Raw genomic sequence first — 132880 nt, 5'->3', positions numbered from 1 at the left:
GTCGGTCAACTCTGTTGTGGAATACGGAGAATGTCTCGATATTTTAGATTTTATAATAAACAACTATAGTGATACCCATAGAATTGTAATAGCCGGTGACCTGAACGGAACACTTCTAAAGCCTAGGGCTGGTAATAAACATGACGTGTGCATCCATTCATTTGTTAGAGACCACAAACTTATTGTGTCAGGAGCAACAAAACACACATTTATGCAACACTCAGGGGCTGGATCTTCACAAATTGATTACATCTTGTCTTCACACAAAGATCTGATACAGGACTACATTATTCATGAAAAGCATGCCACAAATCTCTCTAGCCATACCATTGTGTCTGCTGTCATTAACATCAGCTTTGCCTCAATCCAAAGACCGAGACAACAGTCTTCAGCAATTTGGAAATATCAATGGGAGAAAATGGATATTCATACTTTTCAGAACACTCTTCGTCTTGAACTTGAAAACAATTATAGCAAAATAAGCTCAGATCCAACTATTGAAATATTAATGTCAATCTTGCAAAAAGCCACAAAAGCATCAACGCCAAGGAAGATTATCTATCTTAAAGGCCCAAAGTGGAAGGCCTCACCAGCAGCGAGAATGTTGATAACTAACTGTCACAAATTGTACAGAGAGTGGTGCGAAAAAGGAAAGCCAGAGGGCCCACTTAAACAACAAAAACTTACTGCTCAAAGAGAGCTTCGTCGTCAATTCCGTTTGGAAAAGTATACAGACAGGCAAGATCTCTATAATCAAATTATGGAAAATCCTACCACTGAATTGTTCCACCGCTTAATTCGAAGGAACAGAGGAAAGTCAGTTGTTAAAACACCTTATTTACAAGAGGGCAACACTGAAGTGAATGACCCAGACGAACAGAGAGAATGTTTTCTGAAATATTTTGAAGATTTAGCAATCCCAAAGGACAATGGGTATGATGAAAAATATCTTGAGCTCTGCACTATCCGTCATAAACTCATAACTGAATTTTGTAATAGCGCTGATGACCCGTTGGAACCATTTACAGAAATGGAAATTCAAAATGGCATAAAACATTTACATACTGGTAAAGCTACTGATGAATTTGAGATATGTTCAGAACAATTGAAAGCCTCTGGGGACATTTTGTTACCAAGTATCACAACAACATTTAATTCTATTTTAAGCTTCGGCAGCTTTCCAGAAATATTAAAGTCTGGAATACTTACACCAATTTTGAAAAAACTGAAAGATCCTTCGATTCTGGATAATTATAGAGGGATAACTGTAACGCCGGTCTTTACCAAACTTTTTGAATGTGTGTTATTACCAAAAATTGAAAAACATTTTGATAACAAACAGAGTCCACTTCAATTTGGTTTCACGAAAGGAGTTTCCATGATCTTAGCAGCACTAATAGTCTCCGAAGCAAAATGCGAGAGCAAACTTACACCATTAATTCCATTATGTCTCATCACTGTTGATAGTATGAAAGCGTTTGATGTTGTCAGCCATGTAATTGTGTTGGATAAGTTGTATGAAATAGGTGTCCACCCTAAAATTTGGACAATCGTTAGAGATCTATATGATGGTATGACCTCAAAAGTCAGATGGGCCGGTGCAATAAGTCCGAAATTTAATATACTACAGGGAGTGAGACAAGGTGGCATTTTGTCTCCATTACTGTATAAAATTTATAACAACAATTTACTGATGGAATTACAGGAAACAAGACTAGGTTTCAGGATGGGCAATGTTTATCTGGGATGTCCTACATGTGCGGACGATATCGCTCTCTTGTCCTCAAATCCAAACGAACTACAATGTATGTTATCAACCTTACATAGACATGCTGTGCAAGACAGAGTTTCAATTCACCCCAAAAAGACCAAAGCAGTGGTTTTTAGTAAATCAAACAGTATTAAGTCTACATTATCTTGGAAACTTGGTGACTCTGATATTTCGCCATCCAATCAAACTGTGCATTTGGGAATTCTTAGATCTGAGCTTAAAGAAAATAATCTGAATTTAGAGGATCGTATTAGTCTAGCAAGGAGGACTATGTATGCATTGATTAGCACAGGACTACATGGCTCTAATGGAATCAATCCCATCGTTGCCTACAAAATATATCAGTCTTACATACTGCCAAAGCTTCTGTTTGGGTTAGAAGTGTTGCCACTGAACAAATCACAAATAGACATTTTAAGGAAATTTCATATTTCAAATTTACGTCGATTCCAATCATTGCCGACACGTACAGCAACAGAAATAGTTTACTTATTACTTGGTGCATTACCTGTAGAGGCAGAGTTGCATAAAAGACACTTAAGCCTTCTATATAACATTATCTCCTGTAATAACTCTACTCTGAAGAACCTCATGATGAGACAATTGGCTGTAAACGGTGAAAATCAAGAAAGCTTTTTTGGTCGAATACAGGATATTCTTGAACAGTACAAGTTGCCGAAAATTTATACTCTAATGGCAGAACAACCTTCAAAATTAGCGTTCAAACATCAATGTAAAAGTGCAATCCAGAAAACATGGACTAATATATTAGTGGCTGAGTCTGTCAAAAAATCAACTCTGAAATATATCAATACAAAAGATTTGGCTGTTGGAAAGCCCCATATAATATGGAAATCGTTGCGTTCTATGGTATCTGAGGTTAAAATGGGCATTACAAAAGCCAGAATGCTTACTGGAACATTTATGACACAAGTTATCAAACACAAGTACAACATAGAACATTCAGATCAGATTTGTAAACTGTGCACAATATATTCCGAAGATCTAATGCACATCATTCTTGATTGTCCCGCCTTATTTTCAACTAGACAAATATATTATAACCGTCTCAAAATAGAGGTTATCAATGTGATTGGTGAAAGCAAGTGGTCCGAGCTATTTGGAAACAAAGATGCGATTCTTCTGCTAATTTTAGACTGTACAAATTTTAGCAAATATTTTAGTGTGGATCAACAAAATGCTATTACAAAGTTATCAAGTGTGTTATGTCATCAACTATATTTAATGAGACTGAAACTGCTAGAAAAGACAGCAAAAGTGCCCAATAAACAATGTGGTAGTGATACATGTAAATGAACAGTGACCTTATAAATCTGATTGCTGGAGATATTGGCAATGTAGTCTTTTAAAATTTAAAATTAACCATATAAAATTCCACCAAAGACAATTTAAATAACTTTTTTTGATTTTGAAAAAATTAATTGATAAAAGTGGAAAAGTGGGTCGTGTATGCTTGTGTATATATAAAACATTCTGTGAGGAGAATTGGAGATATGTAGATAGTTTAAATAACATTCATGACAAGATATTCTTGGTGTTCCTTAAAGGAAGGCAATACAAACAGAAGAAGAAGAAGACGCAAGATTTTTTACCATTACAAAAACCCAGACGTTTGATTTGTAAAATTCAAGCGTCTGGGTAATCGAGACTAAGGTTGATTAGGACGATTACCAAACAAACAAATCGGATAGTTGTGCGACCTCTAACGGTCTATTTCTTTAACTGGTACCCGAAAGTTATTGACAGTTCAGTTTCTTGTATATTCCTCCATTAATTGTGGAGCACTACCCAAAGGGTATAGTTTTAGCAACTATGTACACCTTAAAACATAAGGAAACAAATACATTGTAATTATATACAGATGACTGAATTTGGTTATAATAATCACTAAATGATAAATATCATAATTAATTCATAGGATTGTCATCATAAAGTTTTAAAAGATATATAATAATTCATATGTGCTGGGTTGTAAGAAAATGTTAAGAGACAACTGCATATATTTACAAATAAGAATTAGAATGGTCTCAAGTTAAAATTACTTATAATTATTAGTTAAGAGTGCTATAAATACATCGGGAACTATAATGAAAATTATATTTATGACAAGCAAGATTGACAATTTTAAAAAGTAGCCATACTCACTGAATATTTTACGCAGGGAACCAACACAAGGATTTTACATGTGTGTATGTGAGATCCTCCGTTATATTCAGAGCACCCATCAACAGCATAAACAACAACCTCCTTCTTTGAGCTTTGTTGTAACATCGCATCGGTAACGCTTGTATGATATATTAATATATTGAATATAAATATAATTATTAAAGGTATTTGTAACGGTCTGCCTGTTAAGTGATCGATTATAAACACGTGTTTATTGAGGGTAAATTATATGGCCTTCCAAATACCGTTTCGATCCCTAACATCACCATGATCACTGAAAAGACATTTATTGTCGAAATCTAGATCTGGTGTACAAAAAAAATATTGACACCTTGTGCATCATAAGGCACATGCATGTATAAAGAAAATTGCAAAAGATTTATATATTTTTTATTAGATACTATAATCAATAACAAATAAGAATAACAATACATGAAATCATTCGATTTCTCTGAATCAAATTTCATTTTTTCATCTCTATATATATGTTTACATGTTCAATAAGTGTTCAATATATGTTCAAAACTGTTCAATCACACAATAAATAAATTAAATATACAATTTTTTTATTCAGTAGCACAAACTCATCAACAAATAAATGCATGGTTAAGGCTCATGGTATATGAATTATACATAGTTGGTCAAACATAATAAGTATTGCAAATAATGACTTTATTAATATGTAATATTATAATTATAAACAATGATTATGAATTAGACATATTGACAATTTTATAGAGTTTGTTCTGCTTTACGCAGGTTCAAACTGTCTGAGATGAAAGAGGAAGTCAATTTTAGGATTGTGTATGAATTATTATTTAATAAAAAGATTATATTATTTTCATGTTTTTGAAATTTTGTAGGATCAACGATTATATTTGAAACTTTATGGTAAAATATGACCCTTTTAGTTGAGTACAACTGACCACTGAGCGTTTTTTTGTAAAAAAGTCAGGATAAGCTAAGAAAAAAAGGCAGGACCGAATAGACTGAAAAATTAAAAGGCAGGACAGAGATTACAAATAAAAAAAAAAGGCAGGACACAATTTTTCATCCTAGCCCCCCCCCCCCCCCCCCCCATAAAAATCAAATGGTAGCTCCCTAAGTATGAACTATAATTAAGGTCTTTCCTTTTACAAAAGGGAAAGACCTTACTGTATTTCTTCTGTTTAATTATTATTATTATTCTTCCGCCAAACTTTGACAAATTTATCCTTGTTAACCGTAAGGCGTGTCACTTTCATGTTCACAATTTGTATCGGTCTCATGAATACCTATCCTGAACTCACCCTGTTAGTCGAAATATTTTGTCGGTTCGGAGTAATCTCTCTGAAACCCAAAAACCTTGTTATCGTTCCAACACCGTAACCATAATAGGTAGAAATAAAACGAAGGGTGAAATTTGTTCATGGTTCTTCGTTACAATCATTGTCAGTGTGTTTTAAAGCTTTAAGGTTGACCTTGACCTTTGACCTTACAACTTTTAGTCGATATCTCAAAAACGATTGTACTTACAGAAATAGTAAATAGTGAAAAACGTTGAACTGGATTAGGCGCAACTTTTGACATTGACCGAAGAGTTTTGACCTTTCTGTAAGAGGCATAACCCCTGTTTTAGGTTTCTGAAAAGAGAAAATCAGCTTTTACTATATAACCAAAGGTCCTAGACCCATGGGGTCTTCAGCAATGACATTGGGGACTAATGACCTTGACAAAGGTCAAAAGGTCAAGGTCATGTCCTATAGAGCGAATTATGTGTTTTTGATTTTAGTTAAAGGATTTTCAGTGTGTTTTAAAGCTTTTTAAGGTTGACCTTGACCTTTGACCTTACAACTTTTTAGTCGATATCTCAAAAACGATTCTACTTACAGAAATAGTAAATAGTATAAAACGTTGAGGTGGATGAGGCGCAACTTTTTTACATTTGACCGAAGAGATTTGACCTTTCTGTAAGGGGCATAACCTGTGTAAGAACTTTTCAATACATTCTACGTCTATTGGAACATGTATTTTACATTACAAAAGGAAAGACCTCTCAATTGTTCAAGAACAATTGACATTTTGATTTAAAATGTCTTTCTTTCATCCATTAATTTATATTTTACTTAATAATAACCTATCGTAGTCGATTAATTGGAATCTTATACCGGGACTATTATACATGTGGATATTTCTTAATGTGGCATTAGTTATAATCATTGCATAATAGTTGTAGCTCTGTGCCCGTTATGACCTTCTTGTGTTGTTCTCTGCTTGTTTACCGTTATGTCATTTATATATATAAAAAAAGGATCTTTGAAGTTAAATACATTGTATAATAATATGTAAATAAAATTGAGAATGGAAATGGGGAATGTGTTAAAGAGACAACAACCCGACCAAATTAAAAACAGCAGAGGGTCACCAACAGGTCTTCAATGTAGCGAGAAATTCTCGCACCCGGAGGCGTCCTTCAGCTGGCCCCTAAACAAATATATACTAGTCCAGTGATAATGAACGCCATACTAATTTCCAAATTGTACACAAGAAACTAAAATTAAAATAATACAAGACTAACAAAAGCCAGAGGCTCCTGACTTGGGACAGGCGCAAAAATGCGGCGGGGTTAAACATGTTTGTGAGATCTCAACCCTCCCCCTATACCTCTAACCAATGTAGAAAAGTAAACGCATAACAATACGCACATTAAAATTCAGTCCAAGAGAAGTCCGAGTCTGATGTCAGAAGATGTAACCAAAGAAAATAAACAAAATGACAATAATACATAAATAACAACAGACTACTAGCAGTTAACTGACATGTACCTGCAAACCAAGAAACTGGACATGTCTAAACACAGCCTGTGTGAAGTGGAAAAGATAACTGCTTGTTGGGATGGGTCTGAATGTTGGAGGATAGCTGTCTCTACAATATCACCTGCAGACCTGAAGACATCTTGGCGAGCCTGAGACTAACCCATAAATATGAAGAACTAATGTAAAAATGATATACACAAGTACGAATTTATAGAAATAGTAGAATAAGTAAAAAAAACGAAAGTTAATTATAATCTGTTTTATTGAAAAATATATATTTTGACACTAGTCTTGCGAACATCAACATACTTTTGGTTGATCTAAGGAATAGGTGTCTCGTCTGTTTTAATTGAATGGTGGTTGCTTAACATCCAGTGGCAAATATTTCATTCATGTTCAGGACGACTGTCACATTCATAATCCGATTCTACTTATTGTATTAGCATTGTGTATGATTGAAGGAAAGTAAAATAGAAATACCTGAGCTGTAATCTTGACTACTGTAACAGTTCCAGGGTTTGCAGTATGACAGTGGGATTTATGACCAGCAGTAAGGTTGTCACCTTTCTGTAAGACAGTAGCGGAACAACTGGTTGTCTTGTTGCGAACTGAACACCACCAGGTTGTTGAATCCCCTTTTTGTTTCTGAAATGAATAATCAACGCTTTATAAGAACTATGTGCATGCATGTTTTATTTCAACGAAGGTTTAATAAAATAATATCAAGTCATCTATTATGAGTTTAAAATACATTTTCGCTTTTATAAAATTCCATACTTCATTGCCGATTTTGGCAGCATAAAAAAGAAATATTAGTTATTGTCATTATCATACATATATGTAAAAAAATAAAACTGTCATCAACAATTATCTGATGATTAAAAATAGCATTACAAATATCTGATCATACAGGACAAATATATATATACACAAGTACACACCCGTGATATCGCGGGTCCGTGACTGAATTAAAGTATATAACAGTTACTATGCCTAAGCCTTATTTTAGTAATTGGTATTGTCATCTGATAAAGTCATGTCGATTATAAGATACACAGTTTTCTCTACTTTCAAATCTTTCTGTTTGAACCCGTCGACCTGGAACTTATCAATTATTGGAAATATTAATTATTTGGCAAACAAAAGGTCCAGGCTATCCAGTAATGGGGTATTTTTTAATCAACAGCATTGTCCTATATTAGTTATCTTAGAACGTCTTGCTGATTGCTGAATAAAGCTACAACAAGGAACAATTTGACAATGATTGAATTTAGTAGTGTCAGCCCTTTGATTATGACTCGTGTATATATAGCAAAATCCTAAATACACCGTTTGGTGGTGCGCCTGTCAAATGCGGAACCTACAGATAAGGTAATGACTAACAGGTGAATATACTATTGGTATCAGTATCGGATTAGACCCGGAACTTGTTAATTATTGGCAATATTAATTATGTGGAAAACAAAAGGGTCTGGAGTGGTGTAATTTTTAATCTACACCATTGTCCTATATTAGTTATATATAGAGTTGAATTCTTTGATTTGTCGTTTTACCCGATGACGGCTGACAAATTGGACCTCGTAATTTTAGTATTATAGATGCTTAATTATCATCTTCAACTAATCAGTACAATTAAAACACTCAATATTTTCGTAGCTTATAAAAAAAGTGCTTCAAATGCGTCAAATATAGCCATTCAAGGTGATATGGGACTTAAAAGTACAAAATCAGCACAAATTTTGGAAACTTTTCGACTTTTTCTTAGAGTGAGCAAAACTTACGATACAAGACTAACATATAAGGTTCATGTGTGGAGTAAGGATTGTTCTAGGTCTTGGGATAAAAACTGTATAAAGAAAGCACAAATTTTAGGTATTGAAAATGTTATTAATGATACTTTTTCCATCAAACATAAACTGCAAGAGATCAAATCTAAACTATGTGAGAAAGATAAAAATGAGTGGGTTGAAAAAATGTTTAATGACAGAAATCAATGTAATGGTAATAAATTACGTATTTATAGAGAGTATAAACATGTTTTAGAATTTAGTTCTTATGTAAAATTAGTTCGTAACAGGCAGCATAGACGTGTTTTGTCAAATTTTAGAAGTGGCTGTTTACCACTGGCAGTTGAAACGGGTAGATACACCAAGCCAAAAATTCCTTTAAATGAGCGTACTTGTATATATTGTACAGATAATTGTGTTGAGGATGAAAAACATTTTTTAATAGGGTGCGATTTTTATTCAGATTTAAGATATGATTTAATGAAAAAATCTGGTGATATTTGTGATTCTTTTAACGATCTTGATTTACAGGACAAATTTATTTTTTTAATGTCAAATGATTCTATTCAACCATTTTTAGCTAAAACTTTATATCAAATGTTTTATCGAAGAAGGTATTGTGTATAGTAATATTTTAGTACATTAGTTTTAATTGTTTTATGATGGGCATAGGACATTTGAGCGAAAAAGAAAAAAGCACATAGGGTCATTTGAGCGCCGACTTCATAGGACATTTGAGCGCCGGGATATTAACCTTACCTGAGTTTTCAGACAGGACATTTGAGCGAAATTTTCCCTGATAATTTTACACGAATTAAGATTTTTTTTTAAAAGTAAGAAAAAAAAGTAAGATTTAGTTATCCATCAATTTATACTTTCCTTGACACTATTATCAAATTGCAATCTGTGACTTACATAAAAATTCGGAGTTTGAACATTGATGCACCGCAGAGCCGAACAGAAAAGGAGAAGGAACAGAATCTCCGGGATTTGCATTCGAAATACTGCCAGCAGGAAATTACGAGGGATTTTTATGTCAGAAGCCTGGGATATAAGTTCCAAGCCCGAACAGACTTGTAAATAATGCCGTTGCCGAGTTTTATGTTTTATGACAGTGCTTTGTTTTTAGTGCTTTGTTTACAATTAAAAGATGTTTTAATCTTTTTGTTGGTAAACTCCTGTTTTATGACTGTGCTTTTGTTTTTAGTGCTTTGTTTTTTACAATTAAAATATGTTTTAATCTTTTCGTTGGTAAACTCCTCATTTAATGAACTATATTCGTAAGAAAATGTGGTATGATTGCCAATAAGACAATTCTCTATCCAAGACTTGTTTTCGCTCAAATGTCCTACGCTTATTCTTATTTTCGCTCAAATGTCCTAAAATTTAGGCGCTCAAATGTCCTATACTTTGGCGCTCAAACGTCCTTTTTTTTTCGCTCAAATGTCCTGTCAATGCGCTCAAATGTCCATTGCCGTTTATGATATGTATTATATTTTTAAAGTGTCTCATAAGTCAGTAATTTGGCTGAGTACCAATATTTTAATTGTAATATTTAATTTTTAATTGCATATTATGTAATTATATGTATTCATTGTGTTTTATATTGGTATGTGACACTATAATAAATTATTCTGATCTGATCTATAAAAAATCAGATAATTATCGACACAATATAGAACGGTCTATATGTACCTATCTAATTTTTTTTTAATTATTTTACATAATTTTACAACAGAATATTTACCTGTACTGTGTAAGTATATCCATCTACGTCAACCAGCTTACGCTTTCCTCGCTGAGAAGCACCATCTACAACTCAGTATGTTGGCTGATCAATAGCATCTGTAAGTTGATCTGGTAAGGTGTCAACTTGAATAGAACTGAAATAAACAATATTTGAATACAAATATGCATACTATTTTGCATCAATTCAATCGAAAATCTTCTTTAAGGTTTATGTACCCTTCTGTAGCCATTTTTGTACGAATTTTTCAAACCTCAATTGTATCAAAACTAAAGATATAATAAATAATAGAGATAGGCCATTTAGTACATGTTCCAAGGGAAAACTTGATGCAAAGCATTATTTTTTACTGTTGATTTTGCATTTGATAGAAAAAGAGGACTTTGTGGCAAATAAATCAAGATTTTTATAGAAAATCCACAGCCTTTAATACAGAGATTTTTGTTATAAAATTTGAAACATAAATTACTCACTTGATTTTCTATGATGTGCTAGTGTTTATTTTTTACAAAAAGTTCTAAGTAATCTGTAAATTCCAAAACACCTCGTGCTGAGTCACTAAAGTCGAACGCACCCTAAAAGGTGTACTTGATTTTGGCCATATTTATACTTGTCTTAACCAATAACTACATTTATAAACTTGTTTTAAGGAAATCAATGCTAGCACTGCATGCAATAATCCTATATCTATCAGTCATCAAATTGCCAAATATGAGAGTACAAGGATAAAGGCTGTGGATTTTCTATAAAAATCTTGATTTATTTGCCACAAAGTCCTCTTTTTCTATCAAATGCAATGGAACAGTAAAAAAAAATGCTTTGCATCAAGTTTCCCCTTGGAATATGTACAAAATGGCCTATCTCTATTATTCATAATATCTGTAGTTTTGATACAATTGAAGTTTGAAAAGTTCGTACAAAAATGGCTACAGAAGGGTACATATACCTTAACATATATAAAAACAAGTAACAATTGCAATCCGTTTAAAAACAAAATCATTTTTTTTTTTTATTTTATACAAAAAAACTAAAACTACGTATTGATATTCATATACTTGTAGTTAATGATTAAAATACTATGCGGTAACGGCATTGCTCATTGTTGAAGCCGTATCATGGTGACTTGTAGTTTAAATTTTCGTGTAATTTGGTGTCTTATGTAGAGTTGTCTCGTTGGCAATCATACTACATCTTCTTTTTTTTTATATCTTATAGCGTTGATTTGTTTTAATGAAACCCAAGCCTTCTAATTGTTAAGATATTTATGAATACGTATACACTTCTGTGCCGGTGATTAATTGATCATTGATCATTGTTTCACACCTGAACCATGTCGATTACCAGTAAATCGGGTCTTATTCACACACGAAGCGTGCCATTAATTAACTTATCAACACAACTTCACACCTCTGATCTAATCTTTCTGCATGTACGTTTGCACAATATTTCAAAATGTATATTTATACATTACAATACTACTATCATTTATTTACATATTGACAACAATATAAAGATAAGTGCGCAAGTGAGCTGCGAAATTTTTCAAAATCCGACTCGAAGCAATTTTGAAAGTTGTTGAATAAATTTAGTTACTCTAAAAAAAGATAGTCCGGATATATCTATCGAAACTTTTTCAGAATATTTCAAAAATCTTAACTCTGATAATTCGGAGGATGAAATGCAAGACGATATGAAACCTGGGGATATTACTATCGATATAGATGCTGTCATTCAAGAAAATCCTATATATGATGAAATATTAAATGGGATCATAACCCAGACAGAAGTTGCTGAAGCTATTAAAAAATTGTAAAATAGTAAAGCACCTGGGATTGACAGTATTCTAAACGAATATCTTAAAAACACCCCACCTGAGTTTATCTCAATGTATTGTAAACTTTTTAACATTGTGCTAGACACAGGTATTATCCCAGATAGTTGGCTCCTGGGTATAATTAAGCCGGTGTTTAAGAATAAAGGAAATCCACAAGATCCTGACAACTTTCGAGCAATAACACTCATTAGTTGTCTGGGTAAACTTTTCACTTCGATTATAAACGAAAGACTGAATTTCTTTTCTAATGAACTGGAATTGATCTCTAAAAATCAAGCCGGTTTTAGGAAAGGGCATTCAACTACAGACAATATATTTGTCATACATGTACTTGTTTCATTGTATTTGTCCTTTGGTAAAAAATTGTTTTGTACATTCATAGATTTTAGAAAGGCTTTTGATACCATTTGGAGAACTGGACTTTGGTTTAAATTACAAAAAAAGCCAGATAAAAGGAAAATGTTTCCAAGTTATATATAATATGTATACTAATATCAAATCATGTGTTCAGTACAACAATACGAAATCAGATTTCTTCCCTTGTATGATTGGAGTTCGTCAGGGTGAAAATCTTTCCCCTTTTTTTTTTCCATATTCTTAAATGACTTAGAAGATTACTTTAGAGAACTTCATGTTTTACTTCTAGAATTAATTAAAGAAAAATGTTATAATGAATTACATGTATTTTTAGAAATTTTTGTTTTGTTGTATGCAGATGACACTGCTTAATTATAATGGGTCATTTGTTTGTGCAAAGAAAAAGCTTGTAGAACAGTCGCAAAAAGCACTTTTTGCTGTTTATACAAAGATTAGAAATTTACATTTACCTATTGACCTACAACTTAAATTGTTTGATTATCTTGTCGAACCTATTTTATTGTATGGATCAGAAATATGGGGATTTGAAAACATTGATATAATTGAAAAAGTTCATCTACAATTTTGCAAGAGAATTTTAAATGTGAGATCAAGTACTCCAAATGTTATGGTACATGGAGAATTAGGCAGGTAAATTAAAGTAGAATTAAGAATGTTATCGTTTTGGAGTAGAATGGCTAAAAATGAAAACAAACTTAGTAGTTCTATGTATAAGCTTATTTTCAAATTACATGCTGATGGTATTTGTGAATTTAAATAGGTGTCATTTGTAAAAATCTATATTTGACAACTCAGGATTAGGTTATATGTTTTTCAACCAATACATTGATTATTCAACTTTCAAACCCGTTATAAAACAGATTCTTCAAGATCAGTTTCTTCAAAAGTGGTCCAGTAATATTGATAACTCGTCTCGTGGCGAATATTATAAGTTATTTAAATCTCAGTTTGGTCTGGAAAATTATCTATTATGTCTTCCAGAGGATAAAAGAATCTGGATTTCAAAACTGAGAACATGTAACCTAAAAATTCCTATGGAAACTGGCAGATGGTACAACATCGCTAGAACAGATCGCATATGTACCTTATGTAATGAATCATGTATTGGTGATGAATATCATTATTTATATGTATGTAATAATAGTTCTGTTACTGAACTTCGGAAGAAATATATACCAAAATATTATACAACATACCCATCTGTACTGAAAATGCAAAATATGCTGTCATTGTGTCACTGTCAGTTATTGTATAATCTAGCTATATTTATAAAGAAACTATCTACCTTCATTTAGAAAGATGCATGTATCTTACAAGTTTTATTATCTTTAGAAATTACACTTTTGTTAATAGTTACCTGTCTATTCTGTCATTTATTGTATTTGATTTGTAATTTGTCCTCATGTTACACATATTTTGTGTCTGAGTGTAAATAAAGAATTGAATTGAATTGAATTGACAACAATAATACAGTAGCACATTTGCATTGTAAAAGTATAAAAGTTGAAAAAAAAATTGATGCCAATATTTAGAAAGAATTATGAGACATATTAAAAAAACCACTAGTATCACTAATATTTACACATTGTAAGAGTTTAATCATAAAACATTTTTATAAGGCTTTGTTGCTATTAATAATAGTAATAAGGGTCCTACAAATACAGTTTTTTTTAAACATATACATGATACACTATTTGCCCAATAACAGTATTAGGGAAAAAATATTCTTCAGATACACAATTTATATATATCAAAAGTATTTATGGAACATGTGGAATACAACATTATACATGATAATACGAAATACGAGAGGAGAATGATATTATACTTTTTCTGTTATATATTTGACTACATTTTTAAAAGGATATATATAAAATGACAATTATACTTCAATTCTAAAAAGATAAAAGATATGATAACATTTAGGAAAAGACCCTTGTTAATTTGAAAATAAACGGCACAATTACGATGGTTAAACAATGTTTGAGGTAGTGGGCTTAATTTCTACAGAAGAATAAACATAAATCCACTTACCAGTTTCACAAAGACGATGCTGCCAGTTGTCACATGTGTCACATTGAAGAGCATCTTGTCGAATCGTAACCGCCTTCTTGCATACATTCATCAAATAGTAGCTCCCTTTATTGACGGTTTCATTGGGTTTTTTTTTTTTAATTCAAGACCAGATCCTCGAAAGGTGCTATTGTCCCTATAAAGTGTAGGGAAAAAATGAGAAAAAAAAATCTTCAATTTTCACAAACTGTCCAATACCTTATTTATATAAAACATATGAAATCAATATAAAGCTGTTAACCCCCAATGCATTTTAATATTGAACTAGATAAATAAGAAATACCAAATCTCGCGAAGTCATAACCATTTGTGCACTTACCAATGAACGTTATCCTCCCCTCGGTGATGATTCCTCATTATTATCACAATATCAGCTGATAACGTACATTTTGTCGCATACTAGACAGCTTTATTTGTCCTTATTTATAAAAAAAAAATGCTTCGTTGGAACAGACAGTTACGATCATCTTAAGTACAAGTTACGATCATCGTTTATAAAAATAAATAAAAGTTACGATCATCATCGTGATTTTTTTGTATCTCGATTTTCATTCTTCTTGTTGCTTTTCCATCCAGTCCGAAAAAATATTTCATTGGCAATGCTTATAAAGATGTTTCTTGAAATAATACATATCTGAAAATAACCTGTTAAAGTGGAGAAATCAGCCTAATAAAATTTCCCTATATTTGTGTCCACTATATACACCTTATCGCTATTTGTCCGCCATTGCTGGAAATCACACAGGTTCCCGTAAAATTTTGACGTCATAAAACAAAATATCTGACGCCACAATGGAAAAGTGATTGTTGTTGACGTCAAAAGTTCAAGCGGGCGGGTCAGCCGGGATTAGCGATAAGGTGTATTGGGATGATCGTAACTGCAGTTACGATCATCACGTTGACGCCAGTGATACATTACAACGTGGACGAACCATGATTGCAATACACCTTATCGCTATTCCCGGCTGACCCGTCCGCTTGAACTTTTGACGTCAACAACAATCACTTTTCCATTGTGGCGTCAGACATTTTGTTTTATGACGTCAAAATTTTACGGGAACCTGTGTGATTTCCAGCAATGGCGGACAAATAGCGATAAGGTGTATTGAAGATGATCATACATTTTTCACCATAGTTTATATATTTTTTCTCAAAGCTTGGCTTTTACAACGTTTAAGCCATGCATTTTCTTTTCGGTGAGGATGGTGATTGTTTAAGTATAACTCAATGGCCTTTGATGTTCATAGTGCCGCACTTATACCGAATTTTGGTTTTCATTTACTTCTCTATGTTTATTCTACTTTTAACAAATCCATTCTATTTTTGTAGGTATGTTATCCACTAATGGCCACTGATTAGTATATTGTGTACTCATAATTATTTTAATGTGCATATCAAATAAATTGCCGTCCAAACAATTTCAAACAATCAATTCTAAGGAATACTAATGATTATAACGATTAGCATTTGATAAGCTTATTTAAAACAATTATAATTGCATTTTATTAACAAAGAAAAGTTTATTTATATGTTGCTATATAATGATATACGAAAGAAAGTTACAATAACTATGCATATAAACATGATAAATAATATCAAATAAAGCATGGGTACGAGTTAGTAAAAATAGGGTACGAGTTGCCGAAAGTACGAGTTGTCGTGTACCCGACTAAAGAAATCTAAACTGAGTGGTCTCCCTTTGCCATGGCGTCAAATATGTTTGGGACAAAGACATTTGGTGAAAAACCTCAAAAGTTTCAGATAGAGGAAGGCGAAGAATATTATTATGTCGGATCAGAAGTATGAAATTACATGTTGTTAAAGATCTCAGTCGAGAAAATTTCAGATTTAGTGTAAAAAAAAACGGTTTTCTATCGAGAATCGTAGAGTACCCATGGCATAATTTATTTCTGTATTACTGTTAGTGTTACTAAATTTGTGGCCTTCCTTATCTAAATTTAAGGTTCATTTATGGTTAGAGTTCGTTTAAGGGTAGGCATGTTGTCAGGGTTAGCACCCGTTAGACCCAAATTTGAATATTCTTGTTCTGTTTGTGACCATCATGACCATCTGACACACAACCAATCCGTATTCAAAATTGAGATGGTCCAACAACAAGCTGCTCAGTATGTCTGCAAAACCAACATGAGTAGTGTTACAAACATGCTCACAACATGGAATTTACCATCACTAGCAGAATGGAATGTAAACTACACATAAGATTAGTTATGATGTACAAAAATCATGTTGCAATTATACAATGAGTTCATGGTCTAGTGGTTAAGACCGATGGCTACAGTGCTGAAGGTCCAGAGTTCGATTCTCACTCGAGGTGCTAAAAATATCAGTACGTCAGAAGGGTAATTTTCACCCTCTCACACACATCTCTGGTACCCAGACCGGAGTTTAAACTAAAATGGGTACTTTGGGGGCCTCGGTTGGTCAAAGTTGTTCCCTACTAGACCTGGAGATCAATCTTCTGATATCTCTCTGGTTTGTCTGTTTCCACCGAGTGGCCCGGTGGTTCTCTCAGAGTACTTCGGCATCTTCCACCATAATAACAGACTTCCCGGTGTCCTAGCACTCCCTTGGTGTTGGGTGGGGATTGAGTTGTCCTTGTTAAAATAATTGTCGTATAAATATACGTTAGTGACACATCTCCATTAATCCCGATAGGGAGTGTACATGGATGCCACTGTACCCTCACAGCTTTCGAGGGGTTCTTCGGATATCGGAGGCATTTACCAGTACATACATACATACATGTACATACACCTTATTGCTATTTGTCCGCCATAGACATATTTACACTTGTATGCAAATTTGTCCACCATTACGTAAAATCACACAGGTTCCAATAAACTTGGACATCATAATTTAAAATATTTGACATCACAATTTGAAATAAAGTGATTGTTGCTTGATGTCAAAAGGTGATTCTGAGTCGATCTAAGGTCATTCGGAGGCAAGATACAGCTAAATACCAAAAGTTTAAATACGTTTATTTCTCGACTTCACACTAGTTCCCATAAAGTTTAGACATCATTATAGGAAATATCTGATGCCACAATGAAAAAAATGGTTGTTTGTATGATGTCAAAAGTTCAACATGTTCAAGCGGGACTCACTCTATTGTCAAGTTGGAAAAGCAATAAGGTGTATTCCATCAGACTAACGGGGTGTCGGAATATCCTGGCAACCCCCATAAAAGCAGACTCAAGAACTAGAAAAAAAAACATCCACTTTCAGATAGGCATATTCATACATCAAAATACTTGTACAGATGTTCATAATTTCAGTTCATGACAATACCACAGTGGAACGATCTCCCTGTGGTACTGGTTCAGGCACCATCCATTGAAAGCATCAGGGAACAGCTTACTTCAGCTGTTCTCTGTTTTGTTTATTTACAGCAGTAATATAATCTCAGCAACTCAGCAAGAGAAATTATGATATGAGGCATGTTCTACATGTTTCTTACAAGCTCTAAAGTTTATTGATTTTACACAAGTGGATTTTGCATTTTTGCTCTTCTTGAGAGGTTTTCAGTCTCAAACATGTCAAAGTCACATGACTAACCATTCTAACCATGTGTTCACCTCTCGCTTTAGTGGGAAAGGGATAGAAACAGATCAACAAGCTAAGCTCCATAAAGAGTTAATTGCAAGGGTTAACATGGTTAACTTCTTTAATGTACAAATGTAGGTGTATGTTAAATATACAGAAAGCTGAGTGCTCTTCCAAACACAGGCCTAAAATTCAACATGAAATTAATAAATGACAAAATTGTATACTTTTTACAGGTTGGAAACTATTTGCGTATGTTCCGTGGATCCCTTTATAAACGCTATCCCTCCTTATGGAGAAGACTTATGACAGTGGAAGAAAGGAAGAAAGTTTCCACCTTAGGTAATTATAATTCTTCTGGACATGCCTACAGCAAAGTCCAGTGAAAACGTTGTGAAGCTCACAGTTAAAGCTGTAAAATTTTCCTGAAAAAAGTTGCAGAAATTGTCTGAAATAATAATACCCATTTTTATTTAACATGTTTAAAATTGTTTGTTTTTTCTCTCATGTAGATCTAGACTGCAAATACATATAACTGTCTTAAATAAATTTGTTTGTATTTGTGTTTGAGAAAATCCAATACCTGCTAGTACTGTACATACATTTCAAATTAATTTATCTATTTATTTTGGTGATGTTTTTTTTTCTTCTTAAAATCAACAGTTTGCTCCACCTACATGTAGTTATATATATAAGATAACATATAAGACATTATAAGTATGGCTTTTTACGATCGCTCAGGGTAAAATATTTGTCATAAAGGGCCAACGCATGGTAAGATCACGATATATTCAAGCCCCCATGAATTATTTTGGATCGAAGAGCTCTAGGTGGAGGCAAATATTTGCTGTTCCCATAAATAAACCCACTATCAAATTGGCGTAAAAGAACAGAGCAAACTGAATTAGTGAAAAAACTTTAAGAAATAATTCATGGGGGCATGAATATATAGTGATTTTACCACAGGTTGTCCCATTATGCCGATATTTTACCCCTCGCTATCGAAAACTAAAATATTTGTCATAAAGGGATAAATTTAAATGATAATTTACTTATAATGTCTTATATGTTTAAAAAATCAACATATTGAAACAAATGTATTACTAGGTTTGTATGTCTGCTTTATTGTTGACTTTAGGAAGTGGACAGCCTGCGTTAGCTACAAATATAACTCTGTTGAAGGGGTCAGAAGTAGACCAGATATTTGAAGGCAATGATGAAAAATTTAAATCATTGTCAATCAACAGTGACACTGCTTTTAATACGTGAGTAATGATTTAAAAGCTAGATGGATACCTACCAAAATGAAGATGTTTAACATCATGAACATTCAAACATTAAAATTATTTTTAAAGATATTGATGGCACAAAACAACACATTTACACAAACTAGGCCACATTTAAAAGAATGTCTGTTTCCCCTCCCCCGGGTCTACTCCTTGTAAACAGACCAGGCAGGCAGGTAATTTTTTTTTTTCCAACTGGATGTCATGGATGGTTTGACTTGTCCACTGGAGGCCACTTATATATATATATATATATAAATCAGTTGTTAGTGCTCAATTTGAGTGTATTTTTTTAGATTATCAATCCTTTTGGTTTAGTAATGCATAAAATGCATTTGACGTCCTAATGAGAAAAGCTAATACTCAGGCAAACTCGAAAGTGCCTTCCAAACTTGATATAACAGCACCAAGATTTACTGGTAAGTATGTTAAAATTATTTAAGGTAAGAATTTTCTTTATTTTCTTGAAGGCTTGAGATGGTGTATGGTCTGATTATTGTTTTTGTCATTTTAAGGTGGTGCGTCCCTTATAATGTAAAATTGGATGTATTTGAGTCTCTTGTCAAAATCATGAACAACTCTTATTTCTTCAGCAAAATCAGGTTCAAAAGTCACACCGTTAGCCATCTTATCAGACACAGAAATAGTCCGAGGTTACTCTGACGTCAAACGGCTGTTTTGCCAGACATGCTGGGGCCGTGGGACCACGGCCCCAGCTTGTCTGGCAAAACAGCCGTTGGATGTCAGAGTAATCTTGGACTAACACAGAAACTGTCACTTCATCTAATTTATCTATGTTGTGACCATCATCTGTAGTTAAATCGTTCAACACGTCGTTCCATGTGCACCTTTTTGAAAAGCTGTATAATCTATTTACCACGATGGGTAACACCTTTGATGCGTCCTTGTACTTAATTCGTACAGAAGACGACAATGCGATCTTGTCGCCCATCTTTCAAGCAGACAGTTTACCCCAAAGTTTACCCTCGATACATACCGCTAAATTGATAGATAACTCCAGAGAGTTCCGGGAAGACTTCCGGTAATATCGGAACCAATGTCGGAATGGAAACGAATTATTTTCGGGAATAAAAAAAAATCCGATTTTTTTGGGGGCAAATAATTTTTTGACTCGGGGGCTTATTTTTGACCCGGTCGGGGCGAGGGGAAACAAACATGTTTTTTATTTTGGCCCTAGTTGGTTGTCTATTTTAAACACAATTGCAAGTCAAGCGTTTAGAAAATATAAGTTTTGCATGATTGATTTTATGTAGAAGTTGAGTTTTTCCCAGCGTCAAGAGATATCCTGCAAGCATTGCATTTGTTGTCACATGTCACTTTTGGCGGGGAAACACCTACTGGTAAATAAAAGACAACCCTGTCTTGATATTTATAGACATTTATAATAAACAGCTGATATAGCAGTGCCAGGAAAAAGTTAAACTTGGTATATGTTTTTATATAATTTAACCTACACCAATTTAATTGGGAAAAGGGTGTAAAGGGGAAGGGGTTAATTTGTAGTTATTATTATTTTTTTTAAATTTTGGTCACTAATAATCACCAGACAAATTCTTTTACTAAGTTTATTATTAAATAGTAAATTCATATTTTTTTTTAAAACAAGGACAAAAAAAACCTATCGGCTTAATCTATTTGATGGCACTCTGACTTAGGCAAACAAACATTTTTTTTAAATGTGGCCTCACACCAAGAATTGATAGACCCAGAAAAAAATATGTTACATGTATATGTTTTGAAATGAACAATAAGTATAATTTAGAGATCTTAATTTTTATTGATATGATAAAAACTACCAATCCATCACGTATCGTTTAAGTTTTCATTTCGTCATATTTCATTATATTTAGGCCAACTAAAATTAATTAGTAGATTTTCATCCAAATTTTTGAAAAAAATGGGGCGGGTGGGAGGATTTTATTTTTTAAATTTTATTTCATATGAAACCCTCGTCACGAGTTCTTCATACCGCGGAGTATATGCTAGTGGAAAACAAGTTGTATAATGCATATACATGCTGTATAAGGAATCCTACACTATTTTCTAAACTCTTAAATAAAAATCCCTGATTGGCAACCAATGTTATACATGTAATTTACGCTTTAGAAACCTATTTATAGTATATACATCAAAAAGAAGAGAAATGCTCTCTTCAGTTGGACTATACCTACACCAAATTTATTTTGCTTTCTAAGCAATGGTTTGTAGTCCCCATAAAATCAATAAAATGTATTGGTACAATTGTATGCAACACAAGTATTATGAGTACAGAATAAAATTTAAACTCAGTGTTGAAAGTAATTATGATGTAAAACATGAACTTAGTTGTTGTTTAATGACTAAATTGAGGGTATTGGGACAGTTACAGAAGGTGTTTGCTGTTTGTCAACAAAAACAACAGCCATGGGTAAATATAAGGGCTTGTAATAATTAAAATGCGTGTTTGTCGACTTTTTGTTCTCAATATACGGTCATATTGTGTCAATTTCTTTAATCCAGTCATGTTTTTTTTTTGTACCAATTTGTTCTACAATTCTTGCGCTTTGGAAATCATTCAGTCCAAATTTCCTGACACAAAGTCATTGTATAAATAAAGTAAAAAACATGGTTTTCGATTCACTTGTGACTACCGCAATTTGCGTTCAAGGACAAGGCGTTTTACTCGTAACTCGAATATTTCATGCCCTTCTCGTTATCAATCTCTATTCTCGGTAGATGATGTTGTCATCATAGAGCAGCAGAATATGTCGACTTAATCATTTTCGTTAGAAGAAATACAAAAACGAAATTTGAAACAGGAAGTTTTGAATGAAACGAAATTATCGATGGTTCCCGGTAACGGACATGAACAAAATCCGGAAATCGTATTTTTGTTAAATAAAAAAAATCGGGGCGGGACGATTTCAGAGGGGCGGGCGGGGATGAAAATCTAGCAATTAATTTTAATTGGCCTTATAAGACATAAAAAAAATACATGCATCCTAGACTCATCAAAATCTATTGGGATTCACCATTTCTCAAAATGATGAGTCCCAGGATTCACCATGAAAAATTCCTATTGAGAACCCTGATATATGTCATAGTTCCATATAAATTTAAACTTGTCAGGTGAAAATTTTTTGATTGGGCAATCAAAAACAATAATCATGTTAATTGAAAGAAAAACAAGACAGTAATTTAGCCAAAATGAAAATTAATGAAAAGACAATCAACAGTCCACAAAATATTACACAAAAACCTAAATACCTAAATGTAGCAACACAAAACCCACCATAAATGAATGCTCTGGAAGAGAAACATATAACATATATACTCAATTTTTGAATTATTTCATTTCAGAAGTGGGTTGAAACAGAAAAGGGGAAGTAACTGGGTCCCAACAGTACCAAGTAGTTCTCATCATCTTGATGCTGTTCCCTGTTCTACTCCTATAAATAGAAACAGACTTGGAAAATCTAAAGTACGGACATTCCCTACATGGTAAGTTTTGTCCTATAAATAGAAAATCTAAAGTACAGACATTCCTTACATGGTAAGTTTTGTCCTATAAATAGAAAATCTTAAGTACAGACATTCCTTACATGGTAAGTTTTGTCCTATAAATAGAAAATCTAAAGTACAGACATTCCCTGCATGGTAAGTTTTTGTCCTATAAATAGAAACAGACTTGGAAAATCTAAAGTATGGACATTCATGACATTCCCTACATGGTAAGTTTTGTCCTATAAATATAAAATCTGAAGTACAGACATTCCCTGCATGGTAAGTTTTGTCCTATAAATAGAAACAGACTCGGAAAATCTAAAGTATGGACATTCCCTACATGGTAAGTTTTGTCCTATAAATATAAAATATAAAGTACAGACATTCCCTGCATGGTAAGTTTCGTTCTATAAATAGAAACAGACTTAAAAAATCTTAAGTACAGACATTTTTTACATGGTAAGTTTTGTTCTATGAATAGAAACAGAAGATTGCAGTTGTTCATACTGTAGGTCAGTTTCTTATAATAATCTGTCAGTACGGGAAAACATACAATATACTGTAAATTCAGAAATTAATGCGAGGTTTTTATTATTGCGAAAAATGCGACTGAGTTGTTAACGCAATAATTTAAACTCGCATTTTGAAATATTTTATATGAATTTAACAGGATTTTTCTCAAAATCGTAAAAATAAAAATCGCATTTAAGTCTAAAATGACAAAATCGCAATAATAAATGCACGCAATAATTTCTGAATTTACAGTACCCTAAAAACAATTTATTTTTGTGGATATTTTTTTCATGTCAGAACATATTCATTACAATTTATAATAACATTTTTTTTCTGTTTGCCAAAGAAACGAAAAATAAATCACAGAAGAAAAAAATAATTGGTTTACAGTAATTAGGTAAGTCTTAAATCAAATTTACTAATAATTTTGATTTGATTTTAGTTTTGACGACTCTGATCCTGCTCAGATCCATGATAATTCTAATCAACCAGAACAGCTGATACCAATCAGACTTGACATGGAAATAGATGGACAGAAACTTAGAGATTGCTTCACTTGGAATAAAAATGGTAGGTTACAATAAGAAAAAAGAGAACTTGTGTGGTTTGATCATTAGGAGTAAAAAGAAACGTTCAAATTGAAAGTTAATTAAGAATTACATGCACTTTTGTATGTTGTACAAAAAAAGAAGACATAATTGATGTATGTATATTTCCTGAGCATAATCTTGAACCTTTAGACATTTATTTCTGACTAGTAAGACTAACTGTGTATAAAGGCAGAAAATGGTTGGAAAGTTTAAATCCCATACTATACAAACAAGTTTTGTTGAAATGATTTGAAGTCGTAAATGAACTTCTTGTAACACCAATCTGCAACCAATTGGCTTACTGAATAGATTACATTACAATACAAATGTGTACCAAATCAGGATTGAAATTGAATTGAAATATTTGTTAAATGGCTATAATTACCAAGTGCTGTTCTAAAATTTATTGAGTTATGGGATGGTAGCTAGGCAACTATCTCCTTCGATATTAAGTAAGAATTAAATTCTGTAATTTCTGCTATTATTTAATAATTATTTTTTAATATAGAAAATTCTGACTCGGAAATTTAAAACTAGAAAACTTAAATGCATACTAATTATACTTGTCTTTTTCAGAGGGTTTGGTCTCGCCTGAACAGTTTGCTGAGATTCTATGTGATGATTTAGATTTGAACCCTATTAATTTTGTGCCTGCTATATCCCAAGCTATCAGACAACAGATTGATGCCTACCCCACAGATAACTTGTTAGATCAGCAGTGTGACCAGAGAGTTATATTAAAGGTATAAAATCAATTAACAAGAATGTGTCCATAGTACACGGATGCCCCACTCACACTTACTATCTTTTTTATGTTTAGCGGACCGTGAAATTTGGGTCAAAACTCTAATTTGGCATTAAAATTAAGAAGATCATATCATAGTTAAAATATGTACCAAGTTTCAAGTTGATTGGACTTCAACTTCATCAAAAACTACCTTGATAAGAAAACTTGAACCTGAAGTGAGACAGACGGACGGACGAACAATCAGACGCACAGACCAGAAAACACAATGCCCCTCTGCTAATGGTGTATTGTAGGTGGGGCATAAAAACATAATCTTATTGCATTATTCTTTCAATGTGTGTGTTATTAGAAATTCATAACAAATTCTCCGTTAAAATTTTAAAATAGTCATCCAAAGTTTTAAGGTACAACTCTATACATGTACTACATTTATATGTTAAATCACAAATGTTTCCAACTTTGTATGGTTTCAGATGAGTTGCGGCTTAATGAATCGGTCTCTTCCTTTAGTAGTATAGATTTTGATTCTTTACCAGGTAGAAAGATTTGTATTACTTAAGAAGGAAAAAAATAACATACCATATACATGTAGTGTCAGCAACTTTGTGATGATGTCAATAAAGTCAACGAAAAGGTGTTGGTTGAGTAAAGACCAATTTGGATAAATTCTATTAGCATAATTTGTGTATAATTCCAAAAATACCCTTATTAGATTTCACGCTTTTGGCTCTATTTAACAATTCTTATCAATAAATGCACATAAATATTTCTGAATTAACAGTAAAACGTTATTTTGTATTTTTAGCTAAATATCCATGTAGGTAATATATCCCTAGTAGATCAATTTGAATGGGATATGTCTGAACCAGATAACTCACCAGAAGAATTTGCCAATAAATTATGTGCTGAATTAGGTAAGATATTAGAACTGCTGAACCGGATCTGGGATTTTCAGAAAGGTTTCTAGGGGTACCTAACAAAAAGTCAGTAAAAAATCAAAGGTGTACAAAAAAAATTCTTAACAGATTGGGGGCTGGGCCTCCTCCTCCAGAACAGTATACATCTATAATTAAAAAGAAAGAAGCCACCAAACGACACAACTATGACTAACAAGAGAAATAGGTATATTATATATCAGTCAAATTCCATGGTCTGTTTTCACATATGTACAGACCTTCTAAAATTCAAACTGACCACACGCACGATACACGCACGGTGAATGCACGATACACGCACGGTACACGCACGATACACAATACACGCACGATGAGCGATAAGCGTTACACGGAGGATTAACGCAAAATGAATGATGAATGATGAACGCACGATACACGCACGATGCACGATGAATGATAAATACACGATACACGCACGATACACGCACGATGAATGATTCAGTGACGAATGAACAACGAACGCTTTTTACACGATTCTCAAAGCTATTTTATTTAGAATAGTATTTAAAATCAATATGCATTTTAATTAAAGGCACTACTTGTAGCTGTTTTGCTGATACCAGCATAATAGATAATATGCTATTTTGCCAGCTCAGATTCAAATAACTTAAAATTAAAGTCGGCTATTTATAGGCACCGGAAATGTTTGTGAACTTGGACAGAAGCTCCTAACAGTCAAAATATAGTGTCTTGATTTTGTTCAGCCTGAGAGTTCAAGTTTACGGCAAACGAAGGCGAGACATTGTGTTCCGCGAAACCCTTACTAATTTTATTTCATAAAGTTAAAAATCTTAATTATATTTTTATGCATACAATGTCCGACACATTATATCTACAGACAGTGACTGGTTCTAGAAATTATTTCAACTACATGTTTGGTATAATTGATTGCAATAAATAAATGTAAGAAATTCAGACATTTTTCAAACATCCTGACACTTCAAATTTCTAGGAGGTGAGATTCACGGGATTTTACGTAAAACTCTTTGGGGAAATGCAATTTTTAATTCCAATTTGAAACCAAACGGTAATAGATATCCCAAGGTTTTTTTCAAATGCATGTCTAATTTGATGAGATTTGAAAAATCAATCTGAATGGTAGTTGAAATTATTCAGTGCAATCATTTTGTGTCCGTTGTTGTCTTTCATACATATCAGTTGTTTGCTGTTCGTAATATGTTGTTTATGGCAGTCAGGTCTCGCGATCGGTGTCCAAATTTAAGCCCCCAATAAGGTAAATTAATTATCATTTATAGGGGAGGGGCTAATTTTCTCGATGCAAACATTATTTTCCTTCCTAATAAAAAAACAGCTTAACAATTTTCTATATTTTTTCATTAAATCATAAACCGATGCATATTAAATGATTTTTAAAAAATGTTTAAAAATATTTTTATGGTAAATATATCTAGATGTCAGGGTAATTTTCTTCTCCAAATAATTATTTTTTTCATTTTTTAAGGTAATATTGATATCAGTTATGTAATTTGACACGTGTCTTATAGTTCAGTGATTTTCGGAAAAAATAACGAAAACCGGCACAGGCATTGTTCAGTTATTATTTGTGATCTTTAATGATTAAATTTAAATATATGCATTAAATATCAATCTCTATCTAGATAAGAAATTTGTTTACATTGTACATCACTCTTTTAGTCCTTAGTAGCATATTATAACTCATTAGTGCACTTGGGAGTCCTGAGCCGGGTTTAGACGCACCATTTTCTGCTCTTTGGTTAGATTGTTGTCTCTTTGACACATTCTCCATTTCAATCCTCCATTTTATTCAATTAGTTGTGATTCTCGTTATCTCTCTGTTTGATGTTTTGTGCGGACAAAAACAATTCGCAGAATTAATCTAAAAAAGCAGACATTAAACTCTTTCTTTTAGCATTTTAACATTTTTTTTCGAGATTTAACCATTTTAATTTAGCTTAAGAGCATATGTCTCCTCTTTTTAGAAATTTGGCTTGATACCGTATGGAGATTTTTGTTCCAACTATTATGAAAAAATTAACGACTTTTTTTAACTAAATAAATATTTAACAAAAATACCGTTTTTTCTTAAATCAATTTCTTTTAACAAAGAATTGTTACACAAATGTAGTAACAACCCAATTTTGTAATGAAGATAATCCTTATCTCTTTACCGAAATCTGCATATCTTTATATTTTGAAACATAAAATGTTAAGGGTGTCTGCGCAAAGGACAGAAATGTCCAAGAAGTCGAATAATTCAAACCCATTTGTCTTTTAAATTTAGCACATGAAGATATAATTTTTAGCACATATACACATGTACAAATTGATTTTGTAAAAAAAAATCACTGTCGGTCTAAAACTGTATCGCATGCCCATAATTGTCCTAAAGCTTTAAATGTCAGATCATGAGGGTCTGAATGGGGATTCATTATTTCTGTATTCTATTTTAGGCAATTTATAATTCGTTTTACCTTTTGCCGATCATTCTTTATTCCATATATTCTAGTACCTCATCATTTTCTTTTCTATATATTTGTCTGATTATTTTCTGTATTCTTTATTTTTTTGTCTATAATTTCCTTCTATAAACCCCCATCTTTACCCTCATGTATAATGGAAGAAGATAAACATTGTAGTATACATACCACCCGTTGTCACTTTCACCTGACATACAAATCACATATTGTTATTACCGCCCGTTATTTCCACCTGGACACAGGACTTACATGTATGATATATATATAATACGTAATAATAACGGATATAGTAGATTCAGTAGAATATAACATGTATCAACGCACTCTGACTTGTTAAATGTATTTTGAACTAACAATTGTTAATAATATTTTTAGTTATTTTAAAACTAAGAATGAAAATCAGGAATATGTCAAAGAGACAACAACCCAAAAAGAACGATTGACAGCCGAAGGCCACCAGTTATATTTGCTAATGTTTTAGTTTCGAATAAGGCAAAAGCCATTCGGTATTTTCAGAAAATCTCTCAACGGATAATGAGAGTTTAGCGATTTTGACTTGCTAACAGCCCTAACATGGTCTCTCAACATTGCAGAATTTAAGAGCCTATATCAATTAAGGGATATGCTCTACCTAGCTTTTGGTGTTTACAAAAATATCCATTTCAGAACCAAATTGTGGCTTCTTTATATTTATACCAAAATTGAGTTCAAGGCAGTATTTTGTTGAAGAGGACTATTACCCAAAGTTCAACATGCGAGAAGAAGTTTCATTTCCCTTATTGTTTTTAGTGATGTGACTAATCTTTCGAGGTTACGCCACGGAAATATATCTTAAATGAGAAGGTGCAACTGGGTGCATCCCTAAAAAACAAATTTAAAAAAATCTATATATATATATAAAATGACGAGTATTCGTCAATCAGACAGCAATCCAACATATCAATATAAACACAAGAAAGTTACCTGACATCTAGAATAAGAGGTTTAAGCATACATGTACCCCGCGCTGGTATCAACTTACTGAGTTGTGAGTAAAATTCAATATACATGTAGGACTGTGAAACGAGAAATACACGAAAGATTTGTTTTTTATACGTACGATTGGGTATCATTCCCTAAATACATACGGGTCCACAAACTTTTCTTATGAATATATAATGGTAAATGAGGATCTCATTAGAGGAACAAATTGAGTAAAGATACATGTAGAAGCAAGAATGATTTCCACATTCAAAACATCAAATAGGACGATCTCTCAATAAGAACGCAGCAAATTGAACTATAACATCCATAGGCAATAACACTATAGTAAATGCTTTATATACTTACATTGAAACAATTATACTGCTCATAATAATTGCACATATGTAGACTTTAATTGAGGTATCCCGCGTTATATAAACCATCGCACACCATTGCGCCAAAGTCTGCTGGTCTGCGCCGAAGTGTGCTGAGCTATTATTTCATTATTCGACCCAATGTAAAGCAAAACGAATAATACCGTTTTGAGCTATAAAACCAAGGCAACCCTTTATACTAGTCAAAAATTGCCTGGTCTTGATAGATGCATACGAAACTTCAATTAATTGTTTGTATTTTGCAATCTATTGTATCCGATAAAAATGAACAAAAAATTGATAAAAACTACCGATTTTTCTATGAAACAAAATTTATCCTTATTGGAGTCTTTGTCATATGGATTCATAAAGGACAAAACATGTCCTCAGTTACAGAACAAAAAACACCCCATTGTAAAAAAAAAACACGGATGCGTCTAAAGTTTCATAGAAAAATCGGTAGTTTTTATCCATTTTTTGTTCATGATGGGATTGTAAATCAATTAACCGTCTTACACGTGTCAAATTACATAACTGATTACACGGGAATCCTCCTATCTTTTGCGTTAACGTTTAATCAACAAGATCGGTAAAGATGGATACTGATAAATGAATAGTTGTTGAAAACAAATTCAGAACGAAGAAGTATTTTTTCAAGTGTATTTTGTAAATATTTCAAGTAAATAATAAATTTATCAACAGAGCAATACATCTAATGTCGGTTTTTAAAAGACCGCATACAAATTCTGCGTTCGTATTTTGGTATCACTTCGTCGTCGTCTGTCGTCAGCTTGACTTGTTCGTGGAGCGTTTTAACAAATTCTGGTATACTTTGTTGTTTCCAGTTAATCGATATTTTGAATACGTGTTTTATAGATTCGCAAATGATTCTTGTCCACAAATGAACATGTTGAAGCTGGTTACGAGGTTTCAATACATATTCGTACAACCGTTCTTTAAGTTTTTGAAAATACGTGTTGAAGTTTTGATAACAAGAAAAAGATGTGGTATGATTGGGGATGAGACAAGTCATCGCAAGAAATAAAATGACACAGAAGTTTTCACCATAAGTCACCCCACGGCCTTCAACAGTGAGTAATGAACATACCACAGTCATTAAATTTATTTCATAGATTATCTCATACAATATGTTAAACAGACACTTTGTTAAAAAAAATCGTAAAGGTTCTGCGGAACCCAGTGTCTCGCCTATTCTTTCTGTTAATCATATGCTCAACAAAAACGAGAAAATAAATCAATAATATATTCCTGTTGATACTATCTTTTGATTGAAAAAAGCTTCTGTCCAAGTTTGGTAAAAACCCAGGACAGTTTATGAATCTAATAAATATTTAAAAATTTCTTGATTCTGTCTTATGATTATAAAAAAGCTTCTGTCCAAGTTTAATAGAAATCAAGGATAGTTTAAGAAACGGTTATAAAAATTTCAAAAACTTTAACCACAGAGTGAATATTTGTAGACGCCGCCGACGCCGACGGAATGTAGGATCGCTTAGTCTCGCCTTTTCGACTAAAGTCTAAGACTCGTCAAAAACATACAAATCAGATTTCCTTCTGACATACGGGCGCACTACGCTTTTTTATACGCCCGTCAACATTTTGACGGGACGTTTTATGGTATACAAATGTCCGGCGTCTGTCCGTCCGCCGGGCGTCCGCATGTCGCACTGTAACTCGAGAACCGCTTATCCATTTCATGAAACTTAACATATAGTTGTTTCTTATGATGGTTTTCGGAATTTACCCATATTTTTAATGAAACCATTTGTAGAATCTTTGTATATACACGTATCTTTTTCAGAATTAAAATAAAATCGAAACACTTATAAATATATATGTTGGCGCATATAAAAGTCGTGCTCCTATGGCAAACAATTTTGTTGGGAAGGAAATAAAACAACTGCAAAATTATTTGTCCTTTTTATCATTTTGAATAAGAACAACACATTTAATTATAAATATTTGAAGCATAAATATTTTCGATACAATTGTTTTAAATTACTTGAAATAAAAAAAGATCGTGATTGTTTAATCAGTTGCTATGTTATTTGGCACATGTCAATCGGTTCATTGATTTTCGGCATGTCAAAGAAAAAACGGCACGTGTCTCAATAATGTTGAATATCTCGTTTATTTATGATTATTTTCTGTAAAATTTGAAATTTATGCATTAAATATCAATCTCTAACATGATATATAAACATAATACATATAACAGCCGTGACTCATTATAATCCTTAGTGGAATTGTATAGTCAAGGCCTTAGTGCACCAAGGAATCCTTAGCAGTGTTTAGACGTACCGAAACAAACATCCGCCATTCTTTAATAATCATAGACGGTTAACAACTACATGTAGTCTGTTTCCCGGCCGTTATTGAAATTTTTGACATTACCTTAATATTTTTATATTCCGAAGGCATACTAAATGTTTTACAGAGGGGACCAACCTAGTCAGTAACAACGTACTATTGTGAATTATTTTTGCGGATAAAAATCTTTTAGACATACTAGTACATTAAAAACGGTGTCATTGATAGGCAACCATGAACACAATGAAAAATGAATCCGTTAAAGTGTTCCATGTTTATTCAATTCAAATAAAGACTTGTTATGATAAAACCATATATTTAACTATTTTATATATAAAAAAAAACAAGATTATATCTTGTAAATTCAATTTCAAGTTTTTAAAGGTTCCTCAAGTTAAAATAATACATGATATATTTGCCTGATCTTATATTTGTTTAATTAAAATAATGCCTTCAAATACATATAATGTTTATTTTTATTCAATTTCCCACAAAACATTTTAGCTTAGTTTAAATGAAATTCAGAAGAGAGAATTCAAACACTGTTGAAGAGAATATACATATTCGTGTTAATTCGCCTCAGTTTAATTTGTTAATTCAAGTTTGACATTTAACATTTTAATCCGCAGTCCACATTTACCGGACAATCTTGTATATTGTATTTTCTCAATGGAATAACATAACGTGCATGTGACCATCACAAACTAAGACAAAAATGATATTTATAATGGTATTTATCAAATATTTGAAAATATCTTAGTAGCATATAAATTTGCCAAATAAGCGAAGAATTATAATCTAGCCTAGTTCAACCAAGGATTTGTATAGTTTCTTTTCAATAAAAAATTGTTGGTGTTTTTGGCGACTATAGCAGCAACATTGCCGTTATTAAATAAAAATATAAAATTTTCGCTATCTGATAATTATAGGTTAAAATGTTCATTAAAATGTATTATATTTCTCTTAAAACTACATATAATGGGCATTTTAGAATGACATGAAGTTCATCTTCAATAGTAGAGCTACAACACGTGTCATCTCGTGGACTTCTTTTCTTTCATACTTTCCAGTTTCGATTTTTTTAGTGGAGCTTCCCCACATTTGCAAAAGCACATTTGTTTTAATTGACAGAATATTTTTAACAAATAACAATTGGCCAACAGTATATTTTTAAGTCCATTTTCGCTCAGTTGAACAGAAATTTCAATTTTAATGTTGTAGAAATGTCAATATCATGTTATTGTTTGTACGTACAACATGTATCATTATATCAAGAAGTGTCAGTCCCAGCCAAGATTCACTGAATAACCACGAAATATTTACAGATGATAAAATATTTACACAAAAGTTATAAATCTGTATGAACGTTACGTACGTTGAAGTTAATTAAGTGTTCACAAGAAAGTAAGTATGACTGTAAATTTTATTTAAGTCGGAACATACACATACACACACACACTATATATATATATATACATGTTGCTGTTTTAAGACCCTTCTTCAACGAAATTTGTTTTACATGCACACGTATAAAAATTGCGGTTTTTATCCACGCAATCATAGGTTTGAACGTAGTTTTCAATTTAGACTCGTTTATATTTTTTCGTTTGGGCTTGTATCATATTTTCCCCTCGGTTTATATGATCCGTTCATCCTACATTGACTCTTAAAATTCAAGAGTCTATCTAAAAAATGAGGATACTTTTTCAAAAAAAGAGGGTACTTTTTATATGGCCTTCCAAATACCGTTTCGATCCATAACTTCACTGAAGAGACATTTATTGTCGAAATCAGGATCTGGTGTAATAAAAAAATATTGACACCGTATGTTAATAGTGGCATAACATCGTGGCCACAAGTTAATTTTTTTCTGTTTAGTATTAAATTTATATTAAGATCCATTTATTACATCTTGTGATCAATTTTATTTGGCAATCGCCGATGGTCAAATGCGTTTTGTTTAAATATACTTTTTCACTTTTTTGGTCTTTTGGAAAATGTTGTTTGTGCTGTTTTAGACCCTTCTACAACGAAATTTGTTTTACAAGCACACGTATAAAAATTTCGGTTTTTATCCAACGCAATCATAGGTTTGAACGTAGTTTTCAATTTAGACTCGTATATATATACATGTATATACTTTAACCGTGAGAAAAAATATAAGCTTTGGTGAGCTCTATAACCGACTATCATATAAAAACCGCACTGTATGAACGTTACACAATTAGAGATGAACGTTTGACAAATGCACATTATCTGATATACACAATTATACACGATTGATGAACGCACGATACACGGTTAAGAATGAATGATTGATGAACGCACGATACACGCACGATACACGGTTAAGAATGAATGATTGATGAGCGCACGATACACGCACGATACACGCACGATACACGCACGATACACGATTAAGAATACACAATGCACGCACGTTACACGGAAAATACACGGAACGATGAATGATGAACGCACGATTGGCACACGCACGATACACGCACGATGTACGCACGCAACACGCACGATACACGATGAACGCACGGAATAATGGTCAGTTTGAATTTTAGAAGGTCTGTAATATAAATGTTTTTTTATTATTAGAGTATCAAAATTATGCAGTTTTCTAACAATTTGTGATGGTAGTGCTATTGTGTGACTTTGAAGAGGGAAAATTCTAATATTTTTAAAAAAAAGTTTAGTACTAAGAATTCAGAAATCTGTGAAACCTTTTATTGCAAATAAAGATAGAATTATTGTCACACAAATTAGTTGTATATAAATAAGACATAGCTGAGAGGGTGATAGAGCAGATTGTTACCCTGAGACATTGTCAACAGAGGTGAAGCCAAGGTCTTATTAAGGGGTAACAATCTGTTCTATCACCCTCTCAGCTATGTGTTATTTAATTTGTGATTCTGAATGATCAGTTATTCCTGTCAATCAGATTTCAAATTCAAAGTAATAAACTAAGTTTGATGTCTTGTACATATTTACAACCATCCATATTTAATAAAACACCCACTTGATCAAGCATCTCCGTGAAAGTTAATAGAACTGCCTGGAATAGAGTAAATTATATAATTTAGATATTACATTCTGGCATTTAATGCAGCATTTCCTTATGTGTCATTAACAGAACAGTTTAAAAAGTAATGTTAAACTATTGGTACATCATTTTAACCATACACTTTTGGTTTTAGGTCTAGGCGGTGAATTTGTTACAGCAATCTCATATAGTATAAGAGGACAGTTAAGTTGGCATCAAAGAACTTATGCTTTCAGGTAATTTTAAAACAAATTCTAGTATTGTGCTATACTATTTCTTTATTTGATAGATATAAGAAGATGTGTAATGAGTGCCAATGAGATAACTCTCCATGAAATAGATATATACTAGGTGTTTTGAATTTTTTCATGTTCAACATCATGACTGTATATACTAAATGACAGTGTTTTAACAGTAGGGTACAACTATTAAAAGAAATGAAGAGAAGCTTTATTTAATTCTATACATGGATAATATTTCTTATTTCAAGCAAAGGCATTGACCATGCATACATTTATAGTATAAGGAATTTTATGCTTCATTTAAAAAATTCAAATAAAAAAAGAAGTATTGAATTCTTATATTGGAACACAGTAAAATGAATTTTATTTGAATTAAAATATATATGTATCGTTCATCATCAGCAATATAATTATTTTATGATATTTTTTTTTATTTCAGTGAAGCACCATTACCAACAGTTGAAGTAGCCATTAGAAACCAGAATGAGGCTGATTCTTGGTGTCCATTCCTAGAAACATTAACTGATGCTGAGATGGAGAAGAAGATCAGAGATCAAGACAGAAATACAAGGTCAATAAACATCTTTAATATATTAAGGGTTGTTCCATTAAAACATACATGGTACCCAGGGAAGGCACTTTAAAAATTGGGTAACAACCTATAGAGGCTAATTAGTAGTTCGCTTACAATACCACTATGAAAAAACATAGATGACACCCACCCATAATTGAGATTTGGAAGTGCCTTCTCTAGGTCCCATGTATGTTTTTATGGAACAGCCCTAAATAGGATCATGTACATGAGACAAAATATAATAAATAACACAATGAAACTGTTTCCCAAACAGACATTATTCTATTTTTTCCTAAAACAAAAATAGCATTGTTAATAAGATTCAAATACTTGTTCATAAGGCAAACTTAGCTAGAGTTTAGTTCCAATATTTCTTTTGGGTTTCTGGGTTTTGAATGCTATCTCATTAACTTGTACCATCCATCTCCCTTTATTAACTTAGAAACATTTTTTTTAAGGGTCCAAATTTTGTGCTTTTGTCATAAATATTTAATAACTGTGGTTTATTTGTATACTGTAGACACATCACAAAATTTTATTTGTACAGTTTCGTTTGCATGTTGAAACGTCAGGTTTTAGAATAAATTGTTCAGGATACTGTTTGTGTTTTGGTGGAGATAATTTTACTAGTCAATGTCAGCAATATTAAAATTGAGAATGGAAATGGGGAATGTGTCAAAGGGACAATAACCTGACCATAGAGCAGTGGTGATTTACTTGATGTTAAACCTCACAAAAAGTTAGCAAATAGAAGGTAAATGCAAAGAACAAAAAAAAATTAACAATATACTTCATTGTTTCTTTTTTGATTTCAGGAGAATGAGAAGATTAGCCAACACAGCTCCAGCATGGTAGAGAGAGCATTGAACAAAGAAGTGTTTATCATCATCATTATCACCACTACACAATAGCTTCTGCTACCCACCAAATGTGTTTGACATTGTACATTACAAATAAATGAACAATATGTTTCATAGATGTCAGATTTGATTCAAATTCATGTGTATAAGTGTGTTTGAGAATAGTATGAAACGATTCTTTTTACATATGTATGTAAATATAGTTAGATATTTGAATATCTTAACTCTGATTTTCTCAGAATCTGCAGACAGTAATGTTATATTTTTTTGTGGTGTAATAGGTCAACAGTTAAATAATTCACATCAAATTTCTATATTTTTTTTCGCTCACTGCTTTACTATTTGAAGGCATTAAATATTCATCCGTGTTATAAACTAGTCCTTAACTCAAAATATCATAAAATTGTGCAGGAAACTCATGATATCAAATATTTAAGATTTTCAAATAAAATTTGAAAGATCTGCAGAACCTCATGAAATTTACTAGCCATAAAACCTTTAGCTATTATTTGTAAAGACTTGGAAAAGTATGTTCAATAAAATTAATAATTTTATGTCAATATGTAATGGATTATCTCCCTTACACTGGTATGTTCTAGATTTTCATGAACATCAAATATTTGTATACATGTACCAGAGTAAATATCAAATAGATATATAGGAATTTAAAACTTATAAGATATACAGAATCACATTGAATTTTTATAGCTTTAAAACCTTAACTATTATTTGTAATGACTTGGAAAAGAAGGTTCAATAAAAATATAAAATTTCAGAAAATATCTAATGGATTATCTCCCTTACACTGTAATGTGTTCTGGTCACTGGAATGAATGTTGAATGTTATGCTTTGTGTGTATTATAATGTGCAATAAAAATAATTAATATCTCATTTACTTAACTTTTTATTTTTAAAAGTTGGGTGAGCAACACACTAATTGAAACATTCAGGTGGGTTTAAAGGAGGTTTTTCATTTCTGCATTTTGTCTCGCCTTGACAGAGTCGAAAAGCGAGACATAGGTATACTGTTTATGGCACAGGCGTCAACAATGTATTTGTTATTGATAAGGTTTAGTTTATGAATGATATTTGGTATGCAGTTGTATTAGCACTGGCACATCTCATTACCATTGAGATTATTTGACCCCACCCCCTCAGTCATGGCATGGTCTATTGACTTTGAAACTGTTGCTTATTTTACATGTATTAGTTTGTGATTAGATCAGTGTATGGGGAACCACTATTGGTAGGTCAATGATATTTGGTATGCAGATGTATAATCATTGGCATATCTTATTTCCATGGAGATTATATGGCTCCGCCCCCTTAGTCATGGTCTATTGTTTTAAAAAATCTGCACAAAATAGCAAATAGTGTTTAAAGTGGCGTTCAACACCGAATAATCATTCAATATTGAGCTGTATACACTCCCTATCAGATGATCCATTAGCACTGTGTGAGTGTTATACAGCTGTGGGATTGCCCTTGAAAAGAGCATTGACTTTAGTTATGAAAGTTCAAGACATCAGACACCTAATCAACATCCCTTTCCAGTTGCACTTGATCAGTACAGACACATGACATGTAATAAACAAATTTGTGGGTAAAATGTTAAAAGTGAACCAGGAATTTAATTATTTGGTCAAAGGTAAGTCCTAGTATGCAGATTTTTGAAAAGCAGAAAAAAAAACATATTCACAGCATAAATACAATCCAAAACAATTGGCCTAAAAATAATTTTGAATTATCTGAATTATGGTATTAACTGAATGTGATAATGATTTTTAGGTGTATAACATTATAATTAGTATACCATGTATAACTAGCTCACTTTGTAATGCAATGAATGTTTGTGTGCTTTCTTCTAGACCACAAAGAAAGTCATATAATGTGAGACAGGAATTATTATTAGTCGGCAGCATAAACTTCTAGTATAAAGGTTATATTTCAGAAGGTTAAAGGCATTAATGATTAACACCTTATATGCAGATTCAAAAAAATTTAGTTGTGAATTACTCACTTTTTTATATCCCATGCCATAGCAGAGGAGGCATTAAGTTTTACCCTGGTCTGTCCATTCGTACGCCCCAAAATTGGTTTCCATTCTCTAACTTTATTTTACCTTAACCAAATGTTATTAAAATTAAACACAATGCTTATTACCACAAAACACAGGTCAAGTTTGAATTTTGGTGGCATCACTTTTACAGTTCAAGAGTCATGTTCTTTTTCAAAAGGAAAAGTTGCTGTTCTAAACTATAAATGAAGTCATTCTTAAAATCTTCTTTGAAAATTGGAGTTATCTTTCTTTGTCTAGAATGGTAGTTGAATCAACCACAACCAATGCTTTATACAATGCAATACTCAATTTTATTTCCCATTGATAAATTAAAGCAATCTGTACCATTCAGTGCTTAAATTACCATTCTAAGGTTATATTTTTTATTTTCCGTTCTCTAACTAGAATTTTGTTCAACTTGTCCCTATGGACACATTCCCCATTTATTTAAATAATGGGATAATTTTATTGGAAATATGGGATCCGTGTAAGGTCTATATGTCTGTCCCAAAAGATTCACTTGACCTCAACCTCATTTCATTGATCTGTGATCATGCTAAGTTTTTGTGGTCAAGTCTGTTTCCCAGATGCTATCAACAATAGATCAATTATATCATGGTGTATGGAATTATTAAGTCCGATATTACTCTGACGTTCAAAGGCTGTTTTGCCAGACAAGCTGGGGCAGATTACTCCGACGTTCAAAGGTTGTTTTGCCAGACAAGCTGGGGCAGATTACTCTGACGTTCAACGGCTGTTTTGCCAGACAAGCTGGGGCAGATTACTCTGACGTTCAACGGCTGTTTTGCCAGACAAGCTGGGGCAGATTACTCCGACGTTCAACGGCTGTTTTGCCAGACAAGCTGGGGCAGATTACTCTGACATTCAAAGGCTGTTTTGCCAGACAAGCTGGGACAGATTACTCTGACGTTCAAAGGCTGTTTTGCCAGACAAGCTGGGGCAGATTACTCTGACGTTCAACGGCTGTTTTGCCAGACAAGCTGGGGCAGATTACTCTGACGTTCAAAGGCTGTTTTGCCAGACAAGCTGGGGCAGATTACTCTGACGTTTAAAGGCTGTTTTGCCAGACAAGCTGGGACAGATTACTCTGACGTTCAACGGCTGTTTTGCCAGACAAGCTGGGGCAGATTACTCTGACGTTCAACGGCTGTTTTGCCAGACAAGCTGGGGCAGATTACTCTGACGTTCAAAGGCTGTTTTGCCAGACAAGCTGGGGCAGATTACTCTGACGTTTAAAGGCTGTTTTGCCAGACAAGCTGGGGCAGATTACTCTGACGTTCAACGGCTGTTTTGCCAGACAAGCTGTGGCAGATTACTCTGACGTTCAACGGCTGTTTTGCCAGACAAGCTGGGGCAGATTACTCTGACGTTCAACGGCTGTTTTGCCAGACAAGCTGGGGCAGATTACTCTGACGTTCAACGGCTGTTTTGCCAGACAAGCTGGGGCCGTGGGGGCGAATTCAGGATTTTGAAATGGGGCGGGGCGCGGGACCCCAAACTAAAAAGTTTGGAGGGGAACCGGTAAAAAATCTGGATTAACCATCCATAAGGGTGGGCATTATTGTCCGCTTTAATCCACCTCTGATCTCAACTGATATCATGACTAGTATCCCGGTATTGACATTGAAAACGTACCCTGTGCATCCAATCTTTATGAAAGCTGTTGATTATGTAATTTTCAAAATTCAAGGTAACAAGGGGTCAATATGTAGGTATTATAAAGCGCAGTTACAAGATTACTAATATATGGAGGGTAAAATTTACATAACCAGTACAGACCAATTGTAACAATTTATCAAGACTTGGTATTCTTTACCATAGGAATAGTTTGAACACCTTTTATTTGGGGACTTTCGGTCATGTGGAATAGTCTCTTTAATTATGAAATAAAAACAGCGTAAAATTTTTGAAGAAAAACATATGTTCATGTGTACATTTTTTTTTATCAAAATTGACAGAATATTGTTATTGGTAATTGAAGCTATAAAGTTGTTTTTTTTTTTGTAGAAACGTTTTAAGAATTGAATGCTTCTTTTTGTAACTTCATTGGGGTGTTAAAGCGTTGACCGAAGTACATTTTCCGCGCTTCATACCAAAAATGTGCGCACGGTCAATATAAAAAAGAAGATGTGGTATGATTGCCAATGAGACACCTATCCACAAAAGACCAAAATGACACAGACATTACAACCCTATGAAGTTACAAAAAGAAGCATTCAATACTTATAATTACATTTTTTAGCTAGGATCATGAAAACACGAATTTTATCATTTTTTTTTATTTAATTCACCTGTGCACTTTATTGTGAGACCTCATGTTATCATGAATGAAAAGTTTTATTGAGTAATGCAATTGCTTAAGGAATAACACATGATGTGCAGTTAGCCAATCAGAATACCGTATTATATTGAAACATACATCTAATGTAATTATTGTAAAATAAGAATAAACCAACAATATAGTATTGGTTTAATGATGAAGCATATGTACTTGGGACAATGATTTGCCCCCCCCCCCCCCCCCCCCTTGTTTCTAAAATCTGCTTTTTTGTTTCTTTTAATTTCAATGATTTTCGATTTTTTTTACTGTATTCGACTTATTCGAATTTATTAGAAATACTATTTATTTATTTTTTTCTATGAAATGCAAATTAGCTATTTGTAAAAAAAGATAACACTATTACTGAGCCATCTAAATTAGGAAAAGGTGTGCGACAAGGTGATGGCTTAAGCCCCCTCTTATTTAATATATATGTCAATGACATTGATTCAATTTTTCCCCAAGAATCATGTTTTCCGTTGCAGCTTATAGACACTAGAATGAATTGCTTATTATATGCTGACGATTTACTGTTACTATCTGAAAGCAAAGAAGGTCTTCAATCCTGTTTAAATTCTCTAAAAACATACTGTGATAGATGGAAGCTAAATGTCAATTTAAATAAAACAAAAATTATGATCTTCAGTAAAGGTAAAAAAGATTTAAAAAAATTTAATTCTTTTTATGATAACAAAGAAATTGAAATTGTTGAGAAATATAAATATCTGGGTATTATCATGTACTTTAATGGAAATTTTAAACATGCTGCAGAACACTTATACAAACAAAGCCTAAAGGCACTTTTTCTCTGCATTCTAAGACATTTGGATTCAATACTATAGATCATAAACTAAAATTAAAACTTTTTGATAATCTTATAAAACCCATAAGTACTTATGGATCTGAAATATGGATTAGTGACTACAATATAAAAGACTCAAATATTGATAAATTACCTTTTGAAAAAATTCATAATAAATTTTGTAAAAATATTTTAGGAGTTCACAAGAGAAGTTCAAATATGGCAGTAAAGTGTGAATTAGGAAGACAACCTACTTTGAATCATATACTAACCCTAGCCCTTAAATATTATGATCGACTTAAACAGCTTCCATCTGAAAGATTGCTTAGTGAAACATATAAATTAGATCATTCATTATATACTGATGGACACAGATCTTGGCATAAATTTATCTCTAACTCTATTGAAAAATATAATTTAACAGACAATAATCTCAATTTAAAGAACTTACAGGGAAAATATTAATAACCAACATTCTAATAACACTTTGCATAATCTAGAAAAATTACGTTCAATTGAACAAGACAATAAATTACATTTCTATGCCAATATTTATTCAGAAGAATTTAAATTGCAAAATTATCTATCTTATAAATGTTCTCCTAATATAACAAGAAATCTTACAAAATTAAGAATTAGTTTCCACCCTCTTTTGATTGAAAAGGGTAGATATTTCAGACCAAAAATTAAGAGAGAAAACAGAATATGCTCTAACTGCAATCAAATAGAAGATGAAAAACATTTCCTTATTTATTGCAAAAAAATTGAAAATTATAGAAAACAACTATTTAATAAACTAAATTTTAATTCACAAGATCTGTGCCCTGAAAAAGTTATGGAAACCATTATTAGTTTACTTAACCCACAAAATATTGATGACACAAAAAATATATGCCATTACATACAATTATGCTTTGAATCTTTGTAATTTTATTCATTTATTTTAACCTTGATTTGATATTTTGTCATACATAATATATATTTATTTATGTGATGTAATATCATGTTAATGTGGGGGAAGACATCATTATACTTGTATTGATTTTCCTGATTTAATAAAAACTTGAAACTTGAAACTTGATTTACAGCGGACATGGTTGATATCATAGTTATGTCATTCTAGCTCTATAACAAACAAAAAATGCGAAAATAGTTGAAATTAAAAAATAAATAAATACGGGTTTTCAACAAAAATTGGAATGGCGGGTTAACATTGTCTTGTCCACAAATATCTTTGCAGTGAAGTTGTTGTTCCGTGACTTAAATCGTTTTTTAAAAGATGCACTCTACACAGCTGTAACGCATTTTACTGCACACGCAAAACAATTCAACTTTTGTTTTTTTCGACTTTAAAAGAATACAGAAACAATTAATTTGCACAATTAATCTTAATTCAGATTTAAAGAACCCAAAAGAGAGAAAAAGAGGGGAGATTAAACTAAAGTCTTAGCTTTTTATAACTGACAATCACTGACATCAATTTCCTGTGCCAATTTCAGATGTGAAATCGAACAGGTCAAAAGTACATTTAACCTTTTTAAAAGTGCATGAAAATTACATCATAAACAAAACATTTGATTGGTCATTGAATGTGTAAAGATCCTAGAAACAAAGGTCAAGTTTCATTCATTTTTTTTGGGACAATAATTTACATGCGGCATTAATTTTACCTGTTCAAAGGTACGAAAAACTTGTCGATTTCATGCTTATCTTTTGCTTTGAAGATGACCGAAAACTACATCAATTTATTTGAAAGATTGTCGAACACTGAAAACGACAATTTTATTGAAATTGTCCCGTTACTCGGAGAAGTTGCTTCTACGCTGATCATAAATTGTCTTTTTGATGAATTTGGTAAAATTCTGATGAATTTAGATGTTTCGAAATTAAATATTTTGAAAGATAATGAGAAGTTTCTTCGGGCAATGATAGCATTCTACTATGAAAAGAAAAGTTATAGACAAGTCTTCGAAATGTTGGCGGTAAGTAGAATAACACAACTTCATTTCAGTTATGTAGGTTTTTTAAGATGTGAAAAAGATTTGAAAATATTGTGGAAATGGTATTTTTATCTTTACACATTGCGGGGGTCACTTGTTTAATTCTCAGTGGATTAAGATTTAAAAAGACTTTTTTTTGTAATTTGAGAAAATTTATAATATTTTTAATTTACTTGTCTAGTTAATATTGAAAACAAAAATATTTATGTAGTAAGCTGCTTTATAGTATACGTTTTTCGTTAAAAATACAATAAGATAAATAATTTCATTTCATTACATATTAAATTATGTAAGGCTTTATAAAAAGGCTTGCTGTTTTCATTGAGTTTTCAGAATAGTAATTGCGTTTAAAATATATGTTTGTATTGTGGATAATCAAAACCAGTCCAAATGAGGAAACAAAGTACATTGCTAGTTATTTAACATCTACTTAGATTTATATTCATTTTACAAAGTAAAAAGGGAAAAGAATTAGTTAGCAATTGTTTATTTAGTAAAAAAAAAAAAATTTTAATTTCATAATGATTTATTACAAGTGGCGTTTTTAAAACATTCATTCATAATCTAAAATATTTGACTGAATAACATAAATGATTTTTTTGTTATCTCTATAGTTTCGTTTTTATATCTCTAGTGGCGGGGGATTCTTATAATTGGGCAGCAGTTCTTTTGCGCCAATTACTGTTTTTCAGGGGTATAATTTGCGCCAAATTTTGTTTTCCAAATGTATCAATTGTGCCAATATTCGGTACTCATTTGCGCCAATTAACCTGTACTTATAGATTATCGTTGATCATCTCAACGAGATTGATTTTCTCGCTTGAGCTGGTACAGCGAAAGTGAGAAAAGCAATCGAGTTGAGATGACCAATGATAATCTGTTTATCGCTATTTTACCTATGACGACATTGTCAATTTCATGTCAATTTCGTTAGCAACGCCACGTGGCCTCCTTAGTTTCTAGCGATAATTATTCTATCTCAAGCGAGAAGCATGATATGAAAATTATCACAAAAAAGATCAAAAGAAAAATGCACAAAATAGCGATAAACATATCTATCATAAATATTAGTGAGTAATATATATATTTATTCTTATGTTTTGGCTTAACAAGTATCACATGTTCGAATATTTCACCATAAAGAAGAGCATCTGGAGAGAAATGACTTAAAATACAGTAAACATTCAATGTACAGAGAGAGAATAAAACTTATTGCTTTGCTAAATATTTAATAAAAATATACCAATAGAGATGAAAATGTAGTTATCAAATGTAAAGGAGTAAAAGAAAAATCTGGTACTGATAATTTTAGCTTTCGCAAAAATACTCAAAATCAAGCGCTAGAATTGGTTGTACTTCCATTTTTTTTAAACTAAAAAGTTTTCTCCGCCAGTGGCAAGTATTAAAATTTTTTAGACTAAAAATAATATGGACAAATTTTTGCCATTAATATAATAAGCTTTTTTTTTTATTAAAAGATAAATATAAGTTTAAATAAAAAGAAAACATTGCTTAAATATATATATGTAAATTATATTTTTTATGGTAAATATCTTCCAAAGTTACTCGTCAAAATTGTCCTCACAATTATAAAATTTACTTGAAAAAAATCAACACATTTATGAATATTCTAAAATTATTATCATATTTAACCAATAAATTACTAGGAAGAAACTGATTTCGGTTAAATTAAAGATAAAAGTTAACAAAGAAATTATTTTCATTTTTTAAAGCAGATTTATAATACAGTACCAACAATTAAAAGATATTCGTGGCGTGGTTAGTGCTATAATATATAAACTCGGAAGCATTATTTTCTATTTGTGTTTTCTTCTGAATTTGCTATTTTTCTTTCTTCTTTTTATTATCAATGTACGCATTAAAAAAAATGAAAAAATATTAGCATGAAAACGTTAAATAGTGAAATTAATTTACTTGTTTTGTTCAAGGTCAGTTATCTAAAAAAAAAATCATGTAACTTTCACTTATTTTGGAGTTGTTTTTTTTGTGACGAAAGAAGAAAAAAAATATCACCCTAAAAAAATATTGTAAGGCTTTTTGAATAATTTTATAACTCAGGCTGGTTATATTCAAAATATTCCACCACCAAGAGTAGTAAATGATCTTTCCAATAACATTTTTGTCTGTAAAATAATTCCATTTTTATTTTGTACGAGGTTAGGGTTAGTGGACATGGTTCCATATTTCAGGCAGTTTAGAAATAATAATTTTAGAACAGAAATGATAACGAAATTTCTTTAAGTATGGATTATTATAATATGCCAAGAATTACGCCGAGACCGAAGCTAGGTGCAGTGTTAAACTAACAGAGAGGGGAGATAATTATTGCTCCGTGTTGAAGACCTCAGTGTACCTTTAAAATATTAAGAACAACGAAATAAAGCGCTGTCCCTAAATTGCTGTTTGTGTTGTTTTTCTTTGTACTGTGCATGTTGTTGTTAGGTTTCAAGTTTGGATTGTTTATATTTGTCATTTCGAAGCCATTTACAGCTGACTATGTGTTATGTGCTTTGCTCATTATTGATGATCGTACGGTGATCTTATAGTCGTTTATTTCTGTGTCATTTTGGTCTCTTGTCGGACGTTGTCGCATTGGCAATCATACCCCATCTTCTGCTTTTTATATATGTTAAGTTTGTTTTAATATCCCCATTAACAAACATGGCCACCATAGCTAAAAAATGGAAGATAGGGGTCAAATGCAGATTTGGACCTATATCTCAAAAACTAAATCATTTAAAGTAAATTTGACAAGAGGTCTTAATTGCTCAATCATTGTAATTAAGATTTGCGTATGCTATCATTTTTCCAAAAAAGGCAAACAAGCCAACCACACCTTCAACTTGCTAGCATTTATTTAGGATAACTGGATTATTGGAGGAAATAAAGATATATACTACAACCAAAGCAAGCAAGCCTACCAAACATTTAAACTACAAGCATTAGGAAAATAGCTCTGATAAAAAAATCCATATTGGTGCGTAGTTTGAAATAAAATTGGCATATATTGACAATTCATTATAATAGCTTACTTACTTCATATATATATATATATATGTGTATGTCAAAGTTGTTTTTCTGAACATGCGACCTATAGATGGATTAAAACTGAAACCTTTAAAAAAGATTTTGTAATACAAAAAAATTACCTTCAATAACCCCAAGAGAGTAAAGCCAGGCAATGATTGTCTTACAGATACAACTTAATTCATTTTCTTAATTCCATCAACACCAACAACCATTAAAACTGTAGAAAGCGGAGGACAATACCAATTTTATTGTTTATATACTCTGCTGTTTATATCTTTGTCCTTTCAGTTTATTTGTATGTTTATATCTTTAATACGAAATAATTTGCATCATAAAGATTTTTTTTATTCAGACTATATTATTTTTAAGTTCCACTATTTTTCTTTTATATTTGTAGACTGGTAAATTTTCAGATAATTCTGGTTTGATTGAAATCTGGGATAATGCACAATACGCACTGAAAGAAGAACAAGTGGGAAAACCTCTCACATCTCTGATGAAATTCCGCACACGACAAAAGTAAGTTATCAGAACAAAATTGACAATTAAATTACAGCAAAATGCAATGAGCGTGTATAGGTAAAGGTAAAATATTTGGTTAGCTTGCTTGCTAGTTGAACCGTGAAGTTATTATTAGGCCAAACAAAAAAGTGTGTGTGTTTACAGTAAACAGGGTAGGTAAGTAGGTAGGTTTTTTGTTTGTTTTTATGCCCCACCTACGATAGTAGAGGGCATTATGTTTTCTGGTCTGTGCGTTCGTTCGTCCGTCTGTTCATCCGCTCGTCTGTCCAGTTTCAGGTTAAAGTTTTTGGTCGAGGTAGTTTTTGATAAAGTTTAAGTCCAATCAACCTGAAACTTAGTATATATGTTCCTTTTGATATGATTTTTTCTAATTTTAATGTCAAATTAGAGTTCCGACCCCATTTTCACAGTCAACTGAACATAGAAAATGATAGTGCGAGTGGGGCATCCGTGTACTTGGGACACATTCTTGTTTTAATATTTTTTTACATTGAGTTTCTGGGAGTAACATTGTGACCTTAACAGTGCTTAATCAAAAATTGTAAAAAAAACTTTAGGGTAGGGGAGAAAATGTAGGGTAGGTAGAGATACAGTAAACACACATACTTTTTTGTTTGGCCTTAGGTTAGGTTTACTACATTCCTTTCAAAGTAGATTGGTCCGACAGATAACCAATATATTTGTCTGTAGGACTAGACTATTCAGAAAGAAGGGTAGTATAGTTAACCTTATAGGTAATGATTTCACGGTTAAGCTAATAGGCAAGCTTAGGCCAAAGATATGACACATAGCTACACACTCAATGCATTTTGCTGTAAAATTCAAATCTTTGAATTAAGTTAAACAAATTGATGACTGTCCGGATGTGTTGGAAAATCGTTTTGGGAGTAATGATTATCCACTTTTTGGAGGGACTGATTTTTTTAAGGACGTTATAAAACGATTTGATCGGACATTCCCCACTATCATATTGTGTCCATGCAGTTCCTAATTACTATCAAAATAAAGAATAAAAAAAAAATGACAGGGCCAAAAAATCAAGAATACAGAATTATTGAGTGCGTACACATATTTATAAAGAATAGTGAATAAGGAATAAAATGAAGAATAAAAAAAAACAGGCGTGGCCAAAATACGCTTAAGAATTCAGAAATGAAAAGCCTCTCTCCCATATTAAGACCCTCGTATAAGTACTGTGGAACTTTCAGCTCTACTTTATCTAAAACATTGGTTTGAATATGTGTGGTCGAGTTGAGTTTTAATATGTGTGGTCGAGTGAGTTTGAATTGGAATTGAAAATATAAATAAGCAACCGGATGTAATTTCCTTGATAACGACTTAAAATATTGAAACAATGTTCTTGTATTTCTATAGATATCCACCACCTACTAATATCAGCCCTGGAGGCAGATCTACGGCAAAACTTTCTGATCAGGCAAAAGCTGTACTGAAATCATGGTGGTCAGAAAACTCACAAAACCCTTATCCTACACAAGCAACAAGAGAGGAGATTGCAAATCGAGCAGGACTTACACATTATCAGGTAAAGTCAACTGGACTTTATATCAATTTCACTTAAGGATTTTATACCCGGCTTGACGTTATTTTGATTCATATCAATGCTAAACATATGTAAATCTTATAGAAAATCCACAGCCTTTCCCCTAGTACTATCATATTTGACAATTCGGTACTTGCTAGATTGGGGATTATAATATTGCATGCAGTGCTAGCAATGATTTCATTAAAACAAGTTTACAGATATTGGTTAAAACAAATGTAAATATGGACCAATTCAAGTACACCTTCTAAGGTTCACTCAACTTAAGTGACTCAGCACGAGGTTTTTTGAAATTTAAAGGTTGTTTAGGACTTTTTGTAAAAAATAAACGCTAGTACATCATACTAAAAACCAGTGAGAATCTTTGTTTAAAAGGAGTAGGTCCGGTAAGGACCGATTTTGGCCTCAAATTTCAGTTTCATCTGATGAAAGATTTTGACCACTTTTTAAACACTTAAGTGTCTATTTCATATGATGCAATTAATTTATGTGAAAGATTTTAACTTATTTAGTCATTAAAAACGATCCGATTCAGGCTCAAATATGAGAAATCTACCAAATATGCGAAAAGATGGCACTTTTCAGATGGTTTTTGTCAAAAACGAAAGTGGCCGCATCCGTGTTCATCCTCAATCTTTATATATGTTATGTATTATCATCAAATACAACTTCCATTTCAATATTTTGGATGAACACGAATGCGGCCACTTTCGTTTTACACGGAAACCGTCTAAAATTTAACTAAAATGCTGGAATTGTGAAGATTTCAGTAATTTAGCATGAATTAATGGTGCTAGTTCTCAATATATGTGCATTGTATTGTCAAAAAGAGCCCATATTTATGTAGCAGAACCTTTCTACTATCCAATAAATGACTAAAAGTTTACATTTTAACAATTTTGTAAAACTGCTATATTTTGGGGCCAAAAAGGGGTCTTACTGGACCTACTCCTTTCAGAAATCCAAAAACCTATGTATTAAATTCTGTGGATTTTCTACAAGATTTTTAATTTTAATTTCACCAAATTCTCTTTTTCTATTAAATGCAATGAAACTGTAAATAATTTTGCTTTGCACGCAGTTTCCCCTTGGCATATGTACAAAATGGCCCATCTCTATTAGTCATTATCTTTGCTGTTTTGATACTATTGCAGTTTGAAAAGTACATAATTCACAGGCCACAGAAAGGGGTCATAAGCCTTAAAAAAACCTTATTAAAGTTTTTATTAATTTAAATTTCTCTTATGGTTTTAAAGATAGAGAGAAAGAAATGTTTTTTGAAATTATTGTAAATATGTTCAGATTTAAAGGAGTAAGACCCCTTTTTGGCCTCAAAATATAGCAGTTTTAGAAAATTGTGAAAATGTAATCGTTTAGATATTTATTGCAAAGTAGAATGCTTCTGCTACATAAATATGGGCTGTTTTTGACAAAACAATGCACATATATCGGGTACTAGCATCATTAAGTCATGCTAAATTACTGAAATCTTCACAATTGTAGCCGTGATTTTAGTTAAATTTTAGACAGTTTCCGTCTGAAATGAAAGTTGCCGCATTCGTGTTCATTCATAATATTGAAATGTAAGTTGTATTTGATGATAATACATAATATATATAAAGGTTGAGGATGAACACGGATGCGGCCACTTTCATTTTTGACAAAAACCATCTGAAAAGTGACGATTGTTGGCATATTTGATAGATTTTTCATATTTAAGCTTGAATCGGGGCGTTTTAAATGACTTATTAAGTTAAAATCTTCCCCAGTAACTAATTGAATCAATTGAAATAGACACTAAAGTGTTTAGAAAGTGTCTAAAATCTTTCGTTAGATGAACTTGAAAATTGAGGCCGAAATCGGCCCTTACCGAACCTACTCCTTTGTTTCCCTAGTATGTGCCTTCTTTTAATCTTCAACATATTGAAGTTAAGAAGTACTATGCAGATGTAGATTTAGAAATGTCTGATGTTAAAGTTTGACGACGGAACCTGACATATGATGTCACATTGGTATGTACAAAGACAGTAGGTCAAGGAGTCGTGGAATTTTCTTTTTAACACAAAAAAAAAAAAAAATTACAGCATAAATATAAGAGATAACTATTTGAATTGTAGCAATGAACTTGTCACAGACTCGTTTTTACTATGAAATTAAAGAACTCAATTTGATATCTTATTCTCACTCATATAAAAATCGTTCCATCATTATTTCATATTATGAAAATTAGGAGTTTGGTTAAGATTGCCAATGATATAATATCATATATGTGCGGATCAAAGATTTTGAGAAAGTATCGGCAATTAAAAAGTGTATGCATTAACCATAAATGTAGCAGGGGACGATCGGGCTCAAGGGGATAATCTACCAGTTGCCAAATGAAATAAAGATCCTGGGTTCACGCTAAGGTTCAGTTTGACAAATAATTTGAATGTCAGTAACTTTAGGTCTCTGTATGACCTTCACAATGAGCAAATACCATAATGTATGAAATGTAAAATAATTCAACGAGAATGAGAACGTCCTGATTCATATTTTTAAAAACAGCCCAGTATACGAAAAAAAAAACGTTTAACCGTTAGAGACAGCAATCAACGACAATCACTAAAAAATACAAACCACCAAAAAACAAAAAAAAACATCGATGTAAAACGAATACTTTTCGCAGTTACCTGAAAGCTAGTTCAAAGTCAATTACGACTTATATGTTTGAACAGTCTTGAAAAATATAAATCGATACATATCCAATGGATTCAGTGTAAATACTTCATAAACAGCCTGAGAAAAGTTATCATCAAGCAAATCTACATTCTAAAACAAAACATGGGATGTTAATTAAAATAATTTAGTGGTTAAGACCGATTTTTTACTACAGGCATTAAAGAAAATAAAACACCCAGCCTTTTTTGACTAATAAATTAATTTCTGACAAATTTGAGCACTGCGCAGATAGATTGAAAAACAATTATACAATTCAAATACTGATTGACCATTATTTCGTAATATTTTCTTTAATTAGTATGAACTAATCGCACTGGATTGTCTTCTTTTCATATAAACTATTTGCCACTGGATTGTCTTTTATAAGAATGAACTATTTGACACGTGATTTTTCGTACGGGTATGGATAGTAAACCCCATATTGACAGAAACAAGTGCCTGTGTTTCTTATGACTTTAATAACAGATGTGACAGAAAGTTATCATCAAGCGCAGTTCTCTCTAGGGGAAGCGGTAAAGACCAGTAATAGCACAATAAGCAGATTATCGGATTTTCTGCGCAAAGATATCGGACGCTCGACACAATGTGAAGCTTTTAATCTCGTTTCCTGAACTCACTCGCCGAAAGGGTCAGTTTTAGACTGATATTTTAAGAGACACAGAGAAACCCCGATGTCGCGGATAGAAATAATACTCGGGCAAATCTGCGATTGCCGTATTTCAAATGCAAAATCTAATGTTTTCGTGACAAATATATGCGTAAGATATAAAATTTTTAATATTGCTTTTTAATTTTAGGTCAAAACTTGGTTTGCAAATGCTAGACGTCGACAGAAAATGAGCGCAGAGAAAACCCAATTGAACTATGAACTGTACATGAAAAAGAAACGTGAACTTTTGAGTAAAAATGGTACACAAGCAAGGACGAGAAACACTAAAATAGATAAATCAAGTGGATTAACAGAAATGCATTCCACTGACAACGTCAATCCACATGATACAAACACAATTGTTATACCACAATGCGCCACGAGCAATCCACATCAAGCTTTTCAAGAAACTTTTCAGAGCAACATTCAAGATCGACATCCGTCACAACCTTTCAATTATTTTGTTACCATTCCAAAGATGGTACCATTAGACTATAACAATAATTTTTCGTACGGTAATATACCATCAGTTCCTCGACCGAATTTTAACGAGTCTGTAAGCACAAACTGTATTCAAAACTTAACACAACTATGTCGACACATTGATTCTAACGCTGACGCCGACATCAGTGTATATAAAGACTTCCAATCAAGAAATCCTGCTTCACCCAATAGTGGACTTCTACCATTTGTCAACGTTCAGAATAACTACCATCATGCATTTCGGTATCAGAATATCGACGATACGCGTGTATCATTCGGACAAGAAAATCAGTTGAGTCAAGTTCCTAACTACTGGCCACATGTACGAAACCCTGTTCAGAAATGCGCGCAAATAACCGATCCTTGTGGGATAAATTACATTGATGGTAGAAATAGTATACAAATGTGTAACCATAGTGATAACAGACAGCCTTCTGACCTTTTTAACACAAGGACAGTTGTAAGCGATCAGACATTCAGTAATCCTGTTTGTTCATCTCAAAATAAAAGTCCAAGAGTACCAACATTTACATTCCAACAGGAAAATTGTGCAACATTTGATCCGGACCAAAGCGTAATAAATACACCCATGTTAACTTCATGTGCAATAGATATCTCTAGCAAAGGACTAATAGGTAAGCAACAATAAAAGTAACCGAAAGGAATAGAGACGTGGTGTGATTGTCAATATGTAAATCAGCAACAGCCTTGCAGAATTGCGTTATTCGAAACCTTTTTCGGGGTGAATATATTATGTGGAAAGTTGTTGCATAATTGGCAATCAAACCCCCATTTAAGTAGTTGCTCTATGTCTTTTCTTTAATCACTCTTTTTATTTGTCCTTGTGCATAATTTCTATCTGAATAGTTAAGTCCATTTCTTCTAATTTTTACAGTTAATGGTAATTGGTCATAGATTAGCTGTGTTCTTTGGTCATAGTGGATAGTTGTCACATCGGCAATCATACCATGTCTTCTTTATATAGGTTTAATTTGTTGTCCATCTGAAAAATCAGAATACATGAACTATTTGTCACTGGACAAACAATTAAGTTCTGCATTTCCCGCGATACCAGGTTAAATTTAGTTTAGAATTTGGATATGTTTATTTGAGGAAATAAAAGGCTTCCCATAACGGTTGGAAGATTGTTTGTTCGAGTTTTCAATATCTGATTCATTGTTTCTTTAACATGTATAAGGTTTTGGTTTTCAAATATTTGGTCACGAGCATCGTCGATGTGAAATTTTCATCTGATACTGTTTAATATCAATTCAGAAATATTTGATTAACCCATAAACTTAGCCATGCAATGATTGTCTTTAGTCGTGTCCTAATATTTTGTCCTTACGAATTTTATGTCAACGGCGTGCCTTTGACATTCTTGGGTCATATTCGCCGACTATGTACACGCGAGCTATTTCTAATTCAAAATGTTATCATTTTATATGCATATTTCATTGAATACTTGTGTAATACATAAAGAGAAATAACATACTGTAATAATATAAATTACTCTTTTGTGTCCATTTTGTTGAACTCAACTTTGGGTATGCCTCATCATATTTCTTGACTCTGTTTTGTAGGAAGCAAACAAATCAATAACTCTAATGATGGACTCCGAGTAGAAAATGGCAACAGCCCGATGCTTCTTTCTCGGCCTAGCTCCTGTCCACTACCGACCACAGAAAAGTTACGATATTTATTGACCAGCGAACAAACAACAAAATCTCACTATCAAATTAAAGAAGCATCTTATAACAGAAGGTAATAAGAACTCTAATGCCTAATCAAGGTTAAAGATACGAAAAAAAACCCGTAAAATGTGAACAGCATACACAGAAATATACATGGGAGTAAAAAAAACAACGTTTAAGCATATTTGGTACATGCTTTTGTATATCAACATATTGAACCTATCTCTTTGACAAAATAATTTTACCTCATGTTTTAGGAAACGAGGTTCGGAATATATTTCGCTGAAACAATGAATAAAAAACATGAAAGCCAAAAAGAAACGATATAGAGGTGCTTGTACGATATTGAATTAAAGACAGCGTCCACGAGACCCAAGATTATTGATAGAAAATCTGTTTTCTTCAAGCGCTCTGCAGTTTTTTGTTTTTTTCTATTATTATTTATTAAAGTCAAACCCGTAGTGAAAGAGTGCCATGATAGACAAACCAATCATTGATACCAGTGTTAATATTTTTACGCCAGAAGCACGTGTGCATGTACATGTACACACAATGAAATGTAGCATATGACATATATAATAATGTTTCTTCTTCTTTAGATACCCAGAGCAACCGGAGACACAAATTCAAACTAATTATGAAATAAAACAGGTTTGTAAATAATAACTAATATGAAAATAAAAAAAGATGTGGTATATGATTGCCAATTATAGATTTCTCCAACAAAGACCAAATGATCGGAAGCAAGGTATAAAAAATGACAAAAACAAAATAATTCAAACGAAAAACTTAACGGTCTGATAAATGTACAAAATGATAAACGAAAAAAATTGATTTAAACAACAACAACTGAAACATGTATGATGGTATATTTTGCAGGAGATGGGGATACGTGTAGGCCCAAATCTGATTTAAATGCTTACCATGTGTCTAGACACTATACTGTTTGATAACAAACAGTGGTCAATTTTATTCAGAATTCAATTTTATTCAGAATTCGTAGAAAACAGCAATTTAATAGTTATTTATTCATGGAATAATCATTCTTTCTTGGAGGTTGCTAAGAATTGTTTACTGTTTTCTGTAAGGATTTTTCATCTGCCATGCACGTTGAAGCATCTTTTTTCTAAATACGGGTGTTATTTTTTATTTGATTGATTGGTAGTCTAACGCGAACTCAGAACACATAAAACATGTCGAGGCGAGAATACATTTCCAAAATTCCTCAATTCACTTTTCTAATTTGTTGCCAGTCTGCATTCATTTACAAATGAAACGAAACCAACATTGTGGTTTTGTCATTTGATTAGGGACTTTCCGATGGAATTTTCCTCGGAGTTGAGTATTTTTGTGATTTTACTTTTGAAAATGACGTAACATTTTTAACCCTTACAGGGATAGCAGTTTTATTATTTCCTGATAACAGGAAATTCATCAATCTTTTAAATATTACAACTATGAATAAATGGATCACTCTACACTTACAAATCAATTTAATTTCAGGTAAATGAAGAAAATGATATTGCCAAAGTCCTACTCGACTTCTCCAGTCAGTCGGTCGATTCCTCTCAAGACAGTAGCTGATTTGAAACCACTAGATGCCAATTATTGAAATTACAAACAGGCTACATTTTGTAGTTGTGCTGCTCTGTAGATATTGCCTACGAGGGATTGTGCCACCTTTGTGTTAAGGTAGACACTACCTCCATTATATGACTATGCTTTCTTTCGAATTCGTATTGATATCACAACTTATAACATTTGCAGAGATTATATGCCAAATAATTTTGTAGCTTTTTATGCTCCATTTATGGGCATTATGTTTTCTGATCTGTGCGTCCGTCCGTTCGTTCGTCCGTTTGTTATTCTGTCCGTCTGTCCCGCTTCAGGTTAAAGTTTTTGGTGGAGGTAGTTTTTGATGAAGTTGAAGTCCAATCTACATGAAACGTAGTACACATGTTCCCTTTGATATGATCTTTCTAATGTTAATGCCAAATTAGAGATTTTTCCACATTTTCACGGTCCATTGAACATAGAAAATGATAGTGCTGGATGGGGCATCCGTGTACTAGGGACACATTCTTGTTTTCCTTTGTAATTGAAACAAATGTGTCTTACTGTCTTAACGTTAGTAGAATATTAAGAATAGTTGATTGCAATCTTATTTTCAAGTTATGAATGTATTACAGCCGATTGCATACAGTGTGTAGGTAAAGGTAATATATTTGGTTAGCTTGCTTGCTAGCTGAACCTTAAAGTCAAGGAGGGTAGTTTACCTAAAACCTAACAATGGCTTCACAGTTCAGCTAGCAAGCAAGCTAATTATAACCAACGATATTACCTTTACCTACACAATCAATGCAATCGATGGTAAACATTTTTCTAGATAAGTGAATGCAAATGTTATAGTTTTTGATCTTTGGACTTGGTTCACAGTACACAACATATGCACTCGTTGCTGTTTGTTAAGAATAAACTGGAAGCCAAGGAACGAAGTATTAAATTGTTGTATCTTTTACAATATTGTTTGCTTGTTACAATTTTTAATGCATTAAAGCTAAATATTTTTAAATGTTACAGATTTGTTATTGAAAAGAGAACTACTTATAATTTTGTATCTGTGCATTGTTAGATAGCTATCGTTTTTTTGTGTTCCTGGTGCTCTCTTCACGGACAAAAAGAAATTCACATTTGTGACTTGCAGGCAGCGAAAAGAATAATGGAGAGAAACAATACGGTATTGGTCTGATCATTGTTAAAGGCCGTACCGTGACCTAAAGTTGTTAATTTCTGCGTCATTTGGTCCTTCATTGGCAATCATATCATATCTTCTTTTTAATAATTATCAGGAAGATGTACTTGTCTCCCCTTTCTCTTGTTATCCAAACCGCTTAAGAATTCCGCTATAAATCTTAAAATTTGAAAAATGTCCACCAACTGCGAATGCCAACCTGTATAACTTAATTTAAGTACAAATGTACTACTAAAAAAACTTACTATAGTAGGGTTGCAACCATCCCTGTAGTCACATGTACAGAAAGATCTTTAGAGAATTTGTCACATATAAGAGGGTTTGGATTAGGGTGTCCTTCGTTTCTCTTTTCATTATATTTCAGCACCCTATCATTCTTTGTTCTTTATTTTAACGTCCTATTTTTCTTTATTCTTTTTAGTTTACCCCTTTACTCTGCACTTCATACGCATTATTCTCTTTTCTGTAACCCCAAAACAGACCCTCATAGACCTTTTCTGTAACCCCCAAACAGACCCTCACAGACCTTTTCTGTAACCCCCTAAACAGACCCTCATAGACCTTTTCTGTAACCCCTAAACAGACCCTCATCTCATAGACCTTTTCTGTAACCCCCAAACAGACCCTCATAGACCTTTTCTGTAACCCCCAAACAGACTCTCATAGACCTCATATATATATCTACAAATTGCTTATACATGAATTTCATATAAAATAAAAGAGAATGTCCTTTGGCTGTATAAATTGCACCCGACAACTTTAAAATATCATTCATTCAATCACAAAAACTGTATTTGTCAGATTTATCACAACACCCGTTTAATGTTGTTCACATAATAAAAATGACACGAACAATGATAAATAAATTCACACACCCGCTTCATCAGACCCGTATTCGAACAAAATATTTAAAATACTGTGTTCAAAAAAGGTGCGAACCCGGAAGTTTGGTATACACAAATATTTTCTTATTGATTTTATCAAATCATCAAACATTTAACACCACTTGTAATAACTTTGAGGACGACCAAATATTTCGGTGAGGTAGCTATTCATAAATAATCCACATTTGTCTATTCCTGAATCAAATTTTTAGTTGATTAAATTTCTCTAGATTGTCACCATAGGTCTCTTTAATGACATCAACAATCCCTGGTATATCTGTATGTCGCTTTGCCCAATGGGGACGTATTTTCTCTTGTCGAAATTGCTGGACAAACTGTAAAAAAAGTAAAAAAATAAACTTGGGGATATGTATTTTCTCCTGTATATTCTATGTGTATAATTTTTTCATGTTTTGTAATTAAAATCATAAAATCAGAGTTCTTTTACCAATATGGAATGGTATACACTTCCCTTTTTATGAATTTCAAGATGTTTTGTTTTTCATCGAAATTATTTATCCTTCGGATGTGTAGAGTATTTCTTTATCCCCCACAAGACGCAAGTGACATTAAAACGTAATCTCTACTTTAGCTATATCTCGTATAGTTCTGATATATATTTTTTTTAATTTTGGAGACCGCATAGAGTCAAATTATATCGTAAGGGCTGTGGTTCTGCAGCCATGTCTATCCAATCTGCTCTTGTTGAATATGTTTGTTATATTAACCACTGGCTGTTAAGCATCTAAAAATGCACTCAGTCTTGAATTTTATGCTTCTAGTCAACAAGTGAAATAAAACGTTTTCTCTAATTCTATGGAAATTTATCCCTTTTCGAACCCATTGTATAAAAAAAATTTAATCAACGTGTGGTTGCTGGTGATCTCAGAAGATCATTGGATGATTTTAAGGGTCATGACCTTTTTGGACAACTGGATGAACCAAAATATGTCAACAGGTGTTAATGAAATTGACAACTTCGTGCAATGTGAAAGGCACTCGAAGGGGATTTTCGGTAAACAAAAAAAGAAAATGTCTTTTTAATCATTAGAGAAACAGATTCTTACATAGTTACTCGTGGATTATCGGATTTATCCAATCTCGATAGTTAAATTATAAATTTTAAAGTACTCGCCGAGGCGGCTCGAACTTTAAAATTGATAATTTAACTATCTCGATTGGATAAATCCGATAATCCACTGGTATCAATTTAAGAATCTATATTTATCTTTCCCTTGACAAAGAATTATAATTTGGAGGAAGGAAATACGTGTGAATATATCGATACGTTTTTTTAAATTTTTATTTCAAATGGTGTATCATGATAATGCTGAAATACATAACTATTCTGTTATTTATCTTAGTATACCATTTAAATCATACCTTGCAAGTTACAGGATATTGTTTAGTATGATGGCTAGAATCTAATAGCAGGGACCGCCAAACATTTTAGAATACAAAATGAACGAACTACAATGTACCTCCATTACCAACCAAACCCTTGTTTATTATTTTGGCAAAAAAAAAAAAAAAAGTTTTCCACAAAACTTACGGATTTTTTGACACGGATCTATGAATAACATCCACGACAATACATCGAACGTACCATTTTTCTATGTATTTCATTCGGATATTCAGATTTATCTTCATAAAAAATAGAGCCTAAGTAAATCATACTATACGGTATTTATATATTAAAATTGAGAATGGAAATGGGGAATGTGTCAAAGAGACAACAACCCGACCAAATAAAAAACAACAGCAGAGGGTCACCAACAGGTCTTCAATGTAGCGAGAAATTCCCGCACCCGGAGGCATCCTTCAGCTGGCCCCTAAACAAATATATACTAGTCCAGTGATAATGAACGCCATACTTATTTCCAAATTGTACACAAGAAACTAAAATTAAAATAATACAAGACTAGCAAAGGCCAGAGGCTCCTGACTTGGGACAGGCGCAAAAATGCGGCGGGGTTAAACATGTTTGTGAGATCTCAACCCTCCCCCTATACCTCTAACCAATGTAGAAAAGTAAACGCATAACAAGTTCTTACATCTGCTGCGGTATCATAAAATCCTAACTGTGTGGGCGGAGCTAGGAAGTCAATCACCATAGAACGGCCTGAATCGTCGTCTTGCTTAATTCCGTTGTTTCCAAAACACAGCAAACAATCCATGTTTTGTAGAAATCGTGGAAGGAAAGCGTTCATTGGAGATGATCCTAAAGATTTAATTTGGGTTTCTACTTTTTCTGCCATAAACTGCAATAAAAAATATCATTTTTCTTCTTAGTAAATTTTTTATGAAAAATATTATATGGCACGTTAACTGATGTTTTTTTTTTTTTTTTTTAAATATTAAATCTACTGAGAATTTTCTTATACCTCGGTAGCCGAGTGGTCTAAGTTGTCGAACGTAACTATCACTGGCCTATAAACATTGAGGTTGTGAGTTCGGATCCCGCACGTGACAGGTGAGTTTGACTTTAATCTTTAACTAAGGTTGTCAGTTTTTTCTGGCACTCCGGCGTCCTCAACCACTGACAACTGACCGCGACAAAATAGTACTGATAGTGTCGTTAAACACAAACCAATCAATCGTTTACCTTTTACATGCAGGGTAAACGTGGCAATACATTTGCAACTTAAAAATACTTTCAAAATTGAATTATATGAGTTGCTTGATCTAAAAAAGCCTTTTTGACCGAAAGGATAAATCTCTATATACACAACATCCTAAATAATTTGGGATTGGAAGATTGACATTAAAACTAAAGCTTTCTTTATATTGACGTACAAAGTATTCTTTGAAATTAAAAAAAAAGTTTCGTCTTCAAATTATGTTTTGCATTGCTACGCTCGCCCGTCTTTATTTGAGAATAACGCCACTTTACCATCAGCCTTGGACCAAAACCTGTTTATGTTTCAGTATACTTCCAAGACTTTTGTTTACTCTCTTCAAATTTACCTTGAATGCTCGGAGTGGACGTAAAAATGAATTATCAATATTCAACACAAAAGCGGCACTGGTTTCCGATCCATGCTTTGGTGGTAAAATTGTTGGAAATGCATCTACCAAGTAATGATAACTCACAGACGGAAGCAGCTTTGCTATGTTCAATGCACCCTGCAATTAAAGCAAAATGTATATCAGGTTGTCGAGTATTTGTATAATTCTCTTATTTCTATTGTCATAATTACTAAATGTTTTTGCCCTTCGAGTCGCTTGTAATTTGAATAAATATTCTTCTGTTGGCTTGCATTTAAGTAAAGAAATCGAAAGAAAAAACAAATATTTGTATGGTTTAATAGTTTTATTTGGTAGAACTATGTTAGGATTGCTTACTAATACCAATCTTCTTGCTATCTTGGCATCGTCCTGACAATCATAATGTGTAGGGTACGCCTTGTAGATTTAAAATTAAGAAACTGAATCATGAATTAAACAAGATAAGAAGTCAATGGTGTATCTTGGTCATCAAAGACCTTTTTTCGTTGTGTTGAAGACCCATTGGTGGCCTTTGGCCGTTTTCTGTCTTTGGTCAGGGTTTTGTCTGTTTGACACTTCATTCCCCGTTCCAATTCTCAATTTTATTTAACCGACCTTTCCTCTCAGTATTCCTGTTTCATTTCCGCCAGATATTGATCCCCCGGTTGGCAAATAGACTGGACCTTGTATCACGTGGTCATCAGGTACAGCATCAACCAATACAATTGTTCTGTTGAAGATAAATCATCTTATTAGTTCCTGGTACATGTACGAAAAATAAAAATATCGGTCAGAGTCGCGGTAATATATATTTGTAAATCGAGGCGAAGCCGAGTTTACTATAGTTTTAGGAACTAAAACTAAAAAAAAATGTTTATTCGATAGTTGAACTTATTTATTTGTTTCTTTTTTATGATCATGCAATTTTCGTCTAGTCTGTTGAAATAAATTCGTCGAACCATTATTATTTGTTACCATTCAGCAATCATCTTATTTAAAAAAAAATAAGACAAAGAAGATCTCATGAAATAATATGATAATATGCAATTATAAGATTCAACGATGAAAAGTTCATGATACCTATAGAAGTGTGATGTTCATATCAGGTTTTAAAGACACTAAAACCCTACCTTAGCCACACAAGGTCTCTTCTTACGGTCCACGAATTAAGAACTGTTTTATTGTGTCTAAAAACTGCCTCCTCTCCTGGATTCACAGAATTGAATGGATACCAAGATATTTCTGTTAGGAAATGTGACGTCACTACGTTTTTTAAGTTAGTTTGATTATAGAACAAATCTTCCAACGGTACATATTGATTTTGAACTTTAGCAATAAGCGTCCCGTTGACTTGGATTGTGATGTCATACATGACTCCCATCATTCCTAGATTACACATAAGTGCCTCCATAAGTTCTGGGTGTTTTTCTTTGGAAAAACGTCGCAATCGACCGCGAGCGTTTACTAAGCGCATCTCCACCACATAACCACTCCAAGTTGGAGCACTCCAGGATGAACCCTAGCGATAAAAAAAAATGAAACTTTATATAAAAAGGCAAGGGAACTTTTACCTGTAGTAATTTGTATCGATCGAGAAACAATCTTTTAATAGACAAAACCCAAATAAAAGAAAGGTCAGCACAAATGTTTCTGTTATTAAAAGTAAAAAATGTAAGTGAGCCCGCTTAGCTTTATTGTCATTAAAACTGAAAACACGTAGATATTTAACTATGAGGTATACTGCACCCATATGATGCAATTATAATGTGTCTGTTACTTGTACTTACATGAGTAGATGAGGCTACCATTCCACCGACTGTGGCGTTGACAATGAGGGGCTGTGACAACATGGAGAGACCATTCTTGACCAGAAATTCATTCAATTCATATTCTAATACTCCAGTTATTACAGTGACGGTCTGATACGGCCTTTCTGGGTTCTAAAATAACATACAAACATGAATTATGTTAATGAAAGTACGAAAAATAAATGTTTGTGAATACAGAAGAACTCGGACACATGAGCTACATCATGCCATCTTGTTCCAGACTGAGTGTCAGTCAACTTTCCTCCTTTCGACACTCCAATTTGTAAAAATCTGACTACAGGGGCACTAGCTAGGAGAATCATGAAAAAAACTTATATACTATTTTTTGGCTCAATCATTAATGAAATGCAAATAGTGAGATAATAATTCTCTTTTAGCAGCCAGTATGGTTTAATTTTGTCAAAATAAGCTAAAAAAAATATTGATTAAGAATTAATCACTTGCAAGTGAATAATTCGACCTCATTGATTCCGTATTCATGTGAACTTCAATTCAACCCCTTAGCTTGAGATGGACAACACGTGAATTGTATGTGTATATAAAGTTATCTAAAGGAAAAGAATGTCAACATTGAAAGTGAAACACAGGAAAATCATTTGATTGACTGATTCGATCCACAAAATGTTTTTCTTATACAGGTAAAAACGATGATAAACATTTATTTTTCATCTATAATATGAAATTAAATAGACCTAGCAAAATCTAACAGCACGAGTTTGCTAAATCTATTTATATCTTTATTTATGCTTACATCGCTTATATTGCCATCGGATGACTTAAAGAGTTCAACTCGATAGTTAATTAGATGGCATCTAGACTAAAATACACACGCAACGAAGCTATTTTTTTCACGACCGTACCCTGTTAATTGATTATTTTAGACTTTTATAATTTGGATAAATGTTTTACATTGTTATAAATCAAATATGAGAATTTGATTAAAATCGATGAACATGAATTGGACAGCTATAATAGTGCCCCTTTAATTCATCAGTTGTAATTTTTTCTCGTCCGAGTTAAATTGAGCTTGCACGAATGCTTTTGAATATACATGTATGAATCGAATACTAAATATGCATCAATCGTAGAATGAATTAGAATGAATATGTATGAATCGTAAACTGAGTATGTATGAATCGTAAACTGAGTATGTATGAATCGTAAAACAACTATACTTTGTATGCATGAATAGTATATACTGAATAATTATGATACGTATATAATACTGGATATGCTTGAACCGTATACTAGACTAGGATTGCATATGTATGAATCGTATACTGAATACAAATCAATCGTTATTAGTATGCATGAAATGATTGCCAGTGGCGGATCCAGAACTTTTCCTAAAGGGGGGGGGGGGGGGGGGGGGCGCTGACTGACCTAAAGGGGGGGGGGCTCCAGTCATGCTTCAATGATTCCCTATATAATCAACCAAATTTTTCCCACCAAAAGGGGGGGGGGGGGGGCGGGATCCGCCTGTGATTGCCTCACCAAAAGATTCATGATAGGTAAATTACCTACATAAATCGTATAGGACATATTTTATAAAATAAGATACAAATGTGGACCATTATTATTTATCGTCAAGACAGTAAATTTGGTCCGGTAGTAAAATTCTATCCTAGTTAATCAAATCCATGTCCATGATTTTACTAGGAAAATAAGTCCATAGCTAGTAAAATATGTCTGGCACTTATTTTCCTAAGAAAAATTGTCCCAAGACTTGTTTTTCTAATAGTTTTACTACATCATAAAAAAACCAGTCAAAATAGAAAAAAAAAACTATTAAAACAAAGGACATTTCCTTCATAACCTAATTAAAACATGAATATTGAGTTTCCATTGCTTATAACATTTTCCTTTTATAATAAAACACATGGACATTTTTACCTAGGAATACTCATGACATGGACATGATTTCCTAGGAATACTCATGACATGGACATGATTTCCTAGGAAAATAAGTCTGGGAACATAAATAATATTTAAAAAATTGATACACAACTCTTTAACAATATTAAAATATAACATTTATATTCACCTTTTAAAATTAAGGGCATGCACATTTTAACCAAGAACTATTATTAATGACATGGACATGATTTCCTAGGAAAATTGGTCTGGAGACAAATTTTATTAAAAATATTGATACACAACTCTTTCATTTTGTCCTTTAACAATTTTAAAACATACATTTATCAGCTGGGGACATAAATTTTATTAAAAATATAACTATGGAACTTTTAAAACATTACTAAAACATAACATGAAACATAAAATTTCCATGGTTTAAATTATTTGAATTTATTTTGGATTATAGGACATGATTACCTAGGAAACTTAGTCTGGGGACATATATTACTAACATCGGACTAAATTTACTAGTAAATTCTGTAACCTTGGACTTTTTATACTAGTAATATTTGTCTGCCCAGACATATTTTACCAGGACAAATTTATCACTTACATTTACTGGTGCTATAGATTTAGATTGGACGAAATTCTGAATTAAACGTATCGACGTATAGTAATACTAAACATTGCTTCACAAAATTTAAAACATGTACTCTCTGTAAATATTTATTAAAATTGTTTGCAAAATAGAATCTACGGAACATCAATCGAAAAAATTTACACTTGCAAATCTTGTTTTGACCGTTACGGAGAACTAATATGATATAGCCAAGAATATATTACGTTTGTGTTTAACAGACATCTATCATTTTTCGTTTTTAATTTTTCGATTTATAGTTAGTGTTAGTATCTTGGTTTTATATTTTGATTATAAGTAAATTAAATACATAATATTCACCGGTTTGTGAAGTTCGATTCGAGGACCATCATGACGTTCTAGCTCTCTGACATCCATAGATATCTGACCTTCATCTGGGTACAATGGAGAACGTGTATGACCGCCTCCTGTTGCCCGTATGTGAATTCCTGTCAGGGCCGCTGCATTTACAACTCTTTGGACTTCCCAGATTGTTTTAGGTTTGACATAGAATAAATGGTCAATGATGATAGTTTTGTCCCAGTTAACAAACTGTCTTATATCTACCCTTGGACCTTTAGGCCCAATGAAATAGTCCAACAGTCTTAACTGACTTCTCATCCGGGCGTAAACGGCTGAAATAAACACGAAAATACTGAAAATCTCAAAATGTTTGAGTCTATTTAAAATTCTCAAACAAGTAATATCTTTAAAAAACAAAAAAGATATTTGACAGATGTGAGCAAAGAGTTTACAACAAATCACCGATCTTTATCAGTTACTTTTATCGGCATAGTTTAAAAAACACAAAATTTCTCACAATTTGACGGCTAAAGCCTGGCGATTCTAAAATTTGGGTATATGCTCTTCAATCTTAAGATTTATAATATATTTTTGCGTGGTACTGGCAATAAATATATGTAAAGGTATTTTTAAAGAGATTGACACGATTAGGAATTTCAAAACAAGCTTAACCCCCTCCGTCCCTCTCCCCAACCATGCAATATCGGATCGGTCTTTTTACTGAATTTTGGTTTGCGATCGAAGGACGCTGAACTTTGATATCGGCATGCATGATGTCACAAATCTTTACTTTGATTAGAAGAAATTACGGAATTTTACAAAATGCTCGAGTGCTATAAATTTATCTTATAGATGTTGTGTACTTGCAGTCTAAAACTTCAAAAGTATAAGAATGATCTCAAAAGAGTACAAAATATTATACTTGAAATGAAATGTGCCAAAAATACTTATACTGCAAATTCAATGACTGGTCAAAAGCTGTATTCTAGATATTAATCTCACATTGGCGTCCATCTGGGCCCGATATAGACACCTAAATAGGTTTGAAGCACGCCTCCGAGTGCGAGATTTTCTCGCTGTATTTAAGACCCATTGGTGGCCTTCGACTGTTTTTTGCTCCTTGGTCGGGTTGTTGTCTCTTTGACATATTACCATATTTGTATCTCTAACTTATTAAGTTATGTTTGACATATTATAGTAATATTATTGATATGGGTCCGTGTAACACTTATCAATTCAAAGTTTTAAAAAGTGTTGAAATTTTAGATTTTTCGAATTTTGATCAAAGTTTTAAAATATCAAAATTTCAAATTGTGTAAAAGTTTTGAAATTTTGAAATTTTAACCAAATTATTAAAATATTAAAATTCTAAATATCGTTTATAAATTTGATAGTTTAGGAATTTGATCAAACTTTTAAAATACTAAACCTAACGTGCAATTTTGATTATTTCACTTTTTGAAAGTTTGATTTTTTAAATTTTTGATTAAAATATCAAAATTAGAAAAGGGGCGAAAAGAGGCTGTAAACACTGATGTAAACACGGCTCTGATAACAATCATTCTTAGTTATAAATAAATAGCACGAAATATATCAAATCATTTTTAATTACAAAATAAATAATGAAAAGAAGAAGTCGGTTTTTTTTATGAAACATATTAGACATCACATGGGATAACAGTATCCTGAAATTTTAAGGTTGTGCATCTATCAAAAAAACCAAACTATTTAAACCGGAATCAAATAAGTTGATTTAAATCTCTTATATAAGGTTAGCGTTTGAGATAAATAATTTAGAGCTATTTGGTGTTCCCAGTGCCCAACATTTAGAAGTATCAGTGAAAACTGACCAACTCGCAATAAACCAAATAGTATTATTCGCCTTTTTGACGTTCCTGGTGAAGGTAGATCCAGAAAGAGCGCTTCGGTCGCATGCAACTTTAACCGTTTTGTTTTCTTTTTTTATCGATTGCATGACGATACTATATTGCCTTTTATGATTTATTTCAGTTCCAAGAAATGATACGGAAGGAATACTTAATGTATAGCGTCGCAATGAACGTTGTGCTTCAGCTGGCCCCTAGACAAAAAAGTGTACTGGTTCAGTGATTATAGACGTCATACTAAACTCCGAAATTTAACAATGAACTAAAATTAAAATCATACAAGACTTAAAAGGACAGAGGCTCCTGAATTGGGACAGGCGCACAAATGCGGCGGGGTTAAACATGTTTCGTGAGATCACAACCCTCCCCTATACCTCTAGCCAATAAAGAATGAAAAACACACAGTAATACGAACAGTAAAACGCACTAGAAAAGGAAATACAAGTCCTATGTCAGAATAGGAAACAAAAGAAACTAATCAAAATGACAATGCTAATAATAAATAAATAAAGGACTACTATATATAAGGCTAGCAGTTACTGCCATACGCCAGCTCCAGACCTCAATTAAACTAATTGAAAGGTTTTATATGTTTTCATTATGCACACTCTCTCCCTGTTGCATTTATTGCTAATTTGTTCCTGAACAATCATGAAATATTTGTCACTGGCAACAAAAAATCGATAATTTAAAATAGGTTGTTACAAATTACGAAGAAACGTAGGATTCAATTCCCTTGGACAAAGTAGCCCTTATAGATGGATTTTGATATGTTTTAACTTCACTTTGGCCAAACACCTCTTCAATTGTTTCGGTTCTTATTTTTCTTGACTTTCAAATTTCAGTTCAGCGTTCCATAGGTGAATTCTTTACTTAGAATTCAGTGTTTTACATTGTACTGGTTTTTCGAGAGCAACATTGGTGTACGGCCAAAAATGGAAAAATCCATCAAGCAGCTGACAGTGTGGCTTCTCTTTACTCGCCCCATTCTGACTGGATGTACATGTGTTCTTTTAGTTTGCTTAAAGTCGATTGTCGTACGATAACTTAAAAATGCTCAAATAACAATATGCAAATACGGAACAATAATATCCCTTAATACAAAAAAAATCCCTTTCCTTTTATTTACTATTTAAAAACAGTGGTTGATTTAGGACCCATAATGGAGCTACGTATATGATAACCAGTCCAAACGTTGTCTATAAGGGAGCAACCATTTAACTTTAAAACTGGGGTGTGATTGTTTTGTCGAAGCGCTAACAATTTTATTAAGTTTTACATCGCTATTAATCAACTTGTCTGGTTCAAAATTTAACACTATAAGGCATGGAGAAAATTTGGATTCAGAATTTTTCTTTTGTCCTCTGCTGGCACAGCGGAATATTATTTTTTCATCAAATTGGAGATCAGAATATCTTAATGTACCATTATCGAAGCCCCTCGTGGTAGTATCAGAGTAAAAAAAAAGTGACTATCTATATATTGGATTCCCCAAAAGATTACCATTTATCGCTGATATAAACTTTTGAACAGAATTTTCAATTTTCAAAATGCCGACACCTACAAATGAATAGATGGGCGCTTAATGTAGTACAGCGGCAACTATTACATAAATATGAATGCTAGATGGGCACAATGTAGTACAGCGGCAACTATTACATAAATATGAATGCTCGTGAAAATAATGTTTATGATATACGTTTATATATGATATGAAAGGTTTCAACTTTTACAAAACCAGAGCTATAAGTACCAAAAAAATATTAACTAAAATCATTGATACAACTCAATATAATTATGATCGTCATACAACCGATAAAAATGAAAACAGAACGTTAAAAGTTACGACCGAAGCGCTTTTCTTGATTGACCTTCTTAGGGATCGCTCAAAGCTGAATATTTAGGGCCAACAACTTACAAACAACAGATTAAAACGTTAAAGATGATCGTTCATAATGTATATGAAATGATATTCTTTAGCCAACATGATTGCAGAAAGTAAGAAGTCGTAGAGCAAAACAGAAAAATTTGAAATCAAAAGAGATAATACACCGTGTATTGAGCCTTTTTATTGCTTAGAGATCAGTAGAAAATATATATACATGCTCAACCTAACCATACTATTTGACCTACTGCGAGTTGTTCAGTTTTTACTGTTACTCCTGTTTCTCCTAAAATATAGGTGCTAGAAAAATCAGCAAGTAAAATGGCCAATATCAGAGCCGTACGTTTGGTTTTGAAATGAATTCTCTTCTTTTGAGAAATATTTATTTTGTCATCCAATTTTTCACCGCTTACAACTGTCTGTCTGTGGTTTTATTTCATACATAAACTTTTAAGTATCAGTATGTTTTCAATTCATATTGTTTCGTTTCGTTCCGCTTTTATTTCGTTTCGCTTTTTACAGGTACCCCTCTTTTTGCCCCTTTTCTATTTTTGATATTTTAATCAAAAATTTAAAAAATCAAACTTTCAAAAAGTGAAATAATCAAAATTGCACGTAAGGTTTAGTATTTTAAAAGTTTGATCAAATTCCTAAACTATTAAATTTAAAAACGATATTAGAAATTTTAATATTTTAATAATTTGGTTAAAATTTCAAAATTTCAAAACTTTTACACAATTTGAAATTTTGATATTTTAAAACTTTGATCAAAATTCCAAAAATCTAAAATTTCAAAACTTTTTAAAACTTTGAATTGATAAGTGTTACATGGTTCTAAATTGTTTCAAGTTTGTAATTCATTACAGATTATAACGTATACAGTAATATCTTATGTTTATGTCTATTTCACAGGTAGGTGAGAACAGCTTTAAATGTATGCAATTTCAATTAGAAGTTGAATAAAAAGCTTACCGTCACTTCTTGCAATTTCGTTCATCTCGGCAACATTGTCCCCGGCTGCTCTATGATTTCTGGTGTGGTAATTTTCTTTTAGTTTATTCCCTGATGAAAGCAACACGAATAAAAGCAGAAGCAGTAATTTCAGAGCATTCATATTGTATATTTCAATTTCAGAGATATACAAATGTTTTTGTAAAATGAATCTGTATTTGATGGTCTCATTAAAAACGCAAATAATAGCAAAAATTAAATTTTGAATATTCCTACTGGCCAGTTTCAATTTTATCCTTATATTTATTTCTAAGCTCAGAATAAAATGGTCTATGATGCTTTTATTTATATTGAAATAACTCAATTATCCGGTTCGCCGTGTCACGTTACATGTGTATGTCTGATAAAAAAGGGGTGCACACATCCTTGTTTGGCGCCACACTAACCACAATAACTTTGACCCAGGAAATTCAGAAACAAATTAAAATCTGAGTGTTAATTGCTTGGAGCACTTCAGTCTATCAGCCAAATGTACAGAAAAACAGACGCAACAAATACATAATAGAACAAGAATGTGTCCAAAGTACACGGATGCCCCACTCGCATTATCATTTTCCATGTACAATGGACCGTGAAATTGGGTAAAAAATCCAATTTGGCCTTAAAAGTAAAAAGATCAACCAATAGGGAACATGTGTACTAAGTTTCAAGTTGATTGGACTTTAACTTCATCAAAAACTACCTTGACCAAAAACTTTAACCTATAGTGGGACGAACGGACGGTGTGACAAACGAACGGACGCATAGACAAGAAAAAATAATTGCCATAAATGGGTCATAAAAACAGAGAATAACAAGAATGTGTCCCCAGTACACGAATGCCCCACTCGCACTATCATTTTCTATGTTCAGTGGACCGTGAAATTGGGGTAAACCCTCTAATTTGGCATTAAAATTAAAAAGATCATATCATAGGGAACATGTATACTAAGTTTGAAGTCGATTGGACTTCAACTTCATCAAAAACTACCTTGACCAAAAACTTTAACCTGAAGCGGGACAGACGGACGGATGAACGGACGAACAGACGCACAGACCAGAAAACATAATGCCCCTCTACTATCGTAGGTGGGGCATAATCAGCAAAAAATATAACGAATGGAGAAAAACGACATACAAAATTTAAGAATACTGAAAGGTGAACATTATTAGAGTGCATTGTCTCTCTGAATACTTCTTCATATTAAGAAATGATATTACTCTGTTTGTGTGGCTAATAGACATTTACGGAAAGTCTCGGTACCGACTGTTGACACCGACTCTGACAGGTAAAATGTCAGGGGTCGTCTCAAAATAATAAAAGGTACTAGTAAATTTTTCGATGTAAAATTTAGTTAAACGAGAATTTATATTACGATTTTTTTTTGTCCTCTGTTTACAAATCCTGGAACAGTCTCCACAATTTGTCTGAGTTTTTCTCTTGGGTGCCTTCCACAAAGAGTTACTGAATATTCGACAATAATTCATATTCGGCAACGATTCTATTTAACTTTGACCCTTGCATTTCTGGTGATCATGTTTTGTGTTGATTTGCTGTCGCGTAAATGGTGTAAGGGAGCTACCATTTGATTTTTATGGGGGGGCTAGGATGAAATTTGAAAAAAATAGGCAGGACAGGAGTTTTGAGTAAAAAAAAAAAAGGCAGGATGAGAAACTTGTTTTAAAAAAAAGGCAGGATGACAATTTGTGTAAAAAAAGTCAGGATAATCTAGTAAAAAAAAAAAGGCAGGACCGAATAGAGTAAAAAATAAAAAGCCAGGACAGAGATTACAACTAAAAAAAAAAGCAGGACAAAATTTTTCATCCTAGCCCCCCCCCCCCCCCCCCCCCCATAAAAATCAAATGGTAGCTCCCTAATTACAGGATAAAATTGAGAATGGATGCTGAGTTGGATAAATGTTATCCATTGAAGAATGATCTGAATCATTTTTTTAGAAACTCCGTTAAATCAGGAGGGTGAAGATTTAAAACAGGAAAAATCTGAAGAAACTTTTGTTTTCTAACAGGATCCATTAATTGTTATCTTCAACTTAATTTCAGAAATTTAATTTCAAATAGCTAAGTGAGCATGTTCATGTACACGTCGTTTGAAGCGAAATTCTGACCCCCTTCCCCCTTCCCCCCCAATTCAGATCCATACATTTAAAAAAAAAGGGCCGGCTACATTTGTTTCTTGTAAAAAAGACCGGACCATACTCTTTTTAAATTTCCGTTACCGTTAACGGGTACCGGGATCACTGGTATACTTTTAAATCTGCTTCTGCCACTTTTTTCCGTAAATTTGTAATTGTAAATCAAATTGAGCTTCTTTTGCTTTGAACTTTTGGAGTTATGATTTACAAAACATGCCTAAGTACCTAACCTTTTAAATATTGTACATGCGAGCTGATATTTTTTTTGGAGAGGGGGGACGACAATCGAGCGCACCCTTTTCCGTTAAATTAAAATTTACTTTAATTCCACGTGTTATCGGCATACAAATTGTCAACACGGAAGACTGATAACAAGTCATTTTGGGATAAATTAAACAAAGCAAACATTTTAAAATATCTTTGCCACAATTATTTTATCTCAGAATTTAAAAAACAAATTGATATTCTACACGGTGGGTATGGTTGTCCTGCGAGAGAACGTACTGTGCTGGTGATTCGGTCCTGACGGGTGCTGGTGATCAATGAAAAAATGTAAACAAAGACGAAAATGATGATTTTTGACGTTTTCACTCATAAAAAATGGTAGAAAACAGTTGAGATTTTTCAATTTCGTTTCTTATGGGTTCATATATAAACCATAACAAAAATGACCCTGTAAACTGTTTCAGAAAGCGTAACACAAAAATGCTCATTTTCAGAAAATCTCGAACTGAAAAAATTAAACAAAAATGCTCATACAGTCCGCTTTCTATACCGCAATCTACACGACAAAACAGTTTTGTGAAAAAACATTTCAATTTATTAAAATTTTGCATTTTCTCAATTTATTCATGTCCTGATACTGTGCTGGTGGGTCCTGTCATTGTGCTGGTGGGTCCTGATACGGTGCTGGTGATTTTGGATAAGAAGTTGGTCATATTTGAAACAAATTTTACAAAATCAATAAAATTAGCCAGATAATTGTTGCCAACAGGATCTATGACTCCTATTTTAGCTCTTGTGCATCCATTTGGCTGTTTAATATGTGTTTTCAAATGATTTGAACTTGTATAACATAATAACATAAAAGGGCAACATCTTTCGTCCAATATCAGATAACAATATATAGTATCTAAAATAAGTTAAAAATTCCACAATACTATATAATTCATTTTATGTGTCAATTTGTTCGAAAAAAGTCGAAAAGAAGAGACTTTTTTTAATGTCATGATTATATGTCGCTTTCTAGATCTATGCTTAGCATTTATTTCAGATGACATGGACTCCTCACCCTGATGACCCTGCTGCCTTTCATAACTTTATCCGTATACATATATTAATAGATAAACAAAAGGCTGCATGCAACACGTATTTTTGTATTTAAAATGATTCGTTGTAACGAGAATATTTGTGGTGAATGGAAACTGTGAGGGTCAAAATCTTAAATTGCTTATAAATGTTGCTGGAACCAGTTTCGTTATCTGATCTGAATTTTCTGAAATGTGCAAGGTAGATAGACATTTTGATTTTTTTACTCGGTAATGAACCATTGTGTTGATCCCATGCTAAACATAACAAAAATCTCTGTACAAAGGTCTGTGAATTTTCTACAAAAATAGTGATTTTGTTTTCACTAAATTCTCTTTTTCTACTAAATACAATAATGAACAATAATAAATAATAATGCTTTGCAAGAAGTTTCCCCTTGATATATGTACAAAATTATATCTCTATTATTCATTTTCTGTGCTGTTTTGATACTATTGCAGTTTGCACATTTCGGAATTGACAGGCCACAGGAGGGGTCATAAACCGTACACGAAAAGATAAAATATTGATATAAGTACTTAATTTGCATCTTTGAACCACCACCCCGGCTTGCTTTTTTAGGAGCCTGGGGTGTCTAAAAATGGTCGATTACAGACAGCCGAGTACGCATTTTACTTTCCAGGCGTGTTATTGTTGATTGTTAAAGTTCTGAAAACGGATAGATGGAAACAAAAATGTTTGATATATCTGACTTTAGATTCATTTTTTTTTAATATAAATTAAGGCTACATTTTAATATAATAATTCTATGAATTCACAATATTAAAAAAAAGCAGAAAAAAATGAATGAAGTGAAATATCTTAGTAAGGAGTAATTACTACAGATATGGTGTGTTTGACACACAAAACTTAAAAGCTTGGTGATATTACCAATATTAAAATATAAGTGTATTTTAGTTGGGTATTTTTTCCATTTACTCATTTTCAATTATAATCAAGGCACATTTTATTTTTATTCATGAAAAATATTTATATATAGAAAAGAAAAGAAAGAATTCTTTATCAAAAATATTTATTTTGAAATGAAAAAAGCTAAGAAATCTTAATTTTATTAGTGTTCTCTAGGTTATCTCGTCTTTATTCTCTGACATATTCTAGCCTGCCCTTTCATAAAATAGTGATTTGTTTTAGTGTTCTATCGAACTTTCGAAAAAAAATACATGATAACCGTTTAGACAAAAAAAATTGTTGGAAAAATCTTACAGCAAGTGATTCTAAATAGCTATAAGATACATTTTTCTTTTACAATACAACTTTTAAATCTTACGGGAAACTATTCCAAGCTTTCACTGTAACCTCGCTCTAACTTATCCCCATCCCCCCCCCCCCCCAAAAAAAACAACAAAAAAACAACACCAAACAAACAAACCCGCAATACTATTGTCATTCTTATAGTCAGCACTCAATTGTTCACAAACAAATGTGTTTTAAGCTGCTAAAGACATGATTCAAACGCTCAGAAAGTCCTTTAATTGTTCTATATTTTTGCTCTCCATTTTTATGCAAAACCTTTTACATTTTTTATTTTATGGGTTATTGTTGAAGGTCGTACGATGGCGTATGGTTGTTAACACATACTTCCTTTGGTTTCTTATGGAAATTTGTCCATTTACAACAAATATACCACATCATCTACTATATATAAGTATTGTATAAATTACAACGTATTTTGGTGATCTTGCAAAATGATCGTAATCCCGAAAATCGTAAACATATTTTCTTATCTTAAAAGGGGACAAGAAGGGTTCCATTAATAGGCCAATAGATAAGATTAAAGTTTATAGTTTAAAAAATAAATTAAAAAATAGGGGTATTTTTTTCTCTCATAATAACAGTTATCATATTCACAACAATGTCAATTTCAAGAAAGCAGACAACAGCTAATAAGCCAATAACAGTACAGCATCAATGATCTTGAATATATGCCACTTTTAACTAAAATATAAAAGCACAGAACCAGGACATAGGAGCACAGAACCAGGACCGTTTTTCTTATCACCAGCACAGCGTCAGGACAATTCCGTTTAACGAACTTGCACGACTTTTGCAATATAATATTGTTGTAATATACTTTGCATGGTACTTATGACACATCAGAGAAAAATTAAGCAACAAAACAGTCGTTTTATTGCTGTTTTGATACAATGTAAACAAACCCACCAGCACAGAATCAGGACCCACCAGCACCCGTCAGGACCAAATCACCAGCACAGTACGTTCTCTCGCAGGACAACCATACCCACCGTGTTCTAATTGAGTAAATCGTTTTGATTGAAAGATTGAGATATGAAAGATTTTTTTTGTATATCAAAGATAAGTTTAAATACATTTATATAAACCTATGGCCGCATAAATGAAGAAAAAGAAATCAATCAAAATAACGTGCCAGGGTTAATGTGTAGGAGCTAGAAGACTTATCCGATTGAAATGTGCTGTTACGAAACTCTTGATTCAAATTTTGATTTTTATTTTCGGTGGAGCAATAGTATGCTCCGCTTATGGACAACTTATGAATCTAGTGTACCTCTAAATTAATTTTTAAGACAACCCATGTATTTTTTCCTGTCAGAGTCGGAACCGAGACTTTCCGTAAATCTCTATTTACAGCATGACATATGATACAATTAAATAGTTTGGAAGAATTGTGACGTAGCCACATTTAAATTTTGCCAAATCACAATCATTGAAAAAAAAAGAATTATTCAGTATAATCTGAACTTGGAATAAGCTATGTAATTTTATTTTTGCTTAGTTTGTTTTCAATGTTTCTTGTTGGACAATAAAGTGAAGTTGCAAGGTACTACATACATTAAATTGGGAAGTATCCATGCAGCAGCAGTAAAAAGAAGATATGTTTCAGAAAAGGAAACATTTGCCGTGTAAACTGCCGATTCCCAGTCCGAATAAAGGAGGAGGGGAATCATTTTCTTCTAATTGGCGCAATCGTATATATTTTTGGCGCAAATGATACCATGTAATTTTAAAACAGGTGGCGCAAACGTAGCATTGGAGAAAAAAGTTGTGGCGCAAAAGGACGCATTTTTGGCACAAACGGATCTCTCCCGTGTAATCAGGGGTGTACATAATATTACACCGTTGTTCAAAATTCATACACCCTGAGGTTCAGCCGAATGGGTGAATGAATTTTCAACAACGGTGTAAATCCGAACATCCCGGATTACACCAAGAATACGAATTTATTTCTTATGAACAATTCCTTTACTCATTTTTAAACTGGGATGTAAAAATGAAATATGATAACGAAAAATTTCAAGTGTAACATTTTTTCAACGTTAATGTTGCTGCGCACTGTCAAATACTTTTTAGGAAATTCAGAAAAAAAACTTTTGTTCTTTTGAATTTTCGAGAAGTAAAAAAAAATGAAAAAAAAACTTTTACAAATGGTTGTCCTTAATTTTTTTGGTTTTTTACATTTTATTATTTTATTTTGCCAATTTTTTTATTTTTCATTTTTGGCAAACATTATACTTATGATAGGTGAACAAGGTCGGGGTGTTATTTACACCGGGATAATTAACCAATTAGATTGCAGTATTTTTGCTGCATAAGAAATACAAATGATTACTTTCGACAAACAACAAAAGATTATAATTTTTTTTAAGGGGTCGTCTCAACACACGTTTAGATTTTTTTCTATTGTTAGCATAATGCATTATGTAAAGACAAATACCTATGGATACCTATGGATCTTCAGAACGCTGGCACTGTTGCACCAATGTATTCTGCTCTACTTCATCGTTATATTTAATTGTTCGTTTCTCACTTCCGGATAGAATTTCGTATTCTGCTTCGAAAGCATACATTAATGGTTGGTTGGCCCAAAATTTATCTAATCTGTTTTTGAAAGTGTTTAAAGTTTTTGCTGAAATAACTTCTTCAGGGAGGCTGTTCCATATATCTACTACTCTGTTGGTGAAAAAGTACTTCCTGAGATCCAGACGACTTCGTTGTTTCATAAGTTTCTTCGAGTGGCCTCTTGTTGTGTTTGTTGTGTTGTGCATCTCTAGCAGACCACTTGTGACTCTAGTGTCATATAACCCGGTCAATAATTTGTACGTCTCTATCATGTCACCTCGCAAGCGGCGGAAACGGAGGGTTGGAAGCTTGAGTTTTCGTAAGCGGTCTTCGTATGGTAAGTCTCTCATTGTAGGCAGCATTTTGGTCGCTCTCTTTTGCACATTCTCAATACTAGTAATGTCAGCCTTCCTGTAGGGTGACCATATACTGTTTGCGTACTCCAGATTCGGTCTTACTAGTGCCTTGAATAATAAGGTAAATGTACGATTGTCTAGGTGGACAAAGGAACGGCGAGTAAGGCCTACGATCTGGTTAGCTTTATTGACTTGGTTTTGGATATGTTTTGCAAATGTCAGATTTGTGTCAATAGTTACACCAATATCCTTTTCTGATTCCACATTTTCAAGGTTAGTGCGTCCGCCTTCATACTTTTTCATAGTGTAGTTTGGGTGTTCATGTATTGTATTCCTTCCACTAATCGGTAGAACTTTACACTTGTCTGGGTGGAATTTCAGTAGCCAAGTTTTGCTCCAATCAAATAGGATGTCGAGGTCTTCCTGAATAAGGTTTTGATCGCTCTGATCGACTATTTCTCTAAATAGTTTGGTATCGTCTGCAAACATGAATACATCGGATATAACATTGTTTGGCAAGTCATTAATAAAAAGAACGAACAAAATTGGTCCCATTACAGAGCCTTGTGGAATTCCACTGGTTACGTTTCTCCAACTTGATCTTGACCCATTGACCTATACGCACTGTTGTCTATTACTGAGGAAACTTTTTATCCAGTTTGTAGTTTGCTCACTTATACCATAGTGTTTAATCTTGTGTAGAAGTCTCATATGTGGCACCTTGTCAAACGCTTTCATGAAGTCCATATAGATAGAGTGTAATATACCTCCTTTGTCAAGTACCTTTGTCCACTTGTCTAGGACTTTTAGCAACTGAAGTGAAGTTGATCTACCACCCATGAAGCCAAACTGTTGATTGCTAAATAAATTCTGTCTATCCATGTGTTCAATTATTCTCTTTCGGATAAGTTTCTCCATAATTTTACATAGAATGCTGGTGAGACTAACTGGACGGTAGTTTGAAGCTGATTTCTTATCTCCCTTCTTAAATAAAGCAGTTATTATAGCGATCTTCCAATCCTCAGGTACCTCCCCATTTACAAATGAGCTGTTGAAAATCATACATTACGGTTTGTCAACAACAGAAGCTAATTCAAATAGTAGTTTTGGATGGACTCTATCTGGTCCTGGTGATTTTGTTATATTCAGATTTAGTAACAATTTTCTCACTTCTTCTTTATTAAATAAATCATCACTTGACTGATGGCTATAATCTACCTTTTCCATTGCCGGCATATTATTGTCATTTTCATTAGTAAACACACTACTAAAAAAATCAGCAAGAACGTCTGCTTTGTCTGAGTCACTACTTGCCACTGTTAATGTGTTGTTCTCTGTTTTATGTAGTTCTGATACACCAGATTTGGATTTCCTTTTCGCGTTAACATATTTCCAAAAGTTTTTACTATTAGTTTTTGCTGTTTCTGCAACTTCTCTTTCCTTATCCTTTCTCTCTTTTCTTGTTAATTTTTTAACCTTGTTTAATTTCTTGCCTTGCAAAATTCCCTATGGCTCTCTTCACTCTTTTTTTCCATATATCTTTCCCAAAGTCTATGTTTACGTCTAACACTACTAAGAGTCTCTTTACTAAGTGTTGTATTACCTTTGGAATTTTTAGGTCGGCTCTTTGGTACATGTTTACTCACGGCCTGGTTGAACTTATCCATAAAAGTTTTGAGCATATCATTTATATTTTTATGTTCTAGTTCTTTTTCCCAATCTATATTTAGCTTTTGCCGCAAAGCAACGTAGTCTGCTTTATAGTAATTTAATCTTTCTATAGCATATAGAAGCATGATAAAGTAAAGATTTCATTATTTTCAGCCAATTAAATCGGGAACTCTTAGTACCAACCCAGCACACAGTTTAACACTCTGATTTACTTAAACATGCTTCTTTCGCTTTGTGAATAAATCCGTGCTCCAAATCCAATAAAATGTGTTTTCACATGCGTATATTGACTACTGCGGAATAATGAATTTTATCAAATGTGCATGCATTTAATATATTTCATTAACTTAAAACACTTTCAAACTCTTTTAAAAATAATGCACATGTTGTTACTAATTCATTTATCATGACTGTAATGTGTTGCAATTATCGCTCGGGCAAAAATAATCACGAATGTAATGCCTACGGTACCTATGTTGCATCAGTAATTTCTTAATTTAAGTCTGCGAATAGGGGTAAAATCAGTAAATAAATATACGTCATCAGGGACCGCCCATTAGGAGGAGCTTTCTGTACAAAACTGAAGTCATGTGCTCTTCTGATTGGTAGATAATGATTGTAATAAATATGTTTTAGTAGATGGATCGAAACTAGAGTTGAAAAAAGATCAAAAAATAAATGCTGAATGTACTAATTTTTTTCCCTACAGGGTTGAAAAGTTATGAGGGGTCAGTATAGGAATTCAGTGCGAATCTACATTGTTTGTAAACAAGGTCATGTGAATGCCCAAAATGCTGCATGACCCTATGGTTTTATTGTTGCAAAAGATTTGTACTTTCATGAATGGTATATGAAAGTTTTTAATTTCTAAAGGTAAATCAGGTATAAATTTATTTCCATACATAGATTAGCATTAAAGTCAATGGGAGATTTTTTACTGAATTTACCCCAATAGCATGGTTCGACATTAGCTCGTCATTATTGGATAATGGTTAGCATATTATATTTTATCAGGTTTATATAAACTGGTTCTCTATGAGTTCAGGTTGACGTCCGTGTTCCTATTTCGAGTATCGAGTTGAATTATTGTGCATCATTTTGCTGGCCTAGGAAACCGCTGTGTATCGATTTGATGAGTTTAGCCATTTTCAACTGATTTTTATAGTTTGTTCTTATTTTGTGATTTAACACCACTGTCTCAGGTAAGAGGGAGAACTGAGCGCTCACAAACATGCATAACCCAGCCAAATGCATTATGTGCCTGTCCTGAGTCTGAAACCTGTAGTTCAGTGGTTGTCGTTGGTTTTATGTCTGTCATATTTGTTTTTAGCTTATTGTTATGTTATAAATTAGGCTGTTAGTTTTCTTAATTGAATGGTTTTATATTTTTCCTGTCGTGGCCTTTTAAATTCGACTATACATTATGTTTTTTCTCATTGTTGAAGGCCGTACGGTTGCCTAAAATTGCTTACATTCACTGTACTAGTATTTGAACTTTAGTGCATAGTTGTCTCATTGGCAATCATACCTCATCTCGTTATTTTTAAACTGGGTGTGAATATAGTCCATATGTCTGTGTATGGAATAAAAATGTTCCTGTGGCTCATTTTGCGGCGATAAATTGCATGAGATGTACCGTCTATTGCCGCCACTGCGTTTGAAAGTCTTGCAAGGACAACCACTCGACGACCAATCCAATAGAGAAAAATATCTCCCACAACAACGGTATTATACCACCAACTGTATATGACGTAGTGAATGAAAAAACATCAAACTACAAAAAAGAAATCGAAGAAGAAGAATAGAATTAAGTACTCAGCAACAAAATTACCACCAAAAGGCGATTTCTGGGGGACCAGTTGCATATGACCGATTCATAATGAGGCAAGTTCCAAAATTTTTAAAGGCTTTTGGTATTGACTTAGAATCTGCTTCTGCTTCTTATCCAAATAAACGCAATGTCTTTTTTTTGGTTAATATATCGCTATGTCATAACACAAAAAAAACATATAAGGACGTTCGTTTTCATTTGCCTCTATCCACTGAACTGCAAAACGTTATCGTCGAGTGAGATACCATTGGCGGATCTAGGGGCTTGTAACTCAAATTTGTCTTCCGATTTTTTTTTATATTAACGGGCTTTATTAACAACATCACCGTGTAGCTCGAAGATTATGATCTGATATCTTGTTTTTGTCAAGAACTCTACAGGTACACATGTTTGAATTTAGCTTTTGAAATTTCATAATTTGATATACTTAGTACCCGATTTATTCTTTTCAGTGCTTAATTGAACAAGGAATGTTTGACCACTTTATGTCTTGACTACATCATTAAATATGACGATCAAAGTTTTCTCGAAAAGAGAATTATAAATGATATACATATTTATGGGTCCTTATATATAATGAAAGAACTAGGTGTGTGCAGTTTTTTTTAAAGATTTCTTTCTGGGCTCTTTTGTGTCAATGAGTTCTTGTCGCAATTCATACTGTGCCATTCAGACGAAAAACTGTTTGTCTGTTTGTTTGTTTGTTTTGCTGAGCATGACTTGTACTGAATTTTGTCGTTTTTCTTTGATGTGATAATTAAGATACGAAGTGGAATACCTTCTCTCACTCTGCTGTGGAAAGTGAACTTGGAATTTATAGTACAAAAATAAAACACAATAGGCCTAAGTACATTGTTCATACACTTTTATCCGGGAATAATTACATTAGGTGTATGCTTCATTATAATACTTTATTCTGATTGGCTAACTGCACATCACGTGTTATTCCTTAAGCAATTGCATCACTCAATAAAAAATATCATTCATGATAACACGTGGTCCCACAATAAAGTGCACAGGTGAATTAAACTAAAAAAAATATAAAATATCATAGCTAAAAAATGTAATTATAAGTATTGAACATGTTGAATGCTTCTTTTTGTAACTTCATTGGGATGTAAAAGCGTTGACTCCGTGTGGACATTTTTAGAATGGCTACCGCGCTTCATACAAAATGTACTTCGGTCAACGCTTTTACATCCCAATGAAGTTACAAAAAGAAGCATTCAATTTATAAATGGCTATTTTGTAACTATTCATATTACGTAAAAGGGATATAATTACGATACTGTTGTCAAGTCATTAAAGATTGCATATTTTTGCGTTAATATTGAGTCACTGATAAGGTCTTTGCATCGGAACTAAACACATTTATTCTAAAAACAGTTGTTGGCATGACACGGGTTATGTTCTTCTCATATATGTTATGATGGTATGATACTAAACCCCTAACGGGAAGGATTGTGCCTGATGTTCATATGATGAAATCATAATCTTTCAGTCAGTTTACTTGAAGTCTGGAGCTGGCATGTCAGTTAACTGCTAGTAGTCTGTTGTTATTTATGTATTATTGTAATTTTGTTTATTTTCTTTGGTTACATCTTCTGACATCAGACTCGGACTTCTCTTGAACTGAATTTTAATGTGCGTATTGTTATGCGTTTACTTTTCTACATTGGTTAGAGGTATAGGGGGAGGGTTGAGATCTCACAAACATGTTTAACCCCGCCGCATTTTTGCGCCTGTCCCAAGTCAGGAGCCTCTGGCCTTTGTTAGTCTTGTATTATTTTAATTTTAGTTTCTTGTGTACAATTTGGAAATTAGTATGGCGTTCATTATCACTGGACTAGTATATATTTGTTTATGGGCCAGCTGAAGGACGCCTCCGGGTGCGGGAATTTCTCGCTACATTGAAGACCTGTTGGTGACCCTCTGCTGTTGTTTTTTATTTGGTCGGGTTGTTGTCTCTTTGACACATTCCCCATTTCCATTCTCAATTTTATATTACGTAAATTACATGTTACATGTGTCAAAAAAACCAATGGCAATCGTATCCCTCAGAGCATTCTGCTCTTTGGTTATTCTAGGTATTAACATCACTTTTTACAAGTATAATATTGTTGTTGGAAAAGATAAATTTTATGGTAACAGCGAAGACTAAATATCTTGAATTTTCAATTCTGTACACTGTTACGCAACAAACTTGCTGTGTTTCATTCTTAGGATAATTTGTACTTTTAAAACATTACTATAATTTCAGTGGCGGATCCAGAACTTTTCATAAAAGGGGGGACCAGTCATGCTTCAGTGATTCCCAAAATAATCAACCAAATTTTTCCAACAAAAAGGGGGAGGGGCAGGACCCGCCTTTGAATATTCATAGGGAGAAAAAAATATAATGTTTGACCTAGAAGCGGATAGACATGCATTACATGTACACGCCGATTAAAATCAGCTTGTACCAAAATGCTACATATCATGATAAAGAAACTGTGACTGTTCGTTCGAGTTATCATACCAATTCTTAAATACTAGTAATTCATTTTTCAGATTTTAATGCAATCAGAAAACAGGATAACAACCATTTGAAATGTGTTATATACACTGACACTGTATGTACACAAACTTTCATTTAAAACATTTTGATGCAACTGCATTTTCTACTAAAGATTAAAAAAAAACTTAGCAAAGGTGGACGGAAAAAATATTTTTAGAAAGCGGCACATACCCGCCGAAAGATGCACGCTAACGCAAAAAGTATTAAATTCTTCAGAATATTTTTTTACTTAATAAAATTATATATATACTGTAAGTTTGCTTTTACAGAAATTTTATTTAGGATTGCACTCGATAACTTTCAAATGTTATCTATTTTAAAGATGTTATCATAAATAAACAAAACAGATCGTTTTGAGCTTCGACACATATTAGACCCTTTTACTAAAGTTTTAAACTACCACTATGAATGAATTCTTCCCGGATTTGCATATTTGAAGAAACTTCAAACGGGTATGAACCAGGAACTGAATCACTCAGTAAAGAATACTTGTTTATTTAAGTCCATTGACAAGTATTTGAAGGAGTGTATCAAAGTGATTTAAATAGATATAACGCAATATTCTTTACAGGAATCAAATTTTCAAACCACTCCTTGCAGCCGTATTTGTTTAAAACAAGGAAGCTCGAACCCTAACAGTTTAAATATTACAAAACAATCTACCAATTACTAGTCAGCAGTTTCAAGTTATATTTATATGTTTCTACAATTGCTTTTTTTCAACACGCTATTTACAGATGCACATTTACCTGAATGAACTAGTAAACCTTACCACAAGAATAATCTGTATGAAATTACTCAAGTATCTTACACTTTACAAACGTTTTACTGTACAGTGTATAATGATTAACCATATAGGAGAATTTGCGATTAAAAGATTAGTACAACATGTTTAGGGTTCAAATCCTTGAGTGTAAATGTAAAAAATGTCTTTTTTTTTAATATGAACGAAATTTAGGATTTGTATAGTAAGATTATACTATACAAACATTGATAACATGGAACGAACAAAAGTTTACATATGTATTATCGCTATTTTACGAAATTTTCATTTAATTTACTGACTGATAAATTCCTTTCTCGGCACAGTAGATCTAGAGTGATATGAAAAATTATCGCTAGAAACTAAGGGAGCACGTACCCGTTGTTAATAAAATAAAATTAACAACGTCGTCATAAGTCAAATAGCGATATTCGTAATCTCAACCCGATTGCTTTTCTAACTTTCACCGTACCGGCTCAAGCGAGAAAATCAATCTGTTCAGATGATCGATAATCTATAAGTATAGATCAAAAAGAGAGAAAAAAAATTGTAAGAAAATAAATTTAAAATCACTAAATTCTATATCAAAATCTTTGTTAAAAACCAACAAATTAACGCTAACACCATTTGAAATAATTCTGAGGACGTCCGAAAATTTCCATTAAATATTTGTTCATGAAGATCCCACATCGATCTATTCCAGAATCAAATTTTAGTTTAGTGAACTTGTTTATGTTGTCTCCGTATGTCTCTTTTATTATATCCACTATCCCAGGAATATCTGTGTGACGTTTTGCCCAGTGTGGTCTAATTTTCTCTTGACGGAATTTGTGAACAAACTGAAATACCAAGATAGAATATAGCACAAATACTAGTGTAATACATACCATGACAGTTGAAACAATTTTGTCTATTTAGTAAATGGTTTGGTCATTCTGCTGTTCTTACTAGAGTTTCACTGATTGATTCTCAGACGACGAATATCGTGTCTGGCGTAGCGTTATGATTTTTTAGTGGTTTTTTTTTTACCCGCGGCTGCGTATTTATGTATTTGTCTTTAGATTGGGTTTGAGTGCCAGATGGTTGACAGCTAGGGAAGACCGTATGTATGTACCACACAGCTAGGGAAGACCATATGTATGTACCACAATCAACATGTGTATACAGACGGTTGACAGCTAGGGAAGACCGTATGTATGTACCACAATCAACATGTGTATACAGACGGTTGACAGCTAGGGAAGACCGTATGTATGTACCACAATCAACATGTGTATACAGACGGTTGACAGCTAGGGAAGACCGTATGTATGTACCACAATCAACATGTGTATACAGACGGTTGACAGCTAGGGAAGACCGTATGTATGTACCACAATCAACATGTGTATACAGACGGTTGACAGCTAGGGAAGACCGTATGTATGTACCACAATCAACATGTGTATACAGACGGTTGACAGCTAGGGAAGACCGTATGTATGTACCACAATCAACATGTGTATACAGACGGTTGACAGCTAGGGAAGACCGTATGTATGTACCACAATCAACATGTGTATACAGACGGTTGACAGCTAGGGAAGACCGTATGTATGTACCACAATCAACATGTGTATACAGACGGTTGACAGCTAGGGAAGACCGTATGTATGTACCACAATCAACATGTGTATACAGACGGTTGACAGCTAGGGAAGACCGTATGTATGTACCACAATCAACATGTGTATACAGATGGTTGACAGCTAGGGAAGACCGTATGTATGTACCACAATCAACATGTGTATACAGATGGTTGACAGCTAGGGAAGACCATATGTATGTACCACAATCAACATGTGTATACAGACGGTTGACAGCTAGGGAAGACCGTATGTATGTACCACAATCAACATGTGTATACAGACGGTTGACAGCTAGGGAAGACCGTATGTATGTACCACAATCAACATGTGTATACAGACGGTTGACAGCTAGGGAAGACCGTATGTATGTACCACAATCAACATGTGTATACAGACGGTTGACAGCTAGGGAAGACCGTATGTATGTACCACAATCAACATGTGTATACAGACGGTTGACAGCTAGGGAAGACCGTATGTATGTACCACAATCAACATGTGTATACAGACGGTTGACAGCTAGGGAAGACCGTATGTATGTACCACAATCAACATGTGTATACAGACGGTTGACAGCTAGGGAAGACCGTATGTATGTACCACAATCAACATGTGTATACAGATGGTTGACAGCTAGGGAAGACCATATGTATGTACCACAATCAACATGTGTATACAGATGGTTGACAGCTAGGGAAGACCATATGTATGTACCACAATCAACATGTGTATACAGACGGTTGACAGCTAGGGAAGACCGTATGTATGTACCACAATCAACATGTGTATACAGACGGTTGACAGCTAGGGAAGACCGTATGTATGTACCACAATCAACATGTGTATACAGACGGTTGACAGCTAGGGAAGACCGTATGTATGTACCACAATCAACATGTGTATACAGACGGTTGACAGCTAGGGAAGACCGTATGTATGTACCACAATCAACATGTGTATACAGACGGTTGACAGCTAGGGAAGACCGTATGTATGTACCACAATCAACATGTGTATACAGACGGTTGACAGCTAGGGAAGACCGTATGTATGTACCACAATCAACATGTGTATACAGACGGTTGACAGCTAGGGAAGACCGTATGTATGTACCACAATCAACATGTGTATACAGACGGTTGACAGCTAGGGAAGACCATATGTATGTACCACAATCAACATGTGTATACAGACGGTTGACAGCTAGGGAAGACCATATGTATGTACCACAATCAACATGTGTATACAGACGGTTGACAGCTAGGGAAGACCGTATGTATGTACCACAATCAACATGTGTATACAGACGGTTGACAGCTAGGGAAGACCGTATGTATGTACCACAATCAACATGTGTATACAGACGGTTGACAGCTAGGGAAGACCATATGTATGTACCACAATCAACATGTGCATACAGACGGTTGACAGCTAGGGAAGACCATATGTATGTACCACAATCAACATGTGTATACAGACGGTTGACAGCTAGGGAAGACCATATGTATGTACCACAATCAACATGTGTATACAGACGGTTGACAGCTAGGGAAGACCATATGTATGTACCACAATCAACATGTGTATACAGACGGTTGACAGCTAGGGAAGACCATATGTATGTACCACAATCAACATGTGTATACAGACGGTTGACAGCTAGGGAAGACCATATGTATGTACCACAATCAACATGTGTATACAGACGGTTGACAGCTAGGGAAGACCATATGTATGTACCACAATCAACATGTGCATACAGACGGTTGACAGCTAGGGAAGACCATATGTATGTACCACAATCAACATGTGCATACAGACGGTTGACAGCTAGGGAAGACCATATGTATGTACCACAATCAACATGTGTATACAGACGGTTGACAGCTAGGGAAGACCATATGTATGTACCACAATCAACATGTGTATACAGACGGTTGACAGCTAGGGAAGACCATATGTATGTACCACAATCAACATGTGTATACAGACGGTTGACAGCTAGGGAAGACCATATGTATGTACCACAATCAACATGTGTATACAGACGGTTGACAGCTAGGGAAGACCATATGTATGTACCACAATCAACATGTGCATACAGACGGTTGACAGCTAGGGAAGACCATATGTATGTACCACAATCAACATGTGCATACAGACGGTTGACAGCTAGGGAAGACCATATGTATGTACCACAATCAACATGTGTATACAGACGGTTGACAGCTAGGGAAGACCATATGTATGTACCACAATCAACATGTGTATACAGACGGTTGACAGCTAGGGAAGACCGTATGTATGTACCACAATCAACATGTGTATACAGACGGTTGACAGCTAGGGAAGACCATATGTATGTACCACTATCAACATGTGTATACAGACGGTTGACAGCTAGGGAAGACCATATGTATGTACCACAATCAACATGTGTATACAGACGGTTGACAGCTAGGGAAGACCATATGTATGTACCACAATCAACATGTGCATACAGACGGTTGACAGCTAGGGAAGACCATATGTATGTACCACAATCAACATGTGCATACAGACGGTTGACAGCTAGGGAAGACCATATGTATGTACCACAATCAACATGTGCATACAGACGGTTGACAGCTAGGGAAGACCATATGTATGTACCACAATCAACATGTGTATACAGACGGTTGACAGCTAGGGAAGACCATATGTATGTACCACAATCAACATGTGCATACAGACGGTTGACAGCTAGGGAAGACCATATGTATGTACCACAATCAACATGTGCATACAGACGGTTGACAGCTAGGGAAGACCATATGTATGTACCACAATCAACATGTGTATACAGACGGTTGACAGCTAGGGAAGACCATATGTATGTACCACAATCAACATGTGTATACAGACGGTTGACAGCTAGGGAAGACCGTATGTATGTACCACAATCAACATGTGTATACAGACGGTTGACAGCTAGGGAAGACCATATGTATGTACCACTATCAACATGTGTATACAGACGGTTGACAGCTAGGGAAGACCATATGTATGTACCACAATCAACATGTGTATACAGACGGTTGACAGCTAGGGAAGACCATATGTATGTACCACAATCAACATGTGCATACAGACGGTTGACAGCTAGGGAAGACCATATGTATGTACCACAATCAACATGTGCATACAGACGGTTGACAGCTAGGGAAGACCATATGTATGTACCACAATCAACATGTGCATACAGATGGTTGACAGCTAGGGAAGACCATATGTATGTACCACAATCAACATGTGTATACAGACGGTTGACAGCTAGGGAAGACCATATGTATGTACCACTATCAACATGTGCATACAGAATTTCGGTGTTGGTGGCTGTTTTTCTGTGATCTGTATCACTATGATTTTTGTACACCTTGCATAGACTTGGTGTATTTAGAATTTGACTTAGTCGTATACTCCTTTATCTAGATGTACACTTTGTTTCATTATGGTATATGCTCGTTGAAATTTTGATTTAACATTGTAATTTTTAGAGTAGGCGAAATTGTGTTTTGTTTTACTTATGCCTCAATTTTTCCTACTTTTAAAGATTTGAATTCCTTATCTGAATAAAATGAGTAAATTTCAGTTGCCGATCCCGAAAATTTTAATAAGGTGTTTGGAATGTCCACTATGAAAAGAGACTTGTTCCTGTCTGGCCTTTTTCGATTTTCCGACGTGATTCTAAAAAAATCAAATAAATATTCCAACCCCCGTTACTTCATTAGACAACTTCATCCGCAGATATAAAATTGTGAATCATTTTGAAAGTTTAGAATCTAAAGTCGATGGGTAATCTCATTGTTCACACACCAAATGAAAATAACTTCGCGTCATTGGTTGAATTTCCATTGTTTATGATGTTTTAAACCAATGACAACGTTTTGGTGTATGCTTTTTGAGTATATTTCCCAAAATGCAATAGATTCTAAAACGGCAAATGCTTCAGGTAAAGGAAAATTACGTCTGCTGCTGTGTCATAAAATCCAAACTGTGTGGGCGGAGCTAGGAAGTCAATCACCATTGAACGTCCAGAATCGTCGTCCTGCTGGATTCCGTTGTTTCCAAAACACAACAAACAGTCCATGTTTTGGAGAAATCTTGGTAAAAAGGCGTTTAGAGGTGACGAACCCATAGTTTTAATCTGACGTTCCACCTTTTCTGTCATGAACTATGAAAGAGAAATTATCATCACAGATACAAGATACATCACATTTTCACATCCGTGTTATATTTATGTAAAATTGCCCCACTTTTTGCAATGGCGTATGCACAAATCTTTATTTTTTAATCAATCTATCAATGTTTTATTTGCAAAAACTAGATTAAGGTAGTACATGTTTCATTCTAGTTTAAGGATTTTGTACCCTTGTGTTGATTCAATGTTAAACATATGGAAATTTTATAGAAAATCCACAGCCTTCATCCTTGTAATCTCATATTTGGCAATTTAATGACTGATAGATATAGGATTGTTGCATGCAGTGCTAGCATTGATTTCCTTAAAACAAGTTTATTAATGTAGTTATTGGTTAAAACAAATACAAATATGGCCAAAATCAAGTACACCTTTTAGGGTGCGCTCGACTTTAGTGACTCAGCACGAGGTGTTTTGGAATTTACAGGTTGTTTAGAACTTTTTGTAAAAAATAAACACTAGCAGATCATAGAAAAGCAAGTGAGTAATCTATGTTTCAAAATTTATAACAAAAATATCTGTATTAAAGGCTGTAGATTTTCTATAAAAATCTTGGTTTATTTGCCACAAAAGCCTCTTTTTCTTTTAAATGCAACGAAACAGTAAATAGTAGTGCTTTGCATCAAGTTTAACCTTGGTATATGCACAAAATGGCATATCCCTATTATTCATTATATCTGTAGTTTTGATATAATTGAAATTTGAAAAGTTCGTACAAAAATGGCTACAGAAGGGGTCATAAACCTTAAGGAATCACCATGGTTGTATGTCTGCAAAATGTAGCTGTCTCTTAATTTTTGTTTTTCATATTACCCATATCGAGATTGTGTCGCAAGTTTCAAACAATTAGAACTCAAGACAAAGGATGTTTTTAATGTAAAATAGTTGTATATAAAGCATGCATTAACTTTACCTGAAATGCTCTAAATGGCCGTGAAAACTGGTTATCAATGTTGAGTACAAATGCTGCGCTGGTTTCTGATCCGTGTATTGGTATATTCAGGGTAGGAAAGGCATCTACTAAATAATGGTAACTAACAGATGGAAGTTCCTTGGCTATAGCCAAAGCTCCCTGAAATAAATTATATATATATATATAAATTGGTAAGATACTGAAATATGCAATTAACGCAAAAAACTAGTTAAACTGACATAAAAGATCTCAGTGATTGATTTTATACTTAAATCGAAAACAACTGTAATAGATTTATATAAGTTCTTCTTCTTTCTGAATCCCCGTGGTTTTGTTTTATTATATAATTGTAATTTGTGCACTTTTGAAACAATCAAATATTGTTTAAACTAAATAAAATGTGGTAGTTTCTTACATCAGGCCAAATAAAACAATATGTGTGTTTCCTTTTTCGTCCTACCTACTCTTTATTTTAAGCTTAAAAATAGCCTACCTTAAAGTATTTTTTGTCATTTTGTTATAAGCACTGTTAAAGTCAGAACGTCTCTCTCATAGATGTGAATGTGAAAAATGTGAAAAAAATTATAAAATAAAAAAAAAATCCTACCTTCCTTCCCTTTTGTTTTCAAAGATGTAATAGAAAACACACCTATTTTTTTTTTTTGTCATCAAAATCATTTGTATTATAGAAAAAAATATGCACTCGCCTTTCCTCGGAGAATTCCTGTTATGTTTCCTCCAGACAGAGATCCGCCAGTTGGTAAAAACCCGGGACCTTTAATGGTATAACCATCTGGTACACTGTCAGCTAAAACAATTGTTCTGAAAATAATATAACAATTAAAAAAATTGGGCAACGAAGAAATTCAGAGACATTACGATTTGAATGAACACTTCACTGTGATCGTTTCGTCTTTAAACGTTAAAATACAATTGACCCTGCAGAATTAGCTATTCTTCGTAAAATGCAAAAATATTTTTCTAGCATGCAAAAAAGTCTATATATATGGAAAGAATAATTGCTGTTATCTTTATCAAGTATCATTCTAATTATGTTATCGACCATGATAAAATCAAAAGTGTGGACACAGATCAGTGTGGATGGTAATTGTTTTATTTGAGATACTGATTGCAATGCTGACCAGCTATGCCGTTCGTTCTGTAAATCATCCGTTTAATTGATTATACACTGAGGAAACACTGGATTATCATACTTAACTATTTACCTTAGCCATACGAGGTCTCTTCCGACTCTCCACGAATCAAGAACTGTGTTGTTATGGAGAAATACCTCTTCTTCCTCTGGTGTGACGGAATTGAATGGGTACCACGATATTTCTGTCAAAAAGTGAGACGTCACAGTTTCTCGAAGATTCGTCTGATTGTAGAACAAATCTTCTAAAGGTATAAACTGGTTCTGTACCTTGGCAATAAGAGTTCCATTCACTTGAATTGTGATGTCATACATTATTCCCATCATCCCTAAATTACACATGAGAGCTTTCATTAATTCTGTGTGACTCTCAATGGTAAATCTACGCAGACGACCACGCGCATCCATAAGCCTCATTTCTACAACATAGCCACTCCAAGTCGGAGCATTCCAAGTTGATCCCTAAAAAAATCAATTAAGAAAATAAAACTAAAATCGATTCGTTTATGTCCATTTTCTATTCATTTATTTGTGTCAGACACATTATGCCAAAGAGTGGTAACATATCTCTCCAGTTTCAATCCAAAATATGTGGGAGATGGCTCTTCCTCGTGCTTTTATTATATCATTATAAACAGGTGGACTATCTGTCAAAACTCCTAACCTTAGATGGATTGGACTATGTTTTTATAGACAATATAGCTCTTCAATGTTTTCGGTACTTATACATCCGTGGCTTTCAAATATTCGGCTTTGAACGTTCCTGATGAAGGTAAATCTAGAAAAGTGCGTCGGACGCATGAAATTTTTAACGTGTTGTTTTTATATTTAACATTGCAGCACTTTCATTTTGAATGCAATTCGACTATTCACTTCCGTTGTTGCGTACAAACAAGGAATAAAAAATAAAGTGGTAAACATTGATTAAGGTATATAACTCTTTACATCAGTAATGCGTTTGTACAAGCCAATTTCATCATTGTCTTTTTTAATCGCACTTGTGTGAAAAAAAGTAAAATATTTTTTGTTAGTTAGAATCTTAGAATATGTTAATCAGAAAGGGTTTTTGTAGAGTTGTGTCCCCTAACTTTTAAATAACCTATCGTTTTATCAAACCTACATGTGTAGACAATGCCAACATTCCACCAACGGTTTCGTTTACATTGAGTGGTTGTGATAACATTGATAAACCATTCTTCACTAGGAATTCGTTTAAATCATATTCATAGACACCAGTTATAGCTGTGACTGTGTAATATGGCCTCACTTGGTTCTGAAAAGATATGTTACTTTGGGTGCATTTCATTCTAACACTAACGATACAAACGACTAAGCGCGCTAATGTTTTGATCATTCGTTTCTAACATACGTTTGCAAAGTTTACATAAACTTTGACAAACTATGCAATCGCTGAAGATGCGCCTATAGTTTGTCGTTCGTCGTTTGTTAGTACAAACTCGTATCGGCATTTTGTTTTCTAACCGCTCAGATAAAACAGAATGTACGATGTTAAAACGTTAAAAGAATGAGCTACTGTGCGTTGAGAAATTATGCATTGTCGTGGATAACTCATTTGGTTAGCTTAGTCTTCTTACAAGCCTGTAGAAAATTTATACTTCGTTTTAAAACATTTAAATTCATTGTACACCTTTACACACGAAATGAACGAAATTTGTATTTAGCGAAATAATTATGAATCTACAGAATGTAATAATATAATAAAGTTTATTTAATTATTTAATATCCTTACAGGTTTGTGAAGTTCCATGTCCGGGCCATCGTGACGCTTGAGGGCTCGGACGTCCATCATTATATGACCTTCGTCGGGGTATAACGGTGACCTCGTGTGTCCGGCACCCGTTGCGCGTACATGAATACCTGTCATAGAAGCAGCTTTTATCACTCGTGCAACTTCCCAGATAGTTGCTGGTTTAACATAAAACAAATTGTCAATAACTATGGTTTTATCCCAGTTGATAAATTGTCGTATATGAATTCGAGGTCCTCTCTGACCGATCAAATATTCCAACAAACTCAGCTGACTTCTCATCCTCTTGTAAACTTCTGAAAAAATGCAATGGTGTTTTTATGTTGATTGTATTGTGTATAAGTTTTATATACTCATGACTATTAATAACTTGACCACTGTAAAAAAAAAAAAAAGAGAAACATACATGTACAAAAGGGTATTCAAACTCACAAGTCGAAAACAAACTGACAACTTCTTTTTCAGTGAAGGCAGCCGTGTAGAAATTCTTGTCCTATTAAAGGTTGAAGCTGAATTTTCTCCATTTGACGAACGAAATTGTGAAAAATCTATAATGAAAAGCACTCGCACTATCATTTCCTATGTACACTGGACCGTTAAATTGGGGTCAGCACTCCAACTTCATCAAAAACTACCTTCACCAAAAATTCTAACCTGAAGCGAGACAGACGGACGAACGAACGAACAGACGAACGAAAGAACGAACGGACGAACGAACAAAAAGTCAGACTGACGAATGAACCAACGTACATGTACTATTAGACGAGCAAACGGACACACAGGCCGAAAAACATAATGCCCCTATTTGGAGCCTAAAATAAAACTGAATATGGGAATGCTTGTGTCAAAAAGACGTCAAAACAACCCGACCAAAGAGCAAAAAATGAAATACTTTTAAAATTAGATGGTGAAGTCATCATGGTCATAGAAGGATAGGTAACAACAGCAATACGAGAAAGGAAAGAGCCTAATTAAGAAATGTTTATCTTGAACAATCCTTTGATTGCTCGAAAGATTGATGCAGACATAATGTCTAGCAAAAAATGATTTAGGACATCAACATTATATATCAAGGTCACTGGTGTATAGAATCTAAAATATGGATTTATAATGTATTGTCAAACGGGATAAAAAAAGATCGTCTTCTCCGGACTTATCCCACTTAATAGGTGGTTTAGGATCAAATGTGAAAAAATACTATAAATGAAAACTAAGTATAACACAATGAGAGGGAACTAAATGTATGAAGATGATATAAATATTTAATTTCTGTCTAAATGAAAAAGAAATGCATTTTACATGAGGGGGGGTCGGAGGGGTCCTGATCCCGAAATCCCGGGCGTAAAAGCACGAAATCACAAAGTCCCGAATTTAAATAAATATAATTCCCGACATCCCGAAATTCGGAAAAAGAATTCCTGGATTCCGAAAGGGTCAATCCCGAAATCCCGAGCTTAAAAACACCCGATCCCGGAGTCCCGATAAAGGTCCTATTCTCCCTCTTTCATGTACAATTAAGCTTACCGTTGCTTCTTTCAATTTCGTCCATCTCGGCAACATTGTCCCCTGCAGCTCTACGATGTCTTGAATGTTCATCTTTGTTTAGTTCAATCCCTGATACAAGTAGAATAAATGAAAGCAAAAACACTAATTTTAATGCTTTCATATTGTATCTCTTATTTTCAGAATCTATATTGTAAAACTAATCTGTATAGGTAGATGTTCTAAAAACCTCAAACGAGAACTCTAATTAGGAGATCTTTAACGAACAACCTAACAAAAGACTCCCGGTTTTTTCTACAACCTTTCTGCGTATTTTAAACATATAAATTAAATGGTATATGATTCAGTTTTATATAGCTAAAACCACAAGATCATTAAATCCCGTTCTAAGGTGAAAGAAAATGTAAAAAGAACACACATCCTGGTACTGTCATGACTGTATCACAGATATGACCCAGGAAGTTCAGAAACAAAGTACTAGTAAGAGGCCTTTAAACTGACAGTTGGCTTTTTTTTTGTCAAGTCAAAATTGTTTCACCTGTGGGAAATTCCCCAATTGTTTAATATAAAAACACATTTTTCATCAAAATTCTACTGAAACTATTCCCTGCCTAAATTAAAAAATTTGTTCAATTAATACAGAAATGTCCTCAGTTTTTTTGCAAAAATTATGAAATATGAAATATGTTTAATGATTTATATTTTTAGGGAAATCACTGTTTAAAGACAAATATGAATTTCTGCACACATTCCCTGGATGCCTACATCTTTTAATCTGCCGACAAAATACAAGTAAAATGTTTTGGCATTCAAGACATAGTATATTATACGATTAAGGTGTCTTAAACATATGAAAAAAAAAACATTTGAAAAAGAGCGCAAGACATTTGGGTTAAATCATAAGCCGGGTGACTATGGTATCATTTGGGCCAAAATATTTGAAGCCAAATTTTCTTAACCTTTACCCGTTAAAGGTTAATTACAGGTAAAGTTTATCAATATCAATGTTTGATATGAAACAGGATGGGATTCACTGTCCATAACACCATGCAGTTATACTTTTACTTTCTGTACGTGACTTTACACCGACGAAGGTGATGTACCAAGTCAGAAATCTAAATCAGATATAGATTCAATATTTTATTATTATAGTCTCACCACAAACAATTACATTTATTCACACAATAAAATATTCATTCAGGTACATAAAACATACATGCATAACAACAAACTTAAAATTAACATTGTATGTGCCAATCTTAAGATTATGTACCCTTGTGTTGATTCAATGTTAAACATATGGAAATTTTATAGAAAATCCACAGCCTTCATCCTTGTAATCTCATATTTGGCAATTTAATGACTGATAGATATAGGATTGTTGCATGCAGTGCTAGCATTGATTTCCTTAAAACAAGTTTATTAATGTATTATTGGTTAAAACAAATACAGAATGGCCCAAATCAAGTACACCTTTTAGGGTGCGCACGACTTTAGTGACTCAGCACGAGGTGTTTTGGAATTTACAGGTTGTTTAGAACTTTTTGTAAAAAATAAACACTAGCAGATCATAGAAAAGCAAGTGAGTAATCTATGTTTCAAAATTTATAACAAAAATATCTGTATTAAAGGCTGTAGATTTTCTATAAAAATCTTGGTTTATTTGCCACAAAAGCCTCTTTTTTCTTTTAAATGCAACGAAACAGTAAATAGTAGTGCTTTGCATCAAGTTTAACCTTGGTATATGCACAAAATGGCATATCCCTATTATTCATTATATCTGTAGTTTTGATATAATTGAAATTTGAAAAGTTCGTACAAAAATGGCTACAGAAGGGGTCATCAGTAAAACCTTAAAAGATTTATGAGACTGTACAATTTTATAATGCAATATTAGAAAAACAATTCGTTATTGTACATATGACAGTTGTTATCCATTCGTTTGATGTGTTTGAGCTTTTGATTTTGCCATTTGTTTACGGATAAAATCAATTTTTGTTTGTTATTTTCCTCGGAGTTCGGTATATTTGTTATTTTACTTTTTACAGCGATGACAGTGAGGGCATTCCGGTGTATTGATGCGAGAGCTTTTTCCATTACGTAACTTTCTTGTTTGACTGGTAACCGATCTATAATCTATAAATACGCGATAAATCATCGAGTGAAAAATGACATTCCTTATGATATCGCTTGTTATAAATTCATTTCTTCAATGAATACTCATATTTTTTTAGAACATAAATTAATATACTAGTCAACAAAAGAAACGATACACGGCGATTTTTTTTCCATATATATAATGAAATTGAATATACTGTACCGAGGTAAATAATTGCCCTATTGGTCTAATTTTTACATAGTATTATTTTCTCATCAAAACCATTGATTTAAGGCAAAAACGAGAATTTTTTTTAAAGAATTTTAGTTATTTCAAAAATCGTATTTTCACCCAAAAATTCAAAAATCGATATTAGAACTTAAAACTTTTAAACTTAGACGTGGCCTCCTTAAAATTTTGAACGCCTTTGCAAATATTTGAATACTTAATTCTCATCTTCGAAATTAATTTTGTCATCATTTTCCGCAAAATAAATTTGATTGCATTTTCTATCATGATTTTCTTGATAGAGGGTTACTGCTCACAAGGAAGCTATTAAACCAAGAGTTCCAAATGGTGAAGTTGAAATCATCCCTTCGTTAATTTTACGGACGCCATCACGAGTTGGTTGACCGTTATGGAATAACCGTTTCACAAATGATATCGGATATGTTCCTTACGTCGTAACTACAATCCCCTTCGCTTTCATGAATGTGACCTACCGAATTAGACTATTTACCGGATTTGTAATCACATAAGCAACACGACGGGTGCCACATGTGGAGCAGGATCTGCTTACCCTTCCGGAGCACCTGAGATCACCCCTAGGTTTTAATGGGGTTCGTGTTGTTTATTCTTTAGTTTTCTATGTTGTGTCATGTGTACTATTGTTTTTCTGTTTGTCTTTTTCATTTTTAGCCATGGCGTTGTCAGTTTGTTTTAGATTTATGAGTTTGACTGTCCCTTTGGTATCTTTCGTCCCTCTTTTTGATCCATGTGTTCAATAACTAGGAACTTTCAAATTCGGTAAAATTCTTTTAACCATATGCATTTGCTCTGTAAATAAATGTTTTTTATTGTATAATTTAACAGTTTTTCCTATGTATTATACTTTATGATAGATTTAAGTTCAAAGTTGTGTATCGTTTCTTTTTTTGCCTAGTATAATATGAAAATGTTTTGTTATATAGTAAAATAATAAATATATGCACACGCACAGAAAAGTTGTGTTAACGCATGCGGAAGAATATCTCAAGAACGTTTGCAATCTTCTATGCAGAGTTATCGGTCCTTGCTCTCTCTCTCGGACCGATTACTCTGCGTGGGAGATTGAACGTTTTGCTGGAAAATATGAATGCCTTCTCAAATCCTGTTTACTGATTTGTATCACTACAATATAATAGTTTAATATTAGGATGAGGTTGAATTTCCTGTCATTTATTTATCATCCACGCACGAACTTGTCTCAGAATTTTTTTTTATATCTGTACATTAATTAGACCGTTGGTTTCCCCGTTTGAATGGTTTTATACTAGTAATTTTGGGGCCCTTTATAGCTTGTTGTTCGGTGTGAGCCAAGGCTCCGTGTTGAAGGCCGTACTTTAACCTATAATGGTTTACTTTTTTAAATTGTTATTTGGATGGAGAGTTGTCTCATTGGCACTCACACTACATCTGCCTTTATCTATTAACCTCACTTTCAGGTAAAGAGATGTGATTTTTTTTCCTGAGACAAGTTGCCATCCACAAGTACTTGCGGTCATCCTATATTCAGTACAGCAACTTCAGTACTTAGGTTGCATTAGTCACGAATTAGTCCGTTGTTTTCATTTCAATACATTATAGCTTCAAACTCATACTTACCTAAACAAATACGGCAAAGATTCTCTCGAAAACGAACTTCATGAAAATTTTCATTTCGGTTACTTGATAAAGTTTAATTCCCTTTGTTTATAAACATAGTTTGAGGTATTGTGCAGGATATTATATACACTTGAGTGAACGGAACATAACAAGAAGTGTTATACAATAGCAAGTGTAAAATTTAAATAAGGTATTTACTCAACCCTGTGACATTTGCTCTGAAGAAAACCCAAGAAAAATGAAAAATTCGTAAGGGTTCCGCGGAACCCAGTGTCTCGCTTCCCATTGACATATTTTTTTTCTCTCTAGATAGTATCTTTCGATTGTAAAAAGCTTCTGCCCAAGTTAAGTAAAAATCCAGGATGGTTTATGAATCTAATAAATAAGTCCATTTATAAGAAATATACGGATACACAGAAAATATTTTTTTACAACATTTTCTTCTAGATACTAACTTATGATTATAAACAAGCTATTGTCCAAGTTTGGTAAAAATCAAGAATAGTTTAAGAAACTTATTTAAATTTTTAAAACTTTAACCACAGAGTGAATGTAATGTTAACTGGCAGAACAACTAAGTCCATTTATAAGTGAAATACGGATAAACAGGAATTTTTTTTACAAAATTTTCTTCTGGATACTATCTTATGACCATAAACAACCTTCTGTCCAAGCTTGATAGAAATTCTGGATAGTTTAAGAAATTTATCAAAATTTTAAAAACTTAAACCACAGAGTGAATATTTGGGGACGCCGCCGCCGACGACGACACCGACGACGGAATGTAGGATCGCTATGTCTCGCTTTTGCAACAAAAATCATAGGCTCGACAAACAGTTGTTTCAGTGATTTCTTTTGTGTTATATTTTCGTTATATTTTTTCTCGATCTTATAGCATCTTACAATTGTCCTCCGACATGATGTGATATTTCTTTCTTTGATCGCGAATATTATTCATAAGATTTATTTCCGCAGTCGAAAAGTTGAGAGACATTTAGAGTCGTACATACGAGATCTTGACTAAGTTAACAGTTTTACATTAGACTCAATTTTATAATAGATCTTCGCATAAGGACTCGCTTGTATTATAGTTCTTTGCTTATTTAACTGTCATAATATTAGTTGTGTGTTAGTTCTTCACAACTCAGAAAAAGATTCAAGAATATTAAAGTTCTTCACATAAGGACTCACTAATATTAGTTTTTACCTTATACGGTGGCTCACTATAATTTCAGTTTTTCTCATACATGCTCATGTTTACAACTAGTACACGAGTGTCTTAATATTTCACGTACTACACATACGTATATATTACTCTAGTGTGTTTTCATATTTGTTTGAACTTTTTGGATGCTATTTAGAGCTAAAAATGTCGATACTAGATCATGCCCCATAATTAGTGTTGTTTTGCTATGTTTATTTAAATGATAATTTAAACATCAAATTTTAAAATTGCATTTGTGGTTCGTGAAGTCATCAACGAAAATCTTTAACGTGTTAACCCAAAGTATGATGGACTTCAAATCTAAACACAAATGCCTACAGTGCGCGAAATGATGCTCAACCAATTCTTGGCAATGGTACCATAACACATGCAAACCTTCAGATTGTCTTCAGAAGTTGAACAATATGTTTAACTAACGGTCGGGTGATTGTTATTTGCAATGCATGCAATATAAAAATGGCGAATTTATTTTCAGGAAAGCCACCACGTAAAGGACAATAAACAACCAACCCAGACACTTCTCAGATATGTGTAAAAATCGGACAACATAACGGTGATAACCTTGAAATATATGAAATGTCCAAGTTTTTAGAAGTTATGGAGGAGCATCTTATTGAGTCGCCAAGGCTAATCCCACCACAGTTTTTCTTTGCGAATTGCGTTGTATACGATCGCGGGACAGGAGACATTTCGTCTCAATAACATATAGTATGCCACATTGCTCTAAGGAAAATCGCCCGCCAACGCGATCTTCGTCAAATTCCCGACTTTTGTGTTAATATTTCCTTGCCAATCAAGAGCAGGAATACCTTCCACTATCCAAAGAAAGCTACGTCTGTAAAACATGCAACAATACTATATCAAAGCTCGTCAGGAAACAATCCCTCAATTAGGAAGCAACCATTTAACTTCTAAAAACGGGGGGGGGGGGGTATAGTTTTCTTGTCTGAGATCGAACATTCTTTTTTTATTTCCGACTCTTATCAATCAATTATTCTTGTAAATTTAACACTATATATAAGGTATGGGGAAAATCTGTATTTATAATACATTTTTTTTGTCATTTGCTTGACAACATCATTTTTTTCCATCGAATTGGGGATCAGAATATTTTTTTTTAGGAAAAAAATCATACTGTTTCATTTATACAAGAGTAAGTCATTTGTTTTTAAGAAGACAAAAGGAACTATTATCATGTTTTGAAAATATCGACAATTTGCTTGACATTGACAAATCAAAAATTTAAGTCACATGGTAATTGTTGGGGATGCTAAAACCTTTGACATATATACATTTTGTAAGTTGAAAAATGAATATACTTAGAGCTTTCTTGGGTGGTTAACATTTCCGATGGACTGGCATATTTTGAAGAATGTAAAACCTGTTTTATTTTAAATTTATTTTGATGCTGGTCTTAAAAAGATAGCAAAATTTAAGCAAAAATTTCTTGAACAGGGCTCCAGTTTAAATAAAACAGAGTTCAAATGATCAAGTTCTTGGAACAAAGAGAGAGGGAAAACAATGACACTGCTATATCATCTCAACAATTAAATCACAAAACATTAGAGCTTGTGTTAGAAATTAATAAATGTGTGAAGCAGAAGAAAAACAACTGTGCATGCATCTGAAAATACCATCAGTATTACAAATGTTTGAAGGAGACTGTTCTGTTATGGATACGTTTGACAAATTCTGCATGAAGAAAAAAAAAAGACAGTCCCTATTGTGTGATAATTGTATTCATATATATTGTTACTTCGACATATCTTTATATATTGCTTTCCATAGTTCAAATTGGAATCTCAGATTAGCACCACTTAAAAGCATCCTCCCCTATTCCATGCCTTTGATTGGAATATGTACTTGAGACATTGAATAATTCCAAGACATCTGACTGTCAGATATAGCAGAACTTCCACACAATATTTTAACGTGCTTTCAAAATGGGGGCTATTCAACCAGTGTAACAGGTAAGGCATGTCAGCAGCTTGCACTAGACGACGCTCATGAGTCTCTTATAAACCGTGATGTTAAGTAATCTGTTCGGAAACCATCTCCATAACTTCTTGATAAAATTACTGTCTATCTTCCTTTGCGAGCATTACTGCAAAAACAAATTAAACAAGCAATTAAATCGAGGGTTCCAACCACATGTTCCCCATACAAACGGATTTGAAAACAAAACTCTAACCCGGATCTGACACTGGATTTATACATCAGATACATCACGAGATATATACATGTCATGATACAGTATATATGAATTAAAGACAAATATAAATCGATAGTGTAATTTTATTATTCTTTTATTCACAATATATATGTGGTTTTTGGCTTGATTCTGACCAATGTTTATATTCCAAATATATATGTATACGCCGCTATTATTGTTGTTGTTACCAATTATGTAAATCAATTGTATCTGACTTAATGCCCTTTATGGGCCCTGTTATTTGGGAAATAAAAATATAAGAAGATGTGCCAATGAGACAACTCTCCACCCAAGTCACAATTTATAAAAGTAAACCATTATAGGTCAAAGTACTGTCTTCAACACGGAGCCTTGGCTCACACCGCACAGTAAGCTATAAAGGGCCCCAAACATTACTAGTGTAAAACCATTCATGTCTATATGAAACCACAAGATCTTACATAATTGCCCAAGTTTTCAAATCATATCAAATGTTTTCATTGGTCTTTACTTGTTGGAAAAATGTACTGGATTCATTGTTAGCTAAATTATCAATGTTAGGTTATTGCATATTCTTTAGAGCTGTCTGTTTAAATGATGAATTGAAAAAGGGGGGATGGATATACACACTTAACATTTGGCTATATTTTCAACATATCTAACGAATATGTGAGAAAAAATAGGTTTAGAACACGAACTATCTCTCTTATTCTGTAAACAATTGCAGGTATTGTAGGATTATTAAGGTATTCCAGTGGTTTTTTTGTAAAGCACCCCCTCCCCCCCCTTTTTGTAATATACACCAAACACATTTAGTTAGGATAAAGAACCAATAGCCCGGTAAATAGAATAATTAACAATGAGTCCATGTTTGTGATAAGTGCTTTTTAGCAATTTTATGTATTATACAATGTTACAGTGTTACAAACCTAATCAAACAAACCCGTAAAAATAACATTATCTCCCCTGAAAATGCGAAACAACAAAACACCAAAAACTGCTACTTTTTTTTTACCCTATATCACATAATTATGAAAGCACATTAGATATATAGGGGATACTGTGATTGTGTACATGTTTGAATGTGTATGTGGCACACTCAGAACGATCGTCTGTAGATTTTTTAAAAATTTTATACCTTCGGTTTCCGGGTCATCGCAGCAACACGTTTCTTTTCCTTCCAGCTATTCCTGATTATGAATTATTCTCGGCTACAACATGCATTCAGTGGCGGATTTACCGGGGGGGAACAGGGGGCATATGCCCCCCCCCCCCCCCCCCCCAGTTCAGGTCACCAACAAAAAATTTGCAAGCTTAAATTATGGAAAATACATTTACATGTTGATTGGAATAGTACGTGGTTTATTTAAGAATTGAATGCTGCTTTTTGTAAATTTATTGGGGTGTAAAAGCGTTGACTGAAGTACATTTTGTATGAAGCGCGGAAGCGCTTCATACTAAAAATGTGCGCACGGTCAACGCTTTTACAACCCTATAAAGTTACAAAAAGAAGCATTCAATACTTATAATTACATTTTTTTAGCTAGAATCATGAAAACACGATTTTTATCAAGTTTTCATTTAATTTACCTGTGCACTTTATTGTGGGACCTCGTGTCATCATGAATGATAAATGTTATTGTCGAATACAATTGTTTCAGGAATAGCACGAGATGTGCAGTTGGCCAATCAGAATAACGTATTATAATGAAACATCTAATGTAATTATAATACAATACAGATTAAAATCGATTACCAGGTGAAACTTCTGATCTGTGTTTTTAAAGAATAGGTACAAATTATATGTTTATGTCGATAATGTTGGTATACATCTATATTTAGGTTCTTAGTTTCTCTCCATTCCAAAATACAGTACTCACATTACCATTTTATTTAGAATTTATGTTTTTTCTCTCTTCAAAACGGTCTTTTTGTGAATTTATTCAGCAACAAATCAAATCATTTATTTTTTAATACCATACACGTTTGTTTTTTAAATGGAATGGAATGTCCTATTTACTTCCCTCTTATTTTCAAGGGAAATCGACAATTTGTCAAACCCCCTTTTTCACCGGTCTAGGACAAACATGATGAATTGACATTTTCTTATAAAAAAAATCATTAATAAAATGCTAAATTATTTTCCTAAGATCTATTTTGTAACTGAATCTGGGACTTAATCATTTCTTTAAATGCCCGAGCATACAGTTATATTTGTTTATTTTTATTGTTTCAATTGCCATGTACATGTATGAGGCTAAAAAAGGTCACCATTTGTAAGGATATGAAGGTGTTTTACAGATATTAGAATAATGTACAAAAAAGTAAGTCTGGAAGCAAGGCCAAACAAATATAGAGGTGATGAAGAAAATATTGATTGGTTGTATGTTGTTTAACGTCCAGTGGCAAATATTTGATGCATGTTGAGGACAAATATAATAACAGATCAATTGGCAGGAAAAGAAAGTATAAAGTGAAATAGTAAAAACAATAAAATCAAAGCAGCAAAGGCGCTGTAGGCAGTTAAGTACAAAAAAAGGAGAGGCAAACTTGGCAGAAGTTAAGACGAATATTGTTGAAAAATTGGTGAAAATATTATCTCGGCTATTTCTCAAGTATTGAATAATGTTTGTACCCTAAAGTTTTCACTATCCAATCCTGCCACTTAGAGTTAAAATTGTGCCTGTCCATATTGAGGACCCAGTAATTTGGTAATTGTTGCTGTATATCATATCCATTTTTCATAATTGTTTTGTACATAAATCAGGCTGCTGTAGTTTTATTGTTTTACATTTGTAATTTTCTGGTCTTTTAAAGCTTACTATGCAGTATACATGTAGGTTTTGCTAATAGTTACAAGCTGCATGGAGGATTATTCTTATCAGATTAATAATTTCAATAATGGGGTCCAGCAGTGGTGTATGGTTTAATTCAACTATATTCTAAAGTATGAATATGCCATATTAGCAGTTTTAGTTGCATCAGTTGGTGCACCTACATTGTATGCACAAGCATCAAATCATAGCTGAAACTATCTTAAGTGGTGTAATTTTCTTGAAAGTTATATTGCAATAAATGCTGATGTTGTTATAATGGCCTAGCAATGATACAACATTTTTTGAAGCCTAACTATAATTGCTTACTTTCTTCATTTATTTTGGTGGATATACATATAGTTGTCTCATTATGATGCATTGGCTATCATTCCACATATTCTTATCTTTATAATAATTGTACATGTCTTATCTATAATCAGCTTTTAATACAGAGACATGTTTTGCCTATTTGTTATTTTGATAATACAAATAATACAATTAAAATAGAAATGCATTAACATGTAAAATATATTCAAAGATAATGATCCATGACTGATTGTACAGGGCTGAACAATCCCTATGGAAATAAGATGTGCCAACACTTATACAACTGCTTACCAAATAACATTGACTTTTCATAAGTTGTCCCCTTTAAACAAACCCTAACACATAGATTGCTGGCTTCTTAAACTAACATAATTATAGTCAAAGTCAATAGATCATGCATATGACCGAGGGGTAAGGACCAAATATCCTCTATGGAACTGAAACATACTAATGCTTCTTCACCTACATGGCAATCATCATTAACTTACGACGATTGGTTTCCTTCATAGTAAAATAATCAAAAGCTTTATGAAATTTCAAAGTAACGTAAGTTTCCAAGTAAAAAGAGAATAATTTAGGGGTCAAATATCCTCAATAGAAATTGAAAGTGACAAAGTTTATACAACTGCACACCAAATATCATTGACCATTCACTAGTGGTTCCTCAATAACTCACCTAATCAAAAACTGATACATGTAAACTAAGTTTCAGAGTCAACTGACTATGACAAAGGGGGTGGGGCTAAATATTCTGGTAATCTGCAGGTAATGAGATATACCTATGCTAACACAACTGCGTACCAAATATCATTGACCTCCCATTAACTAGACCTAATCACACAATCACAAACTACATTTTTGTAATACATTGTTGACGTTGACCATGCTGACAAAACAACACAACTATATACATGTATGCCTCTCTTTTTGACTCTGCCATCTTTGGCAAGACAAAAATTCCAACAAATTTAATACAAATAGTTTGTCCATCTTTTTTTAATATTTCTTTATTCTTATTTTCTTAAATAAATTAATGCTGCATTTACACATAATTCGATATCAATTTGAAACGTTTAACATGTTTAATGTCTACTTCGATACGCGTCAAAATCACTTCACTGTCCAAATGAGCTTAATTTTTAACTCAATTAATAATATTCATTTGTTGTAACTGCTGGCAAGTTTATGAATAATTCCTGTCAGAAAGCTGAATCAAAACTTGTTGTAATAGCTGACATGATTACACCTGGCAAAACACAATCTTCAAAATTGATCATGTATGTAGATTTACATGTAGGTATATGTAAATATTTTCATAACATCGTACATGAAGTAGTCTAGAGTTTCATTGTTGTTGTGGAACTATAGGGGTGAATAGACAATCCTGTTGCTACAGAGAATCATGTATTGTACATACATGACGTATACATGTACATGTATGCCTTGCCTCTTCTTGTATTAGCCATTGCAAAAGATTGGAATCAAGCTGAAATAAAAACAAATACAAATAGGTATAATATTCATTATTGCTTTAAAATTTTTACATATACAATGTAGCATAAAGGCTTCATGTCACGTCCACTTGTATTTTTGTCCATCTAATGAGTTAACCTTTTTCAACTGATTTTTATAGTTCGTTCTCAAGTTGTACTGTTATACCACTGTCCCAGGTTAGGGGAGGGTTGGGATCCCGCTAACATGTTCAACCCCGCCACATTATTTACGTTTGTGCCTGTCCCAAGTCAGTAGCCTGTAATTCAGTGGTAATCGTTTTTTTATGTGTTACATATTTGTTTTTCGTTCATTTTTTTATATAAATAAGGCCGTTTGTTTTCTCGTTTGAATTGTTTTACATTGTCTTATTGGGGCCTTTTATATGGGGTATGGGCTTTGCTCATTGTCGAAGGCTGCGCGGTGACCTATAGTTGTTAATGTCTGTGTCATTTTGGTCTCTTGTGGACAGTTGTCTCATTGGCAATCATACCACATCTTCTTTTTTTATATATTCATGTCTAAAATCTTTATGTATTAGTTTTGTCCATGTTCATTGAGGCCCTTATAATTACATTTGTAATGCTTAAATTATTTAGGGTCCCAAGTCAGGATCGTCTGGCCTTTGTTAGTCTTGTATGATTTTCAATTATAGATTCTTGTGTATAATTCTAACTTAAGTTTAGTATGACATGAACTCCATAATCATTGAACTTGTAACTTTTGTTTTGGGGTCAATTGAAGCAAGCCTTCATGTTTGAGAGTTTCTCTCTGCATTTAAGACCATTTGGTGGCCTTCGGCTGTTCTCAGCTCTTTGGTCGTGATGTTGTCTTTTTAGCACATTCCCCATTTTCATTCCAATTTTATTTGAAATTGTTAGTGAAATATCTTGATCACGGATTCGCTGTTATCCATTGCCAATGTTATAATAAAATAAGTAAGTACATTCCTATTTCTGACCGAGATTTAAAATTGTTATATTATCAAATTTCCAACCATATTTGTATCAAAATCGTCATTTGATTTTGTTTGAATTTTATAGATATCATATTGTCTCCTACACATTAACGACATATAAATAAACCGTGCAATATGCTTTTTGCTGTGCAATATGCATTTTGCTATCCGCCGTTTTTGATCACCTTCGAAAATATAGTTTAACATGTGACTATCCCTGAACGAATAAAATAAGTTAAAATATACGAATTAATAATACTGATCGAGTAAGATAAATAAAATGTAGAGAAAAGTGACATAACAATTTAAAGAATACAGAAATAAACACCACCCCCTACCCGGATCCTCATGGTATACACGAGAATCTGGATGGAGACGCAGAATATAGAATAGTAGATAAGGACAGTAGAGATTGATGCATTGCTAAAAAAGAGAGAAAAAATAATAATTGTTAAAGAACACAGACATGAAACACCCCTGGGTGTTGAAACAGTAACGGATTGCGATTTACTCATATTAGTGACGAATGCTAGAAGTTTACATGCGGACAACTGCAGTTCTCCTCTGCACTTATGTAGAAAGGAACTAAACGGAATAAAATGAATTAAAACTAAAGTTAACAAAATGTAGCTGCATTCGCTCCTTGCCATTTACTTCTTTAGAATGATTTGATAACAACATATAATTAAGTAATAGAAGAAAAGCACCAATTGGATGATGCTGACGAATTAGGGGTCAACATCCAGTGACAAATATCATGTGCATATGAGAACGACAACATGTTATATGTACCCCTATGTTGTATTAAAAAGACACTTTCAGTCGGATTTGAGAACGTGCTACTTTGAACAGATTCAAAAATTAAGGCTGATTGAAAACGTTGGTATTAAATGAAATTGAGAAAGGAAATGGGGAATGTGTCAAAGCGACAACAACCCGACCATAGAGCAGACAACAGTCGAAGGCCACCAATGGGTCTTCAATGTAGCGAGAATTCCCGCATCCGTAGGTGTCTTTCAGCTGGCCCCTAAAAATATGTAAACTAGTACAGTGATAATGGACGTCATACTAAACTCCGAATTATACACAAGAAACTAAAATTAAAAATCATACAAGACTAACAACGGCCAGAGGCTCCTGACTTGGGACATGCGCAAAATTGTGGCGGGGTTAAACATGTTTTATAATTTATGAGATCTCAACCCTCCCCCTATACCTCTAGCCAATGTAGAAAAGTAAACGCATAACAATACGCACATTAAAATTCAGTTCAAGAGAAGTCCGAGTCCGATGTCAAAAGTTGAACAAAAGAAAATAAATAAAATGACAATAAAACATAAATAACAACAGACTACTAGCAGTTAACTGACATGCCAGCTCCAACCTCAATTAAACTTATTGAAAGATTATGTCTACATCATATGAATATCAGGCACAATCCCTCCCGTTAGGGGTTTAGTATCATACTATCATAAAATATATGAAAAGAACATAACCCTTGTCATGCCAATAGCTATTTAAAAAAAATGTGTTTAGTTCCGATGCAAAGACCCTATGCATATTCCAGCGGCCAATCCATATCTTGCTATATTGAAGTGACACACCCTTCAACAAAATGCAAAGAAAGTCAAAATAAAAATGCTCTTAATAGAACGATACTGTTGCACCGTATTGTCATTTTTTTTTTACTCAAGAACATCTCATTCTTTACTTTTTCAATGGGAAAATATAAATGTAGCAAAACTATTACCGTGGCTAAATAACTCTTAACTGACACAATTTCAATTGTCCAACCCATTAACAGACTTCATTCCCATAATTTTCACTAGACGTGGTATTATTCACGTTATATTACAATTATGAAATATTTACAAATGTCAATTTATTTTTTAGAACCAAAGTACTGTTTTGTGTCCTTGAAATGATATCTAAAGTTGTTTGTTTCGCCTTTTATTAGAAAATTGCTATGCTTATAAGCATAAATTATACATACTTGCGCGACGCCTTTTAGTTTTACTGAAAACTGCGCAGACTATGAAATGTTTTTACAGGTGGAAAATATTCTATGATAGATATCATTTTGTCAGACACTTTTCTTTTTTTGATTTGGTTCTTATAATATGCCAAAAATCTGTATATTTGATAGAGTTTAACATAAAATTGTGCGTTTTACTCTTAACAGACGTATAACCAACCCGATTAACAGACCAATCGCCCATATAGCCGCATACTCAATATAGATTAACCGACCAATCTCTCGGTTAGCCCAGTGTCGGCCGTGGTTTAATACTGATTAATACTTATGGGACGAGGCATATCCAAAACTAACTTATCTGTTTTGGTAATCTCGTCATCAAATTAGGAAATATTTCACTGATATTTTAAAGGCATAAATGTATTGGTGACATTAGAAAACAAATGTTATTTTATAAAATATTGATCATTTTCATTCAGGTTTATCATATGCCACATAACTGTTGGATCTGTCACATTGTGTTTCTCAGTCCACCAGTCGAACGAATTTCATTTTAAGTCATGGCAAAAATGTTCTCAGTCCTACTCTTTGTCAGTTTTTCTTGTTTATCTGAATTTGGAACCACATGTGCTGTATATATAGAGCAGAACACTACATACAGGAATGACTATGGTGTATCTTCAAAGCCGACCACGACATACATAGATGATGGTGGTGTATCTTCAGAGCAGACCACGACATACATAGATGATGGTGGTGTATCTTCAAAGCAGACCACGACATGCATAGATGATGGTGTTGTATCTTCAGATCAGACCACGACATACATAGATGATGGTGGTGTATCTTCAGAGCAGACCACGACGTACATAGATAATGGTGGTGTATCTTCAAAGCCGACCACGACATACATAGATGATGGTGGTGTATCTTCAGAGCAGACCGCAACATACATAGATGATGGTGATGTATCTTCAGACCAGACCACGACATACATAGATGATGGTGGTGTATCTTCAGAGCAGACCACGACATACATAGATAATGGTGGTGTATCTTCAGAGCAGACCACGACATGGTGGTGTATCTTCAGAGCAGACCACGACATACATAGATGACGATGGTGTTTCTTCAAAGCAGACCACGACATACATAGATGATGGTGGTGTATCTTCAGAGCAGACCACGACATACATACATAATGGTGGTATATCTTCAGAACAGACAACGACATACATAGATCATGGTGGTATATCTTCAGAGCAGACCACAAAATTCACGGATGACTATGGTGTAGTTTCAGAGCAGACCACGACATACATAGATGATGATAACGTATCTTCAGAACAGACTACAAACTACATGTATAACTATGGTGTATCATTGAAGACAGATGTAGAAATTAATTCTGTGGAAAAAATAAGTAAGTATTAGATTTTGTCTAAAACCAACTAATTAAACACATGTTATTTAATAGTTTCCTTTGATCTATTTTACACTGTTGTTTGATACATTTTGTTTTGTGCTCGTGCATTTACTTCAAATATATTTCTGTATCACTAAATGTCAATTTAAAGCTAGTACAACGTATAGGTTTTACCATCCAGCTAGTTAATTTCTGTTTTTCATTCATCATTCATACAATAGAAAAAACTTGGGGCGACTATAAATTCTGCATTAGCGTTTCATTGAACTGCTCATTTGTTCTTTGATCAACATCAATTTAAAAAAACACATATTATGCATCATATTAATGCAGATTGTTCTAGGACTCAATTTCAAACAAAATTATTTCGGTAAAAGAATATTTCTTTTCTTTTTATTCTTCAACTGTGCTATTTTTGCAGTCAAATTGCATTGACCATATATATTTATATGTGATACACAGAGTTTAATCGTATATGGCTTAATTTATCACATCAATGAATAATACAGGAGTCGGTTTCACTAAATATTTACGACTAAGTTGTTGAAGTCTTTTGTGAAACCGACTACAGCTTCGCATAATTCTTCACGTTGCCCGCTCCAAATTCAAAATATTCCATCTGGAACTGTTGTTAGAGTATCAGCATGAAAGAATAACTGTGCATTGTCTCGAAATATGAAATTCATTTGAAGTCAGCTGGGTGCAGGATAGAAAAGCCTGGTGCAGCCTTGCATTCTGTACCACGTCAGGAATATGACAGTTGTTTTTCACTGTTAGCTGATATCGTTAAGATTTGTCTGTTTATATGGACTAAAGTACTTGTCCTACGACGATTCTTAGAACGGAAGCAAGCTATGCGCTTCTTCTGTTTCCCTCTTTCTTAGAACGGGAGCAAGCTATGCGCTTCTTCTGTTTCTTTCTTTCCTAAAACGGGAGCAAGCTATGCGCTTCTTCTGTTTCCCACTTTCTTAGAACGGGAGCAAGCTATGCGCTTCTTCTGTTTCCCTTTTTCTTAGAACGGGAGTAAGATATACGCTTCTTCTGTTTCCCTCTTTCTTAGAACGGGAGCAAGCTATGCGCTTCTGCTGTTTCTCTTTTTTTTAGAACGGGAGCATGCTATGCGCTTCTTCTGTTTCCCTTTTTCTCAGAATGGGAGCAAGCTATGCGCTTCTTCTGTTTCCCTCTTGTTATAGTTTCTTCGATCCTTTGCTGTTTGTAAGTTTATTCAAAAGCAAGGACGATCACAAATGTTCAAATCTTCAATATAATGCAAATATTTTTATTTTTCATTCTCCCATAGATGGAATTTTAACACTTTTTTGATTGCACTGTGTTGACGTATTGTGAGTTATATTGACTCGTCTGAAATAGAATTTTTTATTATACCTCAGTATGTTTTTTCTATACAAAAAGTAATGAAATGTTTGTGCTATTTCATTCCACAAACTATTTACCAGTCAATTGTTTCAAAGACTATTACCCCGGTTAATAGTTTTATCAACATATTTCCCGTACTTTTTCATACTTATTTTTCATTGGACAATTACGACGTCATCAAGTTTTCTGCTTGAATTTTTGCGCTTGGCAACTATATATGATATCGTAAATTTTGTACTCTGTTTGTGACTGTTCAAATTGCAAATTAATATATCACTTACTAGAAACAATTAAAAGAATAAGAAAATCTTAGCAACGCATTTTTGAACTAAAATATAGTAAGTGTACTCTATGGGTTTGTCGTCGTCTTCATAAACTGTGATTACTTTGATGTACAGTACGTTAGCTAGTCAAGTAGAATTTATTATATGCACGGGAATTTTTCCTAGTTCCTCGTTTTATTTTAAAGCTCTATCGTTTAATTTTTTTTCTAATCATGCACATTATTTTTCCAGGTATAATTTTTATAAAGTCTAATATCTTTGTACAAACTGTAGCTTGAAATAAACTCCGTGACCAATACTTTTTAACATATTTTTTTTAAATAACATGATAAATATACTAAATTTGGCAAAGGATGAAAAAATATTTATTCATAATTTAATTTACTTGTCTACCTTAAGTGACATTTTTTTTTTCAAATATAAAAGGTAAAATCACAAAAATACTGAAGTCCCTAATCAAATGGCAAAATCAAATGATAAAACAGATCAAACGAATGGACAACAACTGTCATATACCTGACTTGGTATAGGTATTTTCAAATGTAGAAAATGGTGGATTGAACCTGGTTTTATAGCGCTAAACCTCTCACTTGTATGACAGTCGCGTCAAATTCCATCACATTTACAACGACGCGTGAACAAAACAGACACAATAGGTAAAATTGTCAAAAAATGGGTACAGCAGTCATCACTGTTTCACAATCTCATCTTGTTTTTGTTATGGTAGCCTTTTAAAAATCCAAGCAAATGGTATATACTCATATAAGAATTCCAGAATATCACTGTACATGCAATTTTGAACCAGTTTAGAAAGTTATCTAGCTGAAGGATATATAAATTGCTCTTAATAATGTATGTTTTACCTCAGAAGTATGGTTTATACAATAAAAAGGCTCTTTTTCAATCTGAAGAAAAAAGGGGGACAATATTTTCAATTATGCTTCAAGTTTGAACTAATATATTTTTATTTAATGAAGAACCTCTGATTAAAATTTTAATAATGGTCAACACAGATCTTTCCTAATAGAAATTAATTAATAAAACAATGATATTGAGAATAAAAAAAGTATATTGGCCATTTATGATATCCATATGCAGTTTGCTTTGAATAACTCAAATGTTACTACAAGTCCAATTTGAGCTTGAAATTAGTAAAATGGTATTTGGGATAAAGCTTTATATGTTTTTTTATTGCTTGAAATAGATCATAGAATGAAAAAAGGTAAAGCTGAAGTCAGTATAGCAAGTTTGGTTCTGTATTACAGAGAATCATCAGAAATTCAATTTTTAGAAGATGTACCTATACCAATGAAAATAAGTCAAATTTGATGTCAGTAATCATGTTTAATCATCTTTTTTGGGGGGAAAATTTTGTTTAAGGGAGAAATTTCAGCCATTAAATTTGCATATTAAGGTACTTTAGTCTTTTATGGTCAAAAAACATGCATGCAGTTCTTGACTTAAAGTTCTTATTTTTGCATAATTTTTGATTGAAATCAATAAAACCTGTATATAATGACTTGTGTATGGTAAAAATAGCTCTTGGTCAAATAATTTTATGATTTTTCAGTTTTATTGTTTTTGTTATGGTAGCCTTTTACAATCCAAGCAAATGGTATATACTCATATAAGAATTCCAGAATATCACTGTACATGCAATTTTGAACCAGTTTAGCAAGTTATCTAGCTGAAGGATATATAAATTGCTCTTAATAATGTATGTTATACCACAGAAGTATGGTTTATACAATAAAAAAGGCTCTTTTCCAATCTGCAGAAAAAAGGGGGGACAATATTCTCAATTATGCTTCAAGTTTGAACTAATATATTTTTAATTTTAATAATGGTCAACACATAGCTTTCCTAATAGAAATTAATTAATAAAACAATGATATTGAGAATAAAAAGTATATTGGTCATTTATAATATTCATATGCAGTTTGCTCTGAATAACTCAAATGTTACTACCAGTCTAATTTGAGCTTGAAATTAGTAAAATGGTATTTGGACTAAAGCTTTATATGTTTTTTATTGCTTGAAATAGATCATAGAATGAAAATAAGTAAAGCTCAAGTCAATATAGTAAGTCAGGTTCTGTTATAGGTGTAACACCACTAATAAGGGCCCGGCCAGAGAGCACATACCAGAAAGTATTACATATTTAACACAAAATAGTTCCTACGCATGAGTGTAACTTTCAAAATATGTAGAATATTTATGTATTTTTGGTATTAAATAAGACCTAAAGGACTGCTGATCATTGCAGAACACTTTTTGGCTTTTAATTATGAATATTAAAATAACTTCTTCAATTTTTAAAAAGAGGGTACATTTTGTCTGTTTGTCAGATCTGAAGTACCTGTTTTGGTACATCCGAAGTTCCGGGGACCAGTATAGGCCATTAAAGGTATGCTGATTTTTTCAGCACAAGACACCATAAAGAATTGCTTTGACATGCAATGATTGCCACTTTTTTTGAACTTAAAACAAAAGCGGTTTGTCTGCTTGAAATGGAGGAATTTAACATTGAAAGCAATGGGGCCATGACTTATTGGTGTACTTCCATAACGCAAACATTTGTTTTATCTTATTTCTTATTTAAGATTCAAAGGAAACAGCAGTATTTAATAGAGGAGGCTGTATATATATTAAAATTTTACACCTTTTTAGTCATTGCAAAGTAAAATGCTTGAATAATTAGAACATATCAAACTATAAAGGCCCCCAAAAACGATATCCATGCTACTACTAGTATATATATTACAAAGAAAATTGGGTAAATTGAGGTCATACCGAAGAAAAAAATCAACCCTGCTAATATAGATATAACCGAATATAAATATATAAGTCCAAAGTAAGCTCTCGTTTGAGAACTGTGTAAAATTGGTCAGATTCAAATGATTGTATAGAATGAAGATGTTTTATTAATAAAATTATGTTGTCTCCATTCAAATTGCTACCCAAGCATCTTAAAAATACTTCACTATATTGAAATGAAAATTCAAGGACTTTCTATCATATTTATCATATTCTGAGGTTTAAAAAAAATGATGTCTACCATCAAAATAAAAAAATATGTTTTCTTACTAATAATTCATTTTATAGCCGAAAGATCATTTTGTCTATTTGACTTGGAAGTTTCACAATTGTATGACATTATTTTTGATTTTCCAATTTAAATATGGTTAAATACTATACTATATCTATTTTCTTGTTAAATTATATACTTTTCTGATGCACAAATCAGTCTTAATCATGTTAATCTATGTATAATTGCACTTCAAGTATTCTATTATTCCTACATGTCCTATGCATATTTATTATAATGATTTGGTCTTGAATGTATGTTTCTTTTTTTATCTACTAGTAAATCACAACCGAAATTAATGACAGACGGACATATAATATACAAAATTTAATGAATAATTAAAATCAAGATATTTGCCTTATATCACAACGGTTTTCGTTATTTCGCAAATGTTTGCGTCATAACGCAAAATGGTTTGCGTTATATCGCAATGGTTTGCGTTATAATGCAAATGTTTGCGTTATATCCCAAAGGTTTGCGTTATTTCGCAAATGTTTGCGTTATCACGCAAAGGTTTTCGTTATAATGCAAAGATAGGAAGAAAAATTAAAATAAAGTGTGAGGCGCTAATACGCTTCAGTACTAATTTCAGAAAAAGACCGAGATTTAAAATTATCCAGACCTTCTTTAGAATTTTAAAGATGTGTTTCTTTGACATTTTTCTTAAGGATATAGACATGTCAGGTTTAAGGACTTTTTGCCAGCTGTTCGGACTCCTTGTGTTTTTCTTACGCTACAGGTTGGCATATTAAGGATCAACACCGTTTATTGGTTTCATTTAATGTAATTTGTGTTATATTTTAAATGTAGATTGTCGTTTTTATGACACTTTAGTTTGTATTGAAACATTGAGCTTGATATCTTTTGAATTAACTTCTTTTCTAGTAGTGCTTTCGAATGAAATTGTTGAAATACTAGATTTGTAATTGCCTTGTACAATTATTTGCATGTAATTTTAAGTAATATTTGACCATCATTCAATGATTTATTAATTTACTACAGAGCAAGTCCTTCATTGATTTTTTTCTATTTTATTTTCATAGAGTACCAACGATTTAAGGGCCTCCGATATAGTTTTGATCCCATGGTGATTTATTTTAAGAAATTGTTTTTGCATACAAGCTATTTTTCACCTAGGCAATTCAAATATGTAATATGAAAAATTCTTTCGTGTGCTTGAATTAGAGATACATGTGTAAATAGGGTAAAATATTTAGACATTTACTTAAAATTTCTTTTTCTTGGACATTTCTATCCTATTATCAGACAGTGTCATACTTAACTTTTATTCTTTTAAAAGATAGACACATTCGGATTTTTGTACAAAGATTTTGAATATATCTTTTACTCGTAATGTGTGTAATCATTCTTCGGAAATAATTCATTTTCATTAATTTTCATTATTTTAGAATTTTTTAAAAATGGAATTTTACGCTGTATATTCAACCAATAAAAAAAACCCTCATCAATATCAAGTTAAATCTCATTTTAAAAAGAGGACTCCTGGTACTTTTTTTCAAGCTAATAATCAACATCACTAGAAAAATGCACCTTTTCCCAATATCAGTTGGAAAGCAGGTCACGGTTTGATCCCACATCTATAAGCAACTATTATTCATTTTTTCTTCAAACTTGCAAGTTATGATATGGGAGTTTTTAACGACCTTGACTAGATATATAGCCCCGCACGGTCGGTTCGAAGTTAGTGTGAAAATTGTCGAGTCTTCTGATCGAAAAATCTAAATATTTTCGAGGAAAAAAAAAAATTATGGACTGAATTTAAATTTAATAAAGCACCTCATTAAGACAAACACTCGATATGGATATCTAGGCAATAGAGTTTTCGATACGCAAACGTCAAGTTATTTTCAACACGAAGCGGTGGTTTATATTTTGCCGATTTGTGCACGTGGTTATCTCCCTTTGTATTACCGGTCATAAATTTAAAAATAAAAAACCCAGCAAAATAAATAAAAAGGAGTTTAATTTACAAAAATCAAGAAGAAAATGAATAAAACTCGATTTACAAGTATGTTATTATAATATTAAGAACAAATACTTTCCTACTTTTCAGAAAAGGAATGGAGGTTAAAATTTATTAAGACAAAAAATTGGTAAAAATTCATAAATGTCACCTAGAAACAAAACTGAATTTATATAAATATGTTCTGACTGATGAAACTTACTTTGTAATTTTTGATAATGGGATATGGGATCACTTTTTTTTTTAAATGTTTCTAACAATAATTAATGCAATAAAACATACGTTACACAATTCAAATAATCTTTCTGAAATAAAAATAATAAATAATACTGATCATTTAAATTTTATATTCTATAGAAAAGTAGGACCAAGAGTCAGAATTAGTAAAAAAGTCTTTTAGCTCAATCATATGTTTCTTTGTTGAACAGTACTGTACTGCCTAGAAAATATCCTACAGAAAAAGGATTAGTTTATCAAAAAATTAGATTATATGTCTGGATGCCAAGAGAGAGTATCGAATTAGTAACACACAGTCGCTTAACAAGTACTCTTTTATTTGTTTTTTTTAAACCATCAAGTATTATGATATTTGTTATACATATTTGCATGGTATCATGGAACATTTTTTCTCTATTTCAGAATATACTAATCGGATGAAATGCGAAATTATTGATTTGACGGATAATGTATTGACGTCAGCTATTGGAATGGCGTACCCTGTCAATAAATCAGGTCAGTCGATTCTGATATGGTTTGATGACTTCAACTTTCTTTCACTTACCATCAGCAAGAATTGTGTTAGCCTCGCATTACGTATGTTTCTCAATAGAATTATAGATATAGCATATTTACAAGACTTTCTATCATATTGCCCGGATGGTACAGTCATTCAAAACATGTTTTGTGACTCTTCCCTGGCCTACAATGTTAGCTACATCAAAGACGTTTTTCCACACTTTTCCAATGTACAGATATATTTTACCGATAAGTTTGACCATTGTACAGCACAATTCAATGTTTTTTTGGAATCAGAAAACCATCTATTAACAAATGCGGACATCTACCATTTCCTTACGAATGAGACAGTTTGCTGGAAATATGTTTATTTCACTTATCTATTAAATGTTGAATTTTCGTTGACAGAAATAAGTGATGATAGAAATAACTTAAAAACAGGTATTTTATCAACGCACACATCATATGCAAAGGTATTTGTGATACTGAAATACCAATCATGTAAAGAAAAATTTCTTCATTACATCTATTGGAATGGTTTACATGTGGAACACAACGACACGTACCTTCTGGGTATTGGTAATATCATCACGTTTAATCAGGAAAACAATTGTATTGAGGTCCGTTTTCAGTGCCCAGATAGTTATTACCACCCCACACTGGAATTACCAAATTTAGCAGTAGCTTATTTAGAAACCGCAATAGCAGTAGAAGTGACACTTGTAAACGGTTTCATGTTATATATATTTCTACAAAAGGAGAATCGAACACCCGTCACTTTACTCCTTTCAGCTCTGGCTATATCTGATGCTACTGCTGCAATCCTGATGACAATTCTAAAATTTATTGCCTATCAGATATATGGTAACCAGATTGATTACAGTGGAATATTGGCTGAGTGGTATATTTTTGACTATCCACAATGTATAATGTATTTATTCCTTGATGACTTGAAGTATACCTTCCACTTTGTATCAGTTTTAATAACAACACTTTTATGTCTACAGAAAACTGCTGCTCTTCTATTTCCAATGTGGAGCAAACGCCATTTGAGTAATACTGCGAGTGTAGTATGCTCAATTTGTATAGTTATCTTTTGTTTTGGTATTTTTTCCCCCATTCTGTATCGTTCATTTTTAATGGAAGAGATCCAAGGCAGTTGTTGTTTTAAATTGTCATTTTTTTTCTTGAAATATCCACTTACTTGTATACAATAGTTAACGGTAGTTCCATTCTAGCATGTTTAATTGTAATCGTCTGTACAGTTTACATAGGATGCAAGTTAACAATTTGTAGAAGAAATCTTCCATGGACTGATAGTTTACCTGTTCAGAAAAGAAACCGTATTTCAGCATTAACAGTAGTTTTCATTTGTATTTTATTTGTTTTATCAGAGTCAATATTTATTGTTTCGGTTTCACTTTTTGCACTGGGCACTTTCAACATTATCAGTGCATGGCCATTGTATTACAATATCAGACAATATACAGATCTCAGTCTTATCATTGGATTCTCTTTCAACTTTATAATTTATATTGTAATGAGTAGAGAGTTTCGAAATAAATTGTGGATGACCGTTACAAATTTTGTAAGACGTTGCAAATGTTGGTGACGTGGATATTCTGGTATTTCAGACCATCCGTCACTTTCTGCTTGTAATTCTTGTCCCCTAATGAGCCTCCTCATGGGTTTTTTGATTATGTGATTACTTGGCTGTTTTTATTGTGATTATTTGATTACCAGACCAATTATTTCATGATTATTTGATTATTTGATAATTTAGGACTGTTATTTCGATTATTTGATTATCTTGTTAAAAAAAAATTAATGATTATGTGATTATATTGGCAAAAAAATTGTGATTATGTGATTACTTGGAAACCCCCATGAAGTGGCCTCTCTAAAGACTCACGAAATTAATAATAAAAAAAAATTCTTTTACTAGCATTTGTTGAAAAGATACTTTGAGTGCGTTTTATAATGATTTATGTTGTGCAGAAAATTTATGAAGGATAATTACTTCATTAGTTGATCAAAAAGGTTTCTGAAAGGGAAGGAGTACCATAGATCAAATTTCTTTACTTACTAATTCAGTAGATGTTCGTAAAAAAACTACGAAAATTAACCTTTTGTGTATTTATTGATCCTAAGAAGGCATTTGATACGATTAATAGGACATTGTTAAGAGGAAAACTCACATCTCTGGGGGTAGATGTCAAAATGAGCAAGGCTATTAAGTCCCTTTAGTACGGGGTCATGTATTAGATGTGATTAAACAGTTTCAACGCAGATTGTTTCACTTTACTATTTGATATTTTCATAAATGAATTAGCAATTCCAATGTCCTTGAAATCTTTTGATTTTGTATAGGTGTTTACATTGGCGGATAAAATAATTATCGCTTCTCTGTTTTAAAATAACAAGCTTTTTAAAAGACCGGTCTAAAATGATAGAATATAAATAAAAGAAACTAAAAAATCAGAACAAATTGTGTGCTTGTTTTCGAGAAATAAGCCACTGAAAATTTGGCGGGAAATGATTCTCTCAGGATTTTTCATACTTTTAATATTGGCCGCATTTTTGTTTCAAATCTTTGAAAAAATAACAAGGATTTAATAAGATTTTCAAATCTGGCTTTTTAAACTATATGTAATAATATTATGAAAATAGAAGTAGGTGCTAGTGGGTAATATTTTTTAATGGCAATACATGGATAAAACCAGATGATTCCAAAAATCGGGAAAAATTCAAAAACAATAGTAGCAAACATCCTCAAGCTGATAACAATGTCCTGCAAATACTAAAAAATTAGATACGAAACATTTAAGATGAGTTATATCATTGGCGTACTGACAATTACATTACTATTAATGTATGTAGGAATAATGTCCATATCAGACCGACCTCATTTGAACGAACAAGTCCAGAATTTAGTGTTGAGATTAGAGATGTGAATATTGCTATTAGCAGTGCATATACTTATCTCGACCTTGTAACAAATTAATTTCTTGACTGAAGTATTACTGTAAAGGCACTTGCCAATTCAGCAAACAGACCTTTAGGTCTGGTAATAGCTAAGCGTAAAGCTATTGGTGGTATTTCATATGTCGTCTATAATTAAACTCTTCATAGATACCAGGACAAAATTTTATATATACGCCAGACGCGCGTTTTGTCTACAAAAGATTCATCAGTGAAGCTCGAAACCAAAAAAGTTAAAAAAAAAAAAAAAAAAAAAAAAAAAAAAGCCAAATGAAGTAAGAAGTTGAAGAGCATTTGAGATCCAAAATTCCTAAAAAAACAATATCAATGATAATTCATGTCAGCACAAAAAGTTATGACTACTGGGCTTGTGATACCCTCGGGGAAATATAAACACGTTTGATTCACTTGAAAGTCCTATTGGCGAATACTGTGCTGCGATTTGGGGCTGCAAGCATATTCATCTTTGTTGAAGGTAAATACAGACTCAATCCAGTTGTCAAGGGAGACATGGGGTGAGTTCCATATTACACAATAGAAAGTAATTGCGGAAAACTGGAATAGATTAATAAATATGGAGCCAAATCGTATTAACCCGGAAAATATGTATATGGGCAGATGAAGTCAGTCTGAAACATAAAATTGTCAAAAATTAAAATTTCATGGTTAACAGTTCACTTGATTTGAGTTGGTTGAATTTTGCAATACCTACACGTATGTTAATAACAATCTTTTTTATGGTAGTCATGTAAGGAATGTTTGATAAATATATTGTTGAATGGAAACGCATTATTAATTCATTCAGACCGGGAAATAGGCGAAACAAGTTGAGCACATATATACTATTTTTAAGCAGGATTATGTTGTTGACAACTACCGTAAACTGTTGATGTCATTTTTAGCCATGGCGTTGTCAGTTTATTTTCGATTTATGGGTTTGACTGTTCCTCTGGTATCTCTCGTCCCTCTTTTGGATGAATTTGCCAATTGTTTAGGTATCTTTTGGGCATATCGCTGGTTGTGTGTTTTGGCCTTTTTCATTCTAAGACTTTGCATTTTAATTTTGAGCGTTCCTAGTTCCGCACGCACAAAATAAAGACAGTGATTTTTTTCTTCTTTTTAGGAATAGAGATCTTGCAAAAATAAACAAAATTTTGGTAACATGGAAACATATGTGTGTGAAAAGCAACCATTAACATGCATCCTATCTATCTAGGCTTGGTTTAGTTAGAAAATAGATTAATAAATGCATGTGAATACATCCTTATTCAACATGGTGGAGGAATAAGAATTATCGCTTATGTTTATACTAGATTTGTATCAGTGTTTTTATTATTTTATATACATTACTTTTTTCCGTTTTGATATACTAATGCTCGATACATGTAAATAAATCCTTATTCAAAGAAGTTAAAATTGAAATATGATGTCATTATTAGGTTCCCTCGTCGGTGATAGCGGAGACCATATTGTTTTCACTTTATATTAGTTATATCTGAGAAACTGAACGGTCCATTTTTAAATTTTCTATAATAGAAAAATAAACAAAAGTTGTCATTAAAATTCATCGATGAAATAGCTTTTTTTTTTCTTTAGTATTATAGATTCAAATTTACATTTGTTTCAATTTTTTGTTGCTAATATAGTATTTTATTCTACACAATTTTATCAAGTGTTCTATTTTATAATTTTTTATGCATTTTGTTTTTGACAAATTCATTTTTCCACTAACAGCACAATTTGACAAATACTTTGTTTTGTCTCTAATTTTTAAAAGAGCTATATTTTATGCTTAAGTATACTGATTGTATTTTGCCTGTTATCAATTTAAAATTATTGTAACAACATTTATTATGATCTATTGTATGTTGTTTGTAGGCATAGGTTGAATATATATTTATCAAATGTTGGCATAAGTTGAAAGAATGTCAAATTTAGGTCGGAATCGGATTATAAAATAAATGAAAACTGGGAATAAAATTTTGGTAAAAATAACTTTTTGAGAGAAATCTTAACGAACATAAACCCTCCAAAATAACTAGTAGGACTTGAACTCAATTATGTAGATGTGTATATGACTATTACTTTTTGAAACCATGAAATTAATTCGCGAAAAATAAGTTTCTGTTAAATATATCATCACAAATTTTGAGAAGAATCTGTTCTAGCAAAGAATTCAATTTCTTTTTTTCCATGTGTTACAAATTATCCGCTGACCTTCCATTTAGAAATAACTGCCAAAATTCTATAAAAATTCTCATGTTGCTTGGATTTTAACAAATTTTGATATCTACGTCCCTTTATTAGTTTTTGGAATAGGACGTTAACTTAAGTCTCTATCTTCTTATTGCCATGGGATATATCTTTTGGTTCTTTTTACAGGAAACATAAAGATTTCCGAAGTGGAGCAGAATGGATATATTTAAGAAAATCTGATATGTTCTGGATTGTTCATTTTATTACCTGATTTTCAGTCTGGAACTTTTTTACCAACAACTCTCTTTAAAATGAATGCCTTAAAACGGCTATTATATCATTTTTTTAACGTTTGGCCTTTAATCTTTTAATCCATATTGTAATAGAAACTTCTTTTTATCTGTTCCAAATTTTTGGCAACTTTTTAAAATTAAACCAAATCTGTTGGTCTCGAGCATCACTGAAGAGACATTTATGGTCGAAATCCTCGTCTGGTGCTGAAAAAATGGTAGCGTTATTGTGTTGCTCATCATTTGTTCATGTTTACATATTTCTTCATGTAATTTAAAAAAAAAATAAGTTATTAAAAAGTACAATTGAGACTGGAAAGGGGGAATGTGTCAACGAGACAACAATCCGACCAAAGTAAAGTGTTTGTCAAAAATGTTATAAATTCATAAGGAGTTGTCTGCAATGTTGTTGTTTTTTTTCGAATTAACATTCGGTAGATCTTAACAAACTGATAGTATCGTTGCATTCGCATTCTATTCATAAACTAAATGCCAAAATGATGACTGTGACAAAATTTGCTTCCAAATGTCCAAGCAGCTTCAGATTATAATATTTTTGTTAAAATGTATGGACTACGACCAAGAATGACGATAACGCTGGTGTCCAGATTATCTCCAGTTATATGAGAAAACGAAAGATTCCCGATAAAAAAAACTATACCCAACAGAGTTGGAAAAAGACATGTTTTCCAAAGAAATAGATGCCATTAGAGGTACTATTTAACGCGTTGTCATTTTTCAGGCGTAGTTACATTCCAATCTGGCAATCTTCAACTTTTCTGAGAAAATCCACGTAATTTAATTTTCAGCTGTCAAATTTTTTTCTAAGGCCGCCATTATAAAAATGATTTCGAAAATACGCAAACATTCAAATTGCTAGGTATCCAACGAAAGTTATTATCTATCTTCGAAATTGAATTTTGAGAAATGTTGAATATGTGACAACTCCACAAACTTCTCATATTTTAGAATATATTTTAAAAATATTCTACAAATATTTAAGTTACTAATGGTGGATGAACTCGCCTTTATGGGTGTTTTTTTTTTATATAGTTGAAAAAACGTTTCGCTTATATTACAGGTTTTGCTTTTTGCATATATACATATCTTAATTATTTTTTTCTGTGTCTCACAAAAATGTGTAAAAATTGCTGAAATGTCAGTTTTACATACTATATAATAACTTATATGCCATTTAACATGTTTGTTGCAACTTATTAATATTTTGTAAAATAAAATGGTGAATATATCAATTGTTATTACTTGTTTCAAAACATTTTACTCCATTAAAAAGAAGTTATCGTCGGTATTGTAGAGAATTTTAAGTCAATTTCTGTGCACCTCGGCCATAATATTATACATAATATACAGTTTTATTGAATTATACCATACCTATAATTGTTTTATAATTATTGTCAGTAAGCCAGAAGTAAAGAACGAGTTCATGTGATTGGTTGTCTCGATTGTATAAGAGATTCTAACCGTTTAGTATCACTTTTCTATTTACTGTTCTGCTCGGCTACGCCTTGGGCTTTCAATATTCATGAAACATGACCAAGAAATATCTATCCTATAAAAAGACCTCACAGCCTTGACTTGTTCAAAAGTACTGTATTTACATTTTCTTTGTCATATTTTTTGGCAAGAATATTGAACTTTAATGTTCCCGCAGGCGCTGTTGGTCACATGTCAGATTTTTTATTTGTTAATTGGACGATCTAATACACTGTGTCTAAACCACACCGGCAAAATTTGTTCGGACTCGATGGTATCTAACATCCGGCACAATGACGGAACATTAATAGACAGAAGAAAGCTAGGTTTCTCCTTATTTTCTTATTTTTTTATGATATCGAAGAATATAAATACACATACAACTATTTTCTATTGTGATATGCAATATTTTCTACAACCGTTCTATATTAATGGAAAAATAAGTAAAAATGCACGTCAAAATGACGAATTGAGTGAACCTTGCCTCGAAATTGTTTAATTTCTCTTTAAATTGTTCACATTGTACGGAAAGAAAGGTACGGGAAGATAGATATTGACACGGAGATTGCAAATTTAGTTATTATGAGCATGTCAATAATTGTAACTCTGTGTATGGAACGAAAGAAATGGGTCATGTCAAAATGGAACTGGCCGGTTTCGTCAATGTATACAACCCGGTTTCGTCGTAGATTTCAAAATGCATAACCCGGTTTGGTCAAATAAAAAAAATCATAATCGCATTACATTATAATTGATTATTTAACTTCAGCGTTCAAAATGAGTTTTGTGGGTCGTTCGAAAACAAGTTCGTTCACCGGACAGCGGCTTATTATTTATATGAGTCTCAGATTCAAATAAATAATAAGCAAATTCCTACTCTTATAGAACACAAATATTTTAATTTTACTTTGCATTCCGAACTTTTTTAACAGAATATTGAGATTAAAGCTCTCTAAATATGCGTTTTCTATATGAGTTATGGGAAAATATGTTGAACATGTTTAAACTTGAAATTAAAGTTTACGGTCTTAAAAATCGAAACACACAATTGATATGTAATTTTCTCGCACAAAAGAATGGACACCTTTATAAGTAATCTAATCATTCCATGTATGTAATCTTTTCTACCATCGTTAAAAATAAATCTTCTTAAGGATAAACGTTGATAATAAGACAAATGTATATGCATGCATAATCGACATAGAAAATGAATATAGGATTACAACTGCCATGCATTAAAATAAAATTTATTTATCACTAATTGTAACTATACTGCTATGTACAAATTAGTATAATAGTCTCAGGTCATCGATAAAATTCAATAATAATTATTTTGTTAACATTATTAAAAAAACCGAGTCTGTACTGTCGCCATTGTGTTTTGATGATCGTACACTGACGTTGGCCAATATATTTTGACAATATATACGGACAGACGGATTCAGTTTATTTCAAAGTGGGCGTATTTCGAACAACCTTTACATACCGCCGAGCGTAGCGAGTCGAACAATATTTTGATTATATTTTGCTTTAGAAAATCGTTAAATACAGGAATCAATATAGTTTTGGCAACCGAAGGTGGGGTCGGGGCGTGCAACCTATACGTCATCTAGATTCGCCACTTATCTTATAAAGTGTATACCGAATTAAAATATCGTAAGAAATGAGAAAACAGGGACACCCGGGAAATCGGATTATGTGAGTTGGATTATGTTTATTATAATAAATGCCGAATATCAAGTTCTTTTTATCGATTTCTATACATTTTTCTCAAATATATATAAAAGTTATATAGGAAAATGATAAGGCAGACAAATATACAAATAAATCGACTTGGCCGATATCCTAACAAAACTTATTGACCTTTAATTACGATTTTTTTTTCATTTCTTTGCGTTTTTACACGCCCGTCCCAATTTTGACAGGACGTATTATTGTATACACCCGTCTGTCCGTCCGTCCTTCCATCCGTCCGTTCCTCCATCTATCAGTCATTCGGTCCGTCCGTCTAGCTATCCGTCTATCTTTATGTCCAGCGTAAACATGTCGCACCGTAACTTGAGCTTATCTAGTTTTCATGAAACTTAACAAAGTTATTTCTTGAAATGGTCAAACGATTTGTAAACCTTTTAGTGAAAATCAAATTAAATCTTTTTGAGTTACAGAACTTTGTAAGTAAAACAGGAGTGTGTTTTTTGTTAACATGTCGCGCCATATCTCAAAATGATTTATCATTATTGCATCAAACTTTACACACTTCTTAATAATATAAATCTTAACTTCTGCATACTTTATGGTGATGTTTTAAATTTTGTTTTTTAAGCGTTAATTAGGTTTTCTTTGTAAAAAAAAAGGGGGGTCACATACTGCGATGTATCTCAAAACCTATATAAAAAAATATCATAAATGTTAATGTTAAAAAAATAATTAGATATCAGTGTTTGCTATTGAGTATTTATATTCCATTTAAAATTAGTTTGAAGATCAGTGAAATAACGGATACGATTTTCATTAGGAAAATGTGTAGTACTATAATTACCTATGTAAATAAATGTAAACACGCCAAGTTTACTTTATAATACATATATATTTAATTTCTTTCGAAAGACAATGTTCAGATCCGTGTTAACGTTGCTTTTCATTAATTGTTGGTTTTAAAAAAATATAAAAAACCGGGTGATATATATAGACGAAACCGGGTGTTGTGTAGTAAACAACAATGACGAAACCGGTGTATTTTTATTTGACATGACCTATTTCTTTCGTTCCATACACATAAATACAAGTATTGAGATGCTCATAATGACTAGTTTTGCAATCTCTGTGTCAGTATCTATCTTCCCGTACCTTTCTTTCCGTACAATGTGAACAATTTAAAGAGAAATTAAACAATTTCGAGGCAAGGTTCACTCAATTCGTCATTTTGACATGCATTTTGACTTATTTCTCCGTTAATATAGAACGGTTGTAGAAAATATTGCATATCACAATAGAAAATAGTTGTTTATGTATATATATTCTTCGATATCATTAAAAAAATAAGAAAATAAGGAGAAACCTATCTTTCTTCTGTCTATTGATGTTCCGTCATTGTGCCGGATGTTAGATACCATCGAGTCCGATCAAATTCTGCCGGTGTGGTTTAGACACAGTGTAATAACAGGCGATGGGAGATGCTATCCATAAAGTTATCAAAGGATCGTCATAGATCTGATCACGTTGAAAATTTCAAAATTGGCGGGAAATGTATTTCCCGTTCCAGTCAAGCCGACATGCACATAGACCAGCAAACTGTATTTACAACGTCTTTTCATTGTCTACGCATCCTTGTTGTCGGTTGAAATGAAAATAAAGTGTATTTTCCAATTTTCTTGGGTACCGTCTTTCCATCTTCGCTTGCCAAGGGTTACTATCCAGTCCAGAGGAGGAGACTGCATCGTAAACCTTGTCTAGCGAAGATGTCTACCGAGTCCACTGTCAAATAAATGAGGGCTTCTTTGTGTTCTAGACCGCAGTAGCGTAGCTTTACCTCTGTTATTACTGAGGCAAGAGAGTGTAGGGTGAAGAATCTATTAAAAATGATGGCGGCCATTTTATTTTATTTAATCATAGTTCTATTAATTAACCTTGCTCTATTGTTAATACTCCCGAGTACAGATGATCATCTAAAAAAAGACAGTCCGGGATCGAATGAACAACACGGTGTCTTGATAAGCTAGAAATTAACCGTATCATAAATATTCGCCATAGCTCTTTTATTGGTTGTTTTTTACAGGCCTTGACTTTTGTTTGAATGTCTTCAAATTGGACTGAAGAGCTGACACACTATCAGTTTCCGACAAAGTTGTGACCAGTTCTCAATGTGAAAGTGATAATAGTTATCAAAGGTACCAGGATTATAATTTGAGGTAGCACAATACAAAGATTTTTCATCCCCAATCAGACATCTTTAAACTGATGTAATTCCACTCACCCTTCTTTAAATTTTATAAATGAGGTACCAAAAGAAAGATGAAGGATTAATCTTTCAAATTGTGATGATTTCATTATGACATAATAATTACATCATTAATTTTTATGTAATTAGTTGCTATATTGTGATGTCCATACTTGAATGAATTTAGCTTCTTTGTTGTTAATAGCATCCCAAAATATTTTATAGATTCTTCCAAAACCGTCAGATTTGATACCAAGATATTAATTTTAGTTCCAATAACACCTGTCTTTTTAAATCTTTAACTTCTCTGTTAGTTTTCCAAACTACATTTTCTTTTTAATTTTCACGCAACCCGGTATATAAAAAAAATAATCTTTATTTCAATTATAAAATAAAAACAAAACCAAAACGTCATAACTGTTCTGCCCTGTTTGTTGTTAAATAAAATTCGTCTCGGTTGATCCTTCAACTGACATGTTTTCATCTTCAATTGAGTCTCGCTTATGACTTGGTATAGGTGGGAGTAGCAAATTCCCAGATAATGATGACGTAGGCCGACACATTTAGAATGTATTTCCATCTATAGTTGGTGGAAGTTTTGGTGATCCAGAGTCAGAGACTGGTAGGTTTGTTGTATTCTCCTTTGCAATAAACAAAAACGATAACCGAGCAGACGACATCGGACGATCCATTGTTGTTTTGCTTGTGTTATTTATTGGCGGAAGTTTTCTGAATCCAGAGCCTGACAAGGGTCTGTTTATATAAGTCGCTTCTGTTGGCTATTGGTGGTAACGTTGCCATACCGGAAGGTGATGCTATTCTATTTTCATCTATGGATGAATTTCTTCCTTTTTCTGCGTAAGACGAGTTAATCCAGAGGTTGATAAAGAATGGATCATATTTGCCATCGCTTTTTTAGTAGTTACAGGCGGTAACTGCAGGAATTCTGATGCTAACCCTGAACAAGTTTGTTCCCTTTTCTTGCTTATTGTGACAGGAATAGGAGAAACAGGGTTTTGATTCGCTTCCGAATTCTTAGCTTGATCTTCTCACTTTGAAAAGCTCTGATATATTTGGGATAAATGTTCGTTGGGATCGAGCCTAGGTATCATGCAGTCACTAGGTCGACGTATCTTATTTTTTCGAGATTGGAATTTGGCTTATAGGAGCAAGTAAGCGTCTAGTTTCTTCTATTGTTCACTTGTCTTCACATCTTACACTGTTTTCAGTATTCCAAACATAACCTCTTATTCTGACCGGTATTCTACATTTCCTCGTGATTCTTGGCAATTTAGTTCCTCTCTCCCTCTCTCTTTCTAGGCGATCTCCTATCATCACCGTTCGGAGCATTTCTTGTGCTATAAATTATTAGTCTGACTGCATTCAAATGTGGCTTTTCATTATTGAGTCTTTTTAAGCGTATTTTCCCCATTAAATCTCCTAACCATAACAGAGATTCCGCTTGGGTAGGTTGTAGTACCATGAAGGAATGAAAATCTAAACCTGATTTCATTGTCATCTTTCCTTTTGACGTCATTTGCAAACTTTCCTCCGAGTTTTCCATTTGTAAACTTTCCTCCGAGTTTTCCTCCATTTGAAAGGTTTACTTCAGGTGTTTTACTAGGTACTATATGCGATTTCTCATGCTTCTTTTCTGTTAGGACCTCGTTATCACCAATGCTGTTTATTGTTTTTCTGCTTTCTTTCGTAAAAGCTCAGCTTTGGTTTAGACTTCGGATTCTTGGAACTATCGAAAAAGACATCAAATTTACATTTTTCTTCAATACCTGCTCTTCTTTGTGTGCACCATCAAGATATTCATCCGCAATCTTATATACTGTCAGCAGTTGTTGGTTTCTCCTCTTTGTGTTCTTGTCCATGATTTTTATCTTTCTGTCCAGCAATGGAAGGTTTCGATTGAAACTGTGTCTTTGTTTTACAAGAAGTGAGCCTCGCCTTAGACATGTTAGACCTTT

The 132880-nt window shown here is 33.0% G+C and overlaps 4 protein-coding genes and 1 long non-coding RNA gene across 9 annotated transcripts; 2 read left to right on the top strand and 3 right to left on the bottom strand.

Annotated features, from left to right (window-relative positions):
- Positions 1–16242: 16242 nt before the first annotated feature.
- Positions 16243–37483, top strand: LOC143076723 (SWI/SNF-related matrix-associated actin-dependent regulator of chromatin subfamily B member 1-A-like). 5 transcript variants are annotated; one of them, XM_076252583.1, is made up of 10 exons: positions 16243–16372; positions 18376–18481; positions 19278–19404; positions 22789–22926; positions 23885–24012; positions 24609–24775; positions 25586–25694; positions 35070–35151; positions 35597–35728; positions 36547–37483. In XM_076252583.1, exons 1-10 carry the CDS (start codon positions 16277–16279, stop codon positions 36584–36586), a joined length of 1125 nt encoding a protein of 374 aa, XP_076108698.1. In that variant the 5' UTR covers positions 16243–16276; the 3' UTR covers positions 36587–37483. The 5 variants fall into 5 exon arrangements, with proteins under 5 accessions (XP_076108698.1, XP_076108697.1, XP_076108694.1 ...); XM_076252582.1 differs by having other exon boundaries at positions 22786–22926; XM_076252579.1 differs by lacking the exon at positions 16243–16372 and adding an exon at positions 16703–16777 and having other exon boundaries at positions 18376–18476; positions 19273–19404; positions 22786–22926.
- Positions 37484–43484: 6001 nt separating this feature from the next.
- On the top strand, positions 43485–56686 carry LOC143076717 (uncharacterized). Its single transcript, XM_076252566.1, has 7 exons — positions 43485–43776; positions 47243–47364; positions 48742–48910; positions 52447–53416; positions 54365–54545; positions 55075–55126; positions 55979–56686. The coding sequence occupies exons 1-7, from the start codon at positions 43519–43521 to the stop codon at positions 56057–56059; spliced, it is 1833 nt and encodes a 610-aa protein (XP_076108681.1). The 5' UTR covers positions 43485–43518; the 3' UTR covers positions 56060–56686.
- A 1227-nt stretch (positions 56687–57913) lies between these two features.
- LOC143076718 (uncharacterized) lies at positions 57914–70761 on the bottom strand. The gene is made up of 8 exons (XM_076252568.1): positions 70469–70761; positions 65744–66057; positions 62887–63039; positions 62230–62618; positions 61715–61829; positions 61079–61237; positions 60166–60372; positions 57914–58446 (listed from the first exon to the last, which is right to left on the bottom strand). The coding sequence occupies exons 1-8, from the start codon at positions 70608–70610 to the stop codon at positions 58312–58314; spliced, it is 1614 nt and encodes a 537-aa protein (XP_076108683.1). The 5' UTR covers positions 70611–70761; the 3' UTR covers positions 57914–58311.
- A 14748-nt stretch (positions 70762–85509) lies between these two features.
- LOC143076728 (uncharacterized) lies at positions 85510–91923 on the bottom strand. Its single transcript, XR_012978769.1, has 3 exons — positions 91744–91923; positions 90597–90803; positions 85510–85801 (listed from the first exon to the last, which is right to left on the bottom strand). It is a non-coding gene; the product is annotated as an uncharacterized LOC143076728 (long non-coding RNA).
- Positions 91924–92389: 466 nt separating this feature from the next.
- Positions 92390–96540, bottom strand: LOC143076722 (uncharacterized). The gene is made up of 5 exons (XM_076252577.1): positions 96189–96540; positions 94647–94960; positions 94017–94169; positions 92970–93358; positions 92390–92565 (listed from the first exon to the last, which is right to left on the bottom strand). The coding sequence occupies exons 1-5, from the start codon at positions 96328–96330 to the stop codon at positions 92427–92429; spliced, it is 1137 nt and encodes a 378-aa protein (XP_076108692.1). The 5' UTR covers positions 96331–96540; the 3' UTR covers positions 92390–92426.
- Positions 96541–132880: the final 36340 nt, after the last annotated feature.

The sequence above is a fragment of the Mytilus galloprovincialis genome, chromosome 5 (genome assembly GCF_965363235.1).
Source record: "Mytilus galloprovincialis chromosome 5, xbMytGall1.hap1.1, whole genome shotgun sequence".
NCBI lineage: Eukaryota > Metazoa > Mollusca > Bivalvia > Mytilida > Mytilidae > Mytilus > Mytilus galloprovincialis.
This window is presented reverse-complemented; position numbering and strand designations above follow the sequence as displayed.

Bases quoted from the DNA above. Each gene is read 5' to 3' on its own strand.
- LOC143076723 (XM_076252582.1), top strand. From the start codon at position 16,277: ATGGCGTCAAATATGTTTGGGACAAAGACATTTGGTGAAAAACCTCAA. The intron at 19,405-22,785 runs GTGAGTAATGAT...ATTTCATTTCAG, and splicing joins AGTGACACTGCTTTTAATAC to AAGTGGGTTGAAACAGAAAA. The intron at 25,695-35,069 runs GTAAGATATTAG...TTTTGGTTTTAG, and splicing joins TAAATTATGTGCTGAATTAG to GTCTAGGCGGTGAATTTGTT.
- LOC143076717 (XM_076252566.1), top strand. From the start codon at position 43,519: ATGACCGAAAACTACATCAATTTATTTGAAAGATTGTCGAACACTGAA. The intron at 54,546-55,074 runs GTAATAAGAACT...CTTCTTCTTTAG, and splicing joins GAAGCATCTTATAACAGAAG to ATACCCAGAGCAACCGGAGA. The intron at 55,127-55,978 runs GTTTGTAAATAA...ATTTAATTTCAG, and splicing joins CTAATTATGAAATAAAACAG to GTAAATGAAGAAAATGATAT.
- LOC143076718 (XM_076252568.1), bottom strand. From the start codon at position 70,610: ATGAATGCTCTGAAATTACTGCTTCTGCTTTTATTCGTGTTGCTTTCA. The intron at 66,058-70,468 runs GTAAGCTTTTTA...TGTTTATTTCAG, and splicing joins CGAAATTGCAAGAAGTGACG to CCGTTTACGCCCGGATGAGA. The intron at 60,373-61,078 runs GTAAATTTGAAG...TTTTTATTGCAG, and splicing joins GTCCACTCCGAGCATTCAAG to TTTATGGCAGAAAAAGTAGA.
- LOC143076722 (XM_076252577.1), bottom strand. From the start codon at position 96,330: ATGAAAGCATTAAAATTAGTGTTTTTGCTTTCATTTATTCTACTTGTA. The intron at 93,359-94,016 runs GTAGGTTTGATA...TGATTTTTTTAG, and splicing joins TGTTGGCATTGTCTACACAT to GGATCAACTTGGAATGCTCC. The intron at 92,566-92,969 runs GTAAATAGTTAA...TATTATTTTCAG, and splicing joins AGAGACCTCGTATGGCTAAG to AACAATTGTTTTAGCTGACA.